The sequence below is a fragment of the Phyllobates terribilis genome, unplaced genomic scaffold (assembly GCF_046119375.1).
Source record: "Phyllobates terribilis strain yellow unplaced genomic scaffold, ASM4611937v1 Scaffold_4__5_contigs__length_816908805, whole genome shotgun sequence".
NCBI classification, from domain to species: Eukaryota; Metazoa; Chordata; class Amphibia; order Anura; family Dendrobatidae; genus Phyllobates; species Phyllobates terribilis.
The window spans coordinates 655,835,604-655,979,782 of NW_027362764.1; positions in this window are offsets into that span (position 1 = coordinate 655,835,604).

Genomic DNA, 144,179 nt, shown 5'->3' on the forward strand with positions numbered 1-144,179 from the left:
GGTTACCTACAATAAATTAGTTCATATATTACCTGTCCCCACCGATCGCCACCTAAAATAAAGTAAAAAAATAAAAAACTACACCTATACTCACCTAGACACCTAATTCCCTGAAGCCATCGATCTCCTGTAATAAAATATAAAATAATAAACCACAACCTTATCCTTACCCCTACGTAGTAGTCTACGAGTGTCCCACGATGATCTTCAGTTCAGAGCAGCCACATAGAATGTGTCCGCTCTGAACCGCTGCCGCCGCTATAATGACGGGGCCGTCAAAGCAGCCCCGTCACTGCATAAACGGTTTCGCCGGAGTTCAGGCAGCGCTGCTCCGGTTAGCTCATTTACGGCCCTGCTGTATCGTGAGAAATTCCCACGGTACAGCAGTGCCGTAAAGGAGGTCTCCGGAGCTGCGCTGCCTGAATGCACTCCGGTGGCCTCAGTCAGGGGCTCCCGCTGCCGGGAGCGGACGTGTTCCTGGCAGCGTGAGCTTACAGCAGCCATGCACAGCTGTCACCATCTCCAGATGTGACAGCTGTGCATGGGAGATCAGCGCAGGAACGTGGACAGGTAACTATTTTTTTTTTGTAAACTAAGAATTAAATAAAATGGTGTGTTTTATTTCAAATAAATTATTTTTTTCTGGGTGTTGTGTGTGTTTTTCTTTTTAACACTTTGTAGGTTAGTAATGGGGGTGTCTTATAGTTGCCAATCATTACTAACCTGGGCTTCATGGCAGCTGGCGCTGACATGAACCCCAACCCTATTACCCACTGCCACCGCACCAGGGCAGCGTGGAAGAGCGAGGCTAAGTGCAAGAATTGGCGCATCCTATGGATGCGCCATTTCTGGGGCGGCTGACGGCTGGTGTTTCTAGCATGGGAGGGGGCCAATATTCAGGGCACCCTTCCTGGGCTATTAATATCAGCCCCCAGCTGTCTGCCTAGCCTTTGCTAGCTATTAAAATAGGGGGGACCCCAAGTCATTTTTTTGGGGGGGTCCCCCATTTTAATAGCTAGTAAAGGCTAGGTATTCAGCTGGGGGCTGATATTAGTAGTCTGGGAAGCTCCGTGGGTATTACCCCCTTCCCAGGCTTCAAACATCTGCCCCAGCCGTCGGCTTAACCTCCGCTAGAGACTAAAATTATGGGGGATCCCACGCCAATTTTTTTTTAAATAAATCCTTTATTTTAACACTATATGACATTTGAGGAGTTAATAATGATGCAGTCCCTAAATTATTATTTATTTTTTAATTAATTTTTCCCAAACATTTTGACGTGGGTTTTGCCATATTTTTGTATGCCAGCCAGGTACAGCATCCAGCTTCTATGAACACGCCATTTTCCGGGGTGGCTGCGGACTGCAATTTGCAGTGGGGGGGGCCCCAGAAAGCTTGGGCCTCCCTGCGCTGCAGATTCCATCCCCCAGCTGCCTAGTTGTACCTGGCTGGACACAAAAATAGGGAGAAGCCCCACGTATTTTTTTTTTAAATTATTTCATGAAATTCATGAAATAATAAAGAAAAAAAGGGCTTCCCTATATTGTTGTGTCCAAAAAGGTACAAAAAGGCAGCTGGTGGTTGGGGGCAGCCCGTTCCTGCCTGCTGTACCTGGCTGGACACAAATATAGGGCGAAGCCCCACGTCAATTTTTTTTTAATTATTTCAGGAAATTCATGAAATAATTAAAAAAAAATTGATGTGGGGCTTCGCCCTATATTTGTGTCCAGCCAGGTACAGCAGGCAGGAACGGACTGCCCCCAACCACCAGCTGCCTATTTGTACCTGGTTGGACACAACAATATAGGGAAGCTCTTTTTTTTTTAAATTATTTCATGAAATAATTAAAAAAAAATTGACGTGGGGCTTCGCACTATATTTTTTGTCCAGCCAGGTACAGCAGGCAGGAACGGGCTGCCCCCAACCACCAGCTGCCTATTTGTACCTGGTCGGACACAACAATATAGGGAAGCCCTTTTTTTCTTAATTATTTCATGAATTTCATGAAATAATTAAAAAAAAAAAAATATGTAGAGCTTCGCCCTATTTTTGTGTCCAGCCAGGTACAACTAGGCAGCTGGGGGCTGGAATCTGCAGCGCAGGGAGGCCCAAGCTTTCTGGGCCCCACCCGCTGCAAATTGCAGTCCGCAGCCACCCCGGAAAATGGCGCGTTCATAGAAGCGCCATCTTCTGGCGCTGTACCCAACTCATCCAGGGCCCTTGTGCGGTAGCTCACTGGGTAATAAAGGGGTTAGGGCCAGCTTGGCATTATCAGCTGGCCCTAAGCCCGAAATTCATGGGGTCACGCCAATATTAGACATGACCGCCATGAATTTCTAGTAAAGTATTTAAAAAAAAAACACAACACCCAGAATAAAGTCCTTTAATTGAAATAAACACACAATTCTTTATTGTTCTAAATTAAACCATACTTACCATCACGCCCATTCCAGCTGAAGCCAACGATCTCCTGCAATAAAAGTAAAATAATAAAGCAACATCATCCTTACCTTCCCATGGTTCCCAGGAAGGCTCCAGCTCTGCTACATCGAGATGACAGGCTGGACCGCAGTAGAAAGCTGCCATCCAGCCTGTCATCCCGCGGACACTGAGAAGCGCAGGCATGCTTGCGCTCCTCAGTGTCAGGCTGTGACGGCATCCAGATGAGCCGAGTCTCTCACACTCACCGCATGCGCAGGAGAATTCTCCCACGCTGTCAGTGACGTGCATGAGGTGAGCTGAGTTCATTGTTGGCTCATCTGGATGCCGTCACAGCCAGACACTGAGGAGCGCAAGCAAGCCTGCGCTTCTCAGTGTCCGTGAGATGACAGGCTGGATGGCAGCTTTCTGGTGCGGTCCAGCCTGTCATCTCGATGTAGCAGAGCTGGAGCCGTCCTGGGAACCATGGGAAGGTAAGGATGATGTTGCTTTATTATTTTACTTTTATTGCAGGAGATCGTTGGCTTCAGCTGGAATGGGTGTGACGGTAAATATGGTTTAATTTAGAACAATAAAGAATTGTGTGTTTATTTCAATTAAAGGATTTTATTCTGGGTGTTTGTGTTTTTTTTTAACTTTGACTATGGGGTTAGTAATGGGGGTGTCTTATAGACGCCTCTCCATTACTAACCTGGGCTTGATGTCAGCTGGCATTATAAGCTGACATCAACCCCAACCCTATTACCCCACTGCCACCGCTACAGGGCTGTGGGAAGAGCGAGGCTAAGTGCCAGAATTGGCGCATCCTATGGATGCGCCATTTCTGGGGTGGCTGACGGCTGGTGTTTCTAGCCTGGGAGGGGGCCAATATTCATGGCACCCTTCCTGGGCTATTAATATCAGCCTCCAGCTGTCTGTCTAGCCTTTGCTAGCTATTAAAATAGGGGGGACCCCACGTCATTTTTTTGGGGGGGTCCCCCATTTTAATAGCTAGTAAAGGCTAGGTATTCAGCTGGGGGCTGATATTAGTAGCCTGGGAAGCTCTGTGGGTATTACCCCCTTCCCAGGCTTCAAACATCTGCCCCAGCCGTCTGCTTAACCTCCGCTAGAGACTAAAATTAGGGGGAACCCCACGCCAATTTTTTTTTAATAAATCCTTTATTTTAACACTAAATGACAAGTACAGTAATCAACACTATCACTGTACTTCTTATATATGTGACTGACATGTTTCTATCTATCTAATCTATGTGTGATGCTCTATTCTTTCTATTCTAAATTGTCGGGTACAGATGCTGAATTGCCGGCCGGCTTTTTTAAAGAGACTGTGCATGAAAACACTAATATTTTTTTAAATAAATCCTTTACACTAAATGACAAGTACAGTAAGCAACACTGTCACTGTACTTATTATATATGTGAATGACATGTTTCTATCTATCTAATCTATGTGTGATTCTCTATTCTTTCTGTTGTAAATTGTCGGGTACAGATGCTGAATTGGCGGCCGGCTTTTTTAAAGAGACGGTGCATGAAAACACTAATATTTTTTTTAATAAATCCTTTACACTAAATGACAAGTACAGTAAGCAACACTGTCACTGTACTTCATATATATGTGACTGATATGTTTCTATCTATCTAATCTATGTGTGAAGCTCTATTCTTTCTGTTATAAATTGTCGGGTACCGGTGTATGCCGCTGCTGAATTGCTGGCTTTTCATGTTTCACTGTGAGCACTGTTCCCATCGATTTGGGCAACCACCTCCCCCAATACATTCTGCATTATTGTTAGTTGTTTTCCTTCATGTAGAATTAACCTACAAGGAAAGAAAGGGTTTATTTTCATTCCGATATTTGTGTCCTATTGACTTGCATTGGTTTCCGGTATCGGAATTGGCGATATCCGATACTTTTTGGGTATCGGCCCGATCCAATCCGATCCGATATTTCCTGATATCGGAAGGTATCACTCAACACTAGTCACTATGCGTCGTGCCAATGTTGCGTATGCTATAACATCATAATGTTATGATGCACATAGCCCGAGTGATGCATAATGCACACTGATTTCAAAGGCCTAGTCGCAGTGGAAACCATGGCTTGTAGTGAAATTGCGCAAAAGAATGCATGTGATGGGAGATGGGAAATGAAGAGAAGTGGAGGACTTGGCAGTTGACTTTTGGAATCGTGGGACAGGTGTACAGTGAGATTTTAATTTTATTTTACACTCTACATTTATTTTGCTCTGGTGTCTATACAGTAGTTGTCTGTAAAATCCACATGATTTGGCAAATTCACTTCTTGGCAGCATCAATCTTCTCTAGTAGTTTATTTTGCTTTTATTATTACATTTTACATATTTAAATATTTTATTATTTTGCTGAATTTTCATTGATTTCTATGAGGTTACTAGTAACTCTATGGTAGCAATGATCTGTCAGAGCACATTACAGGGAATGCTGCTTAAAGTGAACCTGTCATGTGAAAAAAAATGCTATTAACCTGCAGATATGTGGCCAATCTGCAGGTTAATAGAGTTCTAAAGCTGCCTGGTGCCCGCACTGAAAGCCCATCTACCCGGAGCAAATGATCTTTATGCATAAAGGTGCAGCCAAAGAGGCTTCAGTCACTGCTCAGTACAAAGAGACCGGAGACAGAAACCGCTCCCCAGCACTGACTGACAGCCGGATCAGCACCATAGAGCCAGTTGTCAGTCAGTGCTGGGCGTAGTTTCAGCTGCCACTCACTATACACTGAGCGATGACTGAAGTCGTCCCGGCCGTGCCTCTATGGCAAAAAACCAAAGGCTTCAGGGAGGAATAAAGTTAATTTACTACCATTATTCAAGTTTTCACTGCAGACACTGGGCAGATTCAGAACACTACTAATCTGCAGACTAACCCCATATCTACAGGTTAATAGCATTTTTTCATATGACAGGTGGCTGTCCACTATTATAATTTTGATGATCCATCTTTAAGTAACAGCTGATCGGTGGGAGTGCTAGGTGTCAAACCTCCAGAGTTCTTATATTAATGATCTGTCCTAAGTATAGGTTATCAATATCATAGTAGATAACAGACCTTTTATGGATTGAAAGGCATTGAAATTTGGTACTGCATGATAAAGTCTTCCCCTCATGCTTCAAATATGCCTCGATCACACCCATCCTCAAAAAACCGTCCCTTGACCCATCCTCTCTGACTAGCTATCGCCCCATATCACTTCTCCCTTATGCCTCAAAACTACTGGAACAACACGTCCATTTTGAACCGTCCTCACACTTCTCTTCCTGCTCCCTCTTTGACCGCACCATTCTACTGAAACTGCCCTGACTAAAGTCACCAACGACTTACTAACTGCCAAATCCAAGCGACACTATTCTGTTCTTATCCTCCTGGACCTGTCATCTGCCTTTGACACAGTAGACCATTCCCTCTTATTACGGATTCTCTTATCTCTTGGCATCAAAGACTTGGACCCTATCTTGGATCTTCTCATACTTAACAGACAGGACCTTCAGTGTTTCTCACTCACACACCACCTCCTCATCTCGCTTCCTATCTGTCGGTGTCCCCCAAGGTTCAGTCCTAGGACATCTGCTCTTCTCAATCTACATCCTCGGCCTGGGACAGCTCATAGAGTCGCACGGCTTTTAGTATCATCTCTATGCTGACAACTCACAGATTTACCTCTCTGAACCTGATATCACCTCCTTACTAACTAGAATCCCACAATGTTTGTCTGCTATCTCATCCTTATTTTCTGCTAGATTTCTAAAACTTAACATGGATAAAACTGAATTCATCATTTTTTCCCCATCTCACTCTGCCCCCCCCCATCTGACCTATCCATCAAAATCAATGGCTGTCCACTTTCCCCAGTCCCACAAGCTCGCTGCCTCGGGGGTAACCCTGGACTCTAACTTCTCCTTCAAGCCACATATCCAAGCTCTTTCCACTTCCTGCTGACTCCAACTCAAAAACATGTCCTGGATCCGCACATTCCTCAACCACGAATCTGCAAAAACACTAGTGCACACCCTCATCATCTCCCGCCTCGACTACTGCAATCTTCTCCTCTGTGGTCTCACCTCTAACACTTCCGCACCCTTCCAATCTATCCTAAACTCTGATGCCCAACTAATGCACCTGTCCCTCCGCTATTCCCCGGCCTGTCCTGTCTGTCAATCCCTTCACGGGCTTCCCATTGCCCAGAGACTCCAGTTAAAAAACCCTAACTATGGCATGCAAAGCCATCTACAACCTGTCTCCTCCATACATCTGTGACCTAGTCTCCCGGTACATACCTGAACGCAACATACAAGATCTCCTTCTCTACTCACCTCTTATCTCCTCTTCCCATAATCGCATACAAGATTTCTCCTGTGCTTCCCCCCTACTCAGGAACACTCTACCCCAACATATCAGACTCTCGCCTACCGTGGAAACCTTCAAAAAGAATCTTAAGATCCACCTCTTCCGATAAGCCTACAACCTGCAGTAACCTTCGCTCCGCCACACCGCTGCATGACCAGCTCTACCCTCACCTACTGTATCCTCACCCATCCCTTGTAGACAGTGAGCCCTCGTGGGCAATGTCCTCTCTCCTTCTGTACCAGTTTGCCGTTGTGTTTTTGCTCAAGATTTTTGTAATTGTTTTTGCTATGTATACCCCTTTTTCACATGTAAAGCGCCATGGAATAAATGGCGCTATAATAATAAATAATAATAAAGTAGAATTTAATTTGTATTTAAGGAAGTGATACACAGTATGTTAGCCATTGCCTGTCTGCAGGCTCCATGTGGAACTCCTCAATCTCTTCTCCTAAGGAATACCCCCCATTTTACCATAAGTAGTAAGGTAAACTAAAGACAGTAATGAATGATAAGGGGGGGAGAAGACGGAATGGTAGCTGTAGTTTCTTCTTCTTCTTGTGTATTTTTACCTGTATGTTGTTGTGTGAATAATGTCTTACTTACCAAAGCAAGGTGAACTAATCACACATAAAATTATTAGTTATCGGACATATATTATTATTGATACATTTATGTACATGGCTATAGATTTTTCTGCTAGTGCAGTGCCCATAAACTACTACTAACGATATACAGGTGCATCTCACAAAATTATAATATCATCAAAAAGTTAATTTATTTCAGTTCTTCAATTCAAAAAGTAAAACTCATATGTTATATAAAGTCATTACAAATAGAGAGATCTATTTCAAGTGTTTATTTTTGTTAATGTTGATGATAATGGCTTACAGCTAATGAAAACACAAAAGTCATTATCTCAGTAAATTAGAATAATTAACAAAAAACACCTGCAAAGGCTTCCGAAATGTTTAAAAAGGTTGAATAGTCTGTTTCAGTAGGCTTCACAATCATGGGGAAGACTGCTGACTTGATAGATGTCCAGAAGGCAGTCATTGACACACTCCACAAGGAGGGCAAGCCACAAAAGGTCATTGCTAAAGAAGCTGGCTGTTCACAGAGTGCTGTATCCAAGCATATTAATGGAAGGTTGAGTGGAAGGAAAAAGTGTGGTAGAAAAAGGTGCACAAGCAACCTGGATAACCGCAGCCTTGAAAGAATTGTTAAGAAAAGACCATTCAAAAATTTCGGGGAGATTTACAAAGAGTGGACTGCTGCTGGAGTCAGTTCTTCAAGAGCCACCACACACAGATGTATCCAGGACATGGGCTACAAGTGTCGCATTCCTTTTGTCAAGCCACTCATGACCAATACACAACGCCAGAAGCGTCTTACCCGGGCCAAGGAGAAAAAGACCTGGGCTGTTGCTCAGTGGTCCAAGGTGTTGTTTTCAGATGAAAGTAAATTTTGCATTTCATTTGGAAATCAAGGTCCTAGAGTCTAGAGGAAGAGTGGAGAGGCACACTATCCAAGCTGCTTGAGGTCGAGTGTGTAGTTTCCACAATCAGTAATGGTTTGGGAAGCCATGTTATCTTCTGGTGTAGGTCCACTGTGTTTTATTAACACCAAAGTCAGTGCAGCCATCTACCCGAAAATGTTAGAGCACTTCATGCTTCCCTCTGCTGACAAGCTTTTTTGAGATGGAAATTTCATTCTCCAGCAGGACTTGGGACCTGTCCACATTGCCAAAAGTACCAATACCTGGTTTAAAAACAACAGTATCACTGTGCTTGATTGGCCAGCCAACTTGCCTGACCTTAACCCCATAGAGAATCTATGGGGTATTGTCAAGAGGAAGACGAGAGACACCAGACCCAACAATGCAGACGAGCTGAAGGCTGCTATCAAAGCAACCTGGGCTTCCATAACACCTCAGCAGTGCCACAGGCTGATCACCTCCATGCCACGCCGCATTGATGCAGTAATTGATGCAAAAGGAGCCCCGACCAAGTATTGAGTGCATTTACTGAACATACATTCCAGTAGCCCAACATGTCGGATTTTAAAAACATTTTTCAAGCTGTTATAAAGTATTCTAATTTACTGAGATAATGACTTTTGTGTTTTCACTGGCTGTAAGCCATAATCATCAATGTTAACAGAAATCAACACTTGAAATAGATCACTCTGTTTGTAATGACTCTATATAATATATGAGTTTCACTTTTCGAATTGAAGAACTGCAATAAATAAACTTTTTGATGGTATTCTAATTTTGTGAGAAACTCTTGTATATTGAGTCACCAGTCGATTTAGATCAGCTAGTGCCCATACAGCTTTATCTGTGCCTAAAAAATTTTGCCAGTCATAATAGGGCCAAGTAAAAATGTGAGCTATAGGCCCCAATTCATCACGACCTTTGCGCCTGTTTTTTGACTAGTTTTGTGTGTCTTACATCTTTTTTTTTGTTTTCACCAATTCATTATTCTATTTGTGCCTTTCTAAGTCTATTTTATATGTGCTCGCCTGTTTTTCTCCGCTTTGTAGGAGAAGTCTAGCAATTCCAGATATTTTAGCCTAATTAGTTAATTATGATTTTTTAAAAAGTCACAAAATTTGGTGCAACTTCACTTCACTTCAAACCTACTGCCATGCAGCCCTCCATATTCATGACCTTTATATAACATTACTCCTACCACTGATTGGTAGCTTTCTGCCTATGCACAGTGTACACAGAAAGCTTCCAATCAGTAGTGTGGGCGGGGTCATACAGAGCTCAGCATTCACAAACTGCAGCAGATATAACAGTGATTTTATTAAATATACAGCCTAGTAAATGATACATCACTTGATTAATGGTCTCTTGTCCCTACAGCATGCAGCTCTCAGATGGGGTACCAAAAACCTGCTGACAGATTCAGTTTATATGCTAACTGTAAGCAATCATTTGGGAATACCTAATTTGTAAGTTTGTGGAATTCTATATTTTAAGTTGCATATTTACATGAAATGGTCAAATGCATACAGCTGTCAGAAACAGTAAAATATACTATATTCCAATAATGTGTATCTGTAAAGCATACAGAAATGAAGAGAAAGTACACTCTTCTGTCACAAATCAACAGGAGGAAACAATTATACAATAAAATGAATTCTTTACATATCACTTCGCCAGAAAACACTGACAAATTTTTGAAAAGCTTTGAGCATGATTTCAGTTTTCCCCTTTGGTCTTACTAATAACAGAAATATGTTCACAAGATTGAAAAGTATCTTCTAAGGGCAACAATATTAATAAAAGGTATGTCAAGAAAAAGCTATAACAAAAGATTGTCTATCCTGCCATAAACATGTTTGCCCGCAGCTATGGAGACTGAAGGGGATATTAAACAATTCTTAAGTTTCTCCAGAGAATAGATAGGGTGATCACAAAACCTTCCTGATCCATGTGAGTATTTAGTCTGCAGTTCTAGGTTATGTAGAAAACCTTAAAACATTGAGGAAACAAACTTATTTGAATCAGGTCAATAGTAATTTTTGCGATATAGATTTGTATTTCCAAATATACTGAGAACAGCTTTAGACATAAACCATGTATTTTCTATTCAATATTGTAACTAAAGCCTGGGCTTTATAAAATATTTCTTCCTTCATGTTGAACTTCACTTCTCTGTCCACTTTCTTCGCATCACCGTCAACCTCAATTTTTAGACAAAAGCTTATATTTACCTCAAGATGTTTTGCACAGAAACCGATCAATAAACTTTTGCAATACCAACTGTGTCATGAAACAATTCCCTTTTGCTCACTGTTTGTCAATCTGGTTAATCCATGCTTGGTTAATCTGGACATTTTAGTGTACATGATATCTAAGTGGTTACAAATCTTCCAACAATAAGTAATATTGACAAAATGCTATGAGAACGCTGTCAATTCATATAAACCATTGATTGTGCTGTGTTTTATGGATTAACAAGGTTTCTCTGTTGAGACTGCCCTGTTCAAACTTTTGGCACAAAAGCATAGCCTGTTACCATTAAAATACACTGCTCCTGTATTAAAAAATCATGACTGTATTTGAAAAAAAAGTAAACAAAAAAATAAAATAACTAATAAATAAGCTTATTGCTGTAGAATCAATTGAGAGAGGGAAAAAGTGGGATACTTTATTGACCCTCATATTCCAGGTGCTTCTGGTTAATAAGCCTGACATGACGTTATGAGTGTGTGGCGCCAAAATGAATGATTCACGCCAAATATTTTTGATCATCTCGTAACAGTACAAACGGAGCTTCCAGGCAGAGTATCATGCCACTGAGGGCTCGTGCTTGCCAGCATATAAAACAGACGAGTGCTATCCGATTTTTTTACTGGATACCACACTGACCCATATTATTCAATGAGACAGTGCAGATGACCGATATTTTTTTTCACTGACACAATGTATCTGTGAAAAAAATCGTATCATTCTGTGATTTGACTCTGAAATCAGATGAGACTCATCTATTCAAATCTATGGATGTGAGAAAAAAATCAGATTCCACAGTATGGCATTCTATTTTTATGGATACATTGCAATTTTATAACATAGGAAGCTGTAAATAGTCCTGTAAATGATTAATAACCGCTACTGTAAAAATGTGGGTTGCATCCGGACTGCATAGAGATATCAAGTGAGAAAAAAAATCTCCCCAAATTTCTGGTCAAAAATCGGGCCAGTTTTTTATACTATTGTGTGACTCTAGCCTAAGGTAGATGGCTGGGTGTTTATATACGGTGTGGTACTGCCCATTTTATCCACAGGAATGAGATGGTTACACCTGCTGGGCTACTATTCAACCCACACACCCATTACCCTAGGTCGTAACCAGACTAATGCCTGAGTGGACAGCGTTTATGGACTGAATTAAATGTAGCTGGACAGATCCAGGTAGAGATGAGACAATACCTTTCCTTTCAAGAGAGTCATCCAGACACATTGGTACAGATTTATCAGGAAAAGAAAGTTGGAATTTCCATATAAGGTTACTAGCACTTATCTTGTTAGCATGAGCCCATGATATTTTCTCTAGACCATAATCTTTACAAGTGCACCAGAGACAGTAATGATTCTCTCTCTATACGAGAATTTAGAAGCATTTGCAGTTCATATTCTAAGGTGCATATGACTATCACACGAGAATGAGGATCAAGCATGATGAACAAATGAACAACATATCTTAAGCAAAGACTTATGAAACACATTAGGTATTGACAGCTGAGCCCCAATGAGGAGGTAGTGTCAGTCAGGGTCGGAGGTGCGTTTACAGCTGCCGCTCTGTACTCTCAGAGTGATGACTGAACCTGCAGTGCCCCCGCCTCCATTACTGAAAACGAATGCTGGCGGGGAGAATAAAGTTCATTTTCTCCCCACTGCATTCGGCTGTGTGCAGGCGCCGAGCAGCATAATAATGCTATTAACCCGCAGATTAACCACATATCTGCAGGTAAATAGCATTATTTCTGGTGATAAGTTCCCTTTAAATGATAAAAGAATATTTAGACAGAAAGATACGGGGTTAATGACCTCAATTATTTGATTTGGAAGAATACATTTGGACTGAGCATGGCAGTAGGAACCTTAAGCTTGATGATTTTAGTGGCTATTCACAATTTGTCCCCAGCTCTAGAGCTTGGTCCACTAGTGTGACTCGTATTTGCAGATGAGGCCCGAATATTCTGTGCTTTCCTCATGTTCTTCTTGACTTCCGACCAGATAATCTATAACCTATTCAACAATATTTCCACTATTGGAGTGCCCTTTTTGAAGGTTTAAAAAGAACCAAACCGAGGATGATACCCCAGATTACAGAAAAAAAAGCATTTTTGATAGATTCTTGATAATGGTTATAAACAGCAAACTCAGCTAATGGAAGGTATTCCAGACAGTTAGACCGATGATCAGATACATAACACAGAAAATATTGCTCAAGTTTCTGATTAATATACTCTGTCTCACCATTGGTCCCTAGGTGGTAAGCAGAAGAAAAAGACAATTCGATATTGATCTTATGACAGAATGCTTTCTAGAATTTGGAAATAAACAGAGTATGATGGTAAGAAACAATGTTTTCTAAAAGACCATGTAGCCAAACCAAATGTTTGATGAATAACTTCAAGGTCTATGAGCTGTAAATTTGTACTGACAATACTATTAAGGGCTTGATTGCCAGGTTTCCCATAATAAATATGGCGGTTTTGGTGTCTAGGAGCAGGCACACTGGGATTGTGTTGAAGGGGAAGCTTTCCCACAATCAATATGGTGGACCAGAGTTTCTAAGCTGCAGAGAGCATGCTCATTTAAACACCATTGATTCCCTCTTATTTTACAATGACTGAGAAGGAAGCACACATGTTTTTTAACTAATTGAAAACACTGTTTGCATGGTTCACTTTTACATCTTTGCTGGGTGAGTCATTATTTGAATCTATTTAGCACATGTACTATTTAGACTATTTATGCATAAATGCATATTATTATGAATATACTGTACACAGTGTGTAATAAATGGATTTCTAATGATACAATATGTCACATGGGATTATACAAACTAAATGAACTATAATCGAATTGTTTGTGAGATTTGAAGTTTTTAATGGAAATTATGTACTAATTGGTCACTATATTTATCTGCACTTGATGGTTGTATTCACTTGCTTGAGAAAGGTTCTGTGATAGGACTGAAACGTCACCACATGTGCTAATAAAGTCCACACTTTTTGCCTAATAATGGAGTGCTGCCTCTTTTTATCTTTATATACAGTAGGTAGGAAAGAATTCAGACCTCTTTAAATTTTTCACTCTTTGTTTCATTACAGCCATTTGGTATCATATTTTTCGGACTATAAGACGCACCTTTTTCCTCCAAAATTTTGGAGGAAAGTGGGGGTGCGTCTTCTAATCTGAATACTATATACCTGGCTGTGCGTGGTGGTGGGTGTGGAAGAGCGGCAGCGGTGGATCAGCGTGGCACAGGAGGCAGCAGCCACCTGCTGCAGCCTACGCTGTGCCTGCTGCAAAAGAAAATGAATATTCTCTGCTCCCCACGCCCATGGGTGTGGAGAGCAATGAATAATCATTTTTCTTAATAGCCGGCACACTGGAGCCGCAGCGCGGCTCCTGCTGCCGCTCTGCGGTCTGTGTGCCCTCTATTAAAGCTCATGGATATTTCCTACAACCCACTCCCATGGGTTGTAGTGAAAATCCATGGTCTTTAAAAGCAGGCACACTGACCGCAGAGTGGCAGCAGGAGCCACGCTGTGGTACAGTGTGCACGCTATTGAACAGACTGAATGGTCACTGCTCCCCACGCACAGAGTCCCGGCATGGGGAGCAGTGACTATTCCAGCACAGCGTCTCACACTGTGTGAGGGCGCATGGCAGGTACGCCATGCGCGGCTCACACAGTGAGAGTGTCGGCAGTAGAGCGGGACAGCGCTGGAGTAGAGAGGAGGTGAGTATGATTGTTTATTTTTTTTTTGTGGGCAGCGTAATGGGGGTTCATAGGGTGCCATGCATGCCAGGATGGGGGCTCAAGGGGTGCCATGCATACCAGGATGGAGGCTCAAGGGGTGCCATGCATACCAGGAAAGGGGTTCAGAGGGTGCCATGCATACCAGGATGGGGGCTCAAGGGGTGCCATGCATACCAGGATGGGGGCTCAAGGGGTTCCATGCATACCAGAGTGGGGGCTCAAGGGGTGCCATGCATTCTAGGATGGGGGCTCAAGTGGTGCCATGCATATCAGTGTGGGGGCTCAAGAGGTGCCTTGCATTCTTGGATGGGGGCTCAACGGGTGCCATGCATACCAGGATGGGGCTCAGAGGGTGCCATGCATACCAGGATGGGGGATCAAGGGGTGCTATGCATACCAGGATAGGGGTTCAGAGGGTGCCATGCATACCAGGATGGAGGCTCAAGGGGTGCCATGCATACCAGGATGGAGGCTCAAAGGGTGCCATGCATACCAGGATGGGGGCTCAAGGGGTGCCATGGATACCAGGATGGGGCTCAGAGGGTGCCATGCATACCAGGATGGGGGCTCAAGGGGTGCCATGCATACCAGGATGAGGGCTCAAGGGGTGACATGCATATCAGGATGGAGGATCAAGGGGTACCATGCATACCAGGATGAAGGCTCAGAGGGTGCCATGCATACCAGGATGGGGGATCAAGGGGTGCCATGCATACCATGATGGGGTATCAAGGGGTGACATGCATTCCAGGATGGGGGATCAAGGGGTGCCATGCATACCAGATTGGCCGATCAAGGGGTGCTATGAATACCAGGATGGGTGATAAAGGGATGCCATGAATACCAGGATGGGGGATAAAGGGGTACAATAAATACCAGGATGGGGATCAAGGGGTGTCATGCATATCAGGATGGGGGATCAAGGGGTGCCATGCATACCAGCATGGGGGATCAAGGGGTGCCATGTATACTAGAATGGGGATCTGGCGTTGCTATTCATACAAGGAAGGGGGATCAAGGGGTGCCTAGCATACCACAAAGGGGGATCAAGCAGTGCCATGCATACTAGGATGGGGGACCAAGGGGTACTATGCATACCAGGATGGGGATGGGGGCCACGTATACCAGGAAGGAGGGGCCATATATACCAGTATGGAGGATATTAACAGAATTGGGGGACAATACCCCAATACCGGTGTCAGCAGCAGACACCCCCCCATAGCAGGGCATCATGACCACATTTTTTGCTTACATTTTTTTCCCTATTTTCTTCCTCTAAAACCTAGGTGCGTCTTATAGTCTGGTGCGTCTTATAGTCTGAAAAATATGGTAAATTCTAAAAGGTTCATTTTTTTTCTCATTAAAGTACACTCTGCACCCCATCTTGACTGAAAAAAAACAGAAATGTAGAAATTTTTGCAAATTTATTTAAAAAGAAAAACTGAAATATCACATGATCATAAGTATTCAGACCATTTGCTTAGACACTCATATTTAAGTCACATGCTGTCCATTTCCTTGTGATCCTCCTTGATATGGTTCTATTCCTTCATTGGAGTCCAGCTGTGTTCAATTAAACTGATAGGACTTGATTTAGAAAGGCACACACCTGTCTATATAAGACCTCACAGCTCACACTGTATGTCAGACCAAATGAGAATCATGAGCTCAAAGGAACTTCCCAAGGAGCTCAGAGACAGAATTGTGGCAAGGGACAGATCTGGCCAAGGTTGCAAAAGAATTTCTGCATTACTCAAGGTTCCTAAGAGCACTGTGACCTCCATAATCCTTAAATGGAAGAAGTTTGGGACCACCAGAAGTCTTCCTAGACCTGGCCGTCCGGCCAAACGGAGCAATCGTGGGAGAAGAGCCTCGGTGAGAGAGGGTTAAGAAGAACCCCAAGATCACTGTGGCGGAGCTTCAGAGATGCAGTAGGGAGATGGGAGAAAGTTCCACAAAGTCTACTATCACTGCAGTCCTCCACCAGTTGGGCCTTTATGGCTGAGTGGTCCGACGGAAGCCTCTCCTCAGTGCAAGGCATACAGCTCTGGCAAAAATTAAGAGACCACTGCAAAATTTTCTGTTTCTCTGATTTTTCTCTTTATAGGTATATTTTTGAGTAAAATGTACATTGTTGTTTTAGTCTATAACTAAACAGCATTTCTGGACATGACAGGTTCCCTTAAATGACATATTTGGATAACATCAAACACATAATTTCTTACTAATGATTTTCAGTGTATCCAAGAACACTTCAAAATATAGGTTGTAATGACTCCAGTAGTGCCACTCTAAAGGCTCAAGATGTTATTAACAATGATTTTTTGCATGTGTGTGACTTCTCTGATTGCTTCAAGATAGTCGTTATCATTTGCTATGATAGCTTAATTAAAACAAGCATTAAGTCCTTTTAATTCATTAATGATAAAATCTTGATTAGCAGTTTTCCTGCTTTGGTGACTTCCTAATTTAAAAAGAAAATGGATCGCTTGATGAAAATAAGCCTGTGGCGGAGATTTTCTTTGAGTGTGTAGGGTTTGCAATACTCAAAGGGATATAATTTAGTCTAATTAGTTAGAGTGCAAATGAATTTTTATTTCATATAAAGAAGTGTCATTGATGAACCATGGTACAGAGTTTAAAAAGCATTCAGATTGACAGCGTGGGCTTAAAGTTGGTGGGAAAATCGCAAGCTAATTCATTGATTGCCCCTTGGAAATTTCAGTTGTTAATTGTTAGGTAATTAACATAGAGCTACAATTATATTGGCCTTAGGGGGTGATTAATGTTTCAACATGTCAAATTAGCTCAGACTGAAACCTAAAAGCTTTTCTATACACATGGGTTACAGACAGATGGCATATTGTGTACGCTGAATAGTTGTTTTCTTTTCAATATTTCAGACAAGCTTTAAAATGGGGACAATTTCTAAAAAATTAACAATCCCAGTTATGTTTAAACTATTTACATATGTACATAATAATTTGGAAATTATGTAAACTATGAATGTTTGACACTTTCAGGTAATGAAGGTATCACATTAACACTGATAAATAATAACAATAATAATAAAAATAATTATTATTAATATTATTAACCACTTGGCGTCACAGCCAGTTTGGGCTTTAACGACAGACCAATATTTTTTTCTCATTTTTATTGTTCTATTCCATTATTTTATATTGCTTTTGGTTGACATAGTTATATGAGTTTTTCTGAGAGGAGGAGTTGTTTTCGTCATTTACATATTTTTTGGAATACATATGTTATTAACTTTTTATTAGAAAGAATATTAACCAAACGGCAATTCTTCTACGTTTTATTTTTTGTTTTAAATCTTATACTATTCGCCATGCTGCAGAATTAAAGTACCGAAATCTCTTTTTTATGGGTCAGCACAATTATGGCAATACCTAATTTCTGTAGTTATATTTCATTTTTAGTACTTTTGTACTTACATGCTTTGTAAAAAAAAAATTTGTTATTAGTCACATATTCTAAGTGTCAAATGTTTCAAAATTTTCCATCTGGGCTATGTAAAGGTTTATTTTTTGCATGATAACCTGTAGTTTTCATCGAAGCCTTTTTTTGGAAAATTCTTGATCACTTTTTTTTTTACACTCTTTGGCAGGGAAAATGAGCAATAAAAACAGAAATTCTATATATTTTTTTTTATTTTTTTCTAAATATTGTTTGCCTGTTAGGTATAATTATCATGTTTTTTTATTTTGCAGGTCGATACAATCATGACAATACCACATTTATATAGGTTTTGTTTATGCTTTGCTATTTTTGAAAAAGACATGACTAAAAATACCCCATAATTTTCTTATTTTTCCATAGATGAAACAGTAGGAGGACTTGTTTTCTTTTGGGACAAGCTCTAGTTTATATTGATACTGTTTTTGGATACATACACCCTTTGATCAATTTCTATTTTTTTGCAGTAGGTATAATTAACATGTAAAATTCATTCTGTAGGTTGATATGATTATAGTGATAACCAATTGACAACATTTTATATTTTACTATTTTTTCACAAGAAAATTTACAGGACTGTATGAAGGCTTGTATTTTTGTTGCGAACTGTCATTTTTATTGGTACTATTTTGTGATACATACAACTTTTTTTTAAGCATAGTCTTTCATATTTTGTTTAACTGAGTTCACTATGTGCGATAAAAGAACAATATATTATTATACTGTACTATCCGTTGTTAAGAACGGGGCACTACAAAATATGTGTTTCTCGCAAATAAATATATTTTTCTTTAAATGCTTCCTTTTTTTAACTCTTAAAACATTTTTCTTCTTTTTTACCATGGCTTAATAATCCACAAAGGAGCTTAAACATATCAGCATTTGACTGACTATCAGAACCCACCTATAGTGGGATCTGATAGGCTGAGCGATGTGGCAGACAATGAGGTCATTGTTAGGCCTCTAGTTGCCTTAGAAATCCATCAGCAGCCCCAAGCTCTTGCTTCAGGGGTGCCAATGGGATGACAGAGAGTGAGATCTTCATCAGTCTAACTCCTCACATACAGCTATCACTATTGACATGCAAGTGTCAGGCAGCGCAAGGCGTCACTGCCATACGCAGCCTATGACTGGCTCACCGACGTCAGCTGCTGGCCTCTGAATGGCCAAAGGCATGTATTGAGGCATGTATCTCTGCGTCACAATACACTTTAACTGAAGGTGCGTTCTCTGATGCACATCCAGCTGAAGGTTGCCCCCTCCCACATGGGCCTGGGTTGTGACTTGCGTGACTGCACAATCGTTACGCCCCTGTTTATGGATTTTATATTACTTTTACTCTGCATTTTTCACAGGTTTTCCCCTGTGCAGCTCTATCTTTAATTTTTGGTTCTCTTTGAACTTGTGGGTGGAGAATAGCTGCTATGATGTCTCCCATATTCAGTTAACAGAAACAGAGGAATTCTGTTCAAGAGTAGCTTCAGCAACAGCATGAAAGAAATTGTACAGCAGTACTGAGCTGTGTGGCTGTAAATCCAGCACTGGGATAAGCTGAATCACTAACTGTCTTGTTTGTCTCTGCTTGTTTTCTCACATTGGTCCTCCTCACTCCTTCTCACTTTCCCCTTTCAATAGAGTATAATATGAAGTGAAAATTTAAACTTTATTGCACTGTCAGTTCATCTTGCTTGGTGAATTTAGCAGACAGTCAGGAAAAAGGAGGTCATAAGTGGAAAAAGAAAGAAAACTCTCTGATAATATATATTGCAAAGTATCCTTTATTGCACTACTAATTTATGCAAGGTATGTTGAAATGACAGTGATCATTAAATTAACTTTGCAAAAAGGTAAAGATGGACACATCTGTATTGCAATGGTCTCTATAGTTAAAATATAAAAAAAAAAATAAACATACATTTTCCTCACTTTTTTCAAATTATAAAAATGTGACAGGAATGGTAACTGGGGTCTTTGAGTTGCACGAAGTGGGACTTATTTGACAACTATTTCCAACACTTTTCTAACTAGAAAAATGTTGAAATCTAATGTTCCTTTCTCCTTACAACAAATTTATTTACATGTTGAAGACTCTGTTAATATGATGCACAGATTATAATGAATCTCCCCCATTTTCTTAGGAATCAGACAATAAAACATTACTGCTAGGGCAGAAGATTATTATGTTCCCGTTTTTAATTATGCCAAATAGACTGGTCCACTCTTATAATCATTGAAATGTAATGCATTAAATATAAAGTAATGCATCTGAGTTCTTAACATTAAAATATACTTAAATGCACTCAAATGATGTCCGCGATATGAGGATTATAGAAATTCATAAACAAATCTAGATAAATGCTTGATGTACTTCTTTAATGATATTTCGAATACCTGCCTATAGACTTCCTTTTGAAATTTCACAAACAAAGAGTTTTGTGGCATTTAATTATAATAAAATGTTATATTCTATAAACATTTGCATTTTATGAGATTTATTAGGACATCTGGCTTACATAGAGGTGACCTGCTTAATGTTATTGCAGCCATTGAATATTTAGACTGTCATACTTAGGCCATCTCCAATTCGAAATAGACTTTTAATCACGACTTGCTCTACAAAAAAAAAAAAAATTAAGAATAAATCAGAATATGCAGAAAGGATTAATTTAAATGCGTATTAGAAGAGTAAAGAAATCTCAGAGACAAGACTAATCATCATTTAGATTATCAGTAGAAGATGATTAAAAACAATGGATTGTATGACAAGTCATGTTGATGCTGCATTCCATGCAGCCAAATGTTTTAGTTTCATAAATGAAAAAAGCCTAAGCTGCTTACAATGAGAGAAAGTAATCATTTAAATGAGAAACTTAAGATTTACAAATTGCATACTTCATCAACTGAGGTCTATATACAGGAGATGAGTTATTTCAGCAAAATTTAATATTTTTATTAGCAAACCATAAATGGAAGAAAGGCTGAAAGGCCAGAGGATGAAGATGTGCATGTAGAGTGGTAAATAAATACAATTTTTCTGTTCACTGCAAAAATTAGAAATAATGTACTTTGGAAATATTTCAATTGTCAAGATAATTCATGTAGACTGTGGTTGTTGCTTGTTACTACTTATTATGTTTACCATTTTATGCTCTTGTCTGGGAATATGAATTTCAGAACTGACAAATTAATAATAAACTTATATACCAAATTCAGTAAGCCTTGCTTGTAATTAATTCAATGACATTTGGTCTTGTCCACACGATGGCAGGAATCCCACTTCTTAACAGTTAATATTGAGGTGAACAATAATTTTATTAAAAAAAAACAAAATTTGTGTTCTAGGAGCTTATTTGTGAAAATGTAATTGAAAAACGTTTTGCGCCATTTCTAAATGTTCGTTGTAGCCTAAAATTAAATATTTTTTTAGTTTTAGAGATCATTATATCTAACAGTTCAGATTCTACATCTTCATCTGATATTACTTTTTTTAAAATGGATCTTTCACAGTTCAAACTTAAAGGGATTGTCCTAAGAACATAGTACACTTTGATATACAGATCTTGGAATAAAAATAAGTTTCTCAACTGGATGTGTTAAATTTTTTTTCCTGTGCTGCAATAACCTTATAAATGTGCCCCTGCTGTGTACTGTGTAATGGCTGTGTCTGCCCATGCAGGATCAAGGTCTGATCATACCACATCTCCTGGGCAGGGGAGGACGCAAAAGAGTATACAGACAGGACAGCATGGGATCACAGTTGTTGATTTCTGTAAGGAAAAACATTTCCCTGCTTGTTTAAAATTTATTTAATCTTACAGAAAGAATCAGCTGTGATCCCATGCTGTCCTGTCTGTATACTCTTTTGCTTCCTGCCCTGCCCAGGAGATGTGATGTGATCAGACTATGTTCCTGCTTGGTCAGACACAACCATTACACAGTACACAGCAGGGGCATATTTATAAGATTATCTCAGCACAGGAACATTTTTTTAACACATCCAATTGTGGAACTCATTTAAACTCTAAGATCTATTAATTAAAATGTACTTTGTTCATAGGACAACCCCTTTAAAGACAATCTATTTCACTAGTTATTGAAAGAGGAACTATACACTCAGGATGCTAAAGTCCACTAATAATTAACAGCTAACTGACTGAGGGGGACTATCTAAATTAAAATTTAACATTTATTAGGATTTTAAAACTGTATTTAATTATCCACCGTGCTCGTGTGCAGTCTATCCCCTCTGACCCTTATATAAGGACAGAGCCAGATACTAACAATATAAAAATTAAAAAAATATAAATAATCATGTACATTTTGTGCTGTCCGCATAGTTATCACCACAGCACCATACTCTAATTATTATATTGTCTGATTTCATACTACACTCCCAATGCTGGTATTTAACCGGTTCCTGTCTGCCCACTGTAGATAAACGTCTGCACTGGCTGGGCTCTGTACAGCGCCGACATTTAAAAATGGTGGGTGGTCCCGCAGTACTCAGGACCCGCAGGGTCCTGCAAGTGCTGCGGTTCCGGTGCAGAGCGATAGTTCTGACAGGGAACATCATCAGGACCTGATTGGATCAGGTCCCAATTATGTTAACCCTTTGCTATCTTGTATATGTCGCGATCTATAGTGATCGCGGCATATAGAAGATAGTGAGAGGAGAGGGGGTTGTCAACTTACCTCTCCGACGGCCCCCTGATAGCTTCCAGGACCTTCCGTTGTTATGGCAGCTGGAGGTCACATGACCGCCTCCAGCACTGCCATATATGCTGTCCTGCTAGGCTCAGCCTGCAGCTGAAGCCTGGCAGGACACACTGACTATGAAACAGTCAGCAAAGATCTCATCCAATGTAATACATGTCTATTACATTGGATGAGATCAGTGATTAGAAAAATAAAAATTAATGTCCCATACAGGGACTAAGTTAAAATGTAAAAAAAAAGTAAAAAAAATGTTTTTAAACTGTTAAAAAAAAAATCACAAAATAAATAAAAATAAATAAATAAAATATTAAACCAATAAATCCGTATATTTATGCAAAAACAAAAAAAGTACACATATTTGGTATCGCCGCGTCCGAAACAACCCGACCTATGAAACTGTCACACTAATTAACTCCTTCTGTGCACACTGTAATAAAAATAAATAAAAAAAGGAGCAAAAAGCTATGCTTTTTCATCATATCGCCAAACAAAAAGGGGAAAAAAATGCGATCAAAAAGCAAAATGGAAATAAAAATGGTACCGCTGAAAATGTCATCTTGTTCCACAAAAAAAAAGCCACCATACAGCTCCATCAGATGAAAAATACAAAAGTTATAGCGCTCAGAATAAAGCGATGCAAAAAATATTTTTTCTATAAAATTGTTTTATTGTGTAAAAGCGCCAAAACATAAAAAAAAATACAGTAAGTGTAGTATCGCTGTAAACGTACTTACCCGAAGAATAATGCTGCCTGATCACTTTTACCACACGCAGAACGGCATAAAAAAAAACCTCAAAAAACAATTCCTGAATTGTTGGTTTTTGTTAATTTTACCTCCCAAAAAACGGAATAGAAAGCGATCAAAAAATGTCATGTACCCAAAAATGGTACCTATAAAAATATCAACTCGTCCCGCAAAAAACAAGCTGTCACATGACTCTGTCGGCCAAAATATGGAAAAATTATATCTCTCAAAATATGGCGATGCAAAAACTAGATTTTGCAAAAAAAAGCGTCTTAGTGTGTGACAGCTGTCAGTCATAAACACCCAATATAAATCTGGTATCTCTGTAATCGCACCGACCCAAAGAATAAAGTAATCTAATCAGTTATATCACACGAGGAACGGCGTAAAAAATAAATAAAACCAATTCTTCACCTGCTACTGATTTGTTTATTATGTCTCAAAAAGATCGCAGTAAGGCTCTGCCCACATTTATCCTGCGTTCTGCCCTGAGCACTTACACCAGAGTTTCCGTGTAAATCTCTGAAATACGTGATTCAGACGGAACCAATGACGGAAGATTCCCTGTAATGAGGCAGATATAGGCCAATGTGGATTCCGTCTGGCCTGTGATCCCACGGTGTCATTTGTTTTAGGCGTGCATAAAAGTGCGGTTGGCCACAGTTTTGTGCACTTCTGAAAAAAAGGACACCGCTAAACAGAGGCCAGACAGAGTCCAGAGTAACTCTGTTGCCTCATTACAGTGAATGGATCCCGCAGGGGTTTCATCTGAATTACATCACTTCGAAATTTAGATGGAAACCCCGATGTAAGTGCTCAGCCTAGAGCGCCGGATAAATGTTACGTAAAATGTTCCTAATAAAAGCTTCAACTCAGTCCTCAAAAAAAGCTAGTCCCCACCCAGGTCCATCATCTGTTAAAAATATAAGGGACTTCCAAGTTACTGGTAGCAGAAAGGCTCTGGAAAAGCGAAATGGCCCTTGCCCCCCAAAAGAAATTCAGAAAATTTTGTGCTCCCAAATCCAAATGCCTATTCTACAATAATTTGGTCTCCAATTGTCAAATAGCGCTCCGTCCCCCCCAGATCTCGCCGTATAGCTAAGCGGTACGATATAGCCACATATGGGGTATTGCCACTTTTAGAAGAAATTGCGTGACACATTTCGGCACCATTTTTACCAAAAAAAATTTTGGTTCCAAAATTATGCTGATGTAAAGTAGACATGTGGGAAATGTTATTTATTAACTATTTTGTGTGACATATCTCTCTGATTTAAGGGCATGAAAATTCAAAGTTTGAAAATTGCAAAATTTTCAAAATTTTCGACAAATTTCCATTTTTTTCACAAATAAACGCAAGTGATATCCAAGAAATTTTAATACTATCATGAAGAACAGTATGTCACGAAAAAAACAGTCTCAGAATCAGGGGAATATGTTGAAGCGTTCCAGAGTAATTACTGCATAAAGTGACAGTGGTCAGAATTGAAAAAATTGGCCAGGTCACGAAGGCAAAAACAGGCTCTGGCGCGAAGTGGTTAATTGTTCAGTTTTATATAAATACACCCTTAGTTTAATATCTTGCTTCCATGTGTGGAAACCTATTATTGCACTTAGCCCTAAGCCAAAGGGGGGCCGGGTAGCCCCTATGTTACTAATACTAGGTAAATATACAAAGCATTGTTAATTCACTAGTAAAAAATCAATAATCTTCAAATAACCAATGGTACTTAAGTTCTCAAAGGGAATAAGTTCCTCTTAATGCTGGGAACTTTAATGTGTCAACCCTCATTAGAGTACATAGTTAGTACACAAAACTCTTTATATCATAGCTTGTATCTTAGCTCACAGAAATGACATTATTTGTATTACTATATACACTGCTCAAAAAAGTAAAGGGAACACTGAACACTAAACACTAAACAACACAATGCAACTCCAAGTCAATAACACTTCTGTGAAATCTACCTGTCCAGTTATGAAGCAACACTGATTGTGAATAGAGAAGAGCGGTGTTTGATTGGAACTGTTCGCCAATCTCAAATTCGAGCTGTTTGGGCGGTGTTCGAGTCGTTCGACGAACGCAAACGATTTGCAAAAAATTTGGCTGTTCGAGGTTATGTTCGATAAATTAAACCATACTTACCATCACGCCCATTCCAGCTGAAGCCAACGATCTCCTGCAATAAAAATAAAATAATAAACCAACATCATCCTTACCTTTCCATGGTTCCCAGGACGGCTCTAGCTCTGCTACATTGACATGACAGGCTGGATCGCACACGAAAGCTGCCATCCAGCTGGCTATGCCGCAGACACTGATAAGCGCAGGCATGAGCTGAGATCATGTCCAATGAACTCAGCTCACCTCATTCATGTCACTGACAGCATGGGAGAATTCTCCTGCGCATGCGGAGAGCGTGAGAGAAGTTTCCTGCACTCACGGCAAGCGCAAGCGCAGGAGAATTTTCCCACGCTGTCAGTGACGTGCATGAGGTGAGCTGAGTTCATTGGACATGATCTTGGCTCATCTGGATGCCGTCACAACCAGACACTGAGGAGCGCAAGCATGCCTGCGCTTCTCAGTGTCTGCGGCATGGCAAGCTGGATGGCAGCTTTCGGCTGAGATCCAGCCTGTCATGTCAATGTAGCAGAGCTAGAGCCGTCCTGGGAACCATGGAAAGGTAAGGATGATGTTGGTTTATTATTTTATTTTTATTGCAGGAGATCGTTGGCTTCAGCTGGAATGGGCATGATGGTAAGTATGGTTTAATTAAGAACAATGAAGAATTGTGTGTTTATTTCAATTAAAGGACTTTGTTCTGGGTGTTGTGTTTTTTTTTTAACTTTGACTATGGGGTTAGTAATGGGGGTGTCTTATAGAGGCCTCTCCATTACTAACCTGGGCTTGTTGTCAGCTGGCATTATAAGCTGACATCAACCCCAGCCATATTACCCCACTGCCACCGCTACAGGGCAGTGGGAAGAGCGAGGCTAAGTGCCAGAATTGGCGCATCCTATGGATGTGCCATTTCTGGGGCGGCTGACGGCTGGTGTTTCTAGCCTGGGAGGGGGCCAATATTCATGGCACCCTTTCTGGGCTATTAATATCAGCCCCCAGCTGTATGCCTAGCCTAGGTATTCAGCTGGGGGCTGATATTAGTAACCTGGGTAGCTCCGTGGGTATTACCCCCTTCCCAGGCTTCAAACATATACCCCAGCCGTCTGCTTAACCTCCGCCAGAGACTAAAATTACGGGGAACCCCACGCCAATATATTTTTTAACAAATCCTTTATTTTAACACTAAATGACAAGTACAGTAATCAACACTATCACTGTACTTCTTATATATGTGACTGACATGTTTCTATCTATCTAATCTATGTGTGATGCTCTATTCTTTCTGTTCTAAATTGTCGGGTACGGATGCTGAATTGCCGGCCGGCTTTTTTAAAGAGACAGTGCATGAAAACACTATTATTTTTTTTAATAAATCCTTTAACACTAAATGACAAGTACAGAAAGCAACACTGTCACTGTACTTCTTACATATGTGACTGACATGTTTCTATCTATCTAATCTATGTGTGATGCTCTATTCTTTCTCTTCTAAATTGTCGGGCAACGATGCTGAATTGCCGGCCGGCTTTTTTAAAGAGAGTGTCTTCTGAGCAGTTTGTCAGCTTTTGGACACCTTTGAAGGTGTTTTCTATGTGTTTTTATTTGCCTGCCATTGGTTTTAACGGTGTTCGACTTTGTTCGACAGTGCTCTAAGGTGTTCGATGAACGGTTCCACGAACATCCCGGTGTTCGACGAACCGAACTGAACCCGAACACTACGGGGGTGGCTCAACACTAATTGTGAATCAATTTCTCCTGCTGTTGTGCAAATGGAACAGACAATTGGTAGAAATGATAGGCAATTAGCAAGATACCCCCTATAAAGCAGTGGTTCTACAGGTGGTGACCACAGACCAATTCTCTGTTCTCATCCTTTTTGGCTGTTTCTTTGGTCACTTTTTCATTTTGTCATTGCCCTCACCCCTAGAGGTACAGTAGCATGAGGAGGTATCTACAGTACAACCCACAGAAGTTGCTCAGGTAGTGCAGTTCATCCAGGATGGCACATCAGTGCGAGAAGTGGCAAGAAGGTTAGCTGTGTCTGTCAGTACAGTGTCCAGAGCATGGAGCAGATACCAGGAGATGAGGAGGGAGCCATAGGAGGGCAACAACCCAGCAGCAGGACCGTTACCTCCTCCTTTGTGCAAGGAGGAACAGGAGGAACACTGCCAAAGCCCTCCAAAATGTGGCCACAAATGTGCATGTGTCAGTACAAATGGTAAGAAACCGACTCCATGAGGATGGTATGAGGGCCCAACCTCCACAGATGGGGTTTGTGCTCACAGCCCAACACCGTGCAGGATGCTTGGCATTTGCCACAGAACACCAGGATTGGCAAAGTCGCCACTGGTGCCCTGTGCTCTTCACAGATGAAAGCAGGTTCACACTGAGCACATGTGACAGACGTGGCAGAGTCGGGAGACGCCGTGGAGAGCGATTTGCTGCCTGCAACATCCTTCAGCATGACTGGTTTGGCAGTGGGTCAGTAATCGTGTGGGGGGCGGCATTTCTTTGGAGGGCCGCACAGCCGTGTGCTCGCCAGAGGTTGCCTGACTGCCATTAGGTACCGAGATGAGATCCTCAGACCCGTTGTATGACCATATGCTGGTGCGGTTGGCCCTAGGTTCCTCCTAATGCAGGACAATGCCAGACCTCATGTGGCTGTAGTGTGTCAGCAGTTCCTGCAAGATGAAGGCATTGAAGCTAGGGACTGGCCCATCTGTTCCCCAGACCTGAATCCAATTGAGCACATCTGGGACATGATGTCTCGCTCCATTCACCAACGTCACGTTGCACCACAGAGTGTCCAGGAGTTGGCGGACGCTTTAGTCCAGGTCTGGGAGGAGATCCCACAGTAGACCATGCGCAACCTCACCAGGAGCATTTCCAGGCATTGTAGGGAGGTCATACAGGCACGTGGAGGCCACACACAATACTGAGCCTCATCTTGACTTGCTTTAAGAACATTACAACTGTAGCATCGGCGTCTCTGCCTCCTGCCGGGCAGAGATGCCGGTGCCCTCACCGCCGCGGTCCTGGTCCGGCGTCTTCGTGCTCCCCTGCTGCTGTGGCACGCACCGTGCGCAGCTTCCCGGGCACTGTGCTTAGGGCGCGAGCGCGCACACTCCCTCCCTCTTAAAGGGGCTGCGCACACCGTCCTAAAGAGTCCCCGGCCAATGGCCGGAGGACTTCTCCTACATAAGGCACCTCCTCCAAAATAAATGGTGACTGTGCAAGGTTGTTGTTCCGTGTGCTAACACTTGCTTCAACCCTCAGGTCCCGCTGCCTGTCAGTCCTGCCTGCCAGTCTGTCTTACAGTCCAGCCCGTCAGTCTGTCTACTGTCCAGCCCACCTGCCTGCTTACCTGGAAGCACCTGCCAGTTACCTGCCATGCCCGAAAGCCTGCTTACCTGAAAGCACCTGCCAGTTACCTGCCGTGCCCGCCAGCCTGCCTACCTGGAAGCTCCTGCCAGTTACCTGCTGTGCCCACCAGCCTGCTTACCTGGAATCTCCTGCCAGTTACCTGTTGTGCCCGCCAGCCTGCCTACCTGGAGGCACCTGCCAGTAACCTGCCGTGTCCGCCAGCCTGCCTACCCGGAGCACCTGTCTGGCTATCCGCCGTGCCCGCCTGATTGCCTACCCGGAGCACCTGTCTGACTATCTGCCATCCCAGCCTGCTGATCTACCCAAACCACCCTTCTGCCTAACTGCCATGCTCATCCACTGTACCGGTCAGTTCCTGTCATCTGACCCATGGGAGTCACCTGCTCTCACACAAGGTTGGTCCCAGAGTGGCACCTGGTTCACCTGCCCGGCCCCTCCCTGGTTCATGGAGTCGACTAAGCCGCCGAGTGACCTGGGTCAGGCCGAGTAGGCACTTAGTCATGCCCCTCTGGTCCCTCCTTGCACCGAAGCACAGAGGTTCCACCACACGGACCCGTAGCAACATCAAAGTTGGATCAGCCTGTAGTGTGTTTTTCCACTTTCATTTTGCAGGTGACTCCAAATCCAGGCCTCCATTGGTTAATAATTTGATTTCCATTGATGATTTTTGTGTGATTTTGTTGTCAGCACATTCAACTTTGTACAGAACAAAGTATTCAATGAGAATATTTCATTCATTCAGATCTAGGATGTGTTATTTGAGTGTTACCTTTATTTTTTTGAGCAGTGTATATACAGCTGAGGTGTGTGTGATCCCTTGTGCATTGAGATATTGTTCATCGATACTAGGAAAGTCAAAGTAGATTTCGTATTCCAGCTCACCAGTCCTTTTGTATCAAGATTTTTCCGATGGTGCACGGACTGAAAGGCTTGTATCAGCAGCAAGAGAGGAATCCAAAAAGAAAAAGGAGATCCAGCACCTCCACTCTGGAAAATCAATATTAATTAAAAATCAACATTTATTGAAAAAAGATTAAAAATATTTTATGATAAAAGCACTATGTCAGGAGCATGCAACTGATGTGTTTCGAACACAAGGTTCTTAATCCTAGTTGTGCATGGTGTTGGCGCCATAGATGTTGTTTAAATAGGATTGAATAAAGGAAATTACGTAGGGAAATGAATCAATTTAAAAAATAACAGATATACATAACAGTAAATCAAATTCTAATAAATATCAAGCCAGTTTTGATATTCATACCATCTGGTATTCGGCTATTTAGTTTTAAAATCCATGCCGCTTCCCTATGTCGCAAATTCCTACGTCTATCTCCTCCTCTTTTAGAAGAAAAAACCCATTCTATTCCATTCACTCTCAGAGAACTAACATCTCCGTTGTGGCAATTTAGCAAAGTGCTGAGAAGCACCTGAGACTTCGCGTGGTCTTTTTCTGTGAGTCATACATATGCTCTGAAATGCACTTTCTGAGAGATCTTGTAGTGCACCCGACATATTGCAATTGACATTTGTCACAAGTAATAGCATAAACAATGTAGGTGCTACTGCAATTTATAAAAGTTTTGATAGGATATTCCTTTTTTTCCTTTCGTTGAAATACATTTAAGTGTTAAACATATAAACACATAAGCCGCAACTCTTTTTTCCGCACCGGTATGAACCATTGAAGGAAAGCCAGTTTTGAACGTTAGTACAGTTATCTAAATTTGTGTAGTCGCTTGGGGCAACTCTGTTTTCAATAGTTAGTCCCCTCTTGGATATAAAGTGGCAACCATAATCAAGAATTTTCATTAGACTGTCATCAGTGCATAAGATAGGCCGATTTTTTTAATAATCTAATTATATGATGTTAGTCATTACTGTAATTCGTAGAAAAAAATATAGATTGATTATTTAAATCCTCTTTGGAGCTATTCATTTTATTATTTTGTGCCAGATATTCTTGACTAGTTTTAGAATTTGCTTTGTTTTTGGCTGAATTTAATATTTTATTAGAATAACCTCTCTTAGTAAAGCGATAATCAATGGTTATACAATCTTTTTCATATTGATCATTCAGAGTACAACAGTGCTTTGCACGGATATATTCACCCACAGGTAAATTACGGACTACATGTCCGGGGTGACAGATTGTCGCATACAACAAGGAATTACCTGCTGTTGCTTTTCTATATAAGGTGCAAATAACTGTTTCAGTCTGGACATTTCCACACATATGTACTGTATATCCAAGAAAGTGATTTCAAGAGAATTGGAATGAAAAGTGAAATGGACATTGCAACCATTGTTATTTACATATTCCATAAATTTCGGTATGGACGCCTCATTGCCACATCAGATAAGTGTATCATCTATGAAGCGTCTGTATCAAAAAATGCTCAACAAAATCTATGGACTTAGGAATTTGCGACATAAGGAAGCGGCATGGATTTTAAAACTAAGTAGCCGAAGACCAGATGGTATGAATATCAAAACTGACTTGATGTTTATTTATTAGAATTTGATTTACTATTATGTATATCTGTTATTTTTTAAATTAATTCATTTCCCTACGTCATTTCCTTCATTCAATCCTATTTAAACAACATCTATGGCGCCAACACCATGCATAACTAGAATTAAGAACCTTGTGCTCGAAACGTGTCAGTTGCATACTCCTGACATAGCGCTTTAAATCATAAAATATTTGAATCTTTTTCAATAAATGTTGTTTTTTAATTAATCTTGATTTTCCAGAGTGGAGGTGCCGGATCCCTTTTTTCTTTTTGTTCATCGATACTAGGTGAATACAGAGTCACCCCTCTATCATTCCACCAGTATTAGGCTATGTGCCCACGATGCAAAAATGCTCCGGATTTTTTCCTGAGCGTTCCTGCTTCTCCCTGGCGGAAAAAACGCATGCGGATTGTACATGCGTTTTTCCTGCCAGGGACATGTGGATGTGAAGTGTTTTTCACATGCATTTCTGCATGCGGGTTGACAAGCGCTTTCCAAGCGATTTTAGCTTCACTTGGAAAGTGCTTGTCAACTTGGTCACACTATATAAATCCAAGCAAAATGCATGGATGTATATACTGTGACCTTAAAGAATGTTAAAAAAATTAAAAAATAAATCTATACTTACCTTCTGATGGCCCCCAGAGTCTTGCTTCACTCCGTCCTGGCTGCCGGCAGCTCGCAGTGCACTACACTTCAGTCCATCGCGAGCTGCCGGCAAGTGAAGACAAGGAGACCGGGGGCCATCAGAAGGTAAATATAATATTTCTTTTTTATTTTATTCTTTTTTTTACAGGTTCTATGGTACCCGGGTCTGGATGAGAGTCTACTGTCCTCCACACCCGGGTACCATCCGCATGGATTCATCATGTACAGATGCAGTGATGCGGATTCCATGCGTTTCAATGCAAATCAATGGCGGCGAAAATGCAGCGCTTCCGCAAAATAATTGGTAGTGCTGCAATTTTTTCCACAATGATAACCCGCAGCGGAAATTTCCGCAGCATGTGCACAGCACATGCAGATTATCATTGGGGACCATGGCAGACCTTCTACCATGCGTTTTTTAAGCATTTCTGCAGCGTTTTTGCCGCTGCAGAAACGCTTAAAGAACGCATCATGGGCACACAGCGTTACTCATTTTTTCTAGATTCACTCCACACCATTAATTTACTATCAGCTGATTGTCAGCTAGGGTTCTTATAGTGTAAACTGCCCAATGCTAACTATATTCCCTCTACACCTCTATACGCTGGGTATACCTACCTAGTATTTGTAACATAGGGGTTACTCGGCCCCCCTTTGGCTTAGCGCTAAGTGCAATAATAGTTTTCCATACATGGAAAAAAGGTGTTAAAATAAGGGTGTATTTATGTAAAAATGTGCATGATTAAATACAAGCATTGGGAGTGTAGTATGAAATCAGACAATATAATAATTTGAGTATGGTGCTGTACTGATAACTATACGAACAGCACAAAATGTACATGATTATTTATATTTTTTTAATTTTTATATTGTTAGTATCTGGCTCTGTCCTTATATAAGGGTCAGAGGGGATAGACTGCACATGAGCACAGTGGATAATTGAATACAGTTTTAATATCCTAATAAAGGTTACATTTTAATTCAGATAGTCCCCCTCAGTCAGTTGGATCTGTTTCACAGTACAAACTGTGAACATTAATAAATGGAACTCTTAGGATAAAGATGCAGTATTTACTGCTGATGCTACGATCTCACACTGCTCAATACAAGCTGCAGCTGTCAGTCAGGTTTTAGGGTGGAATAAACTTGGACTCATGAGCTTTTTCGAACTATAACTGGACTCATCCTAATATCAGGATTATAGACAAGGATTTTCAAAATACATATACAAGCCTTATCAAGTCTAACAAATCTGACCCTGTTCACACTGCTTTTCTGCAGTATGTCTGGAGTTCCTTCTAAATCTCTCTGAAAATGGAATGCGATAAAATGAATAGAGGTCAATGAAATACAGTACGTTTGTTTTTTTTTCTCTTTGTTCATTACAGGCACAGTAACATGGTCTGCTATGTTTCTGTGCCTGTCTGACCAAATGGACATCTTCAGAGAAAAAATACAAAAACATTTGAATTCTGTTCATGTCATTGCAGTCTATAACCTCATCAGTGGTTTCTCCACATTTAATAACGCAATGTGAACAGGGCCTTAGAGATATATTTAATAATGTATGCAGCTGATATTGTGAAATCTGGTGACAGATCCACTTTAAACAAAGAACTACAAAATGTTTATTGTTTACATCAATCCTCACAATTATGATACATTGGAGGTACTTTGTTCTGGGTATATTACAACGTAAATGTCTGTCATAGAAATGTCATGTGGTTAAATAAAGAAAAATGTACTAATGTAACAGAATTGGCTTTGCAATTTGATACCACATTCTTGGAATAGGGACATAATAAACCGGTGTAATTGTTTAATATAAGATTTTCCCTAGGACTTCATGTATACCTGTACAGTAATCTCAAGAATGTAACAAACTTACTGACTATAATAGTTAGAAGGCATTTTGTGACAGCTGAAAAACAACCTATTTAGTTATTTGAAAGTTTATAGTTAATTGATAGTTTTAACATTTTAGGTACCAGACAGAAAATGAGAAATAACACTGGTCAAACTCTTTTATACTATTAGAGATGCCTTCATTTCAGTGAAATGTAACTTAGGCTGTATTAGATCATCACTAGAGATGACTGAATATTTTGAAATTTGAATTTGCCGGCTTTGCCAAATTTTCTGCTAAAAGTTTGCAATAATCTCAGCGGAAAGTAGGGAGAGAGAAAGAGAGAAAGAAGGTGGAAAGAAAGAGATTAGACAAACACCACAAGGATAATACATCTATTCCACTTACCCGATGAATCCGGAGCTGGAATCTAGCTCTGTCTTACATGCTACTAGTTCAGCGACTATGCTCCACTTGGAAACACTGATCTTAAATTATCGTGGAACTTTTGATCTGTGTCAGCAACACTTCTTTTGACTATCCACTTTCATTGTGCGATTGCTGTAGATGCCACTTCTACTGGTACTGCGGATATACAACTGCACACACCTCTTGGATATCCGTTTTGATCTATAGCTATACTGTACTGCTGCTTGAAATTCTATCCTGTTCAAGGTAAATAAGCCTTAAACTACACCCACAAAATGGATAATTTTTCCATGACTTTTTAAAAAGCCATTGCTTCTTCACTTTTAAAACAGCAATCCCATACCCAGTCCCAAAAATAAGAATAATTTTTGTACAGCTTATTAACAAGAAATTGCTTTTTCTCTTGGCAAATAAAAAAAAACTGTTGTGGATAATTTTTGGAAAAATTATTAGAAAGCTATAACTTCTATATTTATTAACCTTCAAACCTTCAAATTCTGAAAGCAGAGATAATTTTTGGACCATTTATGCTTGTCAAAAAGCCATGGCTTCTTCCGTGTACACCACCTATGTATCTGCCCCCAATGGATAACTTTTATCACATTTTTATAATTTTGAAAGCCAAAAAAAATCTATTAAAGTAGAGTGTTGTTAAACAGGCCCTTGGTTAGCACTAGTTTCCATTTGTTTACGCATAGCAAGATATGTTGAGGTCATTTTGACATTTCTTAAGATTTGTTTGCATTAAAGTCCTTTAAAAGTGTTCAATACAGCACTTATAGATGCCAGAGTGTTATATGTGTGTTTTCAGGTCAATTGAAGGCTTTGTTGCATTTGCAAATTATGGCAAATCAATTAGCTGATCACTGTCACTTTATTAAAAAGTTTTGCTGAAACTTGTGAATTAAAATTTCAAAAGATTTGATCAACTTTAATCAGTATAGATGAGCTTGGCTACCTTCACAGTCCTATTTACATTGAAAAAATTGCCATTGCTCCATTAAAAAAGGATATTTCAGAGTCCCATTCTCAAGATTGTTGGGCGTCCAAGTTGTTGACCTTTGAGGATCATCATATTATTACTAGTGTTGAGCGAGTATGTTCTGTTCCGAGTATGCTCGGGCCGAGCTCCAAGTATTTACAGCTGCTCGGTGTTATGTTTGAATCGCTCCCATGTGCATGATCTGCAACTGTTTGACAGCTTTATTACATGTGAGGAATGTGTAAGAAATAGACATTCCTCACATGTATTAAAACTGTCAAACAGGCGCAAATCTTGCACACGGGAGTGATTCAAAAATAACACCGAGCAGCTGTAAATACTCGGAGCTCGGCCCGAGCATACTCGGCGAAAGGGTTAACAGAACATACTTGCTCAACACTAATTATTACCTATCATTTGTATATGTGATAACATTCTAAGATGGGAATAACCATTTAACCCCTTCACGACCTTGGGATTTTTAGTTTTTGCATTTTCGTATTTTGTTTCCCTTCTTCCCAGAGCCATAACTTCTTTATTTTTCCGTCAATATGGCCATGTGAGGGCTTGTTTTTTTGCAGGACGAATTGTACTTTTGAATGTTCCCATGGATTTTACCATATAGTGTACTGGAAAACGGGAAAAAAATTCCAAGTGCAGTGAAATTGCAAAAACAATGCAATTTCACAATTGTTTTTTGTTTTTATCATGTTCATTACATGCTAAAACTGAACTGCTATTATGATTCTCCAGGTCATTATGAGTTTGCAGATACCAAACATGTATAGGTTCCTTTTTATTTAAGTGGTGAAAAAAAATTAAAAGTTTGTAAAAAAATATGGCCATTTTCCGAGCCCCGTAGTGTCTCCATTTTTTGGGATCTGTGGCTGGGTGACGTTTTTTTTTTTGCACACCTAGCTAACATTTTTATTGATACCATTTTGGGGTAGATACAATGTTTTGATCGCCTGTTATTGCCTTTTATTGCAATTTTGTGGAGAACAAAAGAAACATAATTCTGGCATTTTGATTTTTTTTCTCGTTACGTCTTTTACCGATCGGATTAATTTAGTTTATATTTTTGATACCAAACATGTATTTTTGATTTTTTTTTATTGTCAATTTTGAATGGGGCAAAAGGGTGGTGATTTGAACTTTTATATTTTTTAAGATTTTTAAAAACATTTTTTCTCTACTTTTTAAATGCTTCAATAGTCCTCTTAAGAGACTAGACTCTGCGATCAACTGATCGATTATTCTACGCATAGCAGGGTCTCAGCCCTGCTATGTGTAGTAAAAATCATCATCTCCTATGAACTCCGCCCATGGTCCGTCGTTCATTGGTGATCAATGGCAATGAAAGTGGCAATGAAAATCACAGGGGTCTTCTGCAGATTCCTAGTTGTCATGCCAACCCATCGGCACCCCAAGATCATGTGACAGGAGTGTTGTTGGACGAGGTTTGTGACTTGCTTCCGGCGCGATAGTGTTAAATGGCGCTATCAAAGATTGACAGCGGCATTTAACATATTAACAGCCGCTGGTGGATTGCAATTCCAACTGCAACTTTTAGATGCACATGACAGCTGATCACATCAGCTGTCATGTGCCAGAAAAGATGCTGGCTCACCACTGGAGCCCGCATCAAATGCCAGGACATGACATATGATGAATCTATCAGTCATAGGTCGTGAAGGGGTTATTGTCCATCTACACCAGACTATATTGTAGCCATTACCAAAAATAAGGCCCAGCACACTTGTTAGTATAAGTGTAATATGTAGGTACTAGTGAAGAGCAAGCATGCTCGCCACTGCTCGGTACTTGCCCAAACATCTCAGTACTCGAGTTGCTCGGAGCTCGCCGACTACTATCGAGATGCTCGTGCGGGAGCTCGGGTCCCCATTCGGCATGTCTGGCGCTATTTAGAGCACCAATCATGCAGGGATTGTCTGCCACTCACTGCAATGTCACAGCCATGGTGGTTGTGGCATTACAGTGATTGCCCAAATCGATGGGAACAGTGCTCACAGTGAAACATGAAAAGCCGGCAATTCATCAGCGGCATACACCGGTATCCGACAATTTAGAACAGAAAGAATAGAGCAGCACACATAGATTAGATAGATAGAAACTTGTCAGTCACATATATAATAAGTACAGTGACAGTGTTAGCTACTCTGCTTGTCATTTAGTGTTAAAATAAAGGATTTGCTAAAAAAAATACTTGCACTCTGCAGTGTCTCTGAAGGATGACAAGCTGGATGGTAGCACTCTGCTGCGATCCAGCGCTTCAGAGCTTCAGAGACACTGCAGAGCGCAAGCATGCCTGCACTCTGCAGTGTCTCTGAAGGATGACAAGCTGGATGGTAGTGCTCTGCTGCGATCCATCCTGTCATCTCAATGCCATCCCAGCGTGGGAGAATTCTCCTGCTCAAGCGGTGAGCGCAGGAGAATTCTCCCACGCTGTCAGTGACGTGCATGAGGTGTTCTGAGTTCATTGGACTTGAACTCGGCTCATCTAGATGCCGTCACAGCCAGACACTGAGGAGCTTCACTGAGGAGCTTCTCAGTGTCTGCGGCATGGCAAGCTGGATGGCAGCATTCCACTGCACTCCAGCCTGTCCTGTTAATGTAGCAGAGCTGAACCATGGAAATGTAAGGATGAGGTTGGTTTATTATTTTATTTTTATTGCAGGAGATCGTTGGTTTCAGCTGGAATGGGCGATACGGTAAGTAGGGTTTAATTTAGAACATTAAAGGAATGTGTCTTTATTTCAATTAAAGGACTTTATTCTGGGTGTTTGTGTTTTTTTTAACTTTGACTATGGGGTTAGTAATGGGGATGTCTTATAGACGCCTCTCCATTACTAACCTGGGCTTGATGTCAGCTGGCGTTATAAGCTGACATCAACCCCAAACCTATTACACCACTGCCACCACTACAGGGCAGTGGGAAAAGCGAGGCTAAGTGCCAGAATTGGCACATCCTATGGATGCACCATTTTTGGGGTGGCTGACGTCTGCTGTTTCTAGCCTGGGAGGGGGCCAATATTCATGGCACCCTTCCTGGGCTATTAATATCAGCCCCCAGCTGTCTGCCTCGCCTTTGCTAGCTATTAAAATAAGGGGGACCACACGTCATTTTTTTGCGGTCCCCCATTTTAATAGCTAGTAAAGGCTAGGTATTCAGCGGGGGGCTGATATTAGTAGCCTGGGAAGCTCCGTGGGTATTACCCAATTCCCAGGCTTCAAACAACTGCCCCAGCCGTCTGCTTGACCTCCGCTAGAGACTAAAAATACGGGGAACCCCACGCCAATTTTTTTTTTAATAAATCCTTTATTTTAACACTAAATGACAAGTACAGTAACCAACACTGTCACTGTACTTATTATATATGTGACTGACATGTTTCTATCTATCTAATCTATGTGTGATGCTCTATTCTTTCTGTTGTAAATTGTTGGGTACCGATGATGAATTGCCGGACGGCTTTTTTAAAGAGACGGGTGCATGAGAACACTATTATTTTTTTTTAATAAATCCTTTATTTTAATAATAAATGACAAGTTGAGTAACCAACACTGTCACTGTACTTATTATATATGTGACTGACATGTTTCTATTAATATAATCTATGTGTGATGCTCTATTCTTTCTGTTATAAATTATCGGGTACCGGTGTATGCCGTTGCTGAATTGCTGGCTTTTTTAAAGAGAAGGGTGCATGAATATCGGAGGGCACTAGTGTGTTCCAAGTAGAGATGAGCGTTGTTCTACTCGAACTGTTCGCCAATCTCAAATTCGAGCTGTTTTGGGCGGTGTTCGAGCCGTTCGGCGAACACGAACAATTTGAGAAAAATTCGGCTGTTCGAGGTTATGTTCGATAACTGTTCGTGCACCAAAATCATAACTGGATTTTTTCTCAGTAATGATGAAAATTAATGTTAATACGCAGTTTGAGTGTACAGCGGGGTGGGGGGAGGGGCAGGGGATGGATCTCTGCAGGAATAATGAAGATCTCCATTTTTTTTTCTCTTTCCCGCATTTGCAGTGGGGAGGTGCAGTCTGTCAGCCTATCAGCAGCGCACACACGGAGCGAACTGCTGTTTTTCACACAAGCAAGGGCATGTGTCATTGGCAGTGTATGTCACATGTCCTTGCCCTATAAGACCAGGCCATTTTCCCCGTCGCCACCATTTTCTCACTGCTGAAGCTGCGTGTTAGACGGCACCGCTGTTGCTGTGTGCGCTATACCTTGTTAATTTCAAGCCAATTTTCGCACAAATCTACAGATAGCTTGGGAGTAGGGAATAGTTGTGATTGCAGTCCTTTTAAGGACTAGGTTACAGCATTTCCTACGACTTTTATCAGGCAGGTCTGTGCTCTTAAATAGATAGATTGTGGGAGTAAAGACTAATTGTAATTGCAGTCTTTTTCAGGACTAGGTTACATCAGTTCCTATCAGTTTTTGCCAGGCAGGTCTGTGCCAGTGCTGTGCAAGTTTTTTTCACAGCATTTGGCTGAATCTAGCAAAGCTAATCCTTTTTGGCCTATTGCAGAGTGTGTTAGTCAATGGAGTACCCTATCTGTGTTGCAAGATATACCACCTGTGTATAGAATACCAATTTTTTTACTGCACCTAGTGAAGTAAAATCTTTTGGGCATAGCATCATTCTATTAGTCCATCTATACTGACCTCCATCAGGTTGCAAATTGAATATAATTTTTTTTCTGCATCTAGCTCTGAAAAAATATTTGGGCTTCTAGCAGTGTGTGGGACTTGTTCTATTAGTCCACCTATACTGACCTCCATCAGGTTGCAAACTGAATATAATTTTTTTCTGCATCTAGCTCTGAAAAAATATTTGACCTTCTAGCAGTGTGTGGGACTTTCTCTATTAGTCCATCTATACTGACCTCCATCAGGTTGCAAACTGAATATATTTTTTTTATGCATCTACCTCTGAAAAAATATTGGGCTTCTAGCTGTGTGTGGGACTTGTTCTATTAATCCATCTATACAGACCTCCATCAGGTTGCAAACTGAATATATTTTTTTTCTGCATCTACCTCTGAAAAAATATTGGGCTTCTAGCTGTGTGTGGGACTTGTTCTATTAATCCATCTATACAGACCTCCATCAGGTTGCAAACTGAATATAATTTTTTTCTGCATCTAGCTCTGAAAAAATAGTTGGCCTTCTAGCAGTGTGTGGGACTTTCTCTATTAGTCCATCTATACTGACCTCCATCAGGTTGCAAATTAAAAATAATTTTTATCTGCATCTAGCTCTGAAAAAATATTTGGCCTTCTAGCAGTGTGTGGGAGTTTCTCTACTAGTCCATCTATACTGACCTCCATCAGGTTGCAAATTAAAAATAATTTTTATCTGCATCTACCTCTGAAAAAATATTTGGGCTTCTAGCTGTGTGTGGGACTTGTTCTATTAGTCCATCTATACTGACCTCCATCAGGTTGCAAACTGAATATAATTTTTTTCTGCATCTAGCTCTGAGAAAATATTTGGCCTTCTAGTAGTGTGTGGGACTTTCTCTATTAGTCCATCTATACTGACCTCCATCAGGTTGCAAATTAAAAATAATTTTTATCTGCATCTAGCTCTGAAAAAATATTTGGCCTTCTAGCAGTGTGTGGGACTTTCTCTATTAGTCCATCTATACTGACCTCCATCAGGTTGCAAATTAAAAATAATTTTTATCTGCATCTACCTCTGAAAAAATATTTGGGCTTCTAGCTGTGTGTGGGACTTGTTCTATTAGTCCATCTATACTGACCTCCATCAGGTTGCAAACTGAATATAATTTTTTTCTGCATCTAGCTCTGAATAAATATTTGGCCTTCTAGCAGTGTGTAGGACTTTCTCTATTAGTCCATCTATACTGACCTCCATCAGGTTGCAAATTAAAAATAATTTTTATCTGCATCTAGCTCTGAAAAAATATTGGGCTTCTAGCTGTGTGTGGGACTTGTTCTATTAATCCATCTATACAGACCTCCATCAGGTTGCAAACTGAATATAATTTTTTTCTGCATCTACCTCTGAAAAAATATTTGGGCTTCTAGCTGTGTGTGGGACTTGTTCTATTAGTCCATCTATACTGACCTCCATCAGGTTGCAAACTGAATATAATTTTTTCTGCATCTAGCTCTGAAAAAATATTTGGCCTTCTAGCAGTGTGTGGGACTTGTTCTATTAGTCCACCTATACTGACCTCCATCAGGTTGCAAATTCAAAATAATTTTTTGTCTGCATCTAGCTCTGAAAAATTACTTGGCCTTCTAGCAGTGTGTGGGACTTTCTCTATTAGTCCATCTATACTGACCTCCATCAGGTTGCAAACTGAATATATTTTTTTTCTGCATCTACCTCTGAAAAAATATTTGGGCTTCTAGCTGTGTGTGGGACTTGTTCTATTAGTCCATCTATACTGACCTCCATCAGGTTGCAAATCGAATATAATTTTTTTCTCCATCTAACCCAACCAATAGTTTTGGCCTAATACCACAGTTTGGCCACTCAGCTCTGCTCGGTTCCCATCCATTGTTTTTTTGTGCAAACAACTCCAGAGTTGTGAATTAGTTAACCACCAAAATGAGTGGAAAAAGGCCTGCTGCTGGTGGAAAGGGGAATAGGCGTGTTGGGAAGGGGAAAAAAGGTTGTGTCCGTGGGGTAGGTGTTAAAGCAACAGTAACATCTGCAGAAGAAAGAGCATCTTCCAGCCAAACTAAAATGTCTACTTCTTTTAGCGGACAATGTGATAAGATCCCTTTCTTACGGCCACGCCAATCGCTACAAATTCCAGATGAGGCACAAAAACAGCAGGTGCTTCAACGGATATCAAGTGCTCCTTTAAGTGGGCTCTCCTCCACATCAACTTCAACATCACAAATACTCCAGTCCTCAAAGGTGTCACCCCAATCGCACTTGCTTCCTCACAGCTCCCAAATCTCCAGCTGCCCATCTGAGTATGAGGTTGAACAGATGGTTGAGTCTGCAGAGCTGTTTACTCATACTATAGCCTGGGAATCAGAGGTCGACTCCAGCCTTCTGTGAATCCAGACGAAGAAATGATCTGCAATGATGCCCAGAATCTTTATGAGTCGGATCCAGGACCAGACGCAGAAGGTTCTGACCATAATGTAGACCCTCATTCCCAAACTGTAACTCCTGTTGGTGGAGACAATGAGAAAGACGATGATGAGACTCAAATACCTGATTGGAGCGACAACTTTAGTTTTTTGTCAGGGCAGAAACAGGTTGGCTCTGAGGACGACGGGTGTGATAACGCACAGGGTGATGATGATGAGGTTGGAGATCCCACTTACTGTCAACCCACAGTCAGCCAAGAGATGAGGTCAGCAGAGGAGGTGGAGGAAGATGCTAGAGACGACGAGGTCAGGTTGCGCCTTCCTGGACAGAGACGTAGTACTGGAAGCACGTCAACAACTGCATCCTCAAACACAACTCAGCCTCTCACCACAAGTCGTGGTGGCTCTTCAGGTCGCATGGGTGCTAAGCCTTGCATAGCCTGGGCAATTTTCAGATCGATAAAGATGACCCAACTCGTGTTATCTGTAACATTTGTCAGCAAAAGCTAAGTAGAGGCCAAAAAATACATAGTTTGAGTACTTCATGCATGAACCGGCACATGGACATGAAGCATAAGTTGCAGTGGGAAGCTCAGTGTGCTACAATGCGGCCTAGCCGGCCGGGTTAACCACCGTCTGCCATATCTTGTGCATCCGCGGCCTCTTCATCCTCTGTGACTGGGGGGACAGCAGTCACACCTGTTTTGGGGCGCAGACCTGCCACCTCTTTACCCGCAACAGCCAGCGTGATTGGCGGGTCATCATTTTCTTTGGAGGTGGTAACACCAGCTGGTGTTGAGCGCTGTCCGACATCGATAGCACCACCTTTGGATCAAGGCAACCTAACATGTCCGCCTGCATCTTCCTCACAGACCGGCAGTTTGCTGGGGACACCCTTATCAACCCCGTCTAAGCACAATAGCCAGCCCTCGGTCCCTCAGATGTGGACAAGTAAAAGACCATTTCCTCCTAGCCATGAGAAAGCTAAGAGGTTGAATTTCACCATCTGCAAGCTCTTGGCTACGGAAATGCTGCCTTTCCACCTGGTGGACACAGAGGATTTTCGAGACCTTATGTCCGTCGCAGTGCCCCAGTACCAGATGCCCAGTCGGCACTACTTCTCAAAGAAAGGTGTGCCTGCGCTCCACCAGCATGTCGCACACAACATCACCGCTTCTTTGAGAAACTCTGTGTGTGACAGGGTGTATTTCACCACAGACACTTGGACGAGTAGGCATGGACAGGGGCGTTACATGTCGCTGACTGGGCACTGGGTAACTATGGTGACAGCAGGACAAGGGGCTGCTGTCCAAATCTTGCCGTCCTCACGAGTTGTGCGTCAATCCTCTTTATGTCAAAGTTCCTCCACTGCTTCTGCCTCCTCAACCTCCTCTCCGTCTTCCACCTGCACCCAAAGCCTGTCTGGTCATGCCACAAGCTTTCTAACTGCGCAGAAGGGATCCTGCACACCTCTTTACTATGCTGGCAGTAGGGCTCAACGACATCAGGCAGTTTTTACTTTGAAATGTCTGGGAAATGTGAGTCACACAGCTGAGGAGTCGTGGTCAGCTCTGGAGAACCAATTTCATGAATGGTTGTCTCCACTGGACCTGAAACCAGGGAAGGCCGTGTGCGACAATGCTGCAAACCTGGGTGCGGCCCTTCGCCGGGGCAATGTCACACACGTGCCTTGTATGACTCACGTGTTGAACCTGGTTGTCCAGCAATTTTTAGCCCACTATCCCAGACTAGATGGCCTTCTGCAGAGGGCACGGTCGCCGTGTGCTCACTTCCGCCGTTCACATCTCGCAGCTCAGCGACTTACATCTCTACAGAAGCCGTTGGGCCTGCCACTTCACCGGCTAAAATGCGATGTGCCTACCCGGTGGAATTCAACTCTGCACATGTTGCAGCGACTGTGGCAGCACCGACAAGCCCTGGTGCAATACGTTCTGATGTATAGCCTGGGCCAACGAGATCCAGAGGTGGGGCAAATCACGCTGGAGGAGTGGTCTCAGATCAGGGACCTATGCACTCTTCTGCACAGTTTTTAAATGGCGACGAAGATGTTTAGTGCTGACGATGCCATTATAAGCATGACTATTCCGGTGATTTACATGCTGGAGCACATGTTAAACAGAAATCGGAGTCAGGTGGTGGCACAAGAGGAAGTGGAGGAAGTAGAGGAGGAGGAGTTGTATGCGGAAGGGCTAACATCTGCAAGGTCCATACGGTCAGCAGCACCAAGGCGGCAGGCATGTGAGGGTGGGGGAGATGGTTTTACCAGGGAGCATGGTAGCAGCCAAACTAGTGAGGAAGGTGCAGGATCTTACATGTGCTTTTCCACAAAACACCAGAGGTGCACGTAGTGAATCTCACAGTTCCAACTTGCCAACCGTGGGACCGTAAAGTGTTCAGCACTCAAACCATAACAGAACCACAGTATCTGCTGGTAACATCAATTTTGCGGAATCATTTCACCACTTTTTTAGCCCATCCTTTGCAAGGCCACAGGAGACAAGAAGTCTGACACATAGTCAACGCCTAGAGACGATGGTACAGGAGTATCTCCAAGTAAACATTGAAGCCATGACTGTGTCACTGGACCCTTGCTCTTTTTGGGCTTCCAATCTGGATAAATGGCCGGAGCTAGCCACTTACGCCTTGGAGATCTTGTCATGCCCCGCAGCCAGCGTTCTGTCTGAATGTGTGTTCAGCGCTGCTGGTGGTGTGCTGACAGATAAGCGCACGCGGCTCTCCACTGATAATGTAGACAGACTCACGTTCATAAAGATGAACAAATCATGGATCCGAAATGACTTTTCTACCCCTGTGTCATCCTGGGGAGAGTAAAAGCTTGATGATTGGTTAAAATCACCCTACCAACCGTTTTAAGCTTTCAAATTACTAATCATGTTTATCTGTATCTTGGCTGGAAAATAATTTGGGCTTTGCAGCAGTGTGCAGCACTGATTCTATTAGGCCATCTATAATAAGCTCCACCAGATTTAAAATTATTACTAATCATGTTTATCTGCATCTTGGCTGGAAAATAATTTGGGCTTTGTAGCAGTGTGCAGCACTGATCCTATTAGGCCATCTATACTAAGCTCCACCAGATTTAAAATTAATAATAATTTTTAGCTGCATCTAGCCCGGAAAATAATTTTGGGGCTCCGAGATGCGCAAGACACATAAGTGCCTTCTTGCTGCACTACCTGCAACATGACCCTCATATTGTCAGAATTCGAAGTAATCATGACTACTTGGTTGCCACACTCTTAGATCCCCCAAACTTTTCGATCAACCTTTTCATTTTAATAAAGACCAAAAAAATGGTCATTTTTGAAATTATAAGCATTAGCAGGTTATTAGAAACTGAAATCAAACAGTTTTCAACTCAAAACTTTATTCTAGGTGATGTTACATTTTCACATAGGACCCCTTTTTCGAAAGGAGCTTCTGAACTCTCTCGTCCATTGAATTTGTCAGGTTTTGGATGGTTTCTGCTTCAATTGTTTTGCATGAGGACAGAATACCCTCCCAGAGCTGTTGCTTAGATGTGAACTGCCTCCCGCCATCATAGACACTCCTTTTGATGATGCTCCAGAGGTTCTGAATGGGGTAGAGGTCAGGGGAGCATGGGGGTCACACCATAAGTTTGTCCCCTTTTATGCCCATATCAGCCAGAGATGCAGATGTTTTATGTGCAGCATGAGATGGTGCATTATCATGCAAAAAAATGATCTTGCTGTGAAATACACGGTTCTTCTTCTTGAACCATGGCAGGAAGTGCTGTTTGAGAAAATCCACATACATTATGGAGTTCATCTTTAGCGCCTTCAGGGATCCTAAAGGGGCCGACAATCTCTCTCCCATGATTCCAGCCCAAAACATTACTCCACCTCCTCCTTGTTGGCGCTGTAGCCGTGTTTGCGTGGGGTGTCCATCAACCAGCCATACTCCACTCCATCCATCTGGACAATCGAGCGCTGCACGGCACTCATCCGTCAACAAAACAATTTTGAAATCAGTCTTCATGTAATGTTTAGCCCACTGGAGCCGTTTCTGCTTGTGTGAAGTGGATAGAGGAGGTCGACAGGATGGCGTATGCACAGCTGCAAACCTCTGAAGGACCCTGCATCTTGTTGTTCGGGGGACGTTGGAGGCACCAGCAGCTTCAAAAACTTGTCTGCTGCTATGACAAGGCTTTTTTGCCGCTGCTCTTTTAACCTGAGTAATTGCCTGTAGGAAAGAGTCCTCAATTTGCCCTTATCAGCACACACACGTGTGTACTGTGAATCAGCTACATACTTCTTGATTGCCAAGACACTTCATCCTGATCATCGCACAATGTTGATTGTAGTCATGCCTTGACCTAAACACTCCACAATTTGTTGCTTCTCAGCAGCCGACACATTCTTTTTCTTTCCCATTTTGGCAGAAAATGTAAGCTGCTTAATAATGTGAGACAGCCTTCTTAAGTAGTCTTGCCTTTCATTGGACACACCTGCCAAACTAATTAGCACAGGTGTCTCTGCAATTGCTTACAGTGATATAAAGAGCCCTGACACACATCACCATCAATGAGTTTAACGGACAAACAAACAAATTCTTCCCTTATCACTCCTAAACACTTTTTGCATAATAATTTGGAACACAGTGTACATGTGCTTTTCCACAAAACACCAGTGGTTCACGTAGTGAATCTTACAGTTCTAACTTGCCAACCATGGTCTGTATGGAGTTGTTCAATAAAGGGCCCAAAATTAAGATAACATAGATGGGAGAGGTCTCTATGAATAGGAATTGCTAAGTATTTGATACCCTGTGAGGGCCAGGCAAAGGGAAAGTTGGACAGGATGGAATCCTATATGGATTTGGGGAGGGAGACATCGAGGGCCTCAGACTTCGCTGCATTGATTTTAAAATTTGACCATGTAACAAAGTGATCTATTTCAGCCATAACAGCATGGATGGATATATGTGATTGAGTGATATATACTAGGACATCATCAGCAAATAGAGAGCACTTGTACTCGGTGCCTCCCACCTCAATCCACCTAATATTGGGGTTATGGCGAATTGATGAGAGCAGGTGCTCTGTCACTAGGATGTATAAGAGAGGGGACAGAGGACATCCCTGCCTTGTCCCATTGGTGATTGTGAAAGGTGATAAAAATGTTCTGATGCACCCCCTGGGCCTTGGGACACCCGGAGCCGGACCCTTTTTGGTGGATGCTGGTGGTTGTAGTCTTCGTGGCGGCGACCCGGTTCCGTGGCTCAGGGTGGTCAAACCAGTGGCGGAACTATTTATGTGGTTTTGATGTTTAAATGTCCGACTACGCCACCCGTGGATTGCGGTCAGAGTGAACCGCCGCTACAGGGCAGACCGCTGAGGCTGGTGTTGTGGGTGCAGCAGAGCGTAGCATAACTCCCCACGGGAGGAGTATAGCCTCAGGGCAGTGTATGCGGAGGATGGGGGTGATGGTGCAGGGCAGCAGCAGTAACGACACGGAGTCAGTGATGCAGTCCAGGGCCTTTACTCACAGTTCTTATTATCCAGACCACGTCTGCAGGTAACGGCTGCCCACGTCGTACTGTGCTCACCAGGTGAGGGGCTCAGACAACTCCCAGATAACTTTGGAGCGCTTCACAGGACCCCCTTTGTGTGTCCTTTGTCTGGCCTTTCTTACCAACTCTTCTGTCCGGCTGCCTCGGGCCTCCTCTTGGTAGACTTGGCGCCAGTTTCCCTGACCCTATGTGGTGCCTTCCTAGCGGGTGTAGCGAAGGGCTGCGCCACATAAAATGTCAGAGCCTCCGGTTTCTAGCTGAGGGTCGTTTCCTGCCTCCACTAGTTTCGGGGACCGGTCTCCCCCTTTGGCCTGACCCCTCCACGCAGATGGATTCGGGCGTGCGGTGGCGACTCACCCATCCGCACCCCTGGGATCCCTTCATTCCTCGTTCCTGGAGCCTTCTCCGCTCCTCTTCCTTCCTTCTCCCTCTTCCAGGCCTGGGCCTCTTTTACTAGGCCCGCCTCCGGAGCAGAGCTCATGCAGAGCCCCTGCTCCCTGCCACTTCTGCTCAGACTTCTCTGCACTGAACTAAGATGGTGCCCACCTCTTATACTCCCTTCTCAATGCACCCAGGAACTGCTTCCTCCCTGCTACTGCACTACAGGGTTCCCCTTCCTCAGTGTTCCCTCCCCCCACTCCAGCCAGGGACAGGGACTGTCGTGCCCATCTCAGAGGCATATTGGTCGCCCTGCCCCACGGCAATGTGGTGTAATGCATGCAGGTGTCGGGTCCTGATCCACACTCCATCCTTACCTGAGAGTGAGATATCACACCTCTGGGTGAGGTGCAATACCTCTGTAGCAACCGAGCCCTCAGGGTGCTACAGTTCCATTTATCTTCAGCCTAGGTGACGTATTGTGATACAGGGCCGTGATTTTGGCTATAAAAGGGTCCCCTAGACCCCTACCCCAAGCTTTTTAAGAGAATCATATATGGCGTGCCAGGAGACTCTATGGAATGCTTTCTCAGCATCCAACGAGAGTATCTAATTACAAATTTTTAACTGCATCTAGCCCAGGAAATACTTTGTGCCTAGTAGCAGTGTCTGCTAGTCAGCGGATTATCCCGGCTGTTAAGCAACCTACACCACCTGTAGTTTGGACACTTAATTTTTTCAACGGAAATGCTTCTGGACCACGGGATACTCAGTGAAGAGCATCAGGCGGCACCCCAAGGTATAGGGGCTGGGACTGGCAGTAGGATGCCTTGCGGTAGACAGCCGAGCTCAATCCTTATAAAAGCTTTTTAACTGCAGCAGCTTTAGTGGACGCTACTGGAGCTGGAATTACGCGGCTGCTGGCATGAGACTTGCCCTCCAATAGATCCTTGTAAATGGATTTAAAGTGTATTCATTCAAATTAGAGAGACAATTTAAATTAAAAAGCTTAGAGCTGCCTCCACCACAGGGGGGCTCGCTCGACCCACCAGCGGACAGGCACCAGTATTGGGAGAGGGGGGCTGGCCATCAGGGTTCACCGCGGCTCTGGCACAAACCCGGCGACACGGAGGTGGCACGGGCAGGAGCGGACTGAACGTGTCGGCTTCTCACTTTTTGGATTTTAGAAGGGCATGACATGCCTATATTTGTGTCTCCCCCTCCTTTTACTCCTCCACCTCTTTTCTTTTCGCATGACTATATGTACTTGTCACTTTTCCATGTGACCGAACTCGAACACTACGGGGGTGGCTCAACACTAGTTCCAAGTGCCCTGATATGTTTTTCATGCACCCTCCTATATACCCTGCCTGCCTGTCTGCCTATATATTCTGCCTGCCTGACATTTAATTGAGCACTGTTCCCATCGATTTGGGCAATTTTTGACCTTCTGCAGACCACCGGGGGGACCGCCAGAAAAATGCTCGAGTTTCCCATAGACTTACATTGGGCTCGTTGCTCGGGTCGAGCACCCGTGTATTCCAATGTGCTCGACCCGAGCTTTGAGCACCCGAGCATTATAGTGCTCGCTCATCACTAGTAGGTACACATACACACTGTGACCGTTAATAGACAAATACAACCTAGGATAAAAATAATGTAGAAAACACTGCAGTAAGTAAATAAGTAGTAGCAACACATCTAAAAAACATAAGGTGCTTAGCTGAGATTTTTTGGAGGAAAAAAACATAAAAGCTATCCTGCTGCTAGAAGGTATCCCCAATTAGGAAGGTCCCAATCTCTAGTAACTCATTTCACTATGTGCCAGCAGGTCTCAAAATAGATGGGGCAAAGCAAGACCTGTGCCTGACTGTGTATAATTTCTGCATTCCCTGAAATACTGTATATTTTGCTGTTTTGCTATGTGGACGTTCTTTGAGGAGCTTACTAAACATTTGTTATATTATGTAAGTTACAGAACATCAAACAATTTAGAATATGCATGTTCTTTTAACTGGCAATAAGATATAACAGAAATATAATAGTTGTTTATAGCAGAAGGGGTGCACCCTAGAGATGAGCGAACCCAAACTTACCAGTTTGGCATTCGTACAGGACTGCTAGAGTCCAGTGCTAAACGCCGAACACAAACTTCTCCCGGAAGCCCATTGCAATGTTCAGAGTTCTGGGGGAAGTCCGTTGCAGAGAGAGAGAATTTTGCAGTTCAAAAGTTCTGATCACCATTGTTTTCAATGGGATTCGGGTTCTGATTCAAGTTCGGGTATAGTTCTCGTACCCGAACCAAACTTTGGAATAACGTTTGAGTTGGGCGTCAGAACCCCAACTTCCATAAGTCCGCTCATTCCTTGAGCACACAAAGTGAACAATTTATTTATTTAACCTACGTCAGGCTGCATAATTTTACAACGTTAACAGGCTGCAGAGGTACAATTGAACCTTCATATATACCTCCACTGTGGGAAGACTTTCTCCTTTACTTGGTTTCAGAAACTAAAGTTCATTCAGCTACAAATGTTATGCTGATATCTATTGGCCAGTGTTGTTACTGCTCACTTATGTTGCTTTCAATTAAGTTGATTCAAACTGGGAGTGGCTTCTACTTCTCTTCCTGCCTCCCTCCTCTCAGTAGCCATTTTGCTGTTCATCTCATTGCTGTGAGCACACACATTTCTAGTCTTGTGAAGTCTTCAATTTCTTGGATACGAAGGTAGGAAAGTCTCACAGCATCTAACAGCCAGTTATACCTTCATTCGCCTTATGTGGGGACAGAACAGTCAGAAATTGTCTTTGAGCCTGGACTTGGCTTACATATATTTTGTATGAAACTTATCACTATAGGTATGATTTTTATACGAAAAATGGATAATAATTAGTATCTACATATTGTTTTACGATGTTTTACTTATATTCAGCACAAAATAAAGATGGTGGCTCTGTTACAATTTTCCTATTGGTCGAAAAAACAGTCGAACATGGAATGAAAATTCTGAAACCGTATACGGTTTACATAATATATAAATTACATTTATAAATAATTATCACTAGAAATAAATTACTTTTTTATCTGCACTTTAGAATCGAGTTTCATTCTACTTGCCACGTGTTACTGAACTAAATTACGAAGCCAAAATTCATCTACCATGTCATCATGAGTGATAGTGATGCTGGATCAAGTTTCCGCCATAATCCAAGAACACGTGTTTGCAGGTTAGTATCATTTTGTGAAAAGCCAATAATGTAGTATTGTGTAGTATTTCGGAAAATTATTTATTTTTCATTTTTTCATATTTACAGATTTACGTCTGACGAAATAATGCGAATGCTAGAAGAATCTGATTCTGAGCATGAAGAAGAACCATATGTTGCATCTGATGATGAAAACTATGTACCACAAGTGGATGTTACTGAAGAAGATTCAGACATTGAACAAGAAATCATCATAGAGCAGGAAAAAGAATACAACTCAGACGAAAGTTTTGAGAATGAGTCTGTGCCTCACATTGCAGGCGACATTTGGACTGCTAAGGATAAAACTCAATGGTGTAGTGATCCACTGCCAAATGCACAAACAAAATCTCGTAATGTCCTACGACAAAGAGGTGGCCCTGCAGCAATCAGCAACCTGTATACAGCAAAAGAGCTATTCAAGTCAATCATGACTCCCGAGATGTGTGACATCATATTACGAGAAACGAATCGAAAGGCCAAGAGAGTTTGTGATGCTTACAACAACGAACTGGTACAACGTTTTCCTGATTCTTCTGAACGGCCACCACAAAAAACATTCAAGCAATTTACTGAAACTGAACTCCATGCATTTTTGGGCATACTGATTGCTGCTGGTGTGCACAGAAACAACAAAGAGAATCTGGAGGAAATGTGGAATGTTGCTGATCTGCCTCTTATACGTGCAGCCATGTCTCGTGACCGCTTCAAGATGATACTCAGATTTATCAGATTTGACAACGAAAATACACGTGCAGAACGTGTGCAAACAGATAAAGCTGCACCAATACGGGACATCTGGACAATGCTGAACAGAAATCTGGAGAGAGCCTACAAGCCATATAATTGTATCACCATCGACGAGCAATTATTTCCATTTAGAGGCCATACTAAATTTACCCAGTATATACCTTCAAAACCAGCTAAATATGGCATAAAGATTTTCTGGTCTTGTGACTCATCAAACGCCTACCCATTACAAGGTCAGCTCTACACTGGGAAACCAACTGATGGTCCTCGACAAGTAAACATTGGTGAACGAACAGTATTGGACCTAGTGAGCTCGTATAAAGGCTCTGGAAGAAATGTCACCACCGATAACTTCTTTACAACCATGGAACTAGCTAAGGTTTTGAACTCCTGGAACATGACACTAGTTGGTACAGTGAGAAAAAACAAAAGGTTCCTACCTAGCAACATGCAGCCTGCCAAAGAAAGGCCTGTAAACTCGACAAATTTTGCCTACAATCATGATGCAACAGTCTGTTCATATGTACCAAAGAAGAACAAATCAGTCGTGCTTCTATCATCTATGCACATGACGGGAGAAGCTGAAGAGACACTAGCAGCCAAGCCAGAGATAATAAAATACTACAACAAAACAAAAGCCGGAGTTGATGTTATGGATAAAATGTTGGGAGAGTACACTGTGAAATGACGAACATTACGTTGGCCTCTGGCATTTTTCTACAATATGATTGACGTCACTGGGTTAGCATCCTACATCATCTACAGAGAACACAATCCAAGCTTCAGGACAAAGGATCAACGAAGAAAGTTCCTGAAAGATCTTGCAAATCAGCTGTGTATGCCTGTAATTGAAGATCGTAGTACAAACCGAATTATGATGAGAAACCATTTTCTTCGAGGTGCAGTAGAAATGGTGCTTGGACGATGCATTCGGGTAGCATCGCAAGCAGCAGCTGGCCCTCAAATACCTCATGGTAGTCGTGGACCCTTCCCTGTTGTTGGTAGTTGCTGTATCTGCCGAGACCTGAGGCGAAAACAACGTAAGACTAGAAAGTCTTGTGTTGTTTGTGTGAAACCCATTTGCGATGAACACTCGGTAGAAAAGACAACATGCATTACTTGCTAAGAAAATCAATAAAAAAAGTTTCTTACATTTTCTTTTATAATGTAAATGAACAGTTTTTTTACTTGTTTATAATAATAAAATAGCATTATCATTAAAAAAAATATTATTCTTTTTTCCTTGCATTATCTTCATTCAAAATATATGAGGGTACATTTGTACCTATGCAGCTTGTTATGGATGCAAAAATATCTTGACCCCTTATCTCGGAAGGGGGTGGAGATATTTTATTGAAATTTGGCCAATGTATTCTGGGTCAAAACTGCAGAGATGTCACGAAATTTCAGCCCTCTATGGCTTTTCGAAAAAAGGTTATTGCAATTTTAAAACGGAATAGTTACAATTGTACCTACTCAGCCGGACGAAGGTTAAATCCATTCAATAATCCATTTATTTAGTAACTAAACTTTGTTTTTTTTAATTAATTTGTCCTTCATAGAAAGTTATGATACCTTCTAAATCTTTTCAATAAGGGAATTTGTTTTCATTCCTTTAAAAGAATTTCATATATAGTAAGTGGCTTCAAAAGCACTCAGAGAACATACTCAAATGGAGTACTAATGCTGGCAGTCATAGGCGGATTATAATGAGGACAATCTGGGCTACCGCCCGGGGCCCGAGGCTCCGGCAGGGCCCACAGCCAAATCACCATCATTATATTGTTTTTTGGAGAGGCAGGGGCAGGGGGACCGCACATTACCATTAGACGCCGGCCGGCCACATCAGGGAGACAGACACGCCCCCTGCACGCTGTGGCTGCGTCTCCAGAAATGACGTCACACAGCAGCGCCTGGAGCTTCTTCATTCACTTCATCCTGCCGAAGAGGAGCTCGTGCATCAGTGGATGGTGGTAAATATGAGGTCGAGGTCGGGCCCTGGGCAGGATGTCTGGAGTGAGGAGGGGGCTGGAGGAAGCTGCTCCCCTCCTGATGAGTTCACACGGATCCCTTAGTGTCAGGTCGGCGGCCGCTCTACTGGGGCCCTGTATGACTTATGGCCGGAGTCTGACCTTTGCTGCAGATCAGGTCACTCTGGGTCATCGGCTCCAGAGTCCTGCAATAAATCACACTGAGCCCCGGCAGAGCGACCACATACATCAGCAGAGCAGATCCTGCACTGACTGATCAACCCTGAACCTACAGGACTTCACATCCTATACTGTTCCATATATAATATGTGAGGTCCTGTAGGCAGGTCCAAGTGTGATCAGTACAGTGTATATCCATGTACAAAAAATGTCATCCAGTATATCGATTGCTGTATGGTATACTGTGGTACAGACATCAGATGGGATATAACAATGTGTATAGCATATAACATCTAATGTCTGCATCACAGTATATCATACTAGCTATTGAACCTTTTCTACACCCGGGTGGTGAGCTTTTTTATTGGTATATGCTCTCCCATCCTGGCCCCGTATCCTGGTATATGCTCCCCCATCCTGGTAAATGTTAAACCATCCTGGTATGTGCTCTGTCATCCTGGTATATGCTCCCCCATCCTGGTCCCCCATCCAGGTATATGCTTCCCCATCCTGGTATATGCTCCCCCATCCTGGTCCCCCATCCAGGTATATGCTCCCCCATCCTGGTATATGCTCCCCCATCCTAGTATATGCTTCCCCATCCTGGTCCCCCATCCTGGTATATGCTCCCCCCATCCTGGTCTGCCATCCTGGTGTATGCTTCCCCATCCTGGTCTCCCATCCTAGTATATGCTCCCCCATCCTGGTATATGCTCCGCCATCCTGGTGTATGCTTCCCCATCCTGGTGTATGCTCCCCCAACCTGGTCCCCCATCCTGGTGTATGCTTCCCCATCCTGGTCCCCCATCCTGGAATATGCTCCCCCATCCTGGTATATGCTCCCCCATCCTGGTGTATGCTTCCCCATCCTGGTGTATGCTCCTTCATCCTGGTCCATGCTACCCCCCATTATGGTATATGCTCCCGCATCCTGGTCCATGCTTCTCCCCATCCTGGTATATGCTCCCCCATCCTGGTATATGCTCCCCCATCCTGGTGTGTGCTTCCCCATCCTGGTGTATGCTCCTTCATCCTGGTCCATGCTTCCCTCCCATTATGGTATATGCTCCCCCATCCTGGTCCATGCTTCTCCCCATCCTGGTGTATGTTCCCCCATCCTGGTATATGTTCCCCCATCCTGGTCCATGCTTCCCCCCATCCTGGTATATGCTCCCCCCTCACTCTGGTCCATGTTCCACATGTCCGCAAAGCGGGATATCCAGTTTCATTTGAATGAATACAAATGTGCAGAGTGTATTCAACAAAATGGCGCCAAAGTACTCGCATGCGCATACCACGCTGTCCATTTTGTCAAAGACACTGTTCATATTTGTCTTCACTAAAATTGTGCCGGAAATCGGCGCCTGCGCCACACTCCTCCCCTGGCCTCTCCAGAGATGACATGACCGAACACGTATGTGTTTATGGTGCCAGAGATCGCGGTATGCGCTCAGTGTTTATGCATACCGCGATCTCCGGCGCCACACTCCTCATCCCTGTCTGGGACGTGGATGTGTCGTTCTGTCTGTGGCCAGACTGCACAGGTATTGCGCTTGCACAATCTATAGAGGCTTCTGGCAGAAGGACACATCCCTGATTATACTATAGATACCAGTCATGTATTGTCATGTAAACTATACAGGGCCATATCTACAGGAATCAGGGTGGGCATGTGACCTGGGCACAGCCATCAGGGGGGTGCCTTCGGGCCTCCTCATGCGGTGGTCAGAGGTATCTCCCAGGTAGCTGCATTTTGCATTCGACCATTCTCTGAGCTGGCTGTGGAACCGACAATCGATCAGAGAAGGGAGCTATGTACGGGCTCATATTGCATGCAGGGAGCTATGTGGATGCTCATACTGTATATAGGGAGCTATATGGGGCTCATACTTTATCTAGGGAGCTACTCTGTTTTCCAAATTATTATGCAAATAATATTTTCTCAGATTTTCCCAAATTACCTATATGAATTGCAGTCATTGTAATTTTCCAGTCAAATAACTATTACAGTACAATTGAAAGGTTTTTGTACAAACTGCCTATGATAACAGTATATTTTTAAAAAAAATAAAACACTCAAACTGCACTCAAAATGCATGTTCCAAATTATTATGCACAGCAGAGTTTTCAACCTTTTCATTTTAATAAAGAACAAAAAATGGTCTTTTTTGAAATTATAAGCATTAGCAGGTTATTACAAACTGAAATGAAACAGTTTTCAACACAAAACTTTATTCTAGGTGATGTTACATTTGCACATAGGACCCCTTGTTCGAAAGGAGCTTCTGAACTCTCTCATTCATTGAATTTGTCAGGTTTTGGATGGTTTCTGCTTCAATTGTTTTGCATGAGGACAGAATACCCTCCCAGAGCTGTTGCTTAGATGTGAACTGCCTCCTGCCATCATAGACACTCCTTTTGATGATGCTCCAGAGGTTCTCAATGGGGTTGAGGTCAGGGGAGCATGGGGGCCACACCATAAGTTTGTCCCCTTTTATGCCCACAGCAGCCAGAGATGCAGATGTGTTATGTGCAGCATGAGACGGGGCATTATCCGGAGCATTTCTGCATTGTGGGCACATAGCCTGAGTCATACAATTAATATATTTTTTTATTATTTTGATAATATTATTAATATTGAGCAGAATTAATTTCAGCCTCAACTTCCACAACAGTCATGGTCTCTCATGTGGCCCCTCAAGGAAATTAATCTCCCACTGCTGCTCTACTATATATAGCGCTATGTTAAGTATAGGGCTGTGTACATAAAGGAAAAAAAATTCCATAATTTTCCGTCTAAAGATGTCACCAAAGCATCTGTGTTAGTCACATGACCTATCACATGATCTATCAAAGGGGATCATGTGACATGTCACGTGATACATTGGGTACATGTGGGAGGGCCCACACCTTCTAAATTGCCCAGGGCCCTGGCTACTCTTAATCCACCCCTGCTGGCAGTGAAAGGGTCGGCACCTGTCTCCTTCTCTGAGTGCTCTGCTTATCAGAACAATCTTCTGAAGCAGCTTATCCTCAAAGTTAGTGAGACACAGGTGCTGCGCTGACCCTTTCACTGCCAGCATCTGTACTAAAAATGAAGACATTCTGATATCAATGGCAATGAAGGCAGACAAATAGAATGTGGAAAGGCAGGGGTTTCAAAGATCAATACACCAATTTTTTATATGAAATAAGATAAATCCTCTAATAATGTAATATACAAAGTCTCATTATTTTTCATGCTTGACAAAATTATATAAAAAATGAAAGTGTATTAACCATTGTAATGGCATAGCAAAACAAAGGAGCCTTTCTAAATTGTTCAACTTAATTTTGTAGTTTTTTTTTATCATTATTAAGTATAGATGATCAAATTTATTTCAGTGTAATTGAATTCTACTAAAAATTTACAAAAATCTGCTTAAATCTTAAATTGATTTTATTTTTTGCAAAAATGCAAGCATAAATAAATTCAAGAATAAAATAGAATACATTGTACAGAAGATTAGAGATGAGCATTGTTCTACTCGAACTGTTCGCCAATCTCAAATTCGAGCTGTTTTGGGCGGTGTTCGAGCCGTTCGGCGAACACGAACGATTTGAGAAAAATTCGGCTGTTCGAGGTTATGTTCGATAACTGTTCGTGCACCAAAATCATAACTGGATTTTTTCTCAGTAATGATGAAAATTAATGTTAATATGCAGTTTGAGTGTACAGCGGGGTGGGGGGAGGGGCAGGGGATGGATCTCTGCAGGAATAATGAAGATCTCCATTTTTTTTTCTCTTTCCCGCATTTACAGTGGGGAGGTGCAATCTGTCAGCGTATCAGCAGCGCACACACGGAGCGAAGTGCTTTTTTTCACACAAGCAAGGGCATGTGTCATTGGCAGTGTATGTCACATGTCCTTGCCCTATAAGACCAAGCCATTTTCCCCGTCGCCACCATTTTCTCACTGCTGCAGCTGCGTGTTAGACGGCACCGCTGTTGCTGTGTGCGCTATACCTTGTTAATTTCAAGCCAATTTTCGCACAAATCTACAGATAGCTTGGGAGTAGGGAATAGTTGTGATTGCAGTCCTTTTAAGGACTAGGTTACAGCATTTCCTACGACTTTTATCAGGCAGGTCTGTGCTCTTAAATAGATAGATTGTGGGAGTAAAGACTAATTGTAATTGCAGTCCTTTTCAGGACTAGGTTACATCAGTTCCTATCAGTTTTTGCCAGGCAGGTCTGTGCCAGTGCTGTGCAAGTTTTTTTCACAGCATTTGGCTGAATCTAGCAAAGCTAATCCTTTTTGGCCTATTGCAGAGTGTGTTAGTCAGTGGAGTAGCCAATCTGTGTTGCAAGATATACCACCTGTGTATAGAATACCAATTTTTTTACTGCACCTAGTGAAGTAAAATCTTTTGGGCATAGCATCATTCTATTAGTCCATCTATACTGACCTCCATCAGGTTGCAAATTGAATATAATTTTTTTCTGCATCTAGCTCTGAAAAAATATTTGGGCTTCTAGCAGTGTGTGGGACTTGTTCTATTAGTCCATCTATAATGACCTCCATCAGGTTGCAAATTAAAAATAATTTTTTGTCTGCATCTAGCTCTGAAAAAATATTTGGCCTTCTAGCAGTGTGTGGGACTTTCTCTATTAGTCTATCTATACTGACCTCCATCAGGTTGCAAATTAAAAATAATTTTTTGTCTGCATCTAGCTCTGAAAAAATATTTGGCCTTCTGGCAGTGTGTGGGACTTTCTCTATTAGTCCATCTATACTGACCTCCATCAGTTTGCAAATTCAAAATAATTTTTTGTCTGCATCTAGCTCTGAAAAAATTTTTGGCCTTCTAGCAGTGTGTGGGACTTTCTCTATTAGTCCATCTATACTGACCTCCATCAGGCTGCAAATTAAAAATAATTTTTATCTGCATCTACCTCTGAAAAAATATTTGGCCTTCTAGCAGTGTGTGGGACTTTCTCTATTAATCCATCTATACAGACCTCGATCAGGTTGCAAACTGAATATATTTTTTTTCTGCATCTACCTCTGAAAAAATATTGGGCTTCTAGCTGTGTGTGGGACTTGTTCTATTAATCCATCTATACAGACCTCCATCAGGTTGCAAACTGAATATAATTTTTTTCTGCATCTACCTCTGAACAAATATTTGGCCTTCTAGCAGTGTGTGGGACTTGTTCTATTAGTCCATCTATACTGACCTCCATCAGGTTGCAAACTGAATATAATTTTTGTCTGCATCAAGCTCTGAAAAAATATTTGGCCTTCTAGCAGTGTGTGGGACTTTCTCTATTAGTCCATCTATACTGACCTCCATCAGGTTGCAAATTCAAAATAATTTTTATCTGCATCTACCTCTGAAAAAATATTTGGCCTTCTAGCAGTGTGTGGGACTTTCTCTATTAGTCCATCTATACTGACCTCCATCAGGTTGCAAACTGAATATATTTTTTTTCTGCATCTACCTCTGAAAAAATATTTGACCTTCTAGCAGTGTGTGGGACTTTCTCTATTAGTCCATCTATACTGACCTCCATCAGGTTGCAAACTGAATATATTTTTTTTCTGCATATACCTCTGAAAAAATATTGGGCTTCTAGCTGTGTGTGGGACTTGTTCTATTAATCCATCTATACAGACCTCCATCAGGTTGCAAACTGAATATAATTTTTTTCTGCATCTACCTCTGAAAAAATATTTGGCCTTCTAGCTGTGTGTGGGACTTGTTCTATTAGTCCATCTATACTGACCTCCATCAGGTTGCAAACTGAATATAATTTTTTTCTGCATCTAGCTCTGAAAAAATATTTGGCCATCTAGCAGTGTGTAGGACTTTCTCTATTAGTCGATCTATACTGACCTCCATCAGGCTGCAAATTAAAAATAATTTTTATCTGCATCTACCTCTGAAAAAATATTTGGCCTTCTAGAAGTGTGTGGGACTTTCTCTATTAGTCCATCTATACTGACCTCCATCAGGTTGCAAACTGAATATATTTTTTTTCTGCATCTACCACTGAAAAAATATTTGGGCTTCTAGCTGTGTGTGGGACTTGTTCTATTAGTCCATCTATACTGACCTCCATCAGCTTGCAAACTGAATATAATTTTTTTCTACATCTAGCTCTGAAAAAATATTTGGCCTTCTAGCAGTGTGTGGGACTTTCTCTATTAGTCCATCTATACTGACCTCCATCAGGTTGCAAATTCAAAATAATTTTTTGTCTGCATCTAGCTCTGAAAAAATATTTGGCCTTCTAGCAGTGTGTGGGACTTTCTCTATTAGTCCATCTATACTGACCTCCATCAGGTTGCAAATTCAAAATAATTTTTTGTCTGCACCTAGCTCTGAAAAAATGTTTGGCCTTCTAGCAGTGTGTGGGACTTTCTCTATTAGTCCATCTATACTGACCTCCATCAGGTTGCAAATTCAAAATAATTTTTTGTCTGCATCTAGCTCTGAAAAAATATTTGGCCTTCTAACAGTGTGTGGGACTTTCTCTATTAGTCCATCTATACTGACCTCCATCAGGTTGCAAATTCAAAATAATTTTTTGTCTTTATCTAGCTCTGAAAAAATATTTGGCCTTCTAGCAGTGTGTGGGACTTTCTCTATTAGTCCATCTATACTGACCTCCATCAGGCTGCAAATTAAAAATAATTTTTATCTGCATCTACCTCTGAAAAAATATTTGGCCTTCTAGCAGTGTGTGGGACTTTCTCTATTAGTCCATCTATACTGACCTCCATCAGGTTGCAAACTGAATATATTTTTTTTCTGCATCTACCTCTGAAAAAATATTGGGCTTCTAGCTGTGTGTGGGACTTGTTCTATTAATCCATCTATACAGACCTCCATCAGGTTGCAAACTGAATATGATTTTTTTCTGCATCTACCTCTGAAAAAATATTTGGGCTTCTAGCTGTTTGTGGGACTTGTTCTATTAGTCCATCTATACTGACCTCCATCAGGTTGCAAACTGAATATAATTTTTTTCTGCATTTAGCTCTGAAAAAATATTTGGCCTTCTATCAGTGTGTGGGACTTTCTCTATTAGTCCATCTATACTGACCTCCATCAGTTTGCAAATTCAAAATAATTTTTATCTGCATCTACCTCTGAAAAAATATTTGGCCTTCTAGCAGTGTGTGGGACTTTCTCTATTAGTCCATCTATACTGACCTCCATCAGGCTGCAAATTAAAAATAATTTTTATCTGCATCTACCTCTGAAAAAATATTTGGCCTTCTAGCAGTGTGTGGGACTTTCTCTATTAGTCCATCTATACTGACCTCCATCAGGTTGCAAACTGAATATATTTTTTTTCTGTATCTACCTCTGAAAAAGTATTGGGCTTCTAGCTGTGTGTGGGACTTGTTCTATTAATCCATCTAAACAGACCTCCATCAGGTTGCAAACTGAATATAATTTTTTTCTGCATCTACCACTGAAAAAATATTTGGGCTTCTAGCTGTGTGTGGGACTATCTCTATTAGTCCATCTATACTGACCTCCATCAGGTTGCAAATTCAAAATAATTTTTTGTCTGCATCTAGCTCTGAAAAAATATTTGGCCTTCTAGCAGTGTGTGGGACTTTCTCTATTAGTCCATCTATACTGACCTACATCAGGTTGCAAATTCAAAATAATTTTTTGTCTGCATCTAGCTCTGAAAAAATATTTGGCCTTCTAACAGTGTGTGGGACTTTCTCTATTAGTCCATCTATACTGACCTCCATCAGGTTGCAAATTCAAAATAATTTTTTGTCTGCATCTAGCTCTGAAAAAATATTTGGCCTTCTAGCAGTGTGTGGGACTTTCTCTGTTAGTCCATCTATACTGACCTCCATCAGGTTGCAAATTAAAAATAATTTTTATCTGCATCTAGCTCTGAAAAAATATTTGGCCTTCTAGCAGTGTGTGGGACTTTCTCTATTAGTCCATCTATACTGACCTCCATCAGGTTGCAAATTCAAAATAATTTTTTGTCTGCATCTAGATCTGAAAAAATATTTGGCCTTCTAGCAGTGTGTGGGACTTTCTCTATTAGTCCATCTATACTGACCTCCCTCAGGTTGCAGATTAAAAATAATTTTTATCTGCATCTAGCTCTGAAAAAATATTTGGCCTTCTAGCAGTGTGTGGGACTTTCTCTATTAGTCCATCTTTACTGACCTCCATCAGGTTGCAAATTCAAAATAATTTTTATCTGCATCTAGCTCTGAAAAAATATTTGGCCTTCTAGCAGTGTGTGGGACTTTCTCTATTAGTCCATCTATACTGACCTCCATCAGGTTGCAAATTAAAAATAATTTTTATCTGCATCTTGCTCTGAAAAAATATTTGGCCTTCTAGCAGTGTGTGGGACTTTCTCTATTAGTCCATCTATACTGACCTCCATCAGGTTGCAAACTGAATATATTTTTTTTCTGCATCTACCTCTGAAAAATATTGGGCTTCTAGCTGTGTGTGGGACTTGTTCTATTAATCCATCTACACAGACCTCCATCAGGTTGCAAACTGAATATAATTTTTTTCTGCATCTAGCTCTGAAAAAATATTTGGCCTTCTAGCAGTGTGTGGGACTTTCTCTATTAGTCCATCTGTACTGACCTCCATCAGGTTGCAAATTAAAAATAATTTTTATCTGCATTTAGCTCTGAAAAAATATTTGGCCTTCTAGCAGTGTGTGGGACTTTCTCTATTAGTCCATCTATACTGACCTCCATCAGGTTGCAAATTCAAAATAATTTTTTGTCTGCATCTAGCTCTGAAAAAATATTTGGCCTTCTAGCAGTGTGTGGGACTTTCTCTATTAGTCCATCTATACTGACCTCCATCAGGTTGCAAATTCAAAATAATTTTTTGTCTGCATCTAGCTCTGAAAAAATATTTGGCCTTCTAACAGTGTGTGGGACTTTCTCTATTAGTCCATCTATACTGACCTCCATCAGGTTGCAAATTCAAAATAATTTTTTGTCTGCATCTAGCTCTGAAAAAATATTTGGCCTTCTAGCAGTGTGTGGGACTTTCTCTGTTAGTCCATCTATACTGACCTCCATCAGGTTGCAAATTAAAAATAATTTTTATCTGCATCTAGCTCTGAAAAAATATTTGGCCTTCTAGCAGTGTGTGGGACTTTCTCTATTAGTCCATCTATACTGACCTCCATCAGGTTGCAAATTCAAAATAATTTTTTGTCTGCATCTAGATCTGAAAAAATATTTGGCCTTCTAGCAGTGTGTGGGACTTTCTCTATTAGTCCATCTATACTGACCTCCCTCAGGTTGCAGATTAAAAATAATTTTTATCTGCATCTAGCTCTGAAAAAATATTTGGCCTTCTAGCAGTGTGTGGGACTTTCTCTATTAGTCCATCTTTACTGACCTCCATCAGGTTGCAAATTCAAAATAATTTTTATCTGCATCTAGCTCTGAAAAAATATTTGGCCTTCTAGCAGTGTGTGGGACTTTCTCTATTAGTCCATCTATACTGACCTCCATCAGGTTGCAAATTAAAAATAATTTTTATCTGCATCTTGCTCTGAAAAAATATTTGGCCTTCTAGCAGTGTGTGGGACTTTCTCTATTAGTCCATCTATACTGACCTCCATCAGGTTGCAAACTGAATATATTTTTTTTCTGCATCTACCTCTGAAAAATATTGGGCTTCTAGCTGTGTGTGGGACTTGTTCTATTAATCCATCTACACAGACCTCCATCAGGTTGCAAACTGAATATAATTTTTTTCTGCATCTAGCTCTGAAAAAATATTTGGCCTTCTAGCAGTGTGTGGGACTTTCTCTATTAGTCCATCTATACTGACCTCCATCAGGTTGCAAATTAAAAATAATTTTTATCTGCATTTAGCTCTGAAAAAATATTTGGCCTTCTAGCAGTGTGTGGGACTTTCTCTATTAGTCCATCTATACTGACCTCCATCAGGTTGCAAATTCAAAATAATTTTTTGTCTGCATCTAGCTCTGAAAAAATATTTGGCCTTCTAGCAGTGTGTGGGACTTTCTCTATTAGTCCATCTATACTGACCTCCATCAGGTTGCAAATTCAAAATAATTTTTTGTCTGCATCTAGCTCTGAAAAAATATTTGGCCTTCTAGCAGTGTGTGGGACTTTCTCTATTAGTCCATCTATACTGACCTCCATCAGGTTGCAAATTCAAAATAATTTTTTGTCTGCATCTAGCTCTGAAAAAATATTTGGCCTTCTAGCAGTGTGTGGAACTTTCTCTATTAGTCCATCTATACTGACCTCCATCAGGTTGCAAATTCAAAATAATTTTTTGTCTGCATCTAGCTCTGAAAAAATATTTGGCCTTCTAGCAGTGTGTGGGACTTTCTCTATTAGTCCATCTATACTGACCTCCATCAGGTTGCAAACTGAATATATTTTTTTTCTGCATCTACCTCTGAAAAAATATTGGGCTTCTAGCTGTGTGTGGGACTTGTTCTATTAATCCATCTATACAGACCTCCATCAGGTTGCAAACTGAATATGATTTTTTTCTGCATCTACCTCTGAAAAAATATTTGGGCTTCTAGCTGTTTGTGGGACTTGTTCTATTAGTCCATCTATACTGACCTCCATCAGGTTGCAAACTGAATATAATTTTTTTCTGCATTTAGCTCTGAAAAAATATTTGGCCTTCTAGCAGTGTGTGGGACTTTCTCTATTAGTCCATCTATACTGACCTCCATCAGTTTGCAAATTCAAAATAATTTTTATCTGCATCTACCTCTGAAAAAATATTTGGCCTTCTAGCAGTGTGTGGGACTTTCTCTATTAGTCCATCTATACTGACCTCCATCAGGCTGCAAATTAAAAATAATTTTTATCTGCATCTACCTCTGAAAAAATATTTGGCCTTCTAGCAGTGTGTGGGACTTTCTCTATTAGTCCATCTATACTGACCTCCATCAGGTTGCAAACTGAATATATTTTTTTTCTGTATCTACCTCTGAAAAAGTATTGGGCTTCTAGCTGTGTGTGGGACTTGTTCTATTAATCCATCTAAACAGACCTCCATCAGGTTGCAAACTGAATATAATTTCTTTCTGCATCTACCACTGAAAAAATATTTGGGCTTCTAGCTGTGTGTGGGACTATCTCTATTAGTCCATCTATACTGACCTCCATCAGGTTGCAAATTCAAAATAATTTTTTGTCTGCATCTAGCTCTGAAAAAATATTTGGCCTTCTAGCAGTGTGTGGGACTTTCTCTATTAGTCCATCTATACTGACCTCCATCAGGTTGCAAATTCAAAATAATTTTTTGTCTGCATCTAGCTCTGAAAAAATATTTGGCCTTCTAACAGTGTGTGGGACTTTCTCTATTAGTCCATCTATACTGACCTCCATCAGGTTGCAAACTGAATATATTTTTTTTCTGCATCTACCTCTGAAAAATATTGGGCTTCTAGCTGTGTGTGGGACTTGTTCTATTAATCCATCTACACAGACCTCCATCAGGTTGCAAACTGAATATAATTTTTTTCTGCATCTAGCTCTGAAAAAATATTTGGCCTTCTAGCAGTGTGTGGGACTTTCTCTATTAGTCCATCTATACTGACCTCCATCAGGTTGCAAATTAAAAATAATTTTTATCTGCATTTAGCTCTGAAAAAATATTTGGCCTTCTAGCAGTGTGTGGGACTTTCTCTATTAGTCCATCTATACTGACCTCCATCAGGTTGCAAATTCAAAATAATTTTTTGTCTGCATCTAGCTCTGAAAAAATATTTGGCCTTCTAGCAGTGTGTGGGACTTTCTCTATTAGTCCATCTATACTGACCTCCATCAGGTTGCAAATTCAAAATAATTTTTTATCTGCATCTAGCTCTGAAAAAATATTTGGCCTTCTAACAGTGTGTGGGACTTTCTCTATTAGTCCATCTATACTGACCTCCATCAGGTTGCAAATTCAAAATAATTTTTTGTCTGCATCTAGCTCTGAAAAAATATTTGGCCTTCTAGCAGTGTGTGGGACTTTCTCTGTTAGTCCATCTATACTGACCTCCATCAGGTTGCAAATTAAAAATAATTTTTATCTGCATCTAGCTCTGAAAAAATATTTGGCCTTCTAGCAGTGTGTGGGACTTTCTCTATTAGTCCATCTATACTGACCTCCATCAGGTTGCAAATTCAAAATAATTTTTTGTCTGCATCTAGATCTGAAAAAATATTTGGCCTTCTAGCAGTGTGTGGGACTTTCTCTATTAGTCCATCTATACTGACCTCCCTCAGGTTGCAGATTAAAAATAATTTTTATCTGCATCTAGCTCTGAAAAAATATTTGGCCTTCTAGCAGTGTGTGGGACTTTCTCTATTAGTCCATCTTTACTGACCTCCATCAGGTTGCAAATTCAAAATAATTTTTATCTGCATCTACCTCTGAAAAATATTGGGCTTCTAGCTGTGTGTGGGACTTGTTCTATTAATCCATCTACACAGACCTCCATCAGGTTGCAAACTAAATATAATTTTTTTCTGCATCTAGCTCTGAAAAAATATTTGGCCTTCTAGCAGTGTGTGGGACTTTCTCTATTAGTCCATCTATACTGACCTCCATCAGGTTGCAAATTAAAAATAATTTTTATCTGCATTTAGCTCTGAAAAAATATTTGGCCTTCTAGCAGTGTGTGGGACTTTCTCTATTAGTCCATCTATACTGACCTCCATCAGGTTGCAAATTCAAAATAATTTTTTGTCTGCATCTAGCTCTGAAAAAATATTTGGCCTTCTAGCAGTGTGTGGGACTTTCTCTATTAGTCCATCTATACTGACCTCCATCAGGTTGCAAATTCAAAATAATTTTTTGTCTGCATCTAGCTCTGAAAAAATATTTGGCCTTCTAACAGTGTGTGGGACTTTCTCTATTAGTCCATCTATACTGACCTCCATCAGGTTGCAAATTCAAAATAATTTTTTGTCTGCATCTAGCTCTGAAAAAATATTTGGCCTTCTAGCAGTGTGTGGGACTTTCTCTGTTAGTCCATCTATACTGACCTCCATCAGGTTGCAAATTAAAAATAATTTTTATCTGCATCTAGCTCTGAAAAAATATTTGGCCTTCTAGCAGTGTGTGGGACTTTCTCTATTAGTCCATCTATACTGACCTCCATCAGGTTGCAAATTCAAAATAATTTTTTGTCTGCATCTAGATCTGAAAAAATATTTGGCCTTGTAGCAGTGTGTGGGACTTTCTCTATTAGTCCATCTATACTGACCTCCCTCAGGTTGCAGATTAAAAATAATTTTTATCTGCATCTAGCTCTGAAAAAATATTTGGCCTTCTAGCAGTGTGTGGGACTTTCTCTATTAGTCCATCTTTACTGACCTCCATCAGGTTGCAAATTCAAAATAATTTTTATCTGCATCTAGCTCTGAAAAAATATTTGGCCTTCTAGCAGTGTGTGGGACTTTCTCCATTAGTCCATCTATACTGACCTCCATCAGGTTGCAAATTAAAAATAATTTTTATCTGCATCTTGCTCTGAAAAAATATTTGGCCTTCTAGCAGTGTGTGGGACTTTCTCTATTAGTCCATCTATACTGACCTCCATCAGGTTGCAAACTGAATATATTTTTTTTCTGCATCTACCTCTGAAAAATATTGGGCTTCTAGCTGTGTGTGGGACTTGTTCTATTAATCCATCTACACAGACCTCCATCAGGTTGCAAACTGAATATAATTTTTTTCTGCATCTAGCTCTGAAAAAATATTTGGCCTTCTAGCAGTGTGTGGGACTTTCTCTATTAGTCCATCTATACTGACCTCCATCAGGTTGCAAATTAAAAATAATTTTTATCTGCATTTAGCTCTGAAAAAATATTTGGCCTTCTAGCAGTGTGTGGGACTTTCTCTATTAGTCCATCTATACTGACCTCCATCAGGTTGCAAATTCAAAATAATTTTTTGTCTGCATCTAGCTCTGAAAAAATATTTGGCCTTCTAGCAGTGTGTGGGACTTTCTCTATTAGTCCATCTATACTGACCTCCATCAGGTTGCAATTCAAAATAATTTTTTGTCTGCATCTAGCTCTGAAAAAATATTTGGCCTTCTAGCAGTGTGTGGGACTTTCTCTATTAGTCCATCTATACTGACCTCCATCAGGTTGCAAATTCAAAATAATTTTTTGTCTGCATCTAGCTCTGAAAAAATATTTGGCCTTCTAGCAGTGTGTAGGACTTTCTCTATTAGTCCATCTATACTGACCTCCATCAGGTTGCAAATTCAAAATAATTTTTTGTCTGCATCTAGCTCTGAAAAAATATTTGGCCTTCTAACAGTGTGTGGGACTTTCTCTATTAGTCCATCTATACTGACCTCCATCAGGTTGCAAATTCAAAATAATTTTTTGTCTGCATCTAGCTCTGAAAAAATATTTGGCCTTCTAGCAGTGTGTGGGACTTTCTCTATTAGTCCATCTATACTGACCTCCATCAGGCTGCAAATTAAAAATAATTTTTATCTGCATCTACCTCTGAAAAAATATTTGGCCTTCTAGCACTGTGTGGGACTTTCTCTATTAGTCCATCTATACTGACCTACCTCAGGTTGCAGATTAAAAATAATTTTTATCTGCATCTAGCTCTGAAAAAATATTTGGCCTTCTAGCAGTGTGTGGGACTTTCTCTATTAGTCCATCTATACTGACCTCCATCAGGTTGCAAATTCAAAATAATTTTTATCTGCATCTAGCTCTGAAAAAATATTTGGCCTTGTAGCAGTGTGTGGGACTTTCTCTATTAGTCCATCTATACTGACCTCCATCAGGCTGCAAATTAAAAATAATTTTTATCTGCATCTACCTCTGAAAAAATATTTGGCCTTCTAGCAGTGTGTGGGACTTTCTCTATTAGTCCATCTATACTGACCTCCATCAGGTTGCAAACTGAATATATATTTTTTCTGCATCTACCTCTGAAAAAATATTGGGCTTCTAGCTGTGTGTGGGACTTGTTCTATTAATCCATCTATACAGACCTCCATCAGGTTGCAAACTGAATATAATTTTTTTCTGTATCTAGCTCTGAAAAAATATTTGGCCTTCTAGCAGTGTGTGGGACTTTCTCTATTAGTCCATCTATACTGACCTCCATCAGGTTGCAAATTAAAAATAATTTTTATCTGCATCTAGCTCTGAAAAAATATTTGGCCTTCTAGCAGTGTGTGGGACTTTCTCTATTAGTCCATCTATACTGACCTCCATCAGGTTGCAAACTGAATATATTTTTTTTCTGCATCTACCTCTCAAAAAATATTGGGCTTCTAGCTGTGTGTGGGACTTGTTCTATTAATCCATCTAAACAGACCTCCATCAGGTTGCAAACTGAATATAATTTTTTTCTGCATCTACCTCTGAAAAAATATTTGGGCTTCTAGCTGTGTGTGGGACTTGTTCTATTAGTGCATCTATACTGACCTCCATCAGGTTGCAAACTGAATATAATTTTTTTCTGCATCTAGCTCTGAAAAAATATTTGGCCTTCTAGCAGTGTGTGGGACTTTCTCTATTAGTCCATCTAAACTGACCTCCATCAGGTTGCAAATTCAAAATAATTTTTATCTGCATCTAGCTCTGAAAAAATATTTGGCCTTCTAGCAGTGTGTGGGACTTTCTCTATTAGTCCATCTATACTGACCTCCATCAGGTTGCAAATTCAAAATAATTTTTTGTCTGCATCTAGCTCTGAAAAAATATTTGGCCTTCTAGCTGTGTGTGGGACTTGTTTTATTAATCCATCTATACAGACCTCCATCAGGTTGCAAACTGAATATAATTTTTTTCTGCATCTAGCTCTGAAAAAATATTTGGCCTTCTAGCAGTGTGTGGGACTTTCTCTATTAGTAAATCTATACTGACCTCCATCAGGTTGCAAATTAAAAATAATTCTTATCTGCATCTAGCTCTGAAAAAATATTTGGCCTTCTAGCAGTGTGTGGGACTTTCTCTATTAGTCCATCTATACTGACCTCCATCAGGCTGCAAATTAAAAATAATTTTTATCTGCATCTACCTCTGAAAAAATATTTGGCCTTCTAGCAGTGTGTGCGACTTTCTCTTTTAGTCCATCTATACTGACCTCCATCAGGTTGCAAATTCAAAATAATTTTTTGACTGCATCTAGCTCTGAAAAAATATTTGGCCTTCTAGCAGTGTGTGGGACTTTCTCTATTAGTCCATCTATACTGACCTCCATCAGGTTGCAGATTAAAAATATTTTTTATCTGCATCTAGCTCTGAAAAAATATTTGGCCTTCTAGCAGTGTGTGGGACTTTCTCTATTAGTCCATCTATACTGACCTCCATCAGGCTGCAAATTAAAAATAATTTTTATCTGCATCTACCTCTGAAAAAATATTTGGCCTTCTAGCAGTGTGTGGGACTTTCTCTATTAGTCCATCTATACTGACCTCCATCAGGTTGCAAACTGAATATATTTTTTTTCTGCATCTACCTCTCAAAAAATATTGGGCTTCTAGCTGTGTGTGGGACTTGTTCTATTAAACCATCTATACAGACCTCCATCAGGTTGCAAACTGAATAAAAATTTTTTCTGTATCTAGCTCTGAAAAAATATTTGGCCTTCTAGCAGTGTGTGGGACTTTCTCTATTAGTCCATCTATACTGACCTCCATCAGGTTGCAAATTAAAAATAATTTTTATCTGCATCTAGCTCTGAAAAAATATTTGTCCATCTAGCAGTGTGTGGGACTTTATCTATTAGTCCATCTATACTGAACTCCATCAGGTTGCAAACTGAATATATTTTTTTTCTGCATCTACCTCTCAAAAAATATTGGGCTTCTAGCTGTGTGTGGGACTTGTTCTATTAATCCATCTAAACAGACCTCCATCAGGTTGCAAACTGAATATAATTTTTTTCTGCATCTACCTCTGAAAAAATATTTGGGCTTCTAGCTGTGTGTGGGACTTGTTCTATTAGTGCATCTATACTGACCTCCATCAGGTTGCAAACTGAATATAATTTTTTTCTGCATCTAGCTCTGAAAAAATATTTGGCCTTCTAGCAGTGTGTGGGACTTTCTCTATTAGTCCATCTAAACTGACCTCCATCAGGTTGCAAATTCAAAATAATTTTTATCTGCATCTAGCTCTGAAAAAATATTTGGCCTTCCAGCAGTGTGTGGGACTTTCTCTATTAGTCCATCTATACTGACCTCCATCAGGTTGCAAATTCAAAATAATTTTTTGTCTGCATCTAGCTCTGAAAAAATATTTGGCCTTCTAGCTGTGTGTGGGACTTGTTCTATTAATCCATCTATACAGACCTCCATCAGGTTGCCAACTGAATATAATTTTTTTCTGCATCTAGCTCTGAAAAATTATTTGGCCTTCTAGCAGTGTGTGGGACTTTCTCTATTAGTCCATCTATACTGACCTCCATCAGGTTGCAAATTAAAAATAATTTTTATCTGCATCTAGCTCTGAAAAAATATTTGGCCTTCTAGCAGTGTGTGGGACTTTCTCTATTAGTCCATCTATACTGACCTTCATCAGGCTGCAAATTAAAAATAATTTGTATCTGCATCTACCTCTGAAAAAATATTTTTCCTTCTAGCAGTGTGTGGGACTTTCTCTATTAGTCCATCTATACTGACCTCCATCAGGTTGCAAACTGAATATATTTTTTTTCTGCATCTACCTCTCAAAAAATATTGGGCTTCTAGCTGTGTGTGGGACTTGTTCTATTAATCCATCTAAACAGACCTCCATCAGGTTGCAAACTGAATATAATTTTTTTCTGCATCTACCTCTGAAAAAATATTTGGGCTTCTAGCTGTGTGTGGGACTTGTTCTATTAGTGCATCTATGCTGACCTCCATCAGGTTGCAAACTGAATATAATTTTTTTCTGCATCTAGCTCTGAAAAAATATTTGGCCTTCTAGCAGTGTGTGGGACTTTCTCTATTAGTCCATCTATACTGACCTCCATCAGGTTGCAAATTCAAAATAATTTTTATCTGCATCTAGCTCTGAAAAAATATTTGGCCTTCTAGCAGTGTGTGGGACTTTCTCTATTAGTCCATCTATACTGACCTCCATCAGGTTGCAAATTCAAAATAATTTTTTGTCTGCATCTAGCTCTGAAAAAATATTTGGCCTTCTAGCAGTGTGTGGGACTTTCTCTATTAGTCCATCTATACTGACCTCCATCAGGTTGCAGATTAAAAATATTTTTTATCTGCATCCAGCTCTGAAAAAATATTTGGCCTTCTAGCAGTGTGTGGGACTTTATCTATTAGTCCATCTATACTGACCTCCATCAGGCTGCAAATTAAAAATAATTTTTATCTGCATCTACCTCTGAAAAAATATTTGGCCTTCTAGCAGTGTGTGGGACTTTCTCTATTAGTCCATCTATACTGACCTCCATCAGGTTGCAAATTCAAAATAATTTTTTGTCTGCATCTAGCTCTGAAAAAATATTTGGCCTTCTAGCAGTGTGTGGGACTTTCTCTATTAGTCCATCTATACTGACCTCCATCAGGTTGCAAATTCAAAATAATTTTTTGTCTGCATCTAGCTCTGAAAAAATATTTGGCCTTCTAACAGTGTGTGGGACTTTCTCTATTAGTCCATCTATACTGACCTCCATCAGGTTGCAAATTCAAAATAATTTTTTGTCTGCATCTAGCTCTGAAAAAATATTTGGCCTTCTAGCAGTGTGTGGGACTTTCTCTGTTAGTCCATCTATACTGACCTCCATCAGGTTGCAAATTAAAAATAATTTTTATCTGCATCTAGCTCTGAAAAAATATTTGGCCTTCTAGCAGTGTGTGGGACTTTCTCTATTAGTCCATCTATACTGACCTCCATCAGGTTGCAAATTCAAAATAATTTTTTGTCTGCATCTAGATCTGAAAAAATATTTGGCCTTCTAGCAGTGTGTGGGACTTTCTCTATTAGTCCATCTATACTGACCTCCCTCAGGTTGCAGATTAAAAATAATTTTTATCTGCATCTAGCTCTGAAAAAATATTTGGCCTTCTAGCAGTGTGTGGGACTTTCTCTATTAGTCCATCTTTACTGACCTCCATCAGGTTGCAAATTCAAAATAATTTTTATCTGCATCTAGCTCTGAAAAAATATTTGGCCTTCTAGCAGTGTGTGGGACTTTCTCTATTAGTCCATCTATACTGACCTCCATCAGGTTGCAAATTAAAAATAATTTTTATCTGCATCTAGGTCTGAAAAAATATTTGGCCTTCTAGCAGTGTGTGGGACTTTCTCTATTAGTCCATCTATACTGACCTCCATCAGGTTGCAAACTGAATATATTTTTTTTCTGCATCTACCTCTGAAAAAATATTGGGCTTCTAGCTGTGTGTGGGACTTGTTCTATTAATCCATCTACACAGACCTCCATCAGGTTGCAAACTGAATATAATTTTTTTCTGCATCTAGCTCTGAAAAAATATTTGGCCTTCTAGCAGTGTGTGGGACTTTCTCTATTAGTCCATCTATACTGACCTCCATCAGGTTGCAAATTAAAAATAATTTTTATCTGCATTTAGCTCTGAAAAAATATTTGGCCTTCTAGCAGTGTGTGGGACTTTCTCTATTAGTCCATCTATACTGACCTCCATCAGGTTGCAAATTCAAAATAATTTTTTGTCTGCATCTAGCTCTGAAAAAATATTTGGCCTTCTAGCAGTGTGTGGGACTTTCTCTATTAGTCCATCTATACTGACCTCCATCAGGTTGCAAATTCAAAATAATTTTTTGTCTGCATCTAGCTCTGAAAAAATATTTGGCCTTCTAGCAGTGTGTGGGACTTTCTCTATTAGTCCATCTATACTGACCTCCATCAGGTTGCAAATTCAAAATAATTTTTTGTCTGCATCTAGCTCTGAAAAAATATTTGGCCTTCTAGCAGTGCGTGGGACTTTCTCTATTAGTCCATCTATACTGACCTCCATCAGGTTGCAAATTTAAAATAATTTTTTGTCTGCATCTAGCTCTGAAAAAATATTTAGCCTTCTAACAGTGTGTGGGACTTTCTCTATTAGTCCATCTATACTGACCTCCATCAGGTTGCAAATTCAAAATAATTTTTTGTCTGCATCTAGCTCTGAAAAAATATTTGGCCTTCTAGCAGTGTGTGGGACTTTCTCTATTAGTCCATCTATACTGACCTCCATCAGGCTGCAAATTAAAAATAATTTTTATCTGCATCTACCTCTGAAAAAATATTTGGCCTTCTAGCAGTGTGTGGGACTTTCTCTATTAGTCCATCTATACTGACCTACCTCAGGTTGCAGATTAAAAATAATTTTTATCTGCATCTAGCTCTGAAAAAATATTTGGCCTTCTAGCAGTGTGTGGGACTTTCTCTATTAGTCCATCTATACTGACCTCCATCAGGTTGCAAATTCAAAATAATTTTTATCTGCATCTAGCTCTGAAAAAATATTTGGCCTTCTAGCAGTGTGTGGGACTTTCTCTATTAGTCCATCTATACTGACCTCCATCAGGCTGCAAATTAAAAATAATTTTTATCTGCATCTACCTCTGAAAAAATATTTGGCCTTCTAGCAGTGTGTGGGACTTTCTCTATTAGTCCATCTATACTGACCTCCATCAGGTTGCAAACTGAATATATATTTTTTCTGCATCTACCTCTGAAAAATATTGGGCTTCTAGCTGTGTGTGGGACTTGTTCTATTAATCCATCTATACAGACCTCCATCAGGTTGCAAACTGAATATAATTTTTTTCTGTATCTAGCTCTGAAAAAATATTTGGCCTTCTAGCAGTGTGTGGGACTTTCTCTATTAGTCCATCTATACTGACCTCCATCAGGTTGCAAATTCAAAATAATTTTTATCTGCATCTAGCTCTGAAAAAATATTTGGCCTTCTAGCAGTGTGTGGGACTTTCTCTATTAGTCCATCTATACTGACCTCCATCAGGTTGCAAACTGAATATATTTTTTTTCTGCATCTACCTCTCAAAAAATATTGGGCTTCTAGCTGTGTGTGGGACTTGTTCTATTAATCCATCTAAACAGACCTCCATCAGGTTGCAAACTGAATATAATTTTTTTCTGCATCTACCTCTGAAAAAATATTTGGGCTTCTAGCTGTGTGTGGGACTTGTTCTATTAGTGCATCTATACTGACCTCCATCAGGTTGCAAACTGAATATAATTTTTTTCTGCATCTAGCTCTGAAAAAATATTTGGCCTTCTAGCAGTGTGTGGGACTTTCTCTATTAGTCCATCTAAACTGACCTCCATCAGGTTGCAAATTCAAAATAATTTTTATCTGCATCTAGCTCTGAAAAAATATTTGGCCTTCTAGCAGTGTGTGGGACTTTCTCTATTAGTCCATCTATACTGACCTCCATCAGGTTGCAAATTCAAAATAATTTTTTGTCTGCATCTAGCTCTGAAAAAATATTTGGCTTTCTAGCTGTGTGTGGGACTTGTTTTATTAATCCATCTATACAGACCTCCATCAGGTTGCAAACTGAATATAATTTTTTTCTGCATCTAGCTCTGAAAAAATATTTGGCCTTCTAGCAGTGTGTGGGACTTTCTCTATTAGTCCATCTATACTGACCTCCATCAGGTTGCAAATTAAAAATAATTCTTATCTGCATCTAGCTCTGAAAAAATATTTGGCCTTCTAGCAGTGTGTGGGACTTTCTCTATTAGTCCATCTATACTGACCTCCATCAGGCTGCAAATTAAAAATAATTTTTATCTGCATCTAGCTCTGAAAAAATATTTGGCCTTCTAGCAGTGTGTGGGACTTTCTCTATTAGTCCATCTATACTGACCTCCATCAGGTTGCAGATTAAAAATATTTTTTATCTGCATCTAGCTCTGAAAAAATATTTGGCCTTCTAGCAGTGTGTGGGACTTTCTCTATTAGTCCATCTATACTGACCTCCATCAGGCTGCAAATTAAAAATAATTTTTATCTGCATCTACCTCTGAAAAAATATTTGGCCTTCTAGCAGTGTGTGGGACTTTCTCTATTAGTCCATCTATACTGACCTCCATCAGGTTGCAAACTGAATATATTTTTTTTCTGCATCTACCTCTCAAAAAATATTGGGCTTCTAGCTGTGTGTGGGACTTGTTCTATTAAACCATCTATACAGACCTCCATCAGGTTGCAAACTGAATAAAATTTTTTTCTGTATCTAGCTCTGAAAAAATATTTGGCCTTCTAGCAGTGTGTGGGACTTTCTCTATTAGTCCATCTATACTGACCTCCATCAGGTTGCAAATTAAAAATAATTTTTATCTGCATCTAGCTCTGAAAAAATATTTGTCCATCTAGCAGTGTGTGGGACTTTATCTATTAGTCCATCTATACTGAACTCCATCAGGTTGCAAACTGAATATATTTTTTTTCTGCATCTACCTCTCAAAAAATATTGGGCTTCTAGCTGTGTGTGGGACTTGTTCTATTAATCCATCTAAACAGACCTCCATCAGGTTGCAAACTGAATATAATTTTTTTCTGCATCTACCTCTGAAAAAATATTTGGGCTTCTAGCTGTGTGTGGGACTTGTTCTATTAGTGCATCTATACTGACCTCCATCAGGTTGCAAACTGAATATAATTTTTTTCTGCATCTAGCTCTGAAAAAATATTTGGCCTTCTAGCAGTGTGTGGGACTTTCTCTATTAGTCCATCTAAACTGACCTCCATCAGGTTGCAAATTCAAAATAATTTTTATCTGCATCTAGCTCTGAAAAAATATTTGGCCTTCTAGCAGTGTGTGGGACTTTCTCTATTAGTCCATCTATACTGACCTCCATCAGGCTGCAAATTAAAAATAATTTTTATCTGCATCTACCTCTGAAAAAATATTTGGCCTTCTAGCAGTGTGTGGGACTTTCTCTATTAGTCCATCTATACTGACCTACCTCAGGTTGCAGATTAAAAATAATTTTTATCTGCATCTAGCTCTGAAAAAATATTTGGCCTTCTAGCAGTGTGTGGGACTTTCTCTATTAGTCCATCTATACTGACCTCCATCAGGTTGCAAATTCAAAATAATTTTTATCTGCATCTAGCTCTGAAAAAATATTTGGCCTTCTAGCAGTGTGTGGGACTTTCTCTATTAGTCCATCTATACTGACCTCCATCAGGCTGCAAATTAAAAATAATTTTTATCTGCATCTACCTCTGAAAAAATATTTGGCCTTCTAGCAGTGTGTGGGACTTTCTCTATTAGTCCATCTATACTGACCTCCATCAGGTTGCAAACTGAATATATATTTTTTCTGCATCTACCTCTGAAAAATATTGGGCTTCTAGCTGTGTGTGGGACTTGTTCTATTAATCCATCTATACAGACCTCCATCAGGTTGCAAACTGAATATAATTTTTTTCTGTATCTAGCTCTGAAAAAATATTTGGCCTTCTAGCAGTGTGTGGGACTTTCTCTATTAGTCCATCTATACTGACCTCCATCAGGTTGCAAATTCAAAATAATTTTTATCTGCATCTAGCTCTGAAAAAATATTTGGCCTTCTAGCAGTGTGTGGGACTTTCTCTATTAGTCCATCTATACTGACCTCCATCAGGTTGCAAACTGAATATATTTTTTTTCTGCATCTACCTCTCAAAAAATATTGGGCTTCTAGCTGTGTGTGGGACTTGTTCTATTAATCCATCTAAACAGACCTCCATCAGGTTGCAAACTGAATATAATTTTTTTCTGCATCTACCTCTGAAAAAATATTTGGGCTTCTAGCTGTGTGTGGGACTTGTTCTATTAGTGCATCTATACTGACCTCCATCAGGTTGCAAACTGAATATAATTTTTTTCTGCATCTAGCTCTGAAAAAATATTTGGCCTTCTAGCAGTGTGTGGGACTTTCTCTATTAGTCCATCTAAACTGACCTCCATCAGGTTGCAAATTCAAAATAATTTTTATCTGCATCTAGCTCTGAAAAAATATTTGGCCTTCTAGCAGTGTGTGGGACTTTCTCTATTAGTCCATCTATACTGACCTCCATCAGGTTGCAAATTCAAAATAATTTTTTGTCTGCATCTAGCTCTGAAAAAATATTTGGCTTTCTAGCTGTGTGTGGGACTTGTTTTATTAATCCATCTATACAGACCTCCATCAGGTTGCAAACTGAATATAATTTTTTCTGCATCTAGCTCTGAAAAAATATTTGGCCTTCTAGCAGTGTGTGGGACTTTCTCTATTAGTCCATCTATACTGACCTCCATCAGGTTGCAAATTAAAAATAATTCTTATCTGCATCTAGCTCTGAAAAAATATTTGGCCTTCTAGCAGTGTGTGGGACTTTCTCTATTAGTCCATCTATACTGACCTCCATCAGGCTGCAAATTAAAAATAATTTTTATCTGCATCTAGCTCTGAAAAAATATTTGGCCTTCTAGCAGTGTGTGGGACTTTCTCTATTAGTCCATCTATACTGACCTCCATCAGGTTGCAGATTAAAAATATTTTTTATCTGCATCTAGCTCTGAAAAAATATTTGGCCTTCTAGCAGTGTGTGGGACTTTCTCTATTAGTCCATCTATACTGACCTCCATCAGGCTGCAAATTAAAAATAATTTTTATCTGCATCTACCTCTGAAAAAATATTTGGCCTTCTAGCAGTGTGTGGGGCTTTCTCTATTAGTCCATCTATACTGACCTCCATCAGGTTGCAAACTGAATATATTTTTTTTCTGCATCTACCTCTCAAAAAATATTGGGCTTCTAGCTGTGTGTGGGACTTGTTCTATTAAACCATCTATACAGACCTCCATCAGGTTGCAAACTGAATAAAATTTTTTTCTGTATCTAGCTCTGAAAAAATATTTGGCCTTCTAGCAGTGTGTGGGACTTTCTCTATTAGTCCATCTATACTGACCTCCATCAGGTTGCAAATTAAAAATAATTTTTATCTGCATCTAGCTCTGAAAAAATATTTGTCCATCTAGCAGTGTGTGGGACTTTATCTATTAGTCCATCTATACTGAACTCCATCAGGTTGCAAACTGAATATATTTTTTTTCTGCATCTACCTCTCAAAAGATATTGGGCTTCTAGCTGTGTGTGGGACTTGTTCTATTAAACCATCTAAACAGACCTCCATCAGGTTGCAAACTGAATATAATTTTTTTCTGCATCTACCTCTGAAAAAATATTTGGGCTTCTAGCTGTGTGTGGGACTTGTTCTATTAGTGCATCTATACTGACCTCCATCAGGTTGCAAACTGAATATAATTTTTTTCTGCATCTAGCTCTGAAAAAATATTTGGCCTTCTAGCAGTGTGTGGGACTTTCTCTATTAGTCCATCTAAACTGACCTCCATCAGGTTGCAAATTCAAAATAATTTTTATCTGCATCTAGCTCTGAAAAAATATTTGGCCTTCTAGCAGTGTGTGGGACTTTCTCTATTAGTCCATCTATACTGACCTCCATCAGGTTGCAAATTCAAAATAATTTTTTGTCTGCATCTAGCTCTGAAAAAATATTTGGCCTTCTAGCTGTGTGTGGGACTTGTTCTATTAATCCATCTATACAGACCTCCATCAGGTTGCCAACTGAATATAATTTTTTTCTGCATCTAGCTCTGAAAAAATATTTGGCCTTCTAGCAGTGTGTGGGACTTTCTCTATTAGTCCATCTAAACTGACCTCCATCAGGTTGCAAATTCAAAATAATTTTTATCTGCATCTAGCTCTGAAAAAATATTTGGCCTTCTAGCAGTGTGTGGGACTTTCTCTATTAGTCCATCTATACTGACCTACATCAGGTTGCAAATTCAAAATAATTTTTTGTCTGCATCTAGCTCTGAAAAAATATTTGGCCTTCTAGCTGTGTGTGAGACTTGTTTTATTAATCCATCTATACAGACCTCCATCAGGTTGCAAACTGAATATAATTTTTTTCTGCATCTAGCTCTGAAAAAATATTTGGCCTTCTAGCAGTGTGTGGGACTTTCTCTATTAGTCCATCTATACTGACCTCCATCAGGTTGCAAATTAAAAATAATTCTTATCTGCATCTAGCTCTGAAAAAATATTTGGCCTTCTAGCATTGTGTGGGACTTTCTCTATTAGTCCATCTATACTGACCTCCATCAGGCTGCAAATTAAAAATAATTTTTATCTGCATCTACCTCTGAAAAAATATTTGGCCTTCTAGCAGTGTGTGGGACTTTCTCTTTTAGTCCATCTATACTGACCTCCATCAGGTTGCAAATTCAAAATAATTTTTTGACTGCATCTAGCTCTGAAAAAATATTTGGCCTTCTAGCAGTGTGTGGGACTTTCTCTATTAGTCCATCTATACTGACCTCCATCAGGTTGCAGATTAAAAATATTTTTTATCTGCATCTAGCTCTGAAAAAATATTTGGCCTTCTAGCAGTGTGTGGGACTTTCTCTATTAGTCCATCTATACTGACCTCCATCAGGCTGCAAATTAAAAATAATTTTTATCTGCATCTACCTCTGAAAAAATATTTGGCCTTCTAGCAGTGTGTGGGACTTTCTCTATTAGTCCATCTATACTGACCTCCATCAGGTTGCAAACTGAATATATTTTTTTTCTGCATCTACCTCTCAAAAAATATTGGGCTTCTAGCTGTGTGTGGGACTTGTTCTATTAAACCATCTATACAGACCTCCATCAGGTTGCAAACTGAATAAAATTTTTTTCTGTATCTAGCTCTGAAAAAATATTTGGCCTTCTAGCAGTGTGTGGGACTTTCTCTATTAGTCCATCTATACTGACCTCCATCAGGTTGCAAATTAAAAATAATTTTTATCTGCATCTAGCTCTGAAAAAATATTTGTCCATCTAGCAGTGTGTGGGACTTTATCTATTAGTCCATCTATACTGAACTCCATCAGGTTGCAAACTGAATATATTTTTTTTCTGCATCTACCTCTCAAAAAATATTGGGCTTCTAGCTGTGTGTGGGACTTGTTCTATTAATCCATCTAAACAGACCTCCATCAGGTTGCAAACTGAATATAATTTTTTTCTGCATCTACCTCTGAAAAAATATTTGGGCTTCTAGCTGTGTGTGGGACTTGTTCTATTAGTGCATCTATACTGACCTCCATCAGGTTGCAAACTGAATATAATTTTTTTCTGCATCTAGCTCTGAAAAAATATTTGGCCTTCTAGCAGTGTGTGGGACTTTCTCTATTAGTCCATCTAAACTGACCTCCATCAGGTTGCAAATTCAAAATAATTTTTATCTGCATCTAGCTCTGAAAAAATATTTGGCCTTCTAGCAGTGTGTGGGACTTTCTCTATTAGTCCATCTATACTGACCTCCATCAGGTTGCAAATTCAAAATAATTTTTTGTCTGCATCTAGCTCTGAAAAAATATTTGGCCTTCTAGCTGTGTGTGGGACTTGTTCTATTAATCCATCTATACAGACCTCCATCAGGTTGCCAACTGAATATAATTTTTTTCTGCATCTAGCTGTGAAAAAATATTTGGCCTTCTAGCAGTGTGTGGGACTTTCTCTATTAGTCCATCTATACTGACCTCCATCAGGTTGCAAATTAAAAATAATTTTTATCTGCATCTATCTCTGAAAAAATATTTGGCCTTCTAGCAGTGTGTGGGACTTTCTCTATTAGTCCATCTATACTGACCTCCATCAGGTTGCAAATTCAAAATAATTTTTTTCTGCATCTACCTCTGAAAAAATATTTTTCCTTCTAGCAGTGTGTGGGACTTTCTCTATTAGTCCATCTATACTGACCTCCATCAGGTTGCAAACTGAATATATTTTTTTTCTGCATCTACCTCTCAAAAAATATTGGGCTTCTAGCTGTGTGTGGGACTTGTTCTATTAATCCATCTAAACAGACCTCCATCAGGTTGCAAACTGAATATAATTTTTTTCTGCATCTACCTCTGAAAAAATATTTGGGCTTCTAGCTGTGTGTGGGACTTGTTCTATTAGTGCATCTATACTGACCTCCATCAGGTTGCAAACTGAATATAATTTTTTTCTGCATCTAGCTCTGAAAAAATATTTGGCCTTCTAGCAGTGTGTGGGACTTTCTCTATTAGTCCATCTATACTGACCTCCATCAGGCTGCAAATTAAAAATAATTTTTATCTGCATCTACCTCTGAAAAAATATTTGGCCTTCTAGCAGTGTGTGGGACTTTCTCTATTAGTCCATCTATACTGACCTCCATCAGGTTGCAAACTGAATATATTCTTTTTCTGCATCTACCTCTCAAAAAATATTGGGCTTCTAGCTGTGTGTGGGACTTGTTCTATTAAACCATCTATACAGACCTCCATCAGGTTGCAAACTGAATAAAAAATTTTTCTGTATCTAGCTCTGAAAAAATATTTGGCCTTCTAGCAGTGTGTGGGACTTTCTCTATTAGTCCATCTATACTGACCTCCATCAGGTTGCAAATTAAAAATAATTTTTATCTGCATCTAGCTCTGAAAAAATATTTGTCCTTCTAGCAGTGTGTGGGACTTTATATATTAGTCCATCTATACTGAACTCCATCAGGTTGCAAACTGAATATATTTTTTTTCTGCATCTACCTCTCAAAAAATATTGGGCTTCTAGCTGTGTGTGGGACTTGTTCTATTAATCCATCTAAACAGACCTCCATCAGGTTGCAAACTGAATATAATTTTTTTCTGCATCTACCTCTGAAAAAATATTTGGGCTTCTAGCTGTGTGTGGGACTTGTTCTATTAGTGCATCTATACTGACCTCCATCAGGTTGCAAACTGAATATAATTTTTTTCTGCATCTAGCTCTGAAAAAATATTTGGCCTTCTAGCAGTGTGTGGGACTTTCTCCATTAGTCCATCTAAACTGACCTCCATCAGGTTGCAAATTCAAAATAATTTTTATCTGCATCTAGCTCTGAAAAAATATTTGGTCTTCTAGCAGTGTGTGGGACTTTCTCTATTAGTCCATCTATACTGACCTCCATCAGGTTGCAGATTCAAAATAATTTTTTGTCTGCATCTAGCTCTGAAAAAATATTTGGCCTTCTAGCTGTGTGTGGGACTTGTTCTATTAATCCATCTATACAGACCTCCATCAGGTTGAAAACTGAATATAATTTTTTTCTGCATCTAGCTCTGAAAAAATATTTGGCCTTCTAGCAGTGTGTGGGACTTTCTCTATTAGTCCATCTATACTGACCTCCATCAGGTTGCAAATTAAAAATAATTTTTATCTGCATCTAGCTCTGAAAAAATATTTGGCCTTCTAGCAGTGTGTGGGACTTTCTCTATTATTCCATCTATACTGACCTCCATCAGACTGCAAATTAAAAATAATTTGTATCTGCATCTACCTCTGAAAAAATATTTTTCCTTCTAGCAGTGTGTGGGACTTTCTCTATTAGTCCATCTATACTGACCTCCATCAGGTTGCAAACTGAATATATTTTTTTTCTGCATCTACCTCTCAAAAAATATTGGGCTTCTAGCTGTGTGTGGGACTTGTTCTATTAATCCATCTAAACAGACCTCCATCAGGTTGCAAACTGAATATAATTTTTTTCTGCATCTAGCTCTGAAAAAATATATGGGCTTCTAGCTGTGTGTGGGACTTGTTCTATTAGTGCATCTATACTGACCTCCATCAGGTTGCAAACTGAATATAATTTTCTTCTGCATCTAGCTCTGAAAAAATATTTGGCCTTCTAGCAGTGTGTGGGACTTTCTCTATTAGTCCATCTATACTGACCTCCATCAGGTTGCAAATTCAAAATAATTTTTATCTGCATCTAGCTCTGAAAAAATATTTGGCCTTCTAGCAGTGTGTGGGACTTGCTCTATTAGTCCATCTATACTGACCTCCATCAGGTTGCAAATTCAAAATAATTTTTTGTCTGCATCTAGCTCTGAAAAAATATTTGGCCTTCTAGCAGTGTGTGGGACTTTCTCTATTAGTCCATCTATACTGACCTCCATCAGGTTGCAGATTAAAAATATTTTTTATCTGCATCCAGCTCTGAAAAAATATTTGGCCTTCTAGCAGTGTGTGGGACTTTCTCTATTAGTCCATCTATACTGACCTCCATCAGGCTGCAAATTAAAAATAATTTTTATCTGCATCTACCTCTGAAAAAATATTTGGCCTTCTAGCAGTGTGTGGGACTTTCTCTATTAGTCCATCTATACTGACCTCCATCAGGTTGCAAACTGAATATATTTTTTTTCTGCATCTACCTCTCAAAAAATATTGGGCTTCTAGCTGTGTGTGGGACTTGTTCTATTAATCCATCTATACAGACCTCCATCAGGTTGCAAACTGAATATAATTTTTTTCTGCATCTACCTCTGAAAAAATATTTGGGCTTCTAGCTGTGTGTGGGACTTGTTCTATTAGTCCATCTATACTGACCTCCATCAGGTTGCAAACTGAATATAATTTTTTTCTGCATCTAGCTCTGAAAAAATATTTGGCCTTCTAGCAGTGTGTGGGACTTTCTCTATTAGTCCATCTATACTGACCTCCATCAGGTTGCAAATTCAAAATAATTTTTTGTCTGCATCTAGCTCTGAAAAAATATTTGGCCTTCTAGCTGTGTTTGGGACTTGTTCTATTAATCCATCTATACAGACCTCCATCAGGTTGCAAACTGAATATAATTTTTTGTCTGCATCTAGCTCTGAAAAAATATTTGGCCTTCTAGCAGTGTGTGGGACTTTCTCTATTAGTCCATCTATACTGACCTCCATCAGGTTGCAAACTGAATATATTTTATTTCTGCATCTACCTGTGAAAAAATATTTGGGCTTCTAGCTGTGTGTGGGACTTGTTCTATTAGTCCATCTATACTGACCTCCATCAGGTTGCAAACTGAATATAATTTTTTTCTGCATCTAGCTCTGAAAAAATATTTGGCCTTCTAGCTGTGTGTGGGACTTGTTCTATTAGTCCATCTATACTGACCTCCATCAGATTGCAAATTGAAGATAATTTTTTTCTGCATCTAACCCAGCCAATAGTTTTGGCCTAATACCACAGTTTGGCCACTCAGCTCTGCTCGGTTCCCATCCATTGTTTTTTTGTGAATTAGTTAACCACCAAAATGAGTGGAAAAAGGCCTGCTGCTGGTGGAAAGGGGAATAGGCGTGTTGGGAAGGGGAAAAAAGGTTGTGACCGTGGGGTAGGTGTTAAAGCAACAGTAACATCTGCAGAAGAAAGACCATCTTCCAGCCAAACTAAAATGTCTACTTCTTTTAGCGGACAATGTGATAAGATCCCTTTCTTACGGCCACGCCAATCGCTACAAATTCCAGATGAGGCACAAAAACAGCAGGTGCTTCAACGGATATCAAGTGCTCCTTTAAGTGGGCTCTCCTCCACATCAACTTCAACATCACAAATTCTCCAGTCCTCAAAGGTGTCACCCCAATCGCACTTGCTTCCTCACAGCTCCCAAATTTCCAGCTGCCCGTCTGAGTATGAGGTAGAACAGATGGTTGAGTCTGTAGAGCTGTTTACTCATACTATAGCCTGGGAATCAGAGGTTGACTCCAGCGCTTCTGTGAATCCAGACGAGGAAATGATCTGCACTGATGCCCAGAATCTTTATGAGTCGGATCCAGGACCAGACGCAGAAGGTTCTGACCATAATGTAGACCCTCATTCCCAAACTGTAACTCCTGTTGGTGGAGACAATGAGGAAGACGATGATGAGACTCAAATACCTGATTGGAGCGACAACTTTAGTTTTTTGTCAGGGCAGGAACAGGTTGGCTCTGAGGACGATGGGCGTGATAACGCACAGGGTGATGATGATGAGGTTGGAGATCCCACTTACTGTCAACCCACAGTCAGCCAAGAGATGAGGTCAGCAGAGGAGGTGGAGGAAGATGCTAGTGACGACGAGGTCAGGTTGCGCCTTCCTGGACAGAGATGTAGTACTGGAAGCACGTCAACAACTGCATCCTCAAACACAACTCTGCCTCTCACCACAAGTCGTGGTGGCTCTTCAGGTCGCATGGGTGCTAAGCCTTGCATAGCCTGGGCATTTTTTCAGATCGATAAAGATGACCCAACTCGTGCTATCTGTAACATTTGTCAGCAAAAGCTAAGTGGAGGCCAAAAAATACATAGTTTGAGTACTTCATGCATGAACCGGCACATGGACATGAAGCATAAGTTGCAGTGGGAAGCTCAGTGTGCTACAATGCGGCCTAGCCAGCCGGGCCAACCAAAGTCTGCCATATCTTGTGCATCCGCGGCCTCTTCATCCTCTGTGACTGGGGGGACAGCGTTCACACCTGTTTTGGGGCGCAGACCTGCCACCTCTTTACCCGCAACAGCCAGCGTGATTGGCAGGTCATCATTTTCTTTGGAGGTGGTAACACCAGCTGGTGTTGAGCGCTGTCCGACATCGATAGCACCACCTTTGGATCAAGGCAACCTAACATGTCCGCCTGCATCTTCCTCACAGACCGGCAGTTTGCCGGGGACACCCTTATCAACCCCGTCTAAGCACAATAGCAAGCCCTCGGTCCCTCAGATGTGGACAAGTAAAAGACCATTTCCTCCTAGCCATGAGAAAGCTAAGAGGTTGAATTTCACCATCTGCAAGCTCTTGGCTACAGAACTGCTGCCTTTCCGCCTGATGGACACAGAGGATTTTCGAGACCTTATGTCCGTCGCAGTGCCCCAGTACCAGATGCCCAGTCGGCACTACTTCTCAAAGAAAGGTGTGCCTGCGCTCCACCAGCATGTCGCACACAACATCACCGCTTCTTTGAGAAACTCTGTGTGTGACAGGGTGCAATTCACCACAGACACTTGGACGAGTAGGCATGGACAGGGGTGTTACATGTCGCTGACTGGGCACTGGGTAACTATGGTGACAGCAGGACAAGGGGCTGCTGTTCAAGTCTTGCCGTCCCCACGAGTTGTGCGTCAATCCTCTTTATGTCAAAGTTCCTCCACTGCTTCTGCCTCCTCAACCTCCTCTCGGTCTTCCACCTGCACCCAAAGCCTGTCTGGTCATGCCACAAGCTTTCTAACTGCGCAGAAGGGATCCTGCACACCTCCTTACTATGCTGGCAGTAGGGCTCAACGTCATCAGGCGGTTTTTACTTTGAAATGTCTGGGAAATGTGAGTCACACAGCTGAGGAGTTGTGGTCAGCTCTGGAGAACCAATTTCATGAATGGTTGTCTCCACTGGACCTGAAACCAGGGAAGGCCGTGTGCGACAATGCTGCAAACCTGGGTGCGGCCCTTCGCCGGGGCAATGTCACACACGTGCCTTGTATGGCTCAAGTGTTGAACCTGGTTGTCCAGCAATTTTTAGCCCACTATCCCAGACTAGATGGCCTTCTGCAGAGGGCACGGTCGCTGTGTGCTCACTTCCGCCGTTCGCATCCCGCAGCTCAGCGATTACATCTCTACAGAAGTCGTTGGGCCTGCCACTTCACCGGCTAAAATGCGATGTGCCTACCCGGTGGAATTCAACTCTGCACATGTTGCAGCGACTGTGGCAGCACCGACAAGCCCTGGTGCAATACGCTCTGACGTAGAGCCTGGGCCAACGAGATCCAGAGGTGGGGCAAATCACGCTGGAGGAGTGGTCTCAGATCAGGGACGAAGATGTTTAGTGCTGACGATGCCATTATCAGCATGACTATTCCGGTGATTTACATGCTGGAGCACATGTTAAACAGAATTCGGAGTCAGGTGGTGGCACAAGAGGAGGTGGAGGAAGAAGAGGAGGAGGAGTTGTATGTGGAAGGGCTAACATCTGCAAGGTCCAGACGGTCGGCAGCACCAAGGCGGCAGGCATGTGAGGGTGGGGGAGATGGTTTTACCAGGGTGCATGGTAGCAGCCAAACTAGTGAGGAAGGTGCAGGAGCCCAGGAAGAAGTGGAGGACGAACTGATGGAAGACTCATCAGATGAGGGAGACCTTGATCACATTTCTGTTGTGCGAGGTTGGGGGGAGAGGACAGAGGAAGGAAGCATGATTGTTACCTCGCCACCAACACAACAGGGACTTGGTGCTCCTGGATACGCAACACACATGAGTGCCTTCTTGCTGCACTACCTGCAACATGACCCTCGAATTGTGAGAATTAGAAATAATCCTGACTACTGGGTTGCCACACTGTTAGATCCCCGGTACAAAAGTAAATTTGCAGAAATTATTCCTGCCATAGAAAGGGATGCACGCATGCAGGAGTATCAGCAGAGACTGTTGCAGAATCTTACATGTGCTTTTCCACAAAACACCAGTGGTGCACGTAGTGAATCTCACAGTTCCAACTTGCCAACCGTGGGACCGTCAAGTGTTCAGCACTCAAACCATAACAGAACCACAGTATCTGCTGGTAACATCAATTTTGCGGAATCATTTCACCACTTTTTTAGCCCATCCTTTGCAAGGCCACAGGAGACAAGAAGTCTGACACATAGTCAACGCCTAGAGACGATGGTACAGGAGTATCTCCAAGTAAAAATTGAAGCCATGACTGTGTCACTGGACCCTTGCTCTTTTTGGGCTTCCAATCTGGATAAATGGCCGGAGCTCGCCACTTACGCCTTGGAGATCTTGTCATGCCCCGCAGCCAGCGTTCTGTCTGAACGTGTGTTCAGCGCTGCTGGTGGTGTGCTGACAGATAAGCGCACGCGGCTCTCCACTGATAATGTAGACAGACTCACGTTCATAAAGATGAACAAATCATGGATCCGAAACGACTTTTCTACCCCTGTGTCATCCTGGGGAGAGTAAAAGCTTGATGATTGGTTAAAATCACCCTACCAACCGTTTTAAGCTTTCAAATTACTAATCATGTTTATCTGTATCTTGGCTGGAAAATAATTTGGGCTTTGTAGCAGTGTGCAGCACTGATTCTATTAGGTCATCTATAATAAGCTCCACCAGATTTAAAATTACTAATCATGTTTATCTGTATCTTGACTGGAAAATAATTTGGGCTTTGTAGCAGTGTGCAGCACTGATTCTATTAGGCCATCAATAATAAGCTCCACCAGATTTAAAATTACTAATCATGTTTATCTGTATCTTGACTGGAAAATAATTTGGGCTTTGTAGCAGTGTGCAGCACTGATCCTATTAGGCCATCTATACTAAGCTCCACCAGATTTAAAATTAATAATAATTTTTAGCTGCATCTAGCCCGGAAAATAATTTTGGGGCTCCGAGATGCGCAAGACACATAAGTGCCTTCTTGCTGCACTACCTGCAACATGACCCTCATATTGTCAGAATTCGAAGTAATCATGACTACTGGGTTGCCACACTCTTAGATACCCCAAACTTTTCGATCAACCTTTTCATTTTAATAAAGACCAAAAAAATGGTCATTTTTGAAATTATAAGCATTAGCAGGTTATTAGAAACTGAAATCAAACAGTTTTCAACTCAAAACTTTATTCTAGGTGATGTTACATTTTCACATAGGACCCCTTTTTCGAAAGGAGCTTCTGAACTCTCTCGTCCATTGAATTTGTCAGGTTTTGGATGGTTTCTGCTTCAATTGTTTTGCATGAGGACAGAATACCCTCCCAGAGCTGTTGCTTAGATGTGAACTGCCTCCCGCCATCATAGACACTCCTTTTGATGATGCTCCAGAGGTTCTGAATGGGGTAGAGGTCAGGGGAGCATGGGGGTCACACCATAAGTTTGTCCCCTTTTATGCCCATATCAGCCAGAGATGCAGATGTTTTATGTGCAGCATGAGATGGTGCATTATCATGCAAAAAAATGATCTTGCTGTGAAATACACGGTTCTTCTTCTTGAACCATGCAGGAAGTGCTGTTTGAGAAAATCCACATACATTATGGAGTTCATCTTTAGCGCATTCAGGGATCCTAAAGGGGCCGACAATCTCTCTCCCCATGATTCCAGCCCAAAACATTACTCCACCTCCTCCTTGTTGGCGCTGTAGCCGTGTTTGCGTGGGGTGTCCATCAACCAGCCATCCTCCACTCCATCCATCTGGACCATCGAGCGCTGCACGGCACTCATCCGTGAACAAAACAGTTTTGAAATCAGTCTTCATGTAATGTTTGGCCCACTGGAGCCGTTTCTGCTTGTGTGAAGTAGATAGAGGAGGTCGACAGGATGGCGTATGCACAGCTGCAAACCTCTGAAGGACCCTGCATCTTGTTGTTCGGGGGACGTTGGAGGCACCAGCAGCTTCAAAAACTTGTCTGCTGCTATGACAAGGTTTTTTTGCCGCTGCTCTTTTAACCTGACGTAATTGCCTGTAGGAAAGAGTCCTCAATTTGCCCTTATCAGCACGCACACGTGTGTACTGTGAATCAGCTACATACTTCTTGATTGCCAAGACACTTCATCCTGATCATCGCACAATGTTGATTGTAGTCATGCCTTGACCTAAACACTCCACAATTTGTTGCTTCTCAGCAGCCGACACATTCTTTTTCTTTCCCATTTTGGCAGAAAATGTAGGCTGCTTAATAATGTGAGACAGCCTTCGTAAGTAGTCTTGCCTTTCATTGGACACACCTGCCAAACTAATTAGCACAGGTGTCTGCAATTGCTTACAGTGATATAAAGAGCCCTGACACACATCATCATCAATGAGTTTAACTGACAAACAAACAAATTCTTACCTTATCACTCCTAAACACTTTTTGCATAATAATTTGGAACACAGTGTACATGTGCTTTTCCACAAAACACCAGTGGTTCACGTAGTGAATCTTACAGTTCTAACTTGCCAACCGTGGTCTGTATAGAGTTGTTCAATAAAGGGCCCAAAATTAAGATAACATAGATGGGAGAGGTCTCTATGAATAGGAATTCCTAAGTATTTGATACCCTGTGAGGGCCAGGCAAAGGGAAAATTGGACTGGATGGAATTCTATATGGATTTGGGGAGGGAGACATCGAGGGCCTCAGACTTCGCTGCATTGATTTTAAAATTTGACCATGTAACAAAGTGATCTATTTCAGCCATAACAGCATGGATGGATATATGTGATTGAGTGATATATACTAGGACATCATCAGCAAATAGAGAGCACTTGTACTCGGTGCCTCCCACCTCAATCCACCTAATATTTGGGTTATGGCGAATTGATGAGAGCAGGTGCTCCGTCACTAGGATGTATAAGAGAGGGGACAGAGGACATCCCTGCCTTGTCCCATTGGTGATTGTGAAAGGTGATGAAAATGTTCTGATGCACCCCCTGGGCCTTGAGACACCCGGAGCCGGACCCTTTTTGGTGGATGCTGGTGGTTGTAGTCTTCGTGGCGGCGACCCGGTTCCGTGGCTCAGGGTGGTCAAACCAGTGGCGGATCTATTTATGTGGTTTTAAATGTCCGACTACGCCACCCGTGGATTGCGGTCAGAGTGAACCGCCTCTGCAGGGTAGACCGCTGAGGCTGGTGTTGTGGGTGCAGCAGAGCGTAGCATAACTCCCCACGGGAGGAGTATAGCCTCAGGGCAGTGTATGCGGAGGATGGGGGTGATGGTGCAGGGCAGCAGCAGTAACGACACGGAGTCAGTGATGCAGTCCAGGGCCTTTACTCACAGTTCTAATTATCCAGACCACATCTGCAGGTAACGGCTGCCCACGTCGTACTGTGCTCACCAGGTGAGGGGCTCAGACAACTCCCAGATAACTTTGGAGCGCTTCACAGGACCCCCTTTGTGTGTCCTTTGTCTGGCCTTTCTTACCAACCCTTCTGTCCTGCTGCCTCGGGCCTCCTCTTGGTAAACTTGGCGCCAGTTTCCCTGACCCTATGTGCTGCCCTCCTAGCGGGTGTAGCGAGGGGCTGCGCCACATAAAATGTCACAGCCTCCGGTTTCTAGCTGAGGGTCGTTTCCTGCCTCCACTAGTTTCGGGGACCGGTCTCCCCCTTTGGCCTGACCCCTCCACGAAGGTGGATTCGGGCGTGCGGTGGCGACTTGCCCGTCCGCACCCCTGGGATCCCTTCGCTCCTCGTTCCTGGAGCCTTCTCCGCTCCTCTTCCTTCCTTCTCCCTCTTCCAGGCCTGGGCCTCTGTTACTAGGCCCGCCCCCGGAGCAGAGCTCATGCAGAGCCCCTGCTCCCTTCCACTTCTGCTCAGACTTCTCTGCACTGAACTAAGATGGTGCCCACCTTTTATACTACCTTCTCAATGCACCCAGGAACTGCTTCCTCCCTGCTCCTGCACTACAGGGTTCCCCTTCCTCAGTGTTCCCTCCCCCCACTCCAACCAGGGACAGGGACTGTCGTGCCCATCTCAGGGACATATTGGTCGCCCTGCCCCACGGCAATGTGGTGTAATGCATGCAGGTGTCGGGTCCTGATCCACACTCCATCCTTACCTGAGAGTGAGATATCACACCTCTGGGTGAGGTGCAATACCTCTGTAGCAACCGAGCCCTCAGGGTGCTACAGTTCCATTTATCTTCAGCATAGGTGATGTATTGTGATACAGGGCCGTGATTTTGGCTATAAAAGGGTCCCCTAGACCCCTACCCCAAGCTTTTTAAGAGAATCATATATGGCGTGCCAGGAGACTCTATGGAATGCTTTCACAGCATCCAACGAGAGTATCTAATTACAAATTTTTAACTGCATCTAGCCCAGGAAATACTTTGTGCCTAGTAGCAGTGTCTGCTAGTCAGCGGATTATCCCGGCTGTTAAGCAAGCTACACCACCTGTAGTTTGGACACTTAATTTTTTCAAAGGAAATGCTTCAGGACCATGGGATACTCAGTGAAGAGCATCAGGAGGCACCCCAGGGCATAGGGGCTGGGACTGGAAGTAGGATGCCTTGCGGTGGACAGCCGAGCTCGATCCTTATAAAAGCTTTTTAACTGCAGCAGCTTTAGTGGACGCTACTGGAGCTGGAATTACGCGGCTGCTGGCATGAGACTTGTCCTCCAATAGATCCTTGTAAATGGATTTAAAGTGTATTCATTCAAATTAGAGAGACAATTTAAATTAAAAAACTTAGAGCTGCCTCCACCACAGGGGGGCTCGCTCGACCCACCAGCGGACAGGCACCAGTATTGGGAGAGGGGGGCTGGCCGTCAGGGTTCACCGCGGCTCTGGCACAAACCCGGCGACACGGAGGTGGCACGGGCAGGAGCGGACTGAACGTGTCGGCTTCTCACTTTTTGGATTTTAGAAGGGCATGACATGCCTATATCTGTGTCTCCCCCTCCTTTTACTCCTCCACCTCTTTTCTTTTCGCATGACTATATGTACTTGTCACTTTTCCATGTGTTAGTTGTGTCTTCTGAGCAGTTTGTCAGCTTTTGGACACCTTTAAAGGTGTTTTCTATGTGTTTCTATGTGTTTTTGTTTGCCTGCCATTGGTTTTAACGGTGTTCGAAGGTGTTCGACGAACAGTTCGACGAACAGTTCGGCGAACACACGGGTGTTCGACGAACCGAACCGAACTCGAACACTACGGGGGTGGCTCAACACTACAGAAGATCAAACCCGGTGGTTGTTGATGACCGACATTTCGATTGTAAAATATTAAGATGTTATTTCATTATTCCAGTGATTTTCTGTGTAGTCCCTGCCCAAACTTTCTTGTGGAATTGCTAAAAAAAATGAAACTGCTGTAACTTACATTATATTATTATTATTATTATTATTATTATTATTATTATGCATAACTGATGATGTTGAAGAACCTAGATTACTTTAATTTTAGATTGATTTAATAAGTGTTCTCAACAATTTTTATGCGTCGTTCACTGTTCAATAATACATTTTTAAGCTTGATTCATCAAGCAGTTTTTGCCAGAAATCTGTAGTAAAACTGCTTAAAAAGGTGCATTTTTTGCACAACTCACAGTTACAAAATCCTTTTTGCAAATTTTGTCATTTTAATGCCAACCTCAGAAATGTCCAACAACTTTTTGCAAGGCGGGCAGAGCTTTGTGAGGAGGAGGCTTTTCCAAGTGGGTTCAGCAAATTCATGATAATTTACACCACGAAAGTGACATAACTTGCAACAGAAATACACCTCAGTCCAGGATTGGCATAGATTTCTTGCAGTGACACATAGCAGCTGAAAGATTTGTCAAATTCATTACGTGGCACACACATCTTAATTAACTTGATGCATCTTTCTCCAGCACACTGTTCACCAAGATTATAGGTTCCAGCATAATAGACTTGTTAAATAGGGGCCTATCTTTTATATTCCATAAAAAAAGCTAGATGCACAGCAAGCATGTGCAAAACAATCATTTTGCATTATGTGTTTCTTTTTTGATCATATCTAAGTTAATAAAGTATGGGAATCTTTCCACACATTTTGCGAATCCAGTAAAATTATTGACCATCCCAGGATATTTTGTATAATATTTTCCTTCTTGTTTTGCAAAATCTTAAGTATATGATGTAAACAGTTCTGCAATATTAAATGTTTTAGAAGACCTCTGTCCCCAAGTGCAGACTGCTTTACAAAACAAACTGTGCTTTACTCACCTTCCTTAGGTCCAGAAACCCCTTTAATTATAAGTCATTGACAATAAAAGTTCATTTTAAAGGTAAAACATTATTTACCTTTATTTAATTGCATCTGCTGATAATATTGTAGAGTTTCAGATTTTTTTCCTGATGCAATACAAGAGTATCTAGAAAGATTATGAGTATTATTGTTGCTGTAGGTGTACGGTTCTTAGTTATCAATGGAGTTGATGCACTTATTGAGTTAGGTTGTGATACCCCTCTAGCAATGTCAAAAAAATAACCGTAAGTACATTTCTGTAGCTTAAGTCTTGCTTCTCTTGGGACCTATTCTATTGGAAGACCATTGCCTTTTTCTTATATTTCAAGTCGTTCCTGTATGAACACACAGCAGCTGTGTGCCATGATATACTGATGATAAAACAAAAAATATGATACTATATAATGCTTTTTTTATTATTTTCCTCTATATTGTGTATATATGTTTGATACATTTTTGTATATATTATTTAGAATGCTTTCAAAATTACATATCAAAATGTCAATCATGCACTGCTTATGCTTATTCCTCTATTATATCAGCTATAACTATCTACAATTCTTCAGTAAAAGAGACTTCTAATATTACCGCTGATGCTTTCCCACTGATAGTTTGACATGTAGCAGACAAAGTTGAAAGGCATCCATCCAACGAGTTCTACCTATTAGTCAAGCTTGTTGTAAAAAAGGTATCTGGGAGATAATTCTTTTGCATTTACACGGAAGATAATCGTGAACAAGAGTTGTTAAAGTACTGGTTTCACGAATATCTTGCTATGTAAACTGGTTGCTGATCACCTGATGAAAGAACAAAAATGCCCATTCATAGGGTAAAAGGATCAGCACAAAAAAATCAACTTTTTTTGCAGTGTCTAGGCCTGTGCTGACAGGAATCGTCCTGCTGAGAATTATTGAAGCTTGTGCGCACTGAATTATCTATTAGCCATTGTTAGGCTCACTTGGTGAGATTGATCCTCCAAGTCTAAGGTCAGGGTGAACACGTGGGCCATGGGGATCAGTACACCAAGTAGGTAAGGCATGCAGAATATGATTAGCACAGATACTGGAAGCTGAAGACAGATAGCAGAGGTACTGGAAGCTGCTGACAGACAGGAAGCTGAGGTACTGGAAGCTGCTGACAGACAGGGAGCTGAGGTACTGGAAGCTGCTGACAGGCAGGAAGCTGAGGTACTGGAAGCTGCTGACAGACAGGGAGCTGAGGTACTGGAAGCTGCTGGCAGACATGGAGCTGAAGTACTGGAAGCTGCTGGCAGACAGGGAGCTAAGGTACTGGAAGTTGCAGGCAGACAGGGAGCTGAGGTACTAGAAACCACAGGCAGACAGGTAGCTTAGGTACTGGAAGCGACAGCCTGAAAGGTAGCTGAGGAACTGGAATCTGCATGCAGGCAGGTAGCTGAGGTACTGGAAGCCTCAGGCAGACAGGAGACATCCTGGAAGATAGCAGATAGGGAACTTTGTGCAGACAAACTAAAAGTCTTAATACCAAAAATCAGTTGTGTGTCTTTTTGAGCCTTATATAGGCCCAGGCAGATGATCACATAGGATCATGCGGGGCCATCTGCAAAGCCCGATGTGGAGCACAACAGAGCTTAGCGGACTGGAGTGAAGGAAGTGAAGCCTGGATCCGGAACAGGTGCGTAACAGCGAGATAAGATTGAATGTTGCTGCCAGTTGGCCAATGTAAACGGACCCTAAACCTTGTACCACAAGAGGTAGCACAGCGATAGCCTGTCTATAAAGGGATAAAATTCATATATACATGATAATTTATACTAGCTGCTGGAGAACACTAGTGTTAGAAACAGGAAGAGAAGCAAATGAGGTAACTCTATCTTCTTTAAACAGCAGCTTCAGCTTCAGTAATTAAAAAGCATTTAAAGCTTTATGGAAGGGAAGACATCACAATTATAAGCTGTTTCTGTTTTATTTTAACTACGTTAATGTAATATAGGAATTTTTCATTATATATTTTAGACCTAATGATGTTATTCTAAATTTTCAAGAGTATGTTTCCCAATTAAGATGACAATCACATATTGTTGATTTTTCAATTACATTGAGCATAAACATCTGTAAGATTGTCAGGAAAAGACATTTACAGCGCTAGTATGGATCATACATCCTGTTAGTTTTATAAAGTTACACAGCTAGTAAACTTGGGGAAAAAAATATTCAACTAGTATAATAATAAAAGAGTGCTTGTGGTAGATGGCAAATGTCTTCATTTTAACTGAATAAATTGCTTCATACTTCCAATTATGGCAACCAAATAATAAATTTTTTCCATTCCAATAACTAGCACAACACAAGGAAGCAAAGTCTCAGTGCAACAAAAACAATCGTTACTGATTGTAAAATATTTATGTAATAATTAGTGATGAGTAGTGTTGAGCATTCCGATACTGAAATATCGGGTATCGACCGATATTCACGGTATCGGAATTCCGATACTTAATTCCGATACTTTTAGAATATCGAATACCGGAATCGGAAGTTCCCATAATGCCTGTGCTCTGCAGTGTCTCTGAAGGATGACAAGCTGGATGGCAGAGCTCAGCTGCGATCCAGCCTGTCATCAGAATGCCATCGCAGCGTGAGAGAATTCTCCTGATTGTTTAAAAGTCGGCGGACGGTAAAAAGCCGCCGGCTTTTAAACAATCACACAGCCCCATACTGCTTCCCCGCAGCCTCCCACCCCGATCCTCCACTCCCCCATCCTGATCGTAAGTTAGGACTGGGCAGAGAGCGAAGGTCACGGGCGGGGAAGCCGGCAGTGAATAGACTTCACCGCCGGCTTTCCCGTTCTGTGCTGCGCTTTCCCGCCGGTTATTTCAAATGAATAGCTGAGGTATCAGGTGATGCCGATCAGCTGTTCATTTGAAGTAGCCGCGGTGCCCTCAGAGGGTTCATGTGAGTTCATGCTTGACTGCATGAACTCACATCAACTTTCCCACGGCCACACAGGTCAGCCTCACCTCCCAGACCCGTCATGATCAGTGTGTGCGCGGTGTCTGTTTGATGTCTGCGAGTGTGTGCGGGGTGTCTGTGCGATGTCTGCGGGTGAGTGCGGTATCTGTGCGATGTCTGCGGGTGTGTGCGGGTGTGCGCGGTGTCTGTGCGATGTCTGCGGGTGTGTGCGTGCAAGCAGACATAGAGCGATGTGACACTACTACTCCCATCGGCCTATGTCTGTCCCCCGTCCACTCGTGCCAGCAGGATCAGCTCGATAGGAGCAGTAGTTCCCATCAGCCTGATCCTGCTATTTAAACTGCCCCATATGTTATTTTTACCCCTATACCTGTTTTATTCTTTTAGGCCCCCATATATATATATTTTTTGTTTTTGGTCCCCAATAAATTTTAAATACATTTCATAGGTGGCAAGTGGTTACCTAAAATAAATTAGTTTATACATTACCTGTCCCCGCCGATCGCCACCTAAAATAAAGTAAAAAATAAAAAACTACACCTATACTCACCTAGACACCTAATTTCCCGAAGCCATCGATCTCCTGTAATAAAATATAAAATAATAAACCACAACCTTATCCTTACCCCTCCGTAGTAGTCCACGAGTGTCCCACGATGATCTCCAGTTTAGAGCAGCCACATAGAATGTGACCGCTCTGAACCGCTGCCGCCGCTAGAATAGTGGGGCCGTAAAGCAGCCCTGTCATTGCATGAGCGGGTTCGCCGGAGTTCAGGCAGCGCTGCTCAGGTTAGATCCTTTATGGCCCTGCTGTATCGTGAGAAATTCCCACGGTACAGCAGTGCCGTAAAGGAGGTCACCGGAGCAGCGCTGACTGAATGCACTCCGGTGACCTCAGTCAGGGGCTCACGCTGCCGGCAGTGGACGTGTTCCCGGCAGTGTGAGCTTACAGCAGCCATGCACAGCTGTCACCATCTCCAGTTGTGACAGCTGTGCATGGGAGATCAGCGCAGGAACGTGGACAGGTAACTATTTTTTTTAGTAAACTAAGAATTAAATAAAATGGTGTGTTCTATTTCAAATAAATTATTTTTTTCTGGGTGTAGTGTGTGTTTTTTCTTTTTAACACTTTGTAGGTTAGTAATGGGGGTGTCTTATAGACGCCCATCATTACTAACCTGGGCTTCATGGCAGCTGGCGCTGACATGAACCCCACCACTATTACCCCCTGCCACCGCACCAGGGCAGCGTGGAAGAGCGAGGCTAAGTGCCAGAATTGGCGCATCCTATGGATGCGCCATTTCTTGGGTGGCTGACGGCTGGTGTTTCTTGCCTGGGAGGGGGTCAATATTCATGGCACCCTTCCTGGGCTATTAATATCAACCCCCAGCTGTCTGCCTAGCCTTTGCTAGCTATTAAAATAGGGGGGACACCATGTCATTTTTTTGGGGGATCCCCCATTTTAATAGTTAGTTAAGGCTAGGTATTCAGCTGGGGGCTGATATTAGTAGCCTGGGAAGCTCCGTGGGTATTACCCCCTTCCCAGGCTTCAAACATCTGCCCCAGCTGTCTGCTTAACCTCCGCTAGAGATTAAAATTATGGGGGATCCCACGCCAATTTTTTTTTTTATAAATCCTTTATTTTAACACTAAATGACACTTGAGGGGTTAATAAAGATGCAGTCCCTAAATTATTTTTTATTTTTTTATTAATTTTTCCCAAAAATTTTGACGTGGGCTTTGCCATATTTTTGTATGCTAGCCAGGTACAGCATCCAGGAACGGGCTGCCCCCAACTCCCAGCTGCCTATTTATACCTGGCCGGACACAACAATATAGGGAAGCCATTTTTTTATTATTATTTCATGAATTTCATGAAATAAGTAAAAAAAAAAAAATACGTGGGTCTTCGCCCTATTTTTGTGTCCAGCCAGGTACAACTAAGCAGCTGGGGGCTGGAATCCACAGCGCAGGGTGGCCCAAGCTTTGTGGGCCCCCCCTGCTGCGAACTGCAGTCCGCAGCCACCCCAGAAAATGGCGCGTTCATAGAAGCGCCATCTTCTGGCGCTGTATCCAGCTCATCTAGGGCCCTGGCGCGGTGGCTCACTGGGTAATAAAGGGGTTAGGGCCAGCTTTGTATTATCCGCTGGCCCTAAGAACGAAATTCATGGGGTCATGCCAATATTAGACATGACGGCCATGAATTTCTAGTAAAGTATTTAAAAAAAACACAACACCCAGAATAAAGTACTTTAATTGAAATAAACACACAATTCTTTATTGTTCAAAATTAAACCATACTTACCGTCACGCCCATTCCAGCTGAAGCCAAAGAACTCCTGCAATAAAAGTAAAATAATAAAGCAACATCATCCTTACCTTTCCATGGTTTCCAGGACAGCTTCAGCTCTTCTACATTGAGATGACAGGCTGGATCGCAGCAGAAAGCTGCCGTCCAGCCTGTTATCCAGCAGACACTGAGAAGCGCAGGCATGCTTGCGCTCCTCAGTGTCTGGCTGTGACGGCATCCCATTGAACCGACAATGAACTCAGCTCACCCCATGCACGTCACTGACAACGTGGGAGAATTCTCCTGCGCATGCGGTGAGCATGAGAGACTCGGCTCAACTGGATGCCATCACAGCCTGACACTGAGGAGCGCAAGCAAGCCTGCGCTTCTAAGTGTCCGCGGGATGACAGGCTGGATGGCAGCTTTCTGCTGTGATCCAGCCTGTCATCTCGATGTAGCAGAGCTGGAGCTGTCCTGGGAACCATGGAAAGGTAAGGATGATGTTGGTTTTTTATTATTTTTCTTTTATTGCAGGAGATCATTGGCTTCAGCTGGAATGGGCGTGATGGTAAGTATGGTTTAATTTAGAACTATAAAGAATTGTATGTTTATTTCAATTAAAGGACTTTATTCTGGGTGTTGTGTTTTTTTTAAATACTTTACTAGAAATTCATGGCGGTCATGTCTAATATTGGCGTGACCCCATGAATTTCAGGCTTAGGGCCAGCTGATAATACCAAGCTGGCCCTAACCCCTTTATTACCCAGTGAGCCACCGCACCAGGGCCCTGGATGAGTTGGGAACAGCGCCAAAAGATGGCGCTTCTATGAACGCGCCATTTTCCGGGGGGGCTGCGGACTGCAATTTGCAGCGGGGGGGGGGAAGAAAGCTTGGGCGCTCCCTACGCTGCAGATTCCAGCCCCCAGCTGCCTAGTTGTACCTGGCTGGACACAAAAATAGGGAGAAGCCCCACGTATTTTTTTATTTTTAATTATTTCATGAAATTCATGAAATAATAAAGAAAAAAAGGGCTTCCCTATATTGTTGTGTCCAATCAGTTACAAATAGGCAGCTGGTGGTTGGGGGCAGCCCGTTCCTGACTGCTGTACCTGGCTGGGCACAAATATAGTGCGAAGCCCCACGTCAATTTTTTTTTAATTATATATATATATGTAACACTCTGAGGACTCCTAGAACTATACTGAGCCACTTTCAAGCTCCTTAATTTAAATACAACCTTAGTAATGTTGAAGGGACCTCAACATACTGTATATAGTTATAAGTGAATAGATTGTAATTGCTAAGAATTAACAGCCTGTTTAATAACACACTGCACTGATAGATATTATATGCATTCTAAAATGCACTCTCTTCTTGCTGTGATAAATTTCTTTGAATGAAAAGGACAGTGCTCTCCATCGGCAGGTCTAATAAGGAGTGACGAGTCAGCAAGAGAGTTCATTCTCAGTGCTCCAAAGCTGTATGTGTATGCCCCTTTAAGATGTAGCAGAGCCAGCAGCTACCTCATTATGTCTGCACAATTTTCATATTCCCTTTGCAGATAATGTACAGGATGGTTTATATATGCAGAGAGTGATGTACTTATTGTGCTCTGCTCTTAGATTACTAAGAGTTAATTAATTAGCCCTGCTTTCCATATATGGCAAAGAGGTCACATGAGCTTAGTGCAGTGTGTGCTCAGGGAGAAGGAGAGAGGAGGAGACATTGTGTGGTGTCTGGTCCTGCCTGTGATAAGCTGAGGAACAGGTATGGAAGCTCAGATCTCTGGTGTATGAGAGACCACAGTGCAGCTGCAATCAGCTGTGTGATAAGGACTGTACAGATAAGCAGAAGCTAGGACTCAGGAGTCACTGCACCTTTGGTGTATCTACATTATCATACTGGAAAGTAACTGTGTTTGCTGCATTGAAATAGTATCTCTGCTTAATCATCTGCCTGGATTTACCTGTGTTTGTTTGCAAGAAATAAAGTTTCTCAATAGCCCATCTGCCTATCTGTTTTCTGGACAATCGGGTGCACAACATATCATCACACAAGGAAACAGAAGTTAATACAGTGCACCCTGGCATCACAAACTACATTTTATTTTACTTTTATTCGTGCCTTAGTGAAGTGATAATACTAGCACACCACCTGTGTGTGATCTATGGCAGAGTAGTGCATCACTGGCTTTTCAATCACGCATTGTAAATGAGAGAACACAACAATCATGGAGAGGAGAAATCAGCCCAGCCCTTTAATTAGATTTCACTGATGACGTCCCTGCTAGCCACTGATGACAATTTGTTTCAGGGTGGGGAAGTCAGCTGCAGTAGTGACCACAGGCCAAGATTTCTTATGACTTACAGTTTGAGTATCCCAGAATGCACTGAGTATTTTCTAATGAAAAGTCATCAGAACAGAAATAAAAAAAGAAGCAGGAAGATAGAGTCGGGGGAGAATGGTGGGGAATTTTTAATTGAAGTGTATTAGAAAAGTGATTAAATGATTTACAGTTGAAATCAGAAGTTTACATACACTATATAAAAAGACACATTTTTCTCAATATCTGACATGAAATTAGAATAAACCTTTCCCGTTTTAGGTTAATTAGGATTACCATAATTTTTAATATTTGCCATATGCCAGAATAATGAGAGAGAGAGAATGTTTTAAGACATTTTTATTACTTACTGCAAAGTCAAAAGTTTACATACACTAAGATTACTATGCCTTTAAACAATTCTGGACAGCCCATATGATGATGTCCTGTGTTTGGAAGCTTCTGTTTTTTTGGCAACATCTGAGTTAATTAGAGACACACCTGTGGATGTATTTTAATGCACACCTGAAACACACTGCTTCTTTGTGTAGCTTCATGGGAAAGTCTAAAGAAATCAGCCAAGATATCAGGAAGAGAATTGTGGAGTTGCACATGTTTGGCTCATCCTTGGGTACAATTACAAGATGCCTGAAGGTGCCTAATTCATCTGTGCAAACAATTATACGCAAGTACAAACAAGATGGGAATGCCCAGCCATCATACCGCTCTGGAAGGAGACGGGTTCTCTGTCCCAGAGATGAATGTGCTTTGGTCCGACATGTGCATATGAATCCAAGGACGAAAGCAAAAGACCTTGTGAAGATGATATTGGAAGCTGGTAAGTGTGTCAATAACGAATGTTAAAGGAGTATTGTATCAATGTGGGCTGAAAGGCCACTCTGCCAGGAAGAAGCAATTACTCCAAAGAAAACATAAAAAATTCAGAATAATATTTGAAAATGCACACAGGAACAAAGACCTTAATTTTTGAAGACATGTCCTGTGGTCTGATGAAACTAAAATTGAACCTTTTGGGTATAATGACCATCATTATATTTGGAGGAAAAAGGGAGAAGCTTGGAAGCCTAAGAACACCATCCCAACTGTGAAACACGGGGGTGGCAGCATCATGTTGTGGGGTTGTTTTGCTGCAGGAGGGACTGGTGCACTTCACAAAATAGATGGCATTATTAGAAAAGAAGATTTTGTGGCAATGCTAAAGCAACACCTCAAGACATCAGTCAGGAAGTTAAAGCTTGGGTGGAAGTGGGTCTTCCAAATGGACAATGACCCAAAGCATACTGCCAAAATGGCAACAAAGTGGCTTAAGGATAACAAAGTCAATGTTTTGGAGTGGTCATCACAAAGTCTTGATCTCAATCCTATTGAAAATGTATGGGCAAAGCTGAAAAGGCAGGTGTGAGCAAGGTGACCTACAAACCTGCATCAGTTACTCCAGTTTTGTCAGGAGGAATGGGCCCAAATTCTGACCAACTATTTTGAGAAGCTTGTGGATGGATACCCCAAACGTTTGACGCAAGTCATTCAGTTTAAGGGCAATGATAACAAATACTACTGAAATATATGTAAACTTTTGACTTTGCAGTAAGTAATAAAAATGCCTTAAAACATTCTCTCTCTCATTATTATGGCATTTGGCAAATATTAAAAATTATGTTAATCCTATTTGACCGAAAACGGGAAAGGTTTATTCTGATTTCATGTCAGATATTGAGAAAAACATGCATATGTGTCTTTTTATATAGTGTATGTAAACTTCTGCTTTCAACTGTAATTATATTAAATAGATAGATATTTATGATGAAATTCAACTTTTGTTTTTTGACCACCCCTTTAAAACATATGGCTTGTTATCTATGAAGGAGCTCTTAAAAGAGATTTCTGAAATAGGAAAAAAAACTCTGCTCTTTTTTTTAAAAAACTATGGTTATTCTAATCCATGGGTTATGTTTGCTAAAACTATTCATCCCAAATCAATTGACTTTAAATTCCAAGACACTACCCAATGACAAGCATAGAAGAGTTTCCTTAAAAAAGCAGACTCTTATTTTTCTCCTTGACAATGCTTTTAAGTCTTCCCTAATATGTTTTATCGGAATGACCTTGAGCTATTACAATTTCAATTGTTGTATTATAAAGGACTTTGGTTTCTTTTATTCCCTTCACCCCAGCCTGTTTTTGCCTTCCTGACCAGGCCAGTTTTTACAACTCTGACAAGTTTCACTTTGTGAGGCATTACTGTAACTCTAGAATGCTTCAACATATCCCATTGATTCTGAGATTTTTTTTTCGTGACATGTTGTACTTTATATTAGTGGTAAATGTAGGTTGATAAGATTTGAGTTAAATTATGAAAATATTGGAAATTTGAAAAATTATTAAAACATTGGCAATTTTCAAATTTTGAATTTTACATGCCCTTAAACCAGATGGCTAAACGACACAAAATATTTAATAAATACCAAATGCTACATGTCTACTTCACATCAGCATAATTTTTGAAACATAATTTTCTTTTCTTAGGAAGTTAGAAAGGCTAATGTTTATCAGCAATTTCTCATTTTTCCAACAAAATTTACAAAATCAATTTTTTTATGGACCGCATCCCTTTTGAGGTGACTTTGAGCGCCCTATGTGACGGAAGATAACCAAAAGTGACACTATTTGAAAAACTACATCCCTAAAAGTGATCAAAACCACATTCAATGTTTATTAGCCTTTCAGGTGCTTCACCAGAATTAAAGTAATGTGAAAGAAAAAAATGAAAATTTAATTTTTTCCCACCAAAATATTGATTTAGCCCCTAATTTTGCAGTTTCAAAAGGGTAACAGGAGAAAATGGATCACATCATTGTTTGCTCAGTTTTCCCTGAGTATACTGATACTCCATATGTGGTGGAAATCTACTGCTTGGGTACATGACAATGCTTGGAAGGAAAAAAGCAGCCTTCAACTTTTGGAGAGAAGAATTGGCTGGAATAGATAGTAATAATAATATTAATACATATCGGATGCCATGTCGAGTTTGCAGAGGTCATGATGTATCTAAAAAAATGTAAACCCCGCACAAATTACCCTATTTTGAAAAATACACCCCCTCAAAGAACTTATCTAGATGTGTGGTAAGCACCTTAAACCTGCAGGTGCTTCAAAGAATTTTATAACGTTGTGCTATTAAAATAAAAAATCACATTATTCCCCCAAGAATGTTTCTTTAATCCCAAAATATTCACAAGGATAACAGGAGAAAATGGACCATAAAACTTGTTGTGCAATTTCTCCTGAGTACACAGATACCCCATATGTGGTGGAAAACTACTGTTTAGGAGCATGGCAGGGCTCAGAAGGGAAGGAGTACCATTTGACTTTTGGAGCACAAAATTGGCTGCAATCGATAGCGGACGGCATGTCGCATTTGCAGAGCCCCTGATGTGCCTAAGTAGTTGAAATCCCCCACAAGTAACCCCATTTTGGAAACTACACCCCTCAAGGAACTTATCCAGAGGTGTTGTTAGCACTTTGAATCCACAGGTGTTTCTCAGTATTTTATAACATTGAGCCATGAAAATTAAAAAAATATATTTTTCCCTCAAAAATGTTGCTTTAGCCCCAGATTTTTCACAAGGGTAACAGGAGAAAATGGACCCCAATATATCTTAAGCACCGATACCCTACATGTTGTGGAAAATTATTGTTTGGGCACATGGTAGGGCTTGGAAATGAAGGAGCGCCAATAGAATTCTGGAACACGATTTTGGCTGGAATAAATTGCAGATGTCATGTCATATTTGAAGAGCCCCTGAAATACCAAAACTGCAGAAACCCATAAAAGTAATCCAATTTTGGAATCCACACCTCTTTTGGAATTCATCTAGGGGTGTAGTGAGCATTTGTAACCCTCAAGCGATTTACAGAATTGTGTAACATTGGGCTGAGCCAATGAAAAATTACCATTTTTTCCACTAAATTGTTTTTTAGCTCCAACTTTTTAATTTTCAAAAGGGATAATAGGAGAAAATGAACTATAAAATTTCTTCTGAGTATGGTAATATCCCACATGTGGTCAAAAACGACTTTTGAGGCACAGTGGACAGCTCAGAAGGAAAGGCGCGCCATATTGGTTGCTGGAATTGTTTGAGGGTGCCATGTCACATTGGCAGAGACCCTAAAGTCCCAGAACATCAGAATTCTTAGAATTTTAGAATTTTTAGAAACTACACCTCTCAATGAATTCATCTAGGGGTGCAGCGAGCATGTTGACACCACATGTGCCTCGCAGAGTTTTATATCATTAGGGGGTGAAGAAATAAGAATAATTTCATTTTTACCACTAAAATGTTATTTTAGCTCCAAGTTTTTAATTTTATAAATGCTAATAGGATAAATGGACATCATAGTTTGTGGTGCAATTTCTCCCTCGTGCGCCAGTACCCTATGTGTAATCGGAACACAACTTTTTAGGCACAGTGGAAAGCCTAAAAGGGAAGGAGCACCATATTGTAGTTCAGATTTGACTGTTATGGTTTGCAGGTGCCATGACCCACTGAAAGAGCCCTTGAGGTGCCAGATCAGCAGAACCCCTTAATAATTGACTCCTTTTTGCAAACTACACCTCTTAATGAATTCATATAAGGGTGCAGTGATCATATTGGTACCACGAGTGTGTCATACAATTTTATACCATAGGGCAGAGAAGAAAAAATTATTACATTTTTACCACCAAAAAATTGTTTTAGCCCCCGATTTTAAATTTTCACATGGGGAAATGAGTAAAACTAGCAACAAAATTTGTCACACAATTTCTGCTGAACATGGCAATACCACATATGTGGCTGTACAGTACTGCTTAGCCACACGGCGAGACTCAGGAGGAAAGGAGCGCTATTTGACTCTTGGAAAAAGGCCTTAAGTTCCAGAAGAGCAGAATCCCCCCTCAAGTGACTCCATTTTGGTAATTAAACCCCATTTAGGAATTTATCTACAGGTGTAGTGATCATTTTGACTACATGCAGTTCTTCAGAAATAAGCAGTAGTAGATGTTAATGAATATTGCAAATCTGCCAATGTAGTGCATCTACACTGCAGTGCCCAACATTAAATAGTGCCCAGTATATTGTAGTGTCCAGTACATTGTAGTGCTCATACATTGTACCCAGCTCGTGCTTCTGGAGACATTGACCCCATAAATTAGGCAGGCTCTCATCACTAAAGAAATGCCAAACATGTGGACCCCTAGTGTGATTTAGGCACACTGGGGATCATAAGGGAGGGGAGCATTTGGATTTAGGAGTGCAGAATTCACTGGATTTCTTTTAGGGGGTGAGGAGACATAGCCTTTGTGCCACAAGTAACGTGGAATTTCTCTATATTTTCGTTAACAGATGACGGACATGAGTGGGTGACTTGATTTTTTTGTGGATTAAGTTGAGGCTTTTATTCTGAACATTTTACATAACATTTTGAATCACGTTTATTCTGTGCTTTATGCTGAGCACTAGTGGTGAGCCACCCCCGTAGTGTTCGAGTTCGGTTCGGTTCGTCGAACACCCGTGTGTTCGCCGAACTGTTCGTCGAACTGTTCGTCGAACACCTTCGAACACCGTTAAAACCAATGGCAGGCAAACAAAAACACATAGAAACACATAGAAAACACCTTCAAAGGTGTCCAAAAGCTGACAAACTGCTCAGAAGACACAAATAACACATGGAAAAGTGACAAGTACATATAGTCATGCGAAAAGAAAAGAGGTGGAGGAGTAAAAGGAGGGGGAGACACAGATATAGGCATGTCATGCCCTTCTAAAATCCAAAAAGTGAGAAGCCGAGACGGCCAGTCCGCTCCTGCCCGTGCCACCTCCGTGTCGCCGGGTTTGTGCCAGAGCCGCGGTGAACCCTGACGGCCAGCCCCCCTCTCCCAATACTGGTGCCTGTCCGCTGGTGGGTCGAGAGAGCCCCCCTGTGGTGGAGGCAGCTCTAAGCTTTTTAATTTAAATTGTCCCTCTAATTTAAATGAATACACTTTAAATCCATTTACAAGGATCTATTGGAGGGCAAGTCTCATGCCAGCAGCCGCGTAATTCCAGCTCCAGTAGCGTCCACTAAAGCTGCTGCAGTTAAAAAGCTTTTATAAGGATCGAGCTCGGCTGTCCACCGCAAGGCATCCTAGTGCCAGTCCCAGCCCCTATGCCTTGGGGTGCCTCCTGATGCTCTTCACTAAGTATCCCGTGGTCCCGAAGCATTTCCTTTGAAAAAATTAAGTGTCCAAACTACAGGTGGTGTAGCTTGCTTAACAGCCGGGATAATCCGCTGACTAGCAGACACTGCTACTAGGCACAAAGAATTTCCTGGGCTAGATGCAGTTAAAAATTTGTAAGTAGATACTCTCGTTGGATGCTGAGAAAGCATTCCATAGAGTCTCCTGGCACGCCATATATGATTCTCTTAAAAAGCTTGGGGTAGGGGTCTAGGGGACCCTTTTATAGCCAAAATCACGGCCCTGTATCACAATACGTCACCTAGGCTGAAGATAAATGGAACTGTAGCACCGAGGGCTCGGTTGCTACAGACGTATTGCACCTCACCCAGAGGTGTGATATCTCACTCTCAGATAAGGATGGAGTGTGGATCAGGACCCGACACCTGCATGCATTACACCACATTGCCGTGGGGCAGGGCGACCAATATGCCCCTGAGATGGGCACGACAGTCCCTGTCCCTGGCTGGAGTGGGGGGAGGGAACACTGAGGAAGGGGAACCCTGCAGTGCAGGAGCAGGGAGGAAGCAGTTCCTGGGTGCATTGAGAAGGGAGTATAAAAGGTGGGCACCATCTTAGTTCAGTGCAGAGAAGTCTGAGCAGAAGTGGCAGGGAGCAGGGGCTCTGCATGAGCTCTGCTCCGGAGGCGGGCCTAGTAACAGAGGCCCAGGCCTGCAAGAGGGAGAAGGAAGGAAGAGGAGCGGAGAAGGCTCCAGGAACGAGGAATGAAGGGATCCCAGGGGTTCAGACGGGCGAGTCGCCACCGCACGCCCGAATCCACCTGCGTGGAGGGGTCAGGCCAAAGGGGGAGACCGGTCCCCGAACTAGTGGAGGCAGGAATCGACCCTCAGCTAGAAACCGGAGGCTCTGACATTTTATGTGGCGCAGCCCCTTGCTCCACCCGCTAGGAAGGCACCACATAGGGTCAGGGAAACTGGCGCCAAGTTTACCAAGAGGAGGCCCGAGGCAGCCGGACAGAAGTGTTGGTAAGAAAGGCCAGACAAAGGACACACAAAGGGGGTCCTGTGAAGCGCTCCAAAGTTATCTGGGAGTTGTCTGAGCCCCTCACCTGGTGAGCACAGTACGACGTGGGCAGCCGTTACCTGCAGACGTGGTCTGGATAATAAGAACTGTGAGTAAATGCCCTGAACTGCATCACTGACTCCGTGTCGTTACTGCTGCTGCCCTGCACCATCACCCCCATCCTCCGCATACACTGCCCTGAGGCTATACTCCTCCCGTGGGGAGTTATGCTACGCTCTGCTGCACCCACAACACCAGCCTTAGCGGTCTGCCCTGTAGCGGCGGTTCACTCTGACCGCAATCCACGGGTGGCGTAGTCAGACATTTAAACATCAAAACCACATAAATAGTTCCGCCACTGGTTTGACCGCCCTGAGCCACGGAACCGGATCGCCGCCACGAAGACTACAACCACCAGCATCCACCAAAAAGGGTCCGGCTCCGGGTGTCCCAAGGCCCAGGGGGTGCGTCAGAACATTTTCATCACCTTTCACAATCACCAATGGGACAAGGCAGGGATGTCCTCTGTCCCCTCTCTTATACATCCTAGTGACAGAGCACCTGCTCTCATCAATTCGCCATAACCCCAATATTAGGTGGATTGAGGTGGGAGGCACCGAGTACAAGTGCTCTCTATTTGCTGATGATGTCCTAGTATATATCACTCAATCACATATATCCATCCCTGCTGTTATGGCTGAAATAGATCACTTTGTTACATGGTAAAATTTTAAAATCAATGCAGCGAAGTCTGAGGCCCTCGATGTCTCCCTCCCTAAATCCATATAGGATTCCATCCAGTCCAACTTTCCCTTTGCCTGGCCCTCACAGGGTATCAAATACTTAGGAATTCCTATTCATAGAGACCTCTCCCATCTATGTTATCTTAATTTTGGGCCCTTTATTGAACAATTCCATACAGACCACGGTTGGCAAGTTAGAACTGTAAGATTCACTACGTGAACCACTGGTGTTTTGTGGAAAAGCACATGTACACCGCGTTCCAAATTATTATGCAAAAAGTGTTTAGGAGTGATAAGGGAAGAATTTGTTTGTTTGTCAGTTAAACTCATTGATGGTGATGTGTGTCAGGGCTCTTTATATCACTGTAAGCAATTGCAGACACCTGTGCTAATTAGTTTGGCAGGTGTGTCCAATGAAAGGCAAGACTACTTAAGAAGGCTCTCTCACATTATTAAGCAGCCTACATTTTCTGCCAAAATGGGAAAGAAAAAGGATGTGTCGGCTGCTGAGAAGCAACAAATTGTGGAGTGTTTAGGTCAAGGCATGACTACAATCAACATTGTGCGATGATCAGGATGAAGTGTCTTGGCAATCAAGAAGTATGTAGCTGATTCACAGTACACACGTGTGCGTGCTGATAAGGGCAAATTGAGGACTCTTTCCTACAGGCAATTACATCAGGTTGAAACAGCAGCGGCAAAAAAGCCTTGTCATAGCAGCAGACAAGTTTTTGAAGCTGCTTGTGCCTCCAACGTCCCCCGAACAACAAGATGCAGGGTCCTTCAGAGGTTTGCAGCTGTGCATATGCCATCCTGTCGACCTCCTCTATCCACTTCACACAAGCAGAAACGGCTCCAGTGGGCCAAACATTACATGAAGACTGATTTCAAAACTGTTTTGTTCACGGATGAGTGCCGTGCAGCGCTCGATGGTCCAGATGAATGGAGTGGAGGATGGCTGGTTGATGGACACCCCACGCAAACACGGCTACAGCGCCAACAAGGAGGAGGTGGAGTAATGTTTTGGGCTGGAATCATGGGGAGAGAGATTGTCGGCCCCTTTAGGATCCCTGAAGGCGCTAAAGATGAACTCCATAATGTATGTGGATTTTCTCAAAAAGCACTTCCTGCCATGGTTCAAGAAGAAGAACCGTGTATTTCACAGCAAGATCATTTTTCTGCATGATAATGCACCATCTCATGCTGCACATAAAACATCTGCATCTCTGGCTGATATGGGCATAAAAGGGGACAAACTTATGGTGTGACCCCCATGCTCCCCTGACCTCTACCCCATTCAGAACCTTTGGAGCATCATTAAAAGGAGTGTCTATGATGGCGGGATGCAGTTCACATCTAAGCAACAGCTCTGGGAGGGTATTCTGTCCTCATGCAAAACAATTGAAGCAGAAACCATCCAAAACCTGACAAATTCAATGGACGAGAGAGTTCAGAAGCTCCTTTCGAACAAGGGGTCCTATGTGAAAATGTAACATCACCTAGAATAAAGTTTTGAGTTGAAAACTGTTTGATTTCAGTTTCTAACAACCTGCTAATGCTTATAATTTCAAAAATGACCATTTTTTTGGTCTTTATTAAAATGAAAAGGTTGATCGAAAAGTTTGGGGGATCTAAGAGTGTGGCAACCCAGTAGTCATGATTACTTCGAATTCTGACAATATGAGGGTCATGCTGCAGGTAGTGCAGCAAGAAGGCACTTATGTGTCTTGCGCATCTCGGAGCCCCAAAATTATTTTCCGGGCTAGATGCAGCTAAAAATTATTATTAATTTTAAATCTGGTGAAGCTTTAGTATAGATGGCCTAATAGGATCAGTGCTGCACACTGCTACAAAGCCCAAATTATTTTCCAGTCAAGATACAGATAAACATGATTAGTAATTTGAAAGCTTAAAACGGTTGGTAGGGTGATTTTAACCAATCATCAAGCTTTTACTCTCCCCAGGATGACACAGGGGTAGAAAAGTCGTTTCGGATCCATGATTTGTTCATCTTTATGAACGTGAGTCTGTCTACATTATCAGTGGAGAGCCGCGTGCGCTTATCTGTCAGCACACCACCAGCAGCGCTGAACACACGTTCAGACAGAACGCTGGCTGCGGGGCATGACAAGATCTCCAAGGCGTAAGTGGCTAGCTCCGGCCATTTATCCAGATTGGAAGCCCAAAAAGAGCAAGGGTCCAGTGACACAGTCGTGGCTTCAATGTTTACTTGGAGATACTCCTGTACCATCGTCTCTAGGCGTTGACTATGTGTCAGACTTCTTGTCTCCTGTGGCCTTGCAAAGGATGGGCTAAAAAAGTGGTGAAATGATTCCGCAAAATTGATGTTACCAGCAGATACTGTGGTTCTGTTACGGTTTGAGTGCTGAACACTTGACGGTCCCACGGTTGGCAAGTTGGAACTGTGAGATTCACTACGTGCACCACTGGTATTTTGTGGAAAAGCACATGTAAGATTCTGCAACAGTCTCTGCTGATACTCCTGCATGCGTGCATCCCTTTCTATGGCAGGAATAATTTCTGCAAATTTACTTTTGTACCGGGGATCTAACAGTGTGGCAACCCAGTAGTCAGGATTATTTCTAATTCTCACAATTCGAGGGTCATGTTGCAGGTAGTGCAGCAAGAAGGCACTCATGTGTGTTGCGCATCCAGGAGCACCAAGTCCCTGTTGTGTTGGTGGCGAGGTAGCAATCATGCTTCCTTCCTCTGTCCTCTCCCCCCAACCTCGCACAACAGAAATGTGATCAAGGTCTCCCTCATCTGATGAGTCTTCCATCAGTTCGTCCTCCACTTCTTCCTGGGCTCCTGCACCTTCCTCACTAGTTTGGCTGCTACCATGCGCCCTGGTAAAATCATCTCCCCCACCCTCACATGCCTGCCGCCTTGGTGCTGCCGACCGTCTGGACCTTGCAGATGTTAGCCCTTCCGCATACAACTCCTCCTCCTCTACTTCCTCCACCTCCTCTTGTGCCACCACCTGACTCCGAATTCTGTTTAACATGTGCTCCAGCATGTAAATCACCGGAATAGTCATGCTGATAATGGCATCGTCAGCACTAAACATCTTCGTCGCCATTTCAAAACTGTGCAGAAGGGTGCATAGGTCCCTGATCTGAGACCACTCCTCCAGCGTGATTTGCCCCACCTCTGAATCTCGTTGGCCCAGGCTATATGTCAGAACGTATTGCACCAGGGCTTGTCGGTGCTGCCACAGTCGCTGCAACATGTGCAGAGTTGAATTCCACCGGGTAGGCACATCGCATTTTAGCCGGTGAAGTGGCAGGCCCAACGACTTCTGTAGAGATGTAAGTCGCTGAGCTGCGGGATGCGAACGGCGGAAGTGAGCACACAGCGACCGTGCCCTCTGCAGAAGGCCATCTAGTCTGGGATAGTGGGCTAAAAATTGCTGGACAACCAGGTTCAACACGTGAGCCATACAAGGCACGTGTGTGACATTGCCCCGGCGAAGGGCCGCACCCAGGTTTGCAGCATTGTCGCACACGGCCTTCCCTGGTTTCAGGTCCAGTGGAGACAACCATTCATGAAATTGGTTCTCCAGAGCTGACCACAACTCCTCAGCTGTGTGACTCACATTTCCCAGACATTTCAATGTAAAAACCGCCTGATGACGTTGAGCCCTACTGCCAGCATAGTAAGGAGGTGTGCAGGATCCCTTCTGCGCAGTTAGAAAGCTTGTGGCATGACCAGACAGGCTTTGGGTGCAGGTGGAAGACCGAGAGGAGGTTGAGGAGGCAGAAGCAGTGGAGGAAAAATGACATAAAGAGGATTGACGCACAACTCGTGGGGACGGCAAGACTTGGACAGCAGCCCCTTGTCCTGCTGTCACCATAGTTACCCAGTGCCCAGTCAGCGACATGTAACGCCCCTGTCCATGCCTACTCGTCCAAGTGTCTGTGGTGAAATGCACCCTGTCACACACAGAGTTTCTCAAAGAAGCGGTGATGTTGTGTGCGACATGCTGGTGGAGCGCAGGCACACCTTTCTTTGAGAAGTAGTGCCGACTGGGCATCTGGTACTGGGGCACTGCGACGGACATAAGGTCTCGAAAATCCTCTGTGTCCACCAGGCGGAAAGGCAGCATTTCTGTAGCCAAGAGCTTGCAGATGGTGAAATTCAACCTCTTAGCTTTCTCATGGCTAGGAGGAAATGGTCTTTTACTTGTCCACATCTGAGGGACCGAGGGCTGGCTATTGTGCTTAGACGGGGTTGATAAGGGTGTCCCCGGCAAACTGCCGGTCTGTGAGGAAGATGCAGGCGGACATGTTAGGTTGCCTTGATCCAAAGGTGGTGCTATCGATGTCGGACAGCGCTCAAGACCAGCTGGTGTTACCACCTCCAAAGAAAATGATGACCTGCCAATCACGCTGGCTGTTGCGGGTAAAGAGGTGGCAGGTCTGCGCCCCAAAACAGGTGTGACTGCTGTCCCCCCAGTCACAGAGGATGAAGAGGCCGCGGATGCACAAGATATGGCAGACGGTGGTTGGCCCGGCCGGCTAGACCGCATTGTAGCACACTGAGCTTCCCACTGCAACTTATGCTTCATGTCCATGTGCCGGTTCATGCATGAAGTACTCAAACTATGTATTTTTTGGCCTCTACTTAGCTTTTGCTGACAAATGTTACAGATAACACGAGTTGGGTCATCTTTATCGATCTGAAAAATTGCCCAGGCTATGCAAGGCTTAGCACCCATGCGACCTGAAGAGCCACCACGACTTGTGGTGAGAGGCAGAGTTGTGTTTGAGGATGCAGTTGTTGACGTGCTTCCAGTACTACGTCTCTGTCCAGGAAGGCGCAACCTGACCTCGTCGTCACTAGCATCTTCCTCCACCTCCTCTGCTGACCTCATCTCTTGGCTGACTGTGGGTTGACAGTAAGTGGGATCTCCGACCTCATCATCATCACCCTGTGCGTTATCACACCCGTCGTCCTCAGAGCCAACCTGTTCCTGCCCTGACAAAAAACTAAAGTTGTCGCTCCAATCAGGTATTTGAGTCTTATCATCGTCTTCCTCATTGTCTCCACCAACAGGAGTTACAGTTTGGGAATGAGGGTCTACATTATGGTCAGAACCTTCTGCGTCTGGTCCTGGATCTGACTCATAAAGATTCTGGGCATCAGTGCAGATCATTTCCTCGTCTGGATTCACAGAAGCGCTGGAGTCGACCTCTGATTCCCAGGCTATAGTATGAGTAAACAGCTCTGCAGACTCAACCATCTGTTCTACCTCATACTCAGACGGGCAGCTGGAGATTTGGGAGCTGTGAGGAAGCAAGTGCGATTTGGGTGACACCTTTGAGGACTGGAGTATTTGTGATGTTGAAGTTGATGTGGAGGAGAGCCCACTTAAAGGAGCACTTGATATCCGTTGAAGCACCTGCTGTTTTTGTGCCTCATCTGGAATTTGTAGCGATTGGCGTGGCCGTAAGAAAGGGATCTTATCACATTGTCCGCTAAAAGAAGTAGACATTTTAGTTTGGCTGGAAGATGGTCTTTCTTCTGCACCTACCCCACGGACACAACCTTTTTTCCCCTTCCCAACACGCCTATTCCCCTTTCCACCAGCAGCAGGCCTTTTTCCACTCATTTTGGTGGTTAACTAATTCACAACTCTGGAGTTGTTTGCACAAAAAAACAATGGATGGTAACCGAGCAGAGCTGAGTGGCCAAACTGTGGTATTAGGCCAAAACTATTGGCTGGGTTAGATGTAGAAAAAAATTATTTTTAATTTGCAACCTGATGGAGGTCAGTATAGATGGACTAATAGACCAAGTCCCACACACCGCTAGAAGCCCAAATATTTTTTCAGAGCTAGATGCAGAAATTTTTTTTATTCAATTTGCAACCTGCTGGAGGTCAGTATAGATGGACTAATAGACCAAGTCCCACACACGGCTAGAAGCCCAAATATTTTTTCAGAGCTAGATGCAGAAAAAAATTATTTTTAATTTGCAACCTGATGGAGGTCAGTATAGATGGACTAATAGAACAAGTCCCACACGCTGCTAGAAGCCCAAATATTTATTCAGAGATAAATGAAGAAAAAAATTATTTTTAATTTGCAACCTGATGGAGGTCAGTATAGATGGACTATTAGACCAAGTCCCACACACTGCTAGAAGCCCAAATATTTTTTCAGAGCTAGATGCAGAAAAAAATTATTTTTAATTTGCAACCTGATGGAGGTCAGTATAGATGGACTAATAGACCAAGTCCCACACACGGCTAGAAGCCCAAATATTTTTTCAGAGCTAGATGCAGAAATTTTTTTTATTCAATTTGCAACCTGATGGAGGTCAGTATAGATGGACTAATAGACCAAGTCCCACACACTGCTAGAAGCCCAAATATTTTTTCAGAGCTAGATGCAGAAAAAAATTATTTTTAATTTGCAACCTGATGGAGGTCAGTATAGATGGACTAATATAACAAGTCCCACACGCTGCTAGAAGCCCAAATATTTTTTCAGAGATAAATGAAGAAAAAAATTATTTTTAATTTGCAACCTGATGGAGGTCAGTATAGATGGACTAATAGACCAAGTCCCACACACTGCTAGAAGCCCAAATATTTTTTCAGAGCTAGATGCAGAAAAAAATTATTTTTAATTTGCAACCTGATGGAGGTCAGTATAGATGGACTAATAGACCAAGTCCCACACACCGCTAGAAGCCCAAATATTTTTTCAGAGCTAGATGCAGAAAAAAATTATATTCAATTTGCAACCTGCTGGAGGTCAGTATAGAAGGACTAATAGAACAAGTCCCACACACTGCTAGAAGCCCAAATATTTTTTCAGAGCTAAATGAAGAAAAAAATTATTTTTAATTTGCAACCTGATGGAGGTCAGTATAGATGGACTAATAGACCAAGTCCCACACACTGCTAGAAGCCCAAATATTTTTTCAGAGCTAGATGCAGAAAAAAATTATATTCAATTTGCAACCTGATGGAGGTCAGTATACATGGACTAATAGAATGATGCTATGCCCAAAAGATTTTACTTCACTAGGTGCAGTAAAAAAATTGGTATTCTATACACAGGTGGTATATCTTGCAACACAGATAGGCTACTCCACTGACTAACACACTCTGCAATAGGCCAAAAAGGATTAGCTTTGCTAGATTAAGCCAAATGCTGTGAAAAAAACTTGCACAGCACTGGCACAGACCTGCCTGGCAAAAACTGATAGGAACTGATGTAACCTAGTCCTGAAAAGGACTCCAATTACAATTAGTCTTTACTCCCACAATCTATCTATTTAAGAGCACAGACCTGCCTCATAAAAGTCGTAGGAAATGCTGTAACCTAGTCCTTAAAAGGACTGCAATCACAACTATTCCCTACTCCCAAGCTATCTGTATATTTGTGCGAAAATTGGCTTGAAATTAACAAGGTATAGCGCACACAGCAACAGCGGTGCCGTCTAACACGCAGCTGCAGCAGTGAGAAAATGGTGGCGACGGGGAAAATGGCTTGGTCTTATAGGGCAAGGACATGTGACATACACTGCCAATGACACATGCCCTTGCTTGTGTGAAAAAAAGCACTTCGCTCCGTGTGTGCGCTGCTGATAGGCTGACAGATTGCACCTCCCCACTGCAAATGCGGGAAAGAGAAAAAAAAATGGAGATCTTCATTGTTCCTGCAGAGATCCATCCCCTGCCCCTCCCCCCGCCCCGCTGTACACTCAAACTGCATATTAACATTAATTTTCATCATTACTGAGAAAAAATCCAGTTATGATTTTGGTGCACGAACAGTTATCGAACATAACCTCGAACAGCCGAATTTTTCTCAAATTGTTCGTGTTCGCCGATCGGCTCGAACACCGCCCAAAACAGCTCGAATTTGAGATTGGCGAACAGTTCGAGTAGAACAACGCTCATCTCTACTGAGCACTTACATCGGAGTTTCCATCTAAATCTCCAAGTGACATGAATCAGATGAAACTCCCGAGGGATCCATTCACTATTATGAGGCAGCAGAGTTACTCTGGACTCCATCTGCCGTTTGTTCAGTTGTGTCCTTTTTTCAGAGGTGCACAAAACTTTAGCCAACTGCAATTTTACGCACACTTAAAAAAACACACACTGCAGAATCATAGGACAGAGTCCACAGTCACTCCATCTGCCTCAATACAGGGCACCTTCCATCGTGGGTTCCATCTAAATCACGTTTATTAGAGATTTACATGGGAACCCTTGTATAAGTGCTCAGCGTAGAGCACAGGATAAATGTGAGCCAAGCCTTACTGAAATTTTTTGGAGGCAGAATGATCAAAATAACAGTAGGTCAAAAATTGGTGTAATTATTTTTTATGCCTTTCCTTGTGCTATGTAATTGATAAGGCATCATTATTCTTCTGGTCAGAAGATTTATACAGTTTTTTTATGTTTTGCTGCTGTTACACACTAAAAACCGCTTTTTATTGCAAAAACAAGTTTTTGCATTGCCATTAGTGATGAGCGAGCATGCTCGTTACTCAAGATTTATGAGCATGCTCGGGTGTTTTCCGAGTATCTTTAGCGTGTTCGGGTTTTATGTTTAAGTCACGCCGTGCGCATGATTTGCGACTGTTTGACAGCTTTAATACATGTGAGGAATGCCTGTTTCACAAATCATGCGCACGTAGTGACTAAAACATAACGCCCGAGCATGCTGAAGATACTCGGCGAGCACCCGAGCATACTCGCCAAAGGGCTAACAGAACATACTCGCTCATCACTAATTGCCATATTTGGGAGCCATAATTTTACTATATATCTGCCGACAAAGTCATGTGAGGGCTTATTTTTTGCAGGGCAAATTTACGTTTTTATTGGTACTATTTTCAGGCACGTAACATTCCGATTTTGGGGAGGCAGAATAAACAAAATCCAGCAATTCAGGAATTGTTTTTTGAGGTTTTGCTTTATGCTGTTCACCGTGTGGTAAAAGTGAAAAGGCTGCTTTTATATAATTTTTTTAATGTTTTGACACTTTTAAACAACAAAAACTATTTTAAAGAAAAAATAATTGTTTTTGCATCGCTATATTCTGAGAGCTATAACTTTTTTATTTCTCCACTGACAGAACTGATTGGTAACCTGTTTTTTTTTTTAGACAAGATGACATTTCCAGCGATACCATTCTAATTTCCATTCGAGTTTTTGATCGCATTTTATTCCATTTTTTGTTCAGCGGTATGATGAAGAATCATAGTTTTTTCCACGTTTTTTATTACATTTTTTGTGGTGTTCTGTGAAGGGGTTAACTAGTGTGACAGTTTTTAGGTTGGGTCGTTCTGTACGTGGCTTTATCAATCAAATATATATACTTTTTTATTTATTTATTTTTTTTACGTAAATATGTGTATTTATTGGTATAATATTTTTCTCCTTGTTTTGTTCTTTATTTTGTGATTTCTTTAAAATATTTTTACAATTTTAACTTTTTTTTTCTTTTTTTTCTTTTTTGCAATACACCAGCAATGCAATGCATTATACCTGTCAATGCTGCACTGACAGAAGCCTCTTAGACCATGCTGACATGGACTAACAGGCTTGCCATAGCTGGATGATATGGAGGTTGTCATGATGACGTCGGCTTGCCATAACAGCGATCAGGCCCTTGCCATGACATTGCGGGAGGTGCCGATAGGAAGGAAGAGGGACCCCCCTCCCTCTCCCAGCCTTCTAAATGCTGCAACAGATATTGATTGCAGCATTTAGGGGGTTCAAATGCCCTGGGTAATGCGCCACTGCTCCAGGCAGTAACAGCCGGGTCTCGGCTTTAGCTTAAGCCAAGCTACCAGCGCAATCGCTCCGCATGATTGCCATGACGTACCCATATGTCAATGGTCGGGATCTCCTATTCGACCATGACGTGTGAGTATGTCAAAGGTCATGAAGGGGTTATTTACCATTCCTCACCGGAGATTAAAATATCAGCATTTAAACATCAACCACAGGAGGTGGCACTCCAGAAATGGTCAAGAGCTGTAGAGTAACATGAGCTACAACTTGCTGTGCCACACTGTTTCTGTAGCTCTCCTTCATTTTTGAGTCATGAGCTGGACAATATAATTACGATGTCAGAGACACAAACAGCTGAGATGTGAGTTACACTTTAAATAATACCTGTAATAGCCTTAGAGGGAATTGCTAAACAGGTTTTTGCTATTTAATGTGAGAGCAGCATAATGTGGAGGCAAAGATTTTGATTCCAGCAATGTGATATTTGCTCAGCATCTTGCTGTAGCTTTAATACAATCAGTGTTTTATCAGCAGTAAATTAGTAAACTAGGTTTGAGATGCCAGCCAGTCCAGATAGTCAGTGTAATCCCGCCCCCATCACTGATTAGCAGTTTGCTGACAATGTACAGTGTACACAGGAAGATACCCATCAGTAGTGGAGGAAGGGCTATGCATAGCTCAGGATCCGTAGCACTGATACATCTACAGCAAAGAAAACAGGGATTTTATCAAAACTGCAATAAGCAGTCCATCAAGTGATACATTTCTGGAATCTGTGCCCCTACACCATGCTGCGCTCAGATTATATAGCAAAAAATTCCTGATAGATTGCCTTTAATACTTTTTTTTTCATAACCCCATATACCCAAATGAATGGGCTGCATCAAAAAGTATATACAGTAAAATCCATAAATTGTCTGCTCTAAAATAAATATTTTTTCGATTCACAAATGCTAAGTTTGCAATGTCTATTTCAAATCAAATATGTTGCTGAAGTCTTAATTGGGTATACCCACACTATAACCTTTATTTATAAAAATAAGATAATTTTTTTGGACCTTTTTTTTCATGCTAGTTTATTGATACTACCACTATATTAATTTCTTATTAATATCAATATTGCATCATGTATTTGTTCATAGAATGTGCGTATATTTTTATAGCGATACTTTATTTATAAACCTTTAGCTATATATGCAGAGTGCATAAATATCCAATATATTCATATACATATTCAAACTGTCTGCATTTTGCAAATCTGTCAGTCATAGCCGAATGGGAATCAAATATGTCACAAGTAGTTTAGATATTTCTACTGGATTTTTGCCATTTTGATTGCACAATCAATTTTCGTCATGGGCCACTGGTTATTAACTGTGTCAACTGACTGCACGTAATAAAGGGTAAAAAGCATGGACATAGTGAATGCTGAGATTTCTAAAAATCACTGACCATAAATATTTAATCCACAGTGAACATCACTGAACACATGTTTGTATTATTTATTTTTTGTATTATTCAGATTAGATAGAAATGATAGTTAAGTGGCATCTGGCAACAACTTTTGAAATGTATTTTATCTGGCATTTTAGAATCTGTTTGTTAGTAAAAATAAACTGTAATTTTTAAAGATGAATTTAATTGAATAGGGCATATTCATTTTTGAAAGCTATATTATAGGAATATACTCTGATTTTCATTTCAATTCAATTACTTTTCCTTTGAGGATAATTTTTGAATTTTTAAAAGGAGAACAAAAAAAGTGCAGGCATCCAAACAATGATAAAGTTAGAAGAAGAAACATTTGAAAACCATAATACAGTTTTAAAGCTTGAGAAAGCCAAAAGTCTAGAAATTCTATGTGTTTTGGCGTAAAATGGCTTCTGATGCTGGGTCCATATCAGGCCCGGACAGGCCATTTGCCCAAGAGGACAAATGCCACTGGTGTGCAGCACAGAGCTACAAAGTGGGCCGACAGCCCAGTTTTTAGGTGAGGGGCTCGTACACACGCTTGCACACTCATGACACTGCTGCAGAGCACACAGGGACTTTACCATGTCTGATACTAGCCAGTACCAGTGTCAGGATGTTTTTCTGTGGGTGAAATTCACGCTTTTCTCTGTCCCCGGCATCTCTATGAAATCTGCTCCGCACAATCCCCTTTCATCTTTCCCCTCATCTCCAGGGTCTGGGTGAGTCCTGAGATGGAACATTTTTTTACTGTATGCAGCAGTGTCAGCCTCCTATGATGTACAGTATGTATCGCCTCTTATTATGTATACTTCACTCAAGTCTCCTATGATGTACTGTATATACACACTCAGCCTCTTATAATGTATATACTGCACTTAGTCTCTTAGGATATACATACCGTGCTCAGACTCCTATGATATATATTCTGCACTCAGCCTCTTAGGATGTGTTAACTCCACTCAGGCTCCTATGATGTACTGTAGATACTGCACTCAGCCTCTTAGAATGTAAGTACTGCATTCAGCCTCCTATGATGTATATACTGCACTCAGCCTCTTAGGATGTATGCAGCGCACTCAGCCTCCTAAGATGTATATAGCGCACTCAGCCTCCTAAGATGTATATACAGCACTCAGCTTCCAATGATGTATGTACTGCACTCAGCCTCTTAGGATGTATGCAGCGCACTCAGCCTCCTAAGATGTATATAGCGCACTCAGCCTCCTAAGATGTATATACAGCACTCAGCTTCCAATGATGTATGTACTGCACTCAGCCTCTTAGGATGTATGCACCACACTCAGCCTCCTAAGATGTATATACAGCACTCCTATGATGTTGTGACAACACAGCATTTAATCTTAATTATCCAGATGTCTATTTGCAGTAGGCCAGGAGACATAGGCTATTGTCTGAATGTTGACAATTGAATTTGTGTTTTTTCTTTGCTTGGTCAAGACACACTGACTCTTGTCATGTGAGTCTTAATGTTCTTGTAGGTTTAATTGATATTTGTAAATTGTTGAATGGCTGCTGTTTGCCTCTTATATCAGCCCCTACAGGGTATTGTCTGCTATCTTTGCAGGACAGGGACGCAAGGTCATTTAACAACTGATGTTTGCTGAGATGTTGATTATCCATTGTATGAGTCCTTGTGGCTTGTGGACTTGCTGAACAGGGGAGGACGGACTGGGCAGATTGATTTAAATACTCAAACAATGCGAGTTGATATCTCATTCCACCTATATCTCAGCCTCCTATAATTTATATACCACAGTCTCACCATCCTATGATGTATATACCGCAGTGTCGTTGTATACAACATAATATAGTATATAATATGGTGCTGTGTTTATATAGTATATAAAATAGAGTTGTGTATATATAATGTAGAGATGTTTATATAGTATGGAGCTGTGTATATAGTGTGGAATCTACAATATATTCACAGGCACATCTCTACACTATATTCTATATATCACAGCTCCACATTATAGTCTTTAGCACAGTATTTAGTGTGGAGCTGTGATATAATTGATTGTAGCATATATTCTGGAGCTGGATATGCTGCGTGAACTTCTCCTACTCTGTATACATGGTGTAATTCTCAGTATCTGCTCTTATTATATATGTATGTGTGTGTCTGTATATGTGTTTATATATACAGTACAGACCAAAAGTTGGGACACACCTTCTCATTTAAAGATTTTTCTGTATTTTCATGACTATGCAAATTATACATTCACACTAAAGACATCAAAACTATGAATTAACACATGTGGAATTATATACTTAACAAAAAAGTGTGAAACAACTGAAAATATGTCTTATATGCTAGGTTCTTCAAAGTAGCCACCTTTTGCTTTGATGACTGCTTTGCACACTCTTGGCATTCTCTTGATGAGCTTCAAGAGGTCGTCACCGGAAATGGTTTTCACTTCACAGGTGTGCCCTGTCAGGTTTAATAAGTGGGATTTCTTGCCTTATAAATGGGGTTGGGACCATGAGTTGTGTTGTGCAGAAGTCTGGTGGATACACAGCTGATAGTATTACTGAATAGACTGTTAGAATTTGTATTATGGCAAGAAAAAAGCAGCTAAGTAAAGAAAAACGAGTGGCGATCATTACTTTAAGAAACGAATGTCAGTCAGTGCGAAAAATTGGGCAAACTTTGAAAGTGTCCCCAAGTGGAGTTGCAAAAACCATCAAGCGCTACAAAGAAACTGGCTCACATGAGGACCGCCCCAGGAAAGGAAGACCAAGAGTAACCTCTGCTTCTGAGGATAAGTTTATCCGAGTCACCAGCCTCAGAAATCGCAGGTTAACAGCAGCTCAGATTAGAGACCAGGTCAATGCCGCAGAGAGTTCTAGCAGCAGACAAATCTCTTCAACAACTGTTAAGAGGAGACTTTGTGCAGCAGTCCTTCATGGTAAAATAGCTGCTAGGAAACCACTGCTAAGGACAGGCAACTAGTAGAAGAGACTTGTTTGGGCTAAAGAACACAAGAAATGGACATTAGACCTGTGGAAATCTGTGCTTTGGTCTGATGATTCCAAATTTGGGATCTTTGGTTCCAACCACCGTGTCCTTGTGCGATGCAGAAAAGGTGAACGGATGGACTCTACATGCCTGGTTCCCACCGTGAAGCATGGAAGAGGAGGTGTGATAGTGTGGGGGTGCTTTGCTGGTGACACTGTTGGGGATTTATTCAAAATTGAAGGCATACTGAACCAGCATGGCTAACACAGCATCTTGCAGCGGCATGCTATTCCATCCGGTTTGCATTTAGTTGGACCATCATTTATTTTTCAATAGGACAATGACCCCAAACACACCTACAGGCTGTGTAAGGGCTATTTGACCAGGAAAGAGAGTGATGGGGTGCTACGCCAGATGACCTGGCCTCCACAGTCACCAGTCCTGAACCCAATCAAGATGGTTTGGGGTGAGTTGGACCGCAGAGTGAAGGCAAAAGGGCCAACAAGTGCTAAGCATCTCTGGGAACACCTTCTAGATTGTTGGAAGACCATTTCCGGTGTTTACCCCTTGAAGCTCATCAAGAGAATTCCAAGAGTGTGCAAAGCAGTCATCAAAGCAAAAGGTGGCTACTTTGAAGAACCTAGAATATAAGACATATTTTCAGTTGTTTCACACTTTTTTGTTAAGTATATAATTCCACATGTGTTAATTCATAGTTTTGATGACTTCAGTGTGAATGTACAATTTCATAGTCATGAAAATACAGAAAAATCTTTAAATGAGAAGGTGTGTCCAAACTTTTGGTCTGTACTGTACTTTATAATGTATATATACACTGTATATAGTGTAAATACTGTATAATACTGTCCTGTACACTGGGTGTAATTCTCAGTATCTCTATAGTTCTGTGTATATGCACTGTACAGTATCACTTCTGCTGTCCTGTATACTGGGCGTAATTCTCAGTATCTGTATAGTTCTGTGTATATACACTGCACAGTACCACTTCTGCTGTCCTGTATACTGGGTGTAATTCTCAGTATATGTATAGTTCTGTGTATATGCACTGCACAGTACCACTTCTGCTGTCCTGTATACTGGGTGTAATTCTCAGTATCTGTATAGTTCTGTGTATAAGTAATGCACACTACCACTTCTGCTGTCCTGTATACTGGGTGTAATTCTCAGTATTTGTATAGTTCTGTGTATATGCACTGCACAGTACCTCTTCTGCTGTCCTGTAAACTGAGTGTAATTCTCAGTATTTGTATAGTTCTGCGTATATACACTGCACAGTACCACATCTGCTGTCCTGTATACTGGGTGTAATTCTCAGCATCTGTATAGTTCTGTGTATATGCACTGAACTGTACCACTTCTGCTGTCCTGTATACTGGGTGTAATTCTCAGTATCTGTATAGTTCTGTGTATATGCACTGCACAGTACCTCTTCTGCTGTCCTGTATACTGGGTGTAATTCTCAGTATCTGTATAGTTCTGTGTATATGCACTGCACAGTACCACTTCTGCTGTCCTGTATACTGGGTGTAATTCTCAGTATCTGTATAATTCTGTGTATATACACTGCACAGTATCACTTCTGCTGTCCTGTATACTGGGTGTAATTCTCAGTATCTGTATAGTTCTGTGTATATGCACTGCACAGTACCACTTCAGCTGTCCTGTATATTGGGTGTAATTCTCAGTATCTGTATAGTTCTGTGTATATGCACTGCACAGTACCACTTCTGCTGTCCTGTATATTGGGTGTAATTCTCAGTATCTGTATAGTTCTGTGTATATGCACTGCACAGTACCACTTCTGCTGTCCTGTATACTGGGTGTAATTCTCAATATATGTATAGTTCTGTGTATATGCACTGCACAGTACCACTTCTGCTGTCCTGTATACTGGGTGTAATTCTCAGTATCTGTATAGTTCTGTGTATATGTAGTGCACAGTACCACTTCTGCTGTCCTGTATACTGGGTGTAATTCTCAGTATTTGTATAGTTCTGTGTATATACACTGCACAGTACCACATCTGCTGTCCTGTATACTGGGTGTAATTCTCAGTATCTGTATAGTTCTGTGTATATGCACTGCACTGTACCACTTCTGCTGTCCTGTATACTGGGTGTAATTCTCAGTATCTGTATAGTTCTGTGTATATGCAATTCACAGTACCTCTTCTGCTGTCCTGTATACTGGGTGTAATTCTCAGTATCTGTATAGTTCTGTGTATATGCACTGCACAGTACCACTTCTGCTGTCCTGTATACTGGGTGTAATTCTCAGTATCTGTATAGTTCTGTGTATATACACTGCACAGTATCACTTCTGCTGTCCTGTATACTGGGTGTAATTCTCAGTATCTGTATAGTTCTGTGTATATGCACTGCACAGTACCACTTCAGCTGTCCTGTATATTGGGTGTAATTCTCAGTATCTGTATAGTTCTGTGTATATGCACTGCACAGTACCATTTCTGCCGTCCTGTATACTGGGTGTAAATCTCAGTATCTGTATAGTTCTGTGTATTTGCACTGCACAGAACCACTTCTGTTGTCCTGTATACTGGGTGTAATTCTCAGTATCTGTATAGTTCTGTGTATATACACTGCGCAGTACCACTTCTCCTGTCCTGTATACTGGGTGTAATTCTCAGTATCTGTATAGTTCTGTGTATATGCACTGCACAGTACCACTTCTGCTGTCCTGTATATTGGGTGTAATTCTCAGTATCTGTATAGTTCTGTGTATATGCACTGCACAGTACCACTTCTGCTGTCCTGTATACTGGGTGTAATTTTCAGTATCTGTATAGTTCTGGGTATATGCACTGCACAGTACCACTTCTGTTGTCCTGTATACTGGGTATAATTCTCAGTATCTGTATAGTTCTGGGTATATGCACTGCACAGTACCACTTCTGCTGTCCTGTATACTGGGTGTAATTCTCAGTATCTGTATAGTTCTGTGTATATGCACTGCACAGTACCACTTCTGCTGTCCTGTATACTGGGTGTAATTCTCTGTATCTGTATAGTTCTGTGTATATACACTGCACAGTACCACTTCTGCTGTCCTGTATACTGGGTGTAATTCTCAGTATCTGTATAGTTCTGGGTATATGCACTGCACAGTACCACTTCTGTTGTCCTGTATACTGGGTGTAATTCTCAGTATCTGTATAGTTCTGTGTATATGCACTGCACAGAACCACTTCTGTTGTCCTGTATACTTGGTGTAATTCTCAGTATCTGCGTAGTTCTGTGTATATGCACTGCACAGTACCTCTTCTGCTGTCCTGTATACTGGGTGTAATTCTCAGTATCTGCATAGTTCTGGGTATATGCATTGCACAGTACCACTTCTGTTGTCCTGTATACTGGGTGTAATTCTCAGTATCTGCGTAGTTCTGTGTATATGCACTGCACAGTACCTCTTCTGCTGTCCTGTATACTGGGTGTAATTCTCAGTATCTGTATAGTTCTGGGTATATGCACTGCACAGTACCTCTTCTGCTGTCCTGTATACTGGGTGTAATTCTCAGTATCTGTATAGTTCTGGGTATATGCACTGCACAGAACCACTTCTGTTGTCCTGTATACTGGGTGTAATTCCCAGTATCTGCGTAGTTCTGTGTATATGCACTGCACAGTACCACTTCTGTTGTCCTGTATACTGGGTGTAATTCTCAGTATCTGTATAGTTCTGTGTATATGCACTGCACAGTACCTCTTCTGCTGTCCTGTATACTGGGTGTAATTCTCAGTATATGTATAGTTCTGTGTATATGCACTGCACAGTACCACTTCTGTTGTCCTGTATACTGGGTGTAATTCTCAGTATATGTATAGTTCTGTGCATATGCACTGCACAGTACCTCTTCTGCTGTCCTGTATACTGGGTGTAATTCTCAGTATATGTATAGTTCTGTGTATATGCACTGCACAGAACCACTTCTGTTGTCCTGTATACTGGGTGTAATTCCCAGTATCTGCGTAGTTCTGTGTATATGCACTGCACAGTACCACTTCTGCTGTCCTGTATACTGGGTGTATTTCTCAGTATCTCTATAGTTCTGTGTATATGCACTGCACAGAACCACTTTTGTTGTCCTTTATACTGGGTGTAATTCTCAGTATCAGTATAGTTCTGTGTATATGCACTGCACAGTACCTCTTCTGCTGTCCTGTATACTGGGTATAATTCTGAGTAGCTGTTTTAGGGTATGTGCACACACGTTGTGCTTTTTCTGCACGTTTTCTGCACCAAAATCTGCATGAAATCTGCTGAAAACTTTTTGTTGGCAGATTAGCTGTGTCAAAAATGCAGGTTTAGCTGCGTTTTTCGTTGAGTTTTTGCTGCGTATTTTCAGCGTTTTTTCCACTGTCCTTCTGTCTCTATTTAGTAATGCACTTAAAGTTCTGTGAAAAATAAGACCCCCATTCTATTGTGCCATCAAAAATGCTTCAAATACGCAGCAAAATACGGAGGTGCGTTTTTTGGTGTGTTTTTGCTGTGTATTTGTAGCGTTTTTTCATCCCCCCATTACTTCCTATGGGTAAAAAAACACTGAAAAAAACGCTGAAAGTCTTTCAGCGTTTTTCTAATCACTGAAAATACGCAGCAAACAAAAAGCAACATGTGGGAACAGTGAATTCTGGTTTCTCATAGACTTTGCTGGTACTGCCAGACGCAGCTGAAAATTTACATAAAAATCCGCAGCAAGTACGCAGCAAAATACAACGTGTGTGCACATACCCTTTGGCTGTGTGCCCACGATGCGTTATTAATGCGTTTCTGCAGCGTTTTTGCAGCTGCGGAAACGCTGCAGAAACGCATTAAAACGCATGGTAGAAGAGCAGCAATGTTCTCCAATGATAATCCGCATGTGCTGTGGATTATCATTGCGGAAAAAAACGCAGCACTACCAATTATTTTGCGGAAGTGCTGCGTCTTCGCCGCCATTGACTTGCATTAGACCGCATGGATTACGCATCACTGTATATGTAGATGCGTAATCCAAGCGTTCTAATGTGCGGATGGTACCCGGGTGTAGAGGAGAGGAGAGTCTCATCCACACCGAGGTACCATTAAAAAATCTGTAAAAAAAGAATAAAATAAAAAATAAATGTATACTTACCTTCCAACGGCCCGCGCAGCGCTCCTGCTTGCTTCCCGGCACTTTTCAGTGGATTGAAGGACCTGCGCTGACGTCAGAGTCATGTGACGGGTCACGCGACGCTGACGTCGGCAGGTCTTTTAATTCACTGCTGCCGGCAGCCGGGACCGAGCTAAACAAGCCAGAGCGGGCCATCGGAGGGTAAGTATATATTTATTTTTTTATTTTTAACCACTCTCTCGGGTCACACTATGTAAATCCATGCTGTTTACATGGATTTATATAGTGTGACCTAGTTGTCACAAGCACTTTCCAAGTGATGCTAATCGCTTGGAAAGCGCTTGTCAATCCGCATGCGGAAATGGCAGTGAATAACGCTCCATTTCCACATGTCCCTGGCAGGAAAACGCATGTACAATCCGCATGCGTTTTTTTCTGCCAGGGAGATGCAGAAACGCTCAGGAAAAAATCCTGAGCATTTCTGCATCGTGGGCACATAGCCTTATTCTGTCCAGTACATGTACACTGCACAGTACAACTTCTCCTGTCCTGTATACTGGGTGTAATTCTCAGTATCTGTGCTATTCTGTGTATACTGTATTATTATTATTATTATTTATTAATATAGCGCCATTTATTCCATGGTTCTTTACATGTGAAAAAGGGGTATACCTAGCAGACAACAAGTACAATAGTTTGAACAAAAACAAGTTACTGACTGGTACATGAGGAGAGAGGACCCTGCCCGTGAGCGCTCACAATCTAGATGTTCTGTTTTGAAAATGACTATGGCTACATAACTTAACTAGTTACTAAATTCTCCCATTTTTGGAATCGGCAATACACAGGGGCATACCCTTCACAGCAGCAGACAATGTGGCCCATGAGTTGGGCGGCACGGTGCCATGCAGCACTGGGTTCCCCCACAGGTCATCACAATTTCAGCAGTATGTGCATCCTCAGGATTTGGATAGCATTGAATAGAAATAGAATATATACCGGATCCACCATTGAGCTTCGCCTGTGCATCCAAGACTTACCACACTTCAGGTGAAATAACATCAATATATCACACCTACAGTGTAGAGTCTCAGTCCTCACACTTCACAGACCACAGCAGAGTGCCGAAGGAAGGAAAGTCGATAACTAATGTTTTTTTTTAATGTCAGTACTTGTGGGGCCATTACATTGAGTGATGGACTTTTGGGACATGCTAAATAATTGGTTAGCAGCACCATGCAAAAGAACTCCTACACTCTTCACCACTATGACAGGAGCATTGAGCCGCTGTTCAGTCTACTCCACTTCCAGCATGTGCGGCATTACATGCTTCAAAGCTGGCCACAGAACAAGCGGATTTTGCCAAAGAGGATCTTTTAGATGTCATCTGTATGTTATCTGCCAATAATCTTCTTCACTGATTATATCACTTCCTCGGCACCCCTCCACAGAGTCATCATTATCAACATCATCTCTGATTCGACTGACAGATGCCTCTGTATGGAAAATAGACTAAGCTCCTTTCTCCCCCTCCTCCACTGTCTTATTCTCACCTCAAGATTTGCCCTTGCTCAGACTTCTACTAACACTACCCTTACCAGCACAGCTATCAGATCCAAAAACACAGCTTTGCATTAAAATTATGTCCTTCATAACTTCTGGTCCCATGTAAAAAATCGACTAAAAGAAGTTGTTCTGGTATACTATGTTCCTTAACCCCCAGAGAGCTGTGGTTTTAGGGACTAAGCAGCAGACCAGAAACAGATGTCATTGATGGAATCAAATTCTTCTATGTGCAACATTAAGTTATGGTGCTGAACTGAGCAGAACAATTATTGTGATGGTGTCATTGTCAGAAATTTCATCACCCTACTTTGACTGAGATGAGAGATGTGGCATACAGTCAGGGCTGAAAGTGATGGCACCCTTGAAATTGTTCCAGAAAATGAAGTATTTCTACCAGAAAATAATTGCAAATACACATGCTTTTTATACACGTCTTTATTTCCTTTGGAACAACAAAAAAAAGAGAAAAAAAGGCAAATTGGACATAATTTCACAGAAAACCGAAAAATGGTTTGGACAAAATAGTTGGCACCCTCAAATTATTATTTGGTTGCACACCCTTTGGAATAAATAACTTCAATCAATGGCTTCCTATAACCATCAATAAGATTCTTTCACCTCTCAACTGGAATGTTGAACCACTCTTCATTTGCAAACTGCTCCAGGTCTCTCATTTTGAAGGGTGCCTTCTCCCAACGGCAATTTTAAGATATCTCCACAGGTGTTCAATGGGATTTAGATCCGGACTCATTGTGGCCACTTCAGAACTCTCCAGCTCTTTGTTTCTATCCATTTCTGGGTGATTCTTTACTTTTTTGGGGGTCATTGTCCTGCTGGAAGACCTATGACCTAGGACGCAAACCTATCTTTTGACCCTGGACACTACATTGTGACTCAAAATTCTTTGGTAATTTTCAGATTTCATGAAACCTTGCACACAGTCAAGGCACCCAGTGCCAGAGGCAGCAAAATGACCCCTAAACATATTTGAACCTCCACCATATTTGACTTTAGGTACTGTGCTCTTTTTTTGTAGGCTCATTCCTTTTACGGTAAACAGTAGAATGATGAGCTTTTCCAAAAAGCTTTATCTTGGTCTCATCTGTTCACAAGACCCATTCCCAGAAGGATTTTGACTTGCTCACATACATTTTGATAAACTGCAGTCTAGCTTTTTTATGTCTCTGGGTCAACAGTGTGGTCCTCCTTGGTCTCCTTCCATAGTGTTTAATTTTATTTAAATGTCAACTGATAGTTCGCGCTGACACAGATGCACCCTAAGCCTGCAGGACATCTTGAATTTCTTTGAACTTGATTGGGGTTGCTTATCCACCATTCGGACTATCCTGCGTTGCAACCTTTCATCAATTTTTCTCTGCCGTCCATGTCCAGGATAATTAGCTACAGTGCTATGAGTTGAAAACTTCTTGATTATGTTGTGCACCATGGACAAAGGAACATCAAGATCTCTGGAGATGGCCTTATAACCTTGAGATTGTTGATATTGTTCAACAATTTTGGTTCTCAAGTCCTCAGGCAGTTCTCTTCTCTTTCTGTTCTCCTTACTTAATGTAGCACACACAGACACACAATGCAAAGATTGACTCAACCTCTCCCCTTTTATCTGGTTTCAGATGTGATTTTCATATTGCCCACGCCTATTACTTGTCACAGGTGAGTTTGATTGAGCATCACATGCTTGAAACAAAGTTGATTACCCACAATTTTGGAAATATATATATATTACAAAGAGGTTATGATTTTGCATACCTATTTTACTAGTGCAATTTAACAACAAACATCAATACTCCATGTATTTTTGCATTGTATTTTTCTTTTGTCTCTAAAAATTAAAAAAACCTTTACAAAAAAGGAAAAATAAATGCAAAAAATAAATAGCTAATGGCTTATCAGTCAAACAGTCACGGAACCACACTTTCTCTAATACACAAGCCTTGGTTTCAGTATTTTACATCAAGTAAACTTTTCTCCTTGTTTTTAGTGTATTACAAATAAAAAAGGTGTTTTATTAAGATGTCCTGTAGTATGTCACAGATTAATCAATTCATAGTCACACTGACTCTGCTGGTCCTGCACCTCCCAATCACTGAAATATTTGCATTATTACTCACAGACTCAGACTATCAACACCATTTTCAATGTTCTTCAGTACTGCAGTATTACAGTACAATTGGATTCAGCCCTTTTTTTCCCTATCCGTTATAATGATCTGTGCGTTTTGACCTCCTATCCCTAGGCTATAACATTTTAAAATGGATGCTGATTGTTGCACTAGACCACATGATGTGATTGCTTCAATGAAATATAGGGAAATCTGCACGCCCATGCAAGACTTCATGAGACTGCTTTCTGGCTGATGCAATACGAGTATTCAGCAGTAGTGCTGGGCATTTATTTCTATAATCAAATGCCATATTGTTTGAATTTGCATGGAACTTGTGAATTTCAAGAAAGTTGACTCAGAGCCAATTCACAGTGGATTGATCAGCTCATCTCTAACCAGGACAGCTGACATGTCCTGCTCAATAACTACAGCAATATTAATCACATTTTCTAGAATTGGCTAGTATGGACTAAAGACATCTCAAGGTGAAATATCAATTGACTTTCTTTGATTTCATTTACCACAATCATATTGGAATGTTTGTTATTTTTTGTGATTGATGCCATTTTTTTAGAATTTTTTTGTATCAAATAAATGTAGAACCATCATATGTACATGTATTGATTTTGTAAATCTCACTATTTAAATGTTTCCAAAATAGTTAATGAAACACATAGGAAGGTCACAATAGGTTTTAGCTATGTTCTGTCCAATTTTTTGCTTTCCAAATGACCGTCAGGGCACAATTAAGCTCATCGCTGATCAAAGCAAAGTTCTATGTTCTGTCTCATGCTCTTTTTTATAATGATAAATGGGTTAAGATTTACAAACTCACAATAGCTTAAGTGTTCTAAAGATTCAGTTGAAAGGTTGGGGTGAGCAAGGAACTCTTTCAGGTCTGTCATGTTTTCTTGATCTGATTTTTCAGATTTAACCTATATTCCCTATTAGGCTGTTACATTTTTCTTCCTGCTGTGATGTCATAAGGTTGGAGGACAAAGGAGAACAAAGAAACAACAAAGTAAAACACAATTGGAACTACTTTTATTTCATCATTTTACTTGGAGGGTAATTGTAACTTTGCTGTTCTATAGTACAAAATTAAAACAAAGTACCAGCTGCACTGAAAAAAACTACAGTCTTGCAACCAGTATTAAATGTCAACTTTCATTTATCCTTTTTTAATTGTTACAAAGCTAAGATTCTGTAAGTGAAATATCTGAAGTTGATTTTGTGAACAGTTTTATTAGCAATGTAAAGACTCTTCCAAGGTAAGGCTTCCTATGCAGTCTTTTTTCCTAGATAGGCATTTCAATTTCTTTTACTTTACCATGTAAGAAATTATTGCAAACCATTGACAATCATTATGTTAAGTCTAATTTTTAAGTTCAATATGATAATATTAGTATACCATAAAGGAAAGTAGCTTTAGTGGATGCAGGGATATCAATTTCAGCTGGGTAGTGAGGGGGCCCAAACATTCCTTGGTCACATTTATTTATTACTTATTTATTATTATTTATTGTGCATTGCTTATATAGCACCATCATATTCCGCTGCACTTTACAGAAATTATCATCACTGTTCCCATTGGGGCTCACAATCTAAATTTCCATATGTTTTTGGGATGTGGGAGAAAACCAGAGTACCTGAAGGAGAGTTGTATAGAAATCATCACCATTCAAACCAGTCCCTGTCCCCAATCAGTCTCACAATGTAATTTCCTTTTGTTAGTTACCCTAAGTGCACAGTCAGATGGCAGTATAAATCGGAGTGAGATCAGAACGCAGTGCACAGACTGGTGGGTGGCTCTCAATTTCCAAGTGTGACAGGTTCATGTATTTCTATGCAGGTGTCACGCTCGGGTCAGGAGAGCCATCAGCCAGTCTGAGCATTGCTTTCTGATCTCCCTCCAATTTAAATGGCCATCTGAGTGCTCTAAAGCTGGAGTTAATTTGATAGTAAACCAATTGACTCCATATTTTTTTAGAATCTGAGAGGAAATGAAAAAATGCATGCCAGCACAGGAAAAAATTGCAAACTTCAAGCAGATATTTACCTTTGTTGGATTCAAACTCAGGATCCCAGTGTTGAAGATCAACAGTGCTAAACAGTAAATCACCAACCAATCACACAAAAAAAGCCACAATTAAGTTAGTGGGGTGCGCTGTTAAAGATTATGCTTGGGACGTCTACTAACATTTCTTAGTTGCTTATACTCCTTTGGGACTGATTAATCAAGACTTTTTTATGGCAGTCTTCATTCAAGGAGTTTTGCTATAAGATGCGCTAAAATCATTGAGAGTCATGTTCTTATCGAATTTGGTTCATCTTCCAGTTGCTGTGCACCAGTTCAGTACACTTTTATAATGTAAATTATGATGAATTATGCATTGCATCCTGCAATAAGCGCTATGAAATTTTCAAAAAGGTGTAAAAACATTAAAAATTGCAACTGCAAGTTGTCCAAAAAAATTAGCATTATTTGCAGCAGAGTTGGGCCAGATTTCTGGAACAAACTGCCTGATGAATCGGACCATATGTATTAAAGTTGTACCTCATCCCCTTCTGTATAATCCTGTAACTCTGTGCAAAACTCCACAGGAGAGACACCATTATGCTCTCTTCAAGGAATCTCTACTAAGCAGAAAACCTCTACTGCAAGCATCTATTGATAAATATCGAAGTTACACAGTATGTAGAGATAAGCGGATCTTTTGAAATTGAAATTTCCAGGGTTTGCCAAATTTTCCCCAAAATTCAATTTACAGAGAAATACAAATTACAAAACAGGAAAAGAAGACAGAGATAGACACACAAACATTGTGTGCAACCATCATCTGCCCATTCTGCAATGGTGCTGACCAAGATTTTTTTATATCTGGCAAATTGCAAATCAAACCTCAAAGTTTTCAAATTTGTGTGGAAGTACTAAATCCGTACATACAGTTTCAATTCCACATAGCACGGCCGCTTGTCTGCTGTAACTTAGTAAGAACTTAAAAATTTTAGTTAAGACTTAGCAAAACATTTTTCTTGCACTTTTGTTGTAAACCTACATCAAAATCAACATGTTACATAGAGATTGTACTACTCATTTGTAGCACATATCATAGATTGCAGTGTAAAGGGTAAAATATATGGCAAATATAGTTCAAAATATTGCAACTACAGAATAAACTGAAGAGCTGAAAATGTCAGCATGACCTAAAAAGCACTACAAGTTCTAAAAAAATATTTAGATTTGAGAGTCCTCAGTGGTTGATACCTTTAAATGGCTAACTGAAAAGATGGCATCAGATAGCAAGCTTTCGAGACTACTCAGGCCTCTTCATCAGGCATAGTATAACCCAATATCTGAAGAGTCACATATTTATACACATTAGGACACAGAAATAATGCAATAGATGAGACAGGTAACGTTAAGCAGAGCAATTACTGTGGGAGAAATATAAACAGTTCTGGCTGTAAATATTGGATTGGTTCATAGATAAGGACTGTTATGATAACCCCAAAGTTCTAAGTACCACATTCCTTAGTTGATGTAAAATGACATAAATCCATGCAACACATTCATTCCTGCTCTGGTGCCTCTCTGAGACTTGAAGTTACCTTTTAATACCAATAATTTCATGTCTGTGATGTTGTGATCAGGTAAACAAAAATGCTTGGCCACAGGTAGATCTATATTTTCTTTCTTTATTGTGTGGCGATGATACAAGTTTTTGTCCTGTCTCCCCTTCATACAGACTACCTGATGGACATTTGGTGCATATAATTAAGTACACTACATTAGATGTGATGCAGCTGAAAGTACCTGGGATCTTGTAGTCCTTATGTGAATTGGGGATCTTTATCTTGTCTGTGGTCATTATAAATGGACAGGTTTTAATTTTTTTTCTGGTTGCAGGGAAAGGCACCTGTAGGTGGTGGAGATGACAGGGAGCTTCTGACAATGATGCTTCGTAAATTTGGGGGTTGCCTGAAACACAGAAGTGGGGCGTCTGGAAATATGGATTGTAATCGGGCATCTTTTTGTAATAAAGGTTGTAATTTCCGTGCAGCTCTCCTTAGCACCTCCATATTTGTGTTGTAGGTGACTACTAGAGGCACCCGGTTGCTTTCTTGCTTAGTTTTGTAATGTGGGAAATGATTCCTTGATATTCTGGTGGCTCTTGTAATCTGGTTCTCAATTGTTCTTGGATGGTAGCTCTAATTCAAAAAGGTCTTTCTGAGGCCTCCAAGATGGTTGTCTTTATCCATAGGGTTGGAACATATCCGATTGCATCTGATGGCTTGGCTGTAGACAATAGAGTTTTTTATGTGTTTCGGATGGAAACTGTCCCATTTTAGGTATCTTGGACGTTCGATTGGCTTCCGATACAAGGATGTCTCTATTTCATTGTTCTGTAGCTTAATGATGGTGTCCAAAAAGTTAATGTCAGTATAGGAGTAGTTGAGTGTTAGGTTAATGGTTGGATGAAATTGATTAAAGTGTTAATGGAACGTCTTCAGCTGTTGCTCAGACTCTGTCCAGATGATTAAAATATCGTCAATGAAATGATAGTAGGCCAGAGAAGTTCTAGAGATTCTAAGCAAGGCTTGCTGAGTGGAGTAAGTATTGCAATTAAGAGCAAGGAAGCATATAAGTGCATAGTTTAGCACAATACTATAGCTTGCTCAATACAAAAATATAGGAAACTAAAGAGTGTTTTTTCTTTATTTGCTTTTCCATTTTTTGTATATTGTTGGTAATGTTCAACCCTATTTAAATATGAGCTTCATGGACAACGCCAACAAGTGTGTATCTTGGTGTGAGATGTTTGCATGCCTTGAACAGCCATTTGAGTGTGAATACATATGCTCTCCATACTAGCATTTTGTATATTTACATATTTTACATATTTACCCCAGGTTAGGATCTAAATTCACAGCTTTTAACACTTGAGTTTAGCACTCTCTGATTGGGGCCAGTGATATAGAGATGGATGGAGGTGGGCAAGATTAGGACTGATGTAGGTAGGCAGCTGGATAGCACTTAGAAGAAGTGGTAGGGGGAAAAATGTCAGTGAGCCTAGTTCATGGTACAATACTTCAGGAGACTGGAACTGAAGGAGTTCCTTCATGGTGAAGATGCTCTGGGGCTTCTAAGCAGCCAAACACAGGACAGACTAGAAGATAATAAAAAATCTGAGTGGACACCTCCTTCTGGCTGCAACACCACTTTAGACCAATATATTGACTCATTTAGATATTTGGTACAGACCACAATATTGGATAAACAGATAAAGGAAATATCTAATAACACTGTGCAGGAGAGAAGGGCAATTCAAAGCCTGAATAACAACAAGGAGATCACTATTAAGCCTGCGGATAAAGGAGGTGCCATAATCCTCCTCAATGCAATGGACTACATTAAGGAAGCACACAGACAACTGACAGACAGACAGTACTACACCAAACTGGATGATGACCCAACTCTAAAATATGTGAGGGAATTGAAAATGGTCATCAGAAGTCTGTGCATAGATTCCACAAACCTTTTGGACTTTATACCTGAGAATCCTAGGATGGGAATGTTCTATATGCTTCCCAAGATTCATAAGCCAGGAGGCCAATCATTTCAGGGGTGGGAACACTCACTGAGTAAAACTCAGGATGGCTGGTAACATAAACAGCCAGCTATTTACAGAACATCATGGACCATTTGAAAAAATTATCTGCAATCGGTCGGCTCCCCAAACGTGCCATCACCAACAAAATGGAGGAATTAAAATTAATTTTGTTGGAAAATAATTATGACATGGTGGGGATATCTGAGACATGGCTGGACGAGAGCCATGACTGGGCAGTTAATTTACAGGGCTATAGTCTGTTCAGAAATGACAGAAAAAACAAGAGAGGGGGGGAGTGTTTATATGTAAAATCATCCTTAAAACTCATCTTGCGTGAAAATGTATGTGAATCTAATGAAAATGTAGAGTCCCTGTGAATGGAGATAAGGGGAGGGGGAAAAAATAATAAATTACTGATAGGGGTTTGTTATAAGTCTCCAAAAATAATGGAAGCAGTGGAGGATATTCTCATAAAGAAAATAGATGAAGCAGCGACTCAAGGAAAAGTCATTATTATGGGGGACTTCAACTACCCTGAAATACATTGGGGAACAGAAACCTGTAGTTCAAGCAAAGGTAATAGGTTTTTGACAACTATGAGAGACAATTACCTTTCACAACTGGTTCAGGACCCAACAAGAAGGGGGGCACTGCTAGACCCAATATTAACCAACAGGCCAGACCGCATATCAAATATATGAGTTAGGGGTCACTTGGGTAATAGTGATGACAAAATAATAAGTTTTCATGTATCCTTTAATAAGATGTGTAGTAGAGGGGTTACAAGGACACTAAACTTCAGGAAGGCAAATTTCCAACGGTTGAGAGAGGATCTTAGTGCAATAAACTGGGACTATATCCTGAGACATAAAACTACACAAAGCAAATGGGAGACATTTATTAGCATCCTGAATAGGATCTGTGCACAATATATACCCTATGGGAATAAACATGCTAGAAATAGGAGGAAACCACTATGGCTAAAAAGAGCTGTAAGGGGCGCAATAAGTGACAAAAAGAAAGCATTTAGAGAACTAAACCAAGTAGGTAGTGATAATGCATTAAATAAATACAGAAAATTAAATAAATTCTGTAAAAACCAAATCAAGGCAGCAAAGATTGAGACAGGGAGACTCATTGCCAGAGAAAGTAAAAATAATCCCAAAACATTCTTTAACTATATAAATAGTAAAAAACTAAAAAATGATTGTGTTGGCCCCCTTAAAAATAGTCTGGGTGAAATGGTGGATGAGGATGAGGAAAAAGCCAACATGTTAAATGATTTTTTTCAACAGTATTTACACAAGAAAATCGCATGACAGAAAACATGATTAGTGATGACAAAAATTCTCCATTAAATGTCACTTGCTTAACTAAAGTTGACAAATCCCAGGGCCCGGATGGGATACACTCGCGAGTACTGCAGGAATTAAATAACGTCATAGATAGACCATTATTTTTAATCTTTAAAGATTCCATAATTACAGGATCTGTACCACAGGACTGGCGTATAGCAAATGTGGTGCCAATATTCAAAAAAGGGACAAAAACCGAACTTGGAAATTATAGGCCAGTAAGCTTAACCTCTACTGTGGGTAAAATCCTGGAGGGTTTCCTAAGAGATGCTATACTAAAGTATCTGAAAAAGAATAACCTCATGACCCAATATCAACATGGGTTTACGAGGGACCGTTCCTGTCAAACTAATCTGATCAGCTTTTATGAGGAGGCAAGTTCCGGACTGGACCAAGCAAATGCAGTGGATGTTGTGTATATGGACTTTTCAAAAGCTTTAGATATGGTTCCACACAAAAGGTTGATACATGAAATGAGAACAATGGGGATAGGGGAAAATATATGTATGTGGGTTAAGAACTGGCTCAGTTATAGGAAACAAGGGGTGGTTATTAATGGAACAAACTCAGACTGGGTCTCAGTTAACAGTGGGGTACCACAGGGGTCAGTACTGGGCCCCCTTCTTTTTAACATATTTATTAATGAACTTGTAGGGGGCATACAGAGTAGTATTTCAATATTTGCAGATGACACTAAACTCTGCAGGGTAATCAATACAGAGGAGGACAATTTTATATTACAGGACGATCTATGTAAACTAGAAGCTTGGGCTGATAAATGGCAAATGAGCTTTAATAGGGATAAATGTAAGGTAATGCACTTGGGCAAAGGAAATAAAATGTATAATTATATGCTTAATTGTAAAACACTATGCAAAACTGTAACTGAAAAAGACAAGGGTGTATTGGTGGATGACAAGCTCACATTTGATGGCCAGTGTCAGGCAGCTGCTGCACAGGCAAATAAAATAATGGGCTGCATTAAAAGAGGCATAGATGCTCATGAGGAGAACATAATTTTACCTCTATACTAGTCACTAGTGCGACCACACTTAGAATACTGTGTACAGTTCTGGTCTCCAGTGTATAAGAAAGACACAGCTGAACTAGAGCGGGTGCAGAGAAGAGCAACCAAAGTTATTAGAGGACATTGGGGTCAAAAATACCAAGACAGGTTACTACACTTGGGGTTATTTAGTTTGGAAAAACGAAGGCTTAGGAGTGATCTTATTATTATGTACAAGTATATAAGGGGACAGTACAAAGACCTTTCTACTGATCTTTTTACTCTGATGCCTGAGACGGGAAAAAAGGGGCATCTTCTACGTCTGGAGGAAAGAAGGTTTAATCATAATCACGGACGCGGATTTTTTACTGTAAGAGCAGTGAGACTATGGAACTCTTTGCCACATGATATGTTGTAATGAATAATTCACTGCTAAAATTTAAGAAGGGCATGGATGCCTTTCTTGAAAAGTATAATATTACAGGTTATATATACTAGATTCCTTGATAGGGCGTTGATCCAGGGAACTAGTCTGATTGTCGTATGAAGTCAGGAAGGAATTTTATTTCCCAATGTGGAGCTTAGTGTTTGCCACATGTTTTTTTTTTTGCCTTCCTCTGGATCAACATGTTAGGCTATGGGTTGAACGAGATGGACTTAGTCTTCCTTCAACCTTAAAAACTGCGTTACTATGTTACTATCTTAGCCACCATTGATGTGGAATCCCTATATTTTAACATCCCACATGAAGATGGACTAACCACCTGTTAAATGTTTCTGGAAGCTAATGGGATCCCTTCTGAGTCTGTATTAAAACTTACCAGATTTTTCTTCATGCATAACCTTTCCTGTTTCGGTGAGGTGCTATACCTACAATGCACCGGAACTGCTATGGGAAGCAAAATGGCACCCATTATGCCAATCTATTCCTGGCTAAGCTGGTGGATGACTTTTTATTAGCCTGCTTCATCAAAACTTTGGCCTATTTCAGTTACATTGATGGCATCTTAATAATCAGGACTGAGTCTGAACAAGAATTTATAAAATTCCATGAAAGATTCAATAACTTTCATCCCACCATAAACTTGACATTGGACAACTCAAGTACAAAAATCAACTTTTTGGATACCACCATAAAAATTCAAAATGGTTCAGTACAGACAACCGTGTATCGGAAACCAATTGACCGGCCCACATACCTCAGATTGGACAGCTTCCACCTGAAACACATTGGCTGTAATAGGATGAAGTTGGTGCTGGGAATAAAACCGCGCTCCTCCGTGGTGAAGAAATTTGACGAGAGATAGTATATATTAAACAATCTTGTAGTTTATTACTAAAAAGCTAAGATTACTACGCGTTTCGTGGACGTCCCGTCCACTTCCTCAGGTACATAGCTGATGGAGGAGCACGGTTTTATTCCCGGCACCAACTTCATCCTATTACAGAAAACCTTACAATATTCCTAGGGATTCTGTGCTGGCTGCAGCCCTTCTCTACTAATTCTTACATGAGTTGTGCATTACACAACTCATAAAGGTGAGCACATTTTCTTTTGCCTACTTATTGTTGGATAACAGCTCTATTGCGCCCCTAGCTCTCCACTTATTTACCTGAAACACATTGAAAGTCCATTGTCTATAGCAAGGCCCTGAGAAATAAGCGTATCTGCTCCAAAAGACAAGGATGAACACTTAACTCATCTTAGAAAGACATTTTTAACTTTTAAACCAATGCTACCACCCCACCTCTATTGATGATCAGATCAGCCACAAGAATCCCTAGAAGTCAACTACTTCAATATGTCGTTTACCTCTGATGGTGACCTACAACACACAGTTTGAAGTGATCAGAACTAGAGATGAGCGTTGTTCTACTCGAACTGTTCGCCAATCTCAAAATCGAGCTGTTTTGGGCGGTGTTCGAGCCGTTCGGCGAACACGAACAATTTGAGAAAAATTCGGCTGTTCGAGGTTATGTTCGATAACTGTTCGTGCACCAAAATCATAACTGGATTTTTTCTCAGTAATGATGAAAATTAATGTTAATACGCAGTTTGAGTGTACAGCGGGGTGGGGGGAGGGGCAGGGGATGGATCTCTGCAGGAACAATGAAGATGTCCATTTTTTTTTCTCTTTCCCGCATTTGCAGTGGGGAGGTGCAATCTGTCAGCCTATCAGCAGCGCACACACGGAGCGAAGTGCTTTTTTTCACACAAGCAAGGGCATGTGTCATTGGCAGTGTATGTCACATGTCCTTGCCCTATAAGACCAAGCCATTTTCCCCGTCGCCACCATTTTCTCACTGCTGCAGCTGCGTGTTAGACGGCACCGCTGTTGCTGTGTGCGCTATACCTTGTTAATTTCAAGCCAATTTTCGCACAAATCTACAGATAGCTTGGGAGTAGGGAATAGTTGTGATTGCAGTCCTTTTAAGGACTAGGTTACAGCATTTCCTATGACTTTTATCAGGCAGGTCTGTGCTCTTAAATAGATAGATTGTGGGAGTAAAGACTAATTGTAATTGGAGTCCTTTTCAGGACTAGGTTACATCAGTTCCTATCAGTTTTTGCCAGGCAGGTCTGTGCCAGTGCTGTGCAAGTTTTTTTCACAGCATTTGGCTGAATCT